The sequence below is a fragment of the Gossypium hirsutum genome, chromosome D08, assembly GCF_007990345.1.
Source record: "Gossypium hirsutum isolate 1008001.06 chromosome D08, Gossypium_hirsutum_v2.1, whole genome shotgun sequence".
Taxonomy (NCBI): Eukaryota; Viridiplantae; Streptophyta; class Magnoliopsida; order Malvales; family Malvaceae; genus Gossypium; species Gossypium hirsutum.
Genome location: NC_053444.1, coordinates 51,236,412 through 51,380,590, shown reverse-complemented (window position 1 = coordinate 51,380,590; position 144,179 = coordinate 51,236,412). Strand labels below are relative to the sequence as shown.

Here is a 144,179-nt window from a genome sequence, read left to right as displayed (position 1 = left end):
TGAGATGAATGCAAAAAAGGCGTTAATTATAATTCCATTCCACTCAACAAATTTTACTAGAGAAAAATTTTCTTTACATAAAATGGCTATAAATAAGGCATTGCCCTAATACTTAGAACTTTAATCTCCCTAAGTAATGATGCCAACTTCTGCCCCTGATCTGATTCTGATTCGTGCTTCACACTTGAATCTGAACCACAGCTTCTCCCATAATGTCAGCCTATATTGCCCTAATATCAGCCTATATTGCCAAAGTCTGCAGGTGCTCAGCTACCCCTTGAATCTGAACCACAGCTTCTCCCATAATGTGATCCCTTCTTGCAACTTGATCTTGGAGATAGTGAAGCTGTTCACTTTGATGATCTTCGTTTGCTTCCAGATGTTCAATCCTGGCTTCATAGTTCTGCAATGCTATCTCTAATTCCTCTATAGTTTTCTTCATTTGCTCGATCCTGCTTAAACTTGCTTGCAGTTCCGCCACTGAATTACGATTTCGGTATTGATAAACAATCTTCTCAAGTTCGGCCACTCTAGCATTTAGTTTATCTCTTTCATTCTGGCTTTCTGACAAACTCTTCTCAAATGACTTATTTTGCTTTTGAGCCTCCTGAAATCTCTTTTCCCACCTATCAGCCTTGACATTTTCTTCTTGAACTTCTTGACGCCACTACTCTGAGGTTTTTCCCAATCTGGCAGTTCTCACTGACAGACGTAGTCTCTTATCATCCATCTTCAAGCTATTCAAATCTTCCTCGACTTTGCGCTTCCCTTTTCTCAGGCCTTCGGTTTCCAGTTTCTAAACATCTATGTCCAACCTTAAATTCATCTTCTCCTCTTCCATTTGCTCTATCTTCTTCTCAAGCTCAGAATTTCTTCTTTCAAAATCTTGCTTGATAATTTCTAGCTCAAAAGGGACCATATGTACATGCTTTTCTACAAATTGACTGTCTCCTTGACCTGGTACAGGTATGTTATCATTGATCCTTCTATTTAGCCACTCGATATATTCAGGCGTCGTTGATTGACCTACTGCCAACATTTTCAATCGGCGAGTCTGCCTCCAAGCATTAGTCATTTCTCGTATCTTCTTCTTGTAACCATCACACTTATACGAGAATTCACACTGAGCTAATCCATGGGTTATTGGTACGAACTGCCTTGACCTATACTGTCTTAGTACCAATAACGGTGCATAGCCAATAGCCCCCCAAATCCCAAGTAAAGAGACCCAGTCAAAATCTCCACACCTATATAAGATCTCATCTGACAACATCCAAGGAGCTCTCCATTCAATATCACCCTCTTGAAGATTCTGAAGAGTTGTCATCCATTTTTCCTCTGAGATATCATCCTGCCTCGGTAATGCCACTATTTCCTTCAAGGGTGAATAATTTTCAGAAAAAACCCGATAGGAAACCTTATCCACCTTCCAAAAGTGACTGTGAAACCATGCTAAAAGGAGCTGCGTGCATCCAATGAATCTACCCTCACCTACTCTTCGACATTCATTTAGAGATCTGAAGGTTTCTGCCAGAATTGCTAGAACCGGTGTAACTTCCTTGTCAAGACGGTCACAAAGGTCAGTGACTGCTTCATCAATATGTCCCAAAGCTTTAAGAAAGACAAATAAACCGTAAATACCCAAGGCAAAGACATCAACCTTCTTCCTCGTATCCGGGTGTGCTAGAATTAAATCTTTCAGGTTCTTCCAAGGAATGCACTTACTATCTCCCTTTTGTTTGATTCGTGCTGCGACTCATTGCTCACTCATCCCCGTAATATTCATCAATTTCTTCAAAAAGGTTGGAACATTAGCAGCTCTTGAATAGGACTTGTCCATTTGAATTTTTGAACAACGAAGCAATACCCTGTATTCCTCTACCGTAGGCACTAAGTCAACTTTTCCAAAGGTAAAGCAACTATAAGCAGGATTCCAAAATTGGGCTAAGGCACAAAATAAGTGCTTATCCACCTTTAAGTCGTGCAAGTAAGGTAGGTCTCCATAGCTAGAGTAGAAGAGCTGCTTAATCCCATCATTCCACCGGTCCTAAATTTCCTTTAGTTCCTGTAGGCTATTCTGAGTCACACTAACACGAGTGAAGTTCCACAACTCTGACACATATTCTTCGGCCAAACTATCACCTTTCTTCTGCTGTGTTGTCTCGGACCAAGTTTGGACAGCCGCATTATCTTCCACCTTATCAAGAAACCATTTTTCCATGATAAACTTTCTATCTAGCAACCGAATATTAACTAACACCCTTTTAGGATGAAATGCTATGCAATCATGATGTCATGCAATCAAAACAAAAGAAACCCAAGTCAGTATCACATATAGAGATATAATCCAATACAAACATGAAATAGCAAGAAACACTTAATCAGAAATCCACTAGGGTTTTGGGATAGTTCTACCTAGGTCAAGTTCCTAAAGCTCACTATATGAGGCTTAGTTTCTAGAGTAAGGGTACCCGAACCAGCAGATTCCTCAATCCTCACCCATTATAGGCTCATATAGATCGAGTTCAGTTCAGGGGGATACATTTCCCTATGGCTGCACGGAGATGAAAATCTCACGAAGACATAGGTACGGATGTATCCCGGAAGCGGTCCACTACCCTGCACGGAGGTGAAAACCTCACGAAGGACTAGCTTCTCGCTCCCACTTAAAGGGTAAAACTGACCATGTAATGCAAAAATGCAAAGTAGCCATCATTCCATGATAAAATATCAATGAATGAGAAGGGAAATCATGATTTTTTAAAAAATTTTGATTTTCGACAAAAAGACAAAACATAATCAATTCATGGCTCGACTCTCTAGTGTCCCCAATAGAGTCGCCAAGCTGTCGAAACCATTTTTTTTAAACAAAAATTTTAGTTGTCGACTTAAAAATAAAACTGGCGTCGCCACCGATCCTTTATTAGGGTGTGATCGGCTCACCTTAAAAATTATTTTGGTCTACGGATTTTGAAAAAATAAGTTCGGGAGTCAGTTACGCACAAGGAAGGGTTAGCACCCTCGTAACGCCCAAAATCGGTACCAAATTGATTATTTGATGTCTTAGTGTTGAAGGTTTAAAAATTTTAAAATAAGCTTTGTAAGAGCCCTTTTTGCCATGGCCCGTCAATAAAATAAAACCCAATAAAAATAATTAAACAGTACAGTTTACAACCCAAAATTAATCTAATCATCAGCCCAAATACCCGCAGCCCAACACAAAGAATCAGAAACCCTAGCCTTAGCTACTGCTGGTCGCCGATCCTGCCTCTGCCTAGCTCCAGCGCCGCACGAGCCACTCCCCACGCACGTAGCAGTACTCACACCAGGGACCACGCTGTACGCACGCCCGCGCACATCCGTACCTGCAAAACAACAGAGCAACAACGCAACAAAGGCAGACCAAAACAACAGCACACGCAGAAACAGATGAAAAAAATAGCACAACAAATTGAGCGAAAATTGTAATAGCAGAGAAAAAAGAAAAACAAAAATAGGGATTTTGTATTTCCTTTTTGGCTATATAAAGCCATTACGAAAAATTGAAAGAGGGAATACCCACGCATATTGTATCAAAAACACGAAATCAATACAAAAAAAGGCGATTTTTGAATCGTTCTCTTGCTTCTTCTGTTTTCTTTTTTCTTTTGGGGTTTTCTTTTCGATTTTGTTTGATTCATTTTTTGAATAAAAGAAAAGAGAAAGAAAAGGGAGGAGAGCTTACCTTGGCAGGTGAGCCGATGACGCCTTCTTCTCCTCTGCGAATAGGAGTCGAACGGGCGGAGGCTAGGATCTGAAACGGCATAGAAGGGAAAATGAGAAACGGCGCTCTCCTTTCCTTCTGCCAAACTGAATGAAGACCTTAGATTTAGGGGTTTTTTTTAGTTTTTAAAAGTTTAAAGCTTCGTAAAACGGCACCGTTTGGTGCTTGTGACCCAGTGACCCGACCCGAATGCAGCTTGATCCGCGCGTCTTGGTTGGGGAGGGGATACTTGCATGATAGGTCCCTCTTATTTCATGCAGTAGTTCAATCTGTTTTTTTATTTTTTAATCTTGGCCGTGTAATTTTCTGCTGATTTCACTTCGACCCTTATTGAAACGCAGCGTTTTAAGGGGTAGGGATTAATTTCCCTTTGACCCCTCTTTGTTGCTCGCGTGTTCAATGTGTTTCATGCCCTCATATTTATTTTGAATTGGCCCTTAAATTTCAACCTTGATTTCAAATTAGTCATTCTGTTGTTTTTACTATTATTATTTTTATTACTATTTATTATTATACTGCTATGTACCTATTTATATATTATTTTATTATACTATTATTTTTTTAACTGTTTCATAATACATATGTACATACGTGATATATTGTTTATTTTAGACTATATATATATTTTTTTTACACATATAACTTTCATTAAAATTATTTTTACCTCACCTACATATGATAGATTTCCTTTAATTATAATTATTTATCTTAAAGTTGTCTTGTAAATATGTTAATATATTTTTAAGTCAACATTTTCTTTTACATACATATAATTATTTTCTTTTAAAAAATAAAATAAAAAAACCTACTTCATATGTTACTTGTTTCAACCTTTCTATATATTATTATGTATGTATATTATTTGGTATATTATATATTTTCCTTATGTATTTGCTTTAAATTTGCTTCGTTATTATATTCTTTATATAGTATTTCTTTTATTTTCCTTTAAATCCATTGCAAACTCGTATGTATATACATTATTATGATGAAATTCTATGCATATAATTTATTGTACATTGATAAATTTGGAATCGTCCCCCTTGCATGTTTCTTTATTTTACTCTAAAACTTATTATACTTTGTTTGTATTGATTTGCTTGATGTTCCTTAAAATTCATTTGCTTTTAATGTTAATATTTGTAATACGTAATGGGAGATAATTGCTCTTACGTAGATTGTATTGTTTGCTCATACATCTCGCTTCTTTGATATTCATTATTATACGTCTTAATTTACGAATAATCAATTCGCATGGTACATTATTATACAATCGTTTTTATTCATATAAAAGATTACAAATTACAAAGTTATTTCACTCAAAAGAACTTTCAAAAATATTCGAAGTTTGGAATCCTCGAGAGAATTGAGCCCTAATGTATTGGGTTCCAATTTTCCTCGTCGAATCTAAATAATCGAAAATTTTCAAACATACAAATTTCAAATAAAAACCCATTCTCGGGAATTCGACACGTTGTGTCCTAACCATTCGATATGACATGTTATTTTCTCGAGACGAGGATTTTAAGTAAAGGCAATCTTCGATATTTGGGAATTTGGTGAAATCGAACCCTAACTTACTGGGTTTTGATCTTCTCTTTTGACCCAAATAATCAAATACCCTTCTCAAAATGCATAAGTTTTAAAGGTCAAGAGATAAATTTAATTTTGAAGATTTAAAATGTTGCACTCTAACTTACTGAGTGTGACGATTTATTTCTTTGAAATAAGTGAATCTCATCGTCTAATTCATTTTATCCAAAAGAAAAGGATCGTATTTTAAAATCTTTTCAAAATTTCGACATTAAGACATTAAACAATCAATTCGGTACCAATTTTGGGCGTTACGAGGGTGCTAACCCTTCCTCGTGCATAACCGACTCCCGGACCTGTTTTCTCAAAATTCGCAGACCTAAAATTTATTTTAATGGTGACCCGGTCACACCACAATAAAAGATCGGTGGCGACTCCCCATTTTTATTTTAAAAGTCGATCCCCATTTTTTTTTAAAACTTTTAAAAAATGGTTTCGACAAGCTTGAATGATGAAATTTGCAAAAGGATAACCAATTGTTCAAGTCATGTAAAGAAATCGAGTCCCAATACGTTAGGGTACAATTCCTCATAATCCCCAAACTTTGAATATCACTTTTTATTTTATGCGAAAAATCTTCATTTCGAGAAGGTAACATGTCACACCCAATACGTTAGGGCACGACAAATTAAGTTCCCAAAAATGATTTTTGGTGCTCGTGTATTTAAAATAAAGAATATCCTCGGTAATTTGAAATCAGCAAAGAAAATCAGAACACAATACGTTAGGGCTCAATTTTCCTCGAAAATCCCAAAACCTTGAATATTGTTTTTTATTCACAAAAACTCATGAATTGAGAAAAATTGATTTTAAGGCTTTGATAAAACCCAAAAAAAAATTTCTAAAAGGTATGTTGAAAACCTCAATGTACAATTATGTATGATTTTTGGTGCTCGTGTATTTAAAATAAAGAATATCCTCGGTAATTTGAAATCAGCAAAGAAAATCAGAACCCAATACGTTAGGGCTCAATTTTCCTCGAAAATCCCAAAACCTTGAATATTGTTTTTTATTCACAAAAACTCATGAATTGAGAAAAATTGATTTTAAGGCTTTGATAAAACCCAAAAAAAAAATTTCTAAAAGGTATGTTGAAAACCTCAATGTACAATTATGTGGCAGATACTTTAATTTAAAGCATATATGAATAAATATTTAAAAATACATATACAAGTACAGTAAGCAAATTTGCAGATATGTATACACATATATTTAACACACATACGATAATACATATAAAAAGAGGGAATGCAATATATATAAAAAAAATGCATGTATGGGTGAATATGAAAATTGTAAAAAAAAATAAAAAAATGTACATACGTTAATGCACATATAAGTGTACAAACAAAAAACAAAATTTATAATAATTTCTAAAAACATGTATATGTAAAAATTGCATATGAATTAGAAAAAGTAGGCATATACACATATATATCTACATATTTATTTATAAAAACTATGGGAGCAGAATATATAAAAATATATGAAATATGTGTATATAAGAACTAAAATATGTATGCATATATGTATCTATTCTAAAACGTATAAGTATATATATAGAATATAAAGTATGAGAAAGTTAAAGAACGGTAAAAAAAAGTTTTAAAAAAATGTATGAATGCATGTGCTCATGAGAACTTAAAATCATATATGTATTAATTAAGCATTAAGATAGGCGTATATAATAATAATAATATTAATAATAACAATAAATAGGATAAAATAAAAAATGATATAGCATAATTATGATAAAAACAAAAAAAATGGATTAAACTGAGTTAAAAACGAAGCAATGGGGCGAATTTAGAATAAAATTTTAAAAAAAGGGGCCCACTCGAATGCGCGCGTAACAATGGAGGACCGAAAGGGAAATTATCCCATCCTTCCAATGCGCGGCGCAGCAAGGGACCCTATTGAAACAAAAATGAAATATGCGGCCTAAATTTCAAAAAAAACAAAATGGGTTTGACTGAAGCGCGTCGCAACCAGCAGGGACCATTCGCGCAAATCTCCCATTCGGCCAGAACGCGCGGATCCTCCCCTCCGGGTCGGGTCACCGCGCGGGCCAAAGCCTGGATAAAACGGCGTCGTTTTGTCCTTCAGTTTAAAACAGATTTTTCTCAAAAACATCACTTACATCAGATTGAAAAGAAAAAAAAATAAAAGGGGCCTCTTTTGCTCTGATAGGGTTTCCCCTAGCTTCTTTGCACCGCCACCGCAACTGGTCTTCGCCGCATTTTCGCCGATCGGAGATGCGGCGCGATGGGCTCCGTAGGTAAGTTTCTTTCCTTTGTTTTTGATAAAAGAAAATAAGATAAAATAAAATAAAACAAAATAGACTGAGAAAATAAAACGCAAATCACTTTAAAAAAAACTTTGTATTCAAGATTCTCTGTATTTCCTCTCTCTTTTCTTCCTTCTTTTTCTTTTTTTACAAAAGACCGGCTGTTTTATAGCCTAGCACTAACCTATTTTCCTTGTTTTTTGTTGTTTTACATTATTTGGACTCTTTGAGTCCGTTTTGCAAGTATTTGAGGAGCGAACGACGTGCGTGGGGAAGCCGATCTCCGAGTCTTGCGGTGACTGGACGTTGGGCGCGACGTGGGGCTGATGGGGCTTGCGGCGCTAGACATGCGGCTAGGGTTTGGGTGTTTTGGGGTTTGGTTTAGTTGTTTGGGCTTAGGTTAGTTTTGGGCCGTGTAAAATGTAGGCCTGTTTATTGTATTTTTCTGTTTCGGCTTAAGGCTAATTGGGCCTGCTACAAAAATAATGTAAAATAATAAAATTAAAAAATTGTATTTTTTTTAAATTAATAAAAAAAATACGAACAAATGGCCGAAATAAGGATTTTTTACTAAATTTATTTAAAAACCACATTAAATTAATACATTTCAAACATAATGTACTAAAATAATGTAAAATAATAAAATACAAAAATAATATATTTTTATTGAAAGTAATAAAATTCGGGAAAAATACGAACAAAAGGCTGAAATAAGAGTTTTTTTAATTTTATTTAAAAAAACACACTAAATGGATACATTTCAAACATAATGTACTAAAATAATGTAAAATAATAAAATTAGAAAGTAGTATATTTTTTTAAAGTAATAAAATCTGGGGACAAAATACGAACAAATGGCCAAAATAAGGGTTTTTTTAAAAATTTATTTAAAAAACACAGTAAATTAATACATTTCAAACATAATGTACTAAAATAATGTAAAATAATAAAATACGAAAATAATATATTTTTATTAAAAGTAATAAAATCCTGGGAAAAAATACGAATAAAGGGCCGAAATAAGGGTTTTTTTTAATTTAAATAAAAAACACACTAAATGAATACATTTCAAACATAGTGTATTAAAATAATGTAAAATAATAAAATTAGAAAATAGTATATTTTTTTAAAGTAATAAAATCCGGAAAAAAATACGAACAAAGGGCTGAAATACGAACATGTTGGTGCAGCCTCTGCCACAGGCACCATTGGTGCCCCTCCATTCAGATTTTAACTGTTTTGTTTTTTTTACCATTTTGGTAAATAAAAAAAAGTTATACTATTTTGATATTTTTTTTATTTTTTTAGTATTATTTTAGTAAAATACCCCAATTTTGTCCATTTTCTTGTAATTTTTATATTTTTAGAATCTCAGTACCTAGGGCTACTCGACCCATGTTGAAATTTTAGCAATTGTTAAGATTTTAAATGTTATTAATGTTGGATAGTTTTAGTATTAGGGATTAAATTGATAGATTTTTAAGCTAGAAATGAAAAAGGATTAAATTGTAGAATAAATTGTAAATTTTGAGTAATAGGGACTAAATTGTGAAAATTTTGAAATTTAGGGGTTTAAGTGAAAATAGGGAGTTAGGTTTATTTTAAAGTGAAATTTGTATGAAAATATAGAATTAAATGTAATGAATAAAAATTAGTCTCGGTTTAGGGACTAAATTGAAATTTAGGCAAATATTGAGTAAAAATTGAAATATTCAATATGAAATTGAATTGTGTTGTATTGATGAATTTTAATTGTTTTAATTCCGTAGCTAATGTTGTACCGGAATCCTCGACTAAAAAGGGGGAAGTATAAAATCGACGTCAAATAGCTCAAAAATTACGGTTTGTATTTCTATAATCTGAACCTAGTTACTAATTGTTGTATTTTTTATTTAATGCATATGGTAAGTGGTTGAGGTGAGTATTTGGCACTTTGATATTGAATTGAATTAAAATTGATTGAAATGGATTGAATTGGTATATATATTATGAATGTATTGATTATTTGATTTGAAATGAATATATATATGTAAATGTGATAATGTGCAAATATCATAATTGGATATTGATTGTATTTGGAAAATGAATTGGAACCCTATTAATTGTATCGGGCTGAGTTGGATATAGATGGCATGCTATAGGATAGGAAGAGTTCATGGATTTCTTCGAGTTCGAGTCGATGAGGCACTAGGTGCGAAACTGGTGTGTTGGTCGGATCCGTGTATCTGTCCGAGTTCGAGTCGTGTTAATAGGGATAAATAAATAATAAAGTTCTATAATTGATATTGAAATGGCATGATATGAAAAATGGAAGTGATATAGTGAATTGAAAGTGGAATGTGAAATATGTTGTAAACACATGGAATATATAAGTTATATACTCATGAATTGAATATGGAATGGATAATGCTATTGTTTAAATAAAATGTGGTTGGATATGTGAATAGCTATTTATATAGCAATTGTGTGAATTGGGACATTGTTAATCAAATGAAATATGATAACATGTGTAAATTGAATGTAGTATGAAATGATGTGCTAATATGTATGAATTCAAAAGGTTGGCATATGATAGTTGTGATCTTAGTCATTAATATGTGTTTATAATTAAATTGTGCATTTTCTATTCTCTTTTCTTTAAATGTTCGCAATATAGAAATATCATTGAGTTTTACTCAGCGTACGATTTTGTTTTTTCTGTGCGCAGGTTAGGTACTTCACTTTTGATCGCTGATTCAGCATCCAACAACGATTTCGAACTCAAATGTGGTGATGTTTATCTTTTGTGTCAGCATGTACCTAAGATGTCTAGATGATAGTTATTTTGTGGATGGATTGTAAATGGGGTTATAAGTGTATTGTTGGTTTAGTATTTATGTAAACATGTGTTTGTGTTTGAAGCTATAGTATGATATGGTGAATTGAAGCAATGCTTGATATATGCATGTTAATGATAAATTATATTATGATTTTTTTAAATATTTGAAAATGAATGATTTAGATTACAGTTACTTGGTAATACTCTGAAATCCTATTCCGGCGACGGATACAGGTTAGGGATGTTACATTTATAGAATTTCTATAGAGTGGAAGAGGATTCGAGATTTAGAGTTCTTTGTTTAAGGGCTCTTAAATTGTTTTATATGTGCCTGTCTGTGTGTGTTTAAGGGTTTTTTATTGTTTTTTTGTCATAATTTTAAAATCATTTTATGACATAGAATATAAAACAAAATAATGTCACGTCAGCATTTAATTACATTTAGACTGCCACGTCAACAGTTAATGTTGATCGTTAGTCAACTAACAAGCACGCCATCATGTTCGTTAAAAATAGAGCAATTTGACAAAAAAAATAAACGTTGGGGGTTAAAGTGCTCCAAAAAAATAAAGGGCCAAAGTGACCAAACAGTCAAACGTTAGGGGCTGTTTTTGGCATTATGCCAATTTTTTTCTAGGAAATACTTTCGCAGTTAAAATATAGAAAACAAAATATAATAAAAAATACACTCACCTAATTATCGAAAAAAAATCTTCACTCATCCTTTGATTTCTTTTATCGAAAAAAATTCCCTTACTCGTCGGTTTCTTTTTTCTTGTTAATTTTGAATTTATTGAACAATGAATTCTTATTCATGGAGTTTATTAATGAGTATTTTGTATAGTTGATGGATATTTTATATTTGAAATTTATTTAGTATTTGATATTTGTAAACATTTTTATATACATATAATAAATATTTTAAAAATATATCAATAAATCCAAAACAATATATTGAAATAGACCGATACCGATATGTACTGATTCCAATAGAAAAATGGTGCGTCTAATGGTGCGGTTCTAACTAGCTTGGTTAGTGCACACTCATGATTTTAACTCAATTAAGAACTTAAATAATAATATAAATATAGATTATAAATGTTAAAATTAACATCTATATACTTATACATAAAAGGAAGGTCTAAAAGGATCTTTCTCATGCAGGCACGTGATACACCGACCATGGTTTTTTTTTATTTTATAAAAATGATTAATTTTCAGTTTTGGCTCTTTTAATATGTTTAAATCAAAATTTAATCTTTATAATTTAATTTCTAACATAATTTGATCTCTATATTTTTATATATTATTAATTAGTTCAAATAGTCAATATTGTTAACTCTTCAATTAAAATGTTATATGGTAATATATAATTCAAAAGCATATTTTTAAATAAAAAAATTGATGGATTAAATTCTTGAAAATAAAAGTAAAAGGGTTAAATTCTAAATATATGAAGTGTAGAGACTTAAATACCAAACCGGTTGGGGTATCAGTCTGGAGAAAGGCATTAGATTGGTTGACCCGTGAACTAGTATAGTCCTGTTGAACCAGGCTAAAAACCTTATTGAACTGATTTTTTTTTATTTTAATGACTTATTTAATTGAACTGTACGAACTAATGATTTGATCAATTCAACCACTAATTCAATTTTCAAAATTTTACTTAAAATATATTTTAATTTTTAAAATTTTACCTTATAATTTAACACAAACTAATAACCAAAGCGGCAACTAAGCGTGGATGGAAAATGTTAGTTTTAAATTAATTAAACGTCATTTTGTAAAATTCATTAAACGATCTCTGGAAGTTGTTAACTTTTGTCTGCTATAATTTTTTTAATTTCTTTTTACTTGAAAAATAAATGCACACATTAAAAGATATCCGGTCCACTAAACATGAATGGGTTAGTTCTAATAAAGACTTTGAATTTGATAATGAAAAATTTAGGATTTTTGGTAACAAAACTGAAAATATAGCCACTAATGATGTTAAGCCTGAATATCCAGGAGAAACATCAAGTCAACCTGTTCAACAACGAATAGATGACTTAAATAAAAGAAATGTTGCCCAAGGAGGAATATATTTAGATTTATCTAATACTCCTATTTCAAATTTCGAAAAAACTATAAAAGATTGGGCACAGTCTATGACTATTGTTGTAAACAACAACACATGGTCAAAAGAAAAGTTCTTAAATTATTTTGTAGGAACTTTTCAAGGTGATGTCCTTCAATTTCTTAGACGACGGGAAGAGTCTGAGAAAGGAAAAGAACAAAATGAGCTTTTATTAAGTCAAATAGGAACTCCTAAAGACCTTTTAAAAAGTTTAACTGTGATTGATGATCATCTGTTTGACTATCTGATTCTATTTTTCTTTTTCTATATGGATCTGGTGGTTCAGTATCCATAGGTTCTAGGATATCTATATTTTCTTCTTCAGATGAAGTGATTTCTTTGGTTGAAAATTTGAAAGAGTGATAATATGCTTATTTAAGAACATAGATTTACAAAAAGAATGAAATGAGATAATTAGGATAGAAAGAAGTTTGAGCAAGGAGAAAAGACTAAATTAACTTTACATATTATGTTTTTTAATGGTTAAATTTTGCTATTAGTCCTTGCATTTTGTAAAAGTTGTGGATTTAATCATTATACTTTAATTTGATAATTTTTAGTCCCTATATTTTTCAAAGTTTAAAATTTCAATCCTCATCAAATGATAATTGTTAAATTCAATAAATTAAATTATGTTATTTTCAAAATATGACGAGGTAAACATATTATCATATGTATAACACCATGTCAACTTGTTATTTCCATATATTACTCACTAAATATCCAGTTAACAGATTAACAAATATCATTTGCATCAAGAGTGAAATTTCAAAATTTGAAAAATATATGAACTTAGAATGATTCAATTGAAGAATATTGACAAAATCTACAACTGTATGCGTAGAATAGGACTAGTGGTTGAATTCAACCAAACGAATTTAATCGCTATTATTTGGGTTAGGACTGGAATTTCAAAACTTGGAAAGTACAGAGACTAAATTTTACCAATTTGAAAAGTACAGGGATTAAAATTTATCAATTTAAATTATATGGACTAAATCAGTAACTTTTATAAAGTACAAGGACTAATAGAATAATTGAACCTTTTAATAGAGTTAGAATAGGAGAATTGAGTTGATGAAGGTGTTGTGTGGTTTGGTAGTTGCTCATCTCATCCCTTAACCATGTGGTCGATGTAATTGCCAGTTTTCAGTGAAATCGGAATAGTGGTTTCGGGACCACAACTCTGAGCCCGAAAGGAAAATTATTTTAATATTTTTACATGGTCTACATTATGATAGGAAAGACATATGAAAATTTTGTTATGAAAATTTTACCGATTATATGTTTAATTCTATAGAAAGGACCAAATTGCATAAAATTCAAAAGTTGAATTCTAGTAGCTAGAGGGATTAAATAGCTATGGAATTCAAAATTTGAGGTCCTTATAAGGAAAATAGACCATTAAGAGTAGTTAGTAGATATTTATGATGATTCATCCATGGAAAATTAGAAAATGAAAAGCACTAAATTGGAAATTGAATTAATTAAAGATGAAAATTAGCTAATATCATCTTATTTCATCATCTTCCCCAAATTAAAATACATGGAAACCCTAGCTAAGATAAAGGGAGTTCAAGCAAGTTGTTTTGGCTCAATTAGGTATGAATTCTTGTCTCGTTTTTAGTAATTTTTATATTTTCGAGATCGTAATAACCTAATCTATCTATTTTGGGGATCAATTTGCAAAGTTATCAAAGTATAAAAAATTTTCCATGGATGAGTATGCTTAAATTTTGGAATTCATTGTAGAAAATTAAAGGTTATTGATAGATAAACAACTTTTGTAAAGGAAATTTTCATGAAATATTGATTTTAGGACTAAATTGAAAAGATGTAAAATTCATGGAAATTTTCTGAATTTTTTAAATACATGGGCTGTAAATGTTGTATGAAAACTTTGGTTAGGCTTGGAATAAGGATTAAATTGCATGAATTTTATTTTCCGAGCCTAGGGATGAAATTGAAATTAATCAAAAGTATAGGAGCAAAATGGTACTTTTGCCTAAGATGTAAATTGGATTGAATTAGATATGAAATGTGTTAAATTGATGTTAAATTCATTTATATAGATCTGGAAAGATCAAATAAGGAGTTAGATTGAGGAAAACAAAAAGTATTGGATCAGTAGACTACGAACACGAACAATTATCGAGGTAAGTTCGTGTAATTAAATTATGTATATTAATATGTTTGAATTGAATGTTGTATATATGTGAGTTGTATAAATGTCTTATGTATGAAAATCAATCACATATCCGATAATACCTGATAAACGTTAAATCCTGCTTGAATAAATGAAATTTGATGGATACAGGATTTCCCGTATTGGTTGTGGTCCTGCATCTGTTGTAGACACACTATAGCTCTTACGAGCATCCTGTTATAAGCCCTCTCGAGCTTCCTATTACATGGTTCTTGTGAGCATCCTAATCGGTATTGACTCTGCATGTGTTGCTGTCATATCGCAGCTCTTTGTGAGCATCCTGTTATATGACCGGTATGGATCCTGCATATAATGCAAACATATCGCAGCTCTTTATGAGCGTCCTGATATAGGCTCTTTGTGAGCTTCCTAATATGTCTCACTTGAACTTTTTGTTATATGGCTATCTAGAGCTCTCTGATAATAACTCTTCAGAGTTACCTGTTAAGCTCAATGAGCTTCCTATTTTAAACTCTTATGAGTTTCATGTTATAGCTCGGATAAGCTTTCTGTTACATGGCTCACATGAGCATCCTGTTATATGGCTCGAGAGAGTGCTTCCTGATTATGTGCCCTAATGGGTATCCCTGAATATGAGTTGACGGATTATAGTTTTGTACACTTTGAGTGTACTACATGTGTATCTATTGATATTTCAAATAAATTCAACGGGTAAAATTCTGACATGGTTAAACTGAACTTAAGATGATTTGTTATAGAATTGCACATGTTATATGGAAATATGATATGAAAAGCATACTTTTATGCAAGTTATTACATGATGAGCTCATCCTTGATTCTTGATGCTTATATGTAATATCTGACTAACAAGTTTCTTGAGATTATATGTGTTTAGGCAAATTGCCAAATTTCTTTGGATAAATTTTGTATGCTTATCTTAAATATAAATGATTGGTAAGTTGATTTTCTGTTATACGAACTTACTAAGCATAATATGCTTACTCTGTTTCATTTCCTCTGTTTTCTAGTACTCGGAAGCTCGTAAAGGTTGGAAGCGGGTTGGAACAAGATCAGACTATCCTTCAGATCAGGTTGGAAGCGGGTTTGGGAATGTGTTAAAATGTTAATGTAGGTGAAAGACAAATTTGGGTGTGAAATAAGGCTTGGAAATGGCCTTATTTTGTCCACACGGGCAGAGACACAGGCGTGTGTCTCAGCTGTGTGTGACACACGGCCATGCGCATGGGCGTGTGGTTTGGCCATGTGTCTGTATCTTAAATTTTAAGAAACATAATGCTTCGAATTGCTAACACGGGCAGAGACACGAGAGTGTGTCTCAGTCGTGTGTGTCACACAGTCTAGCACACGGGCATGTGACTTGGTCGTGTGACCCTTGCACTTAATTTTCAAAAATTAAATTGTCCATACGGCCTAGCACACGGGAGTGTGGCTGGCCCTGTGACCCAAGTCAAAGAGTTACACGGGCTGGGACACGGCCGTGTGCTTCACATCGAATGCCCACACGGCCTGGGACATGGGCGTGTCACTTGGCCGTGTGAGCCACACGGCCTAACCACATGGGCGTGTGTCTCCTGCACTTAAGAAAAATTTTGAGATTTTGCGAAAAATTCTCTGAGTTCCCGATTTAGTCCCGACTTATTTCTAAAGCATAAATTGGGTCTCGAGGGCCCATTCAAGGAACATTATGATTGAATATGTTTGATTTTGGTTATGAATTGTAAATGATATGTATAAACTATTTTTAAATCTATAAACTCTGGTAATGCTCCGTAACCCTGTTCCGGTAACGGATATGGGTTAAGGGTGTTACAATCGAGGGTTCGACCCCATTCATGGGAATGAAGCACATTTCATGATCAGTCATGTACCTATTCAAAAAGCACACGCGGTAAGAGGATTAGTCATTGCTACTAACTATGGATACCTTGGCTTTGACAAAAAAAAATGACAAAGGATGTAGTTTTTTTAGGGCGCTTTCATTTTGGTCACCTAAAAATAAATCCTTGCAATTTTGTCATTCAAATTTTAAGGCGCTTTCATTTTAGTCACTCAAGCGTTAAATCTCTAATGACAGTGGACTGTACCAAGTGTTAAATCTCTAATGACGGTTGACTGTACATGCTGCATCATGTTTACACTTTCATTTGGCCACAGAAAAAAAATATTTTTTTAAGTATTGATCGGGGTAAAAGAACACTAAGAGTTAAAGTAAAAAAGCAGTAGAAACTAAAATAATACATTAAAAAAATTGTCATATTATACTTGTTTACCCAATGCCGAAAGTTTTAATTTTTTTTTGTTTCAATATTGAAACTTTAAATTTTAAAACATCAAAATAAATTAAATAAATTGTTGAAAAAATTTTATTCCTTGATAGTGTAACTCGGTTTTTTACTATAATATTGAAATTAATTAAATATCCTTCTAAAATTTAAAATTTTATTTTATGTTTCCAAATTAAAATCAAAGCAAATTAATTTAATTGGTTATAATGATTTTCTTTGTTTTTAGCTTAGCATGGAAGATTCAATATCATATAATCAAAAGAAATTTAAGTTTAGTAGACAATTATTAAATATGAGTTATTTGAGTTGATTTCATTACGGTTAATATGGAAACATAAAATAAAATTTTAAAATTTAAAACGAGATTAAAGTAATTAATTTAATTAATTTCAACATTATAGTAATAAATCGGTTAGCATTATTAATGGATAAAAAAATTTCAAACCGTTATGAATATCTTATTAAGTGAATGTCTCATGATCAAGATAAAATTTTAATATACTTTAAATTCTAATAGTTATTAGAATTAGATCTCTACTTCTTTTATACTTCTTATGCCTATAAATAGAGACTCTGATGAATCATTATTGTAATAGGCCCAATTTGCCCGGCCCGTTAGTAAAATAAACCAAGTTAAAAAAAACAAAATTAAACAGTCCAATAAACAATCCAAATTACAAAAAACAAAATTTCACCAGACCCAAGTTACAGAAACCCAACTAGCCTAAACCCAATTAGCCTAAGCCCAATACCTAGCCCAACTAGCCTAAACCAGAAATCAGTAAACCCTAGCAGCATTCAGCCTCCACCGCTGCAGCAGAGCCAGGCCTCCTTCTCGTGCATGTTACGTCCGCACGCGTGTAGCGCCTCTGCGCCAAATCCACACGAGCCTCCGTACACTCCAGCTGGCCTCCGTACCTGCAATAAATAGAAGCAAACAAAACAACAGCAAAGGATAGCAAGAAAATGCAGTAAATAGTGCAAGATTTTTCTATAATTTTCTTTTGATTTTCATTCTGTCATTCTTCGGCTATATAATGCCATTAAACAGAATTTGTAAGGGGTTACGAAGATTTATAAGACAAAAATACAAAAAAATTTCAAAAACAAGAAAGAATAAATCGTTTAGGTAATTCTCCGACTTCGTTTGATTTTGATTTTATTTTTTCTTTGTTGTCTTCTTCGATTTGTTCTTATTTTATATACGAAAAACATAAAGAAAGATGGGGATCTTACCTCGACGTCGGCATCAATGAAGCCTTTTTCCCCTCTGTGTGAAGCGGAGTGGGATGGGCAGAGGCCTGGGTTTTGGAACGGCAGAGGATGGTTTCAGACTTGCAGCGGTTGAGAGGCAGGAATGCCCAAATTTTTGTCGTGTGGCTGAAATGATTTTAGGGTTTTTGAAATTAGTTCTTATAGGACATTTAAACGACGTCGCGTGGGGCCTGAATCAGTGGCCCCCAAAACGGCGTCGTATTTGTTCATACCCGCGCGGTGACCCGACCCGAGGGAAGGATCCGCGCGTTTCATTTCAATGGTCTATTTGCGTGTAAAGTCCCCCTTTGTTTTGTAGTATTTCGATCCGATTTTCTTTAATTTTTTAATTTATACCACATATTTTATTCTGATTTCATTTTGGTCCAAGATCAAACAATGGCGTTTTTGTCCTATGGATTTGAACTTTTGAAGTTGCGTTTTTAATTGTTCTTTTGGTCCTTAGTTTTGGATTGATTGTAAATTTAGTCCTTTGAATGTTGCGGTCTTAATTCAATCGTTTTTATTATTATTCTTTTTTAGTATTTCATTTAATTTTGTAAATGTTTATTGTTTTTACGATATCAAAAGCTCTTATTATTATTATTTTTGAATTTTAAATTGAGTTTCAATTCAAATTTAGTTTTAATAGTATAATTGCAAATTGGATTAATATCTATTTTAAATTTATTTATAGTATATTTTGGCATTCGTTTGACATTGTTTTTAAGTGTTAACATAATTCTAAGATGTGATATATTTGTTCTAAATTATTATTTTAGTTTATCACATGTTTTTTAAAAGAAATCTAATATACTATTATTTTAAATTTTATCTTGTATTATGTATTGTTATGTATTCATTATTATTTAGATTAATCATTTTCTATGTAAATTCGTTATGTCACATACATTCTTTAATATTTTCATTCCATAATATGTTCTTCTTTAATTTCACTCATTATATTTTTATATAAAAATATTTTTTAGCATGATATTATCGTATACATGTATATAATTTTTTTTAAATATCTTCATCTATATTTTATATATTTCAACTTCTACATATTATATTACTTGTCATTATTTATATTGAATTTTCATCTTATGCGTACTACTTGTAAATTAATAAATGTATGTTAGTTGTTACGAATTCATTTCAAAATATTGTTCTATAATGTTATTATCATTTTATGTCAAGTTTATTTTAAGTTCATGTGTAATGTGAATAAAATCATTATTGTTACTTTATTTGTATTTATTTACTGCATATTTGGCCACTTCTTAGTCTAAGTTTGAATTATCATATCTTTTACATTACATATTTCTTTTAAAAATTTTACTTTCATCATCCTATTTCATATTAAAAAAGGCCTACCGTTTATAATTCTTGAGAGAATTGTGCCCTAACTTACTGGGTTCCAATTTTTCTCGATGAACTTAGGTAGTCATGTGCTTATTTTATTAAAATCATACAATTTTAAAACTAAGCATTTAGGATTTCAAAATGCCGGATTCTAACTTATTGGATGTGACATTCTGTTATCCTGATTTTAAAATAAAGGCAATGTTTGGCGTTTAAGAACCTCGAGAAATCGAAACCTAACTTACTGGATTCTGATTTCTCATTTGACTTATATGACCGACAACCTCCTCAAGATGCATGAATTTTGAAATTTAAAAATTAAAAAGACATACCTAATTTTGACAATTGAATTGTCGCACCCTAACTCATTGAGTGTGACAATTTATTTCTTCGAAGGAAGTATGTCTTATCATTCAATTTGGTTTATTCAAATTTAAACTTCAAAGGATCGTATTTTAGAATCTTTTCAAAGTTTCCACACTAAGACATTAAACAATCAATTCAGTACCAATTTTGGGCGTCATGAGGGTGCTATCCCTTCCTCGTGTGTAACCGACTCCCGAACCTGTTTTCTCAAAATTCGAAGACCAAAATTGTTATTTTAATAAATCAATATGTTTTATTAAAATCTCAAGGTGATTTGATCACACCTCGTAAAAGGATTGGTGGCGACTCCATTTTCATCTTAAAAGTCGATCCACGTTTTTTTTAAATAAAAAAATGGTTTCGACAATTATAATCATCCCTTTTGATCAATAAAGTACATTCTCTATTGCTTTCATATTTTTTTGTTCTTTATTCTCTTCATCTCTCTTTATTTTATAACACAAACAATTTATTTAATTGGTTTTGGTATTTTAGAATTTAAAATTACAATATAAAAAATTAGAATTTCCGACAATGGGATAAACAAATATAAGTTAACAAATTTTTAATGCATTATTTTAGTTTCTATCACTTTTTTATTTAATCATTAAATTTTTTTTACTTGAATCAATACTAAAATAATATTTTTCTCGATGAATAAAATGAAAGCGACCTAGAAGTTAGATGACCAAAAGAAAAGTGTAAATATGATGTGGACATGAATTGTTATGTATTTTAGTTGTCGTTTTGCTTGAGTAACTAAAATAAAAATATTCTAAAAGTTGAGTGACCAATTAGGTAGTTTATCATTTTTCAAAAAAAAATTATTGATACATCTATACGAATACATCTAGTTGGTTTATTAAAATAATAAACTTTTAAATAATATTTATTAAAAATATTCATATTTTAAAAGGATAAATTGAAATTTAAAATAAAATAGTTTTTTAAATGAATAATTATTGTTTGTGATAGTTATTTATTAGTTTAGACAAAAGAAAAAAGAAAAATTGATGCATATTTTATATAATAAAAGACATAGTTATCCATTAATTGCATTTGATATTATATATTTAATTTGATTTTTTTGTATTTTTTATTAAATTGATGTCTAGTTAATTTCTAATACTAATTCAGTGAGAGATTTAAATATAATATAAATATAAATATAAATTATTTTTTTAATTCTAAAAGGAAAACAAAAAAAATTTAAAAATAGGAAATAGTTTCTTTTAAATGAATGTTATTATTTGGATAATTATCTATGAGTTTAGGTAAAAGAAAAATAATAATTTAGTTGATAGTTTTTTTTTATAGTAAATGGTGTAATTATTCTTAATCGAATTTGAATCATATGTTGAATGTTTTTTTAATTTCTTTTAATAAATTAAGGTTTGCTTACTTCATGACATCAACTAAGTGGGATGAAATGATGAATAAACAATTTTGGGTTAATATATATTTAGTAGCTGTGTTGGGTTTTAATGTTCAATTTGATATTTGAGTTCTTTTTACGTTTCAGTTTGGTATCTAAATTTAGCTTCAATGTTTAGTTTGGTACTTAAGTTTTTCTAGTTTGACACTTGAGTTTTTCTTTATCCCATTTAAGTACCCGAGTTTGGTTTCAATTTCCAATTTGGTACTTTAGTTTCTTCTCTTGTCCCAATTAAGTACCTATATTTTTATAATAGAGCACACATGTTAAATATTTATTAGATCACATGGTCTAAGCACTAAATTGAACATTAAAGCTAAACTCAAGTACCAAATTGAGACAAAAAAAATCAAATACCAGATTAAATATTGAAATTAAATTTAGATACCCAATAAAATATTAGCCCAATAGTTTTTTTTTTTTTTTTTGGAAAAGCCAAATGATTTTTGTAGTTATATAACTTAATACATGCATAAACAGCGAAGCACATTGTGGATCTGTTAATACAGCAAAAATTTGCTTGCAGAAAAATAATATTTATAAATACTATTACATGTGCCGATTTTTGTCCCCTACATAGATGTACCCATTAATAACATTTACTCCCTCTTGTTTCATTTTCAGGATTTTAATTTCTATATTTTTTAAAATTTAAAATTCTGGTCTAATATATTAACAATATTTTCTTTTTAAATTCAAGTTTTTTACAAGTTATTTTTAATTATATACCTGCTAAGTGATTTTTCTTTATTTTAAAATATCATACCAATAATTTTAACAAAAAGATTTAACAATGTTAATAGATAGACTTAAATTTTGAAATCTGAAAAGTAAGACTAAATTCTTGAAGATAAAAAATATATGAACTAATTTCTAATTTTTTTTTAAAGTATAGAGAGTTATGCCATATTTGAAAACAATAAAAAGCCTGTTATAAATTTGTCATTTTTCATCCAAAACAAAACACAAGTTTAAACTTTGAAAACAATATTATTAAAAATAGTAATTGCGAATTCCAAACATAAATTATAAAATGAAAAAAAAAAAACCAATAGATCAAAATAGATGTGATCATGGGCCGGGTCGGGCCCAGACAAATTTTTAGGCTCGTTTTCTAGGCCCGAGCCTGACCCAAAATATGGGCCTAAAATTTGTCCAATCCCAGCCCGAAAAAAATTTGCTAAGCCTGAGCCCCCCATATTAAATTTTACAACACCAAAAAAGTATATATTTAATATATATTTGATTAAAAAATATATTTGATTAAAAATAAAAAAAATATTTAATATATAATTTGGGCCGGGTTGGGCCAAAAAAGTTTTACCCTAAGCTCGGCTCGTTTTCTAAACGGGCTCATTTTTTTGCCCAAACCCATATTTCAGGCCTATATTTTTACCCAAACACTCTCATTTTTCGGACAGGCTGTTGGGCCAGGCCAGGTAGCCCAACCCATGATTACCTCTAGATCAAAATTATCATCAAATTTTATAACATGAAAAGTTTTTGGGCCAAATAGGATTATATCTTTATTTTAATGTTAATATAATAATATGTATGATAAAAAACTTTGATAAAATCATTAAGTGTTAGGTTTTGTGACGAGACACGTTGCATTGCATTCTTAATAGTAGAATGTAGATTCGAATTTTGGAGATAATATTATTAAAATGGACAATAACAAATTTTAATTATAGACCATAAAACAAATATGAATGATGGAAAAGACCTTTAATATGCTATTTGAAAATGAACAAATAAAGATAAGGTTAATTATTTTTAGCAAAAAAATTATAGGGTCATGATTTAATATTTTCAAAATAAATGAGATAGTTGAAAATATGAACTTTAAAAAGGAGGGTAAACTTTATAAATGGTTATTTGATTATTAGAAACTTTCTTGTTAGATTATCTGACTTTAAAAAGTTACAAAATGATCACTTCACTTACTTTTTTTTTAAGTCTAAAACCGTTAAATACTTAATAGTTGGCTGATATGGCTGTTAATGACTTGTTTTTTTTTTAAATTTTATTTTTTATATCCATATTTCCATGTCATATAATAATTAAGTATTTTTTAGTTTAATTTTAGGGTTTAAAAATATATTTTGGGGGTTTAAATTTGATTTTTTTTAAAAAAATTTGGTAAAGGAAAGGTAAACAATGTAATTTAGTTTTGGGTTAATTTTTTTAATTATTATATAATGTGGAAATGATGTGGAATTAAAATTAATGTTAGAAAACAAGTCATTAAGTTAACAACCAGTCAATCAATTGTTAACAGTTTTAAGGATTTTGAATTTCAAAAAAATAAGTCGGGTGATATTTTGTAACTTTTTAAATTTAAGTAACGTAATAAGAAAATTTCTAATAATCGGGTAATCATTTATGCAGTTTATCCTAAAAATAATAATTAATTTATAAAAAATGATTTTGACGATATTAATATATATTAAAAATTAGATTTTTAATAGGCTCTATTTTGAGATATTGATCATCATTTGATGTGCTATTAAAAAATGAACAAATAAAGATAAAGTTAATTGTTTTTAGAATATATATATATAAATGAAACAGATGAAAAGATAAATCCTTAAAAAATAATGATTTTCGATGAATATTTTGAGTTTTGAAGAAAATAACTTAAGAATATTTTCTGTTGACTGATGATTAGTTTGAAATATTATTTTCAACAATCATTTTATAAAAAAATAACAAATTTCACTATTGTTATAAAGGTTGTACTGTGAAATATTGACTTTAAATAAACGAAGGGTGTTATGAAAGTACTCTCCTATGGTATTCTCTAGATTGCACATTTGGCAATGAAATAATCATTTTCCTTGTTCAAGAATTTAAGCTAGTTTCTCAAATGATTTCAATTCCGCTTTGGTTAATAAAATTTATCAACTTTTGGCACAGATAGAATATCGGAGTATGATGTTAACAGACTGGTAAGAATGGTCCAAGATAAGAGGGATAGTCTATGTTTGGTTGAGGACTCCCCCTTAGAGGTTTTATGTAATTAAATAGTTTCTTTTCTTTCCACCAAAAAAAGTAAAATACTTAACCTTTTCAAACAGATGCATCCTTACAAGTTTCATTACGTTTGTTTTCTATACATTAATATCATACTCTTCTATTGGTAAGTCTGATATTTGGATTCTTCCCTAAGACTCGATAACTTCTTTTTAAAAGATATCATCATACCTTCTTATGAGCTAATTAACATATTCGCAATCTTTTGGTGGAATTTTCTCCTTTAAACCAACCTTTTACGTTGCCCTACCACTCAGAATTCAATTAAAATAGATCCTCATTCTTATTGCTTTCACTTAAAAAATAGAGCTTTATGAGAAAAAAATAACTAGCATTTGGCTCTTTTAAGCTAAACATCGATGGTTCCTTCTTAGGGAATCCTAGAGTAGCGGGAGTAAGACCTTTAATACGAAACCATGAGAGTACTTGGATCATAGGCTTTTACTGTCACATTCTGCTTTCGAGCAGCATTGAAGCGAAACTTTGGATACTTAATGTGTGCTTGGTTGGGTAGAAAAGTGGAGGGAGTGAAAAAATAGAAAGAAAATAAATTTTGAGTGTGTTTGGTTAGGAAGAAATCTAAATGGAAAGTAAATAGGAGATGAGAGAGAGGAAATGAGAGATGTGTATGTTATTTCAAAATTATGCACTTTTCAAATATTTTATTTTCTTTCTATTTTTCCATCACTTCTATCAAACCCACCTATGAAAAGAAAAAAATTATTTTTCATCCTTCCAGTTTTCCACCTCTTCAATTTTCCATCTTTTCCATTTTTTCCCTTCATACTAAGCAAAGCCTTAGGTGAGTTTGGATGGGCGGTGCGTTTACCTGCGGTTAGTGTAAAAACAACGGTGGCGGTGAGATTAGATACTGTAGTGATACTGTAGCGTGAGACAAAAAGTAAGCTAAACGCACCCAACCGCCAATCCAAACCCACCCTTAGGGATGATCTTATGTTAGCTAAAAGTTTGAATATTAGGCAATTGGAAACTGAAGTTGATGCCATTCTTGATTTTCATTTATTGTCTAATACTAAAGGTAGGTTTGGATAGTGCATTAAGCTTATTTTTTGTCTCATGTTACAGTGTCGCTACAATATCTAATCTCATCATCACCGTTATTTTTATAGTAACCATAAGTAAATATACTATCCATCCAAATCCACCCTAACTCTTCTAATTCTATTTTATCTCCCTTAAGACTTATGCATACTTATCAAGAAGGGAGTGCTTCTGAGGATGCGCTTTCCCGCTTGAGGCTATTTTAACTTTGCTGTCTAATGAAGTTCCTTTGTTGACAAAAAAAAAAAACAAATTATCATTGCTAAGTAAGGGCATTTCATTTCAGCTTTCAGGCTTGGACTTCCATGGAAAAAGGTGTAGTTTTGTTTTAGTTGATTTTCAACTAGTAATAAAGTTATGTGTCGATTGAGTGCTTATCATGTCAATAGAAAAGATTAAAATTTAAATTTCAGCACAATAGAGGGACTGAAATTAGAATTAGACAACAAAGTCAAGCCAAAAGGCGATCTGAGCCCTTAGCAGTTAACAACTCTGCCTCTTCAACCTGTGTGTATCGAAGTAGCCCGCTCTTCTCCTTTTGCTTCTCCATCCTTCTTTTATTGTTTTTCCTTTTTATGGTTCCTTCCAAATCTTATGCAATTAGAGCCAAAACCGCCGTGTAGACTCATTGAGTCAACTCGACTCCATTTTTAGTCGGATAATCCATCCCTACTCCTAGTGAAGAGAGGTGAAACGCAGCATAGTATTTCGTTACCCATTTCCGTAGATCCGAGACCGTGAGACTGAGAAACACGTTATATCCGACTCGGGAATGGCTTCTTCGGAAGCTGATTCCCGCTTGAGCCAAGTGGTAGCCCGGACCCTCGAGAAGATCATCAAGAACGCTTCATGGCGGAAGCACTCCAAACTCGCTCACCAATGCAAAGCTCTTCTCGAAAGACTCACCTCTCCTTCGGATTCGCCTCTAGCTTCGCCGGATTCGGAGCCCGAAAACTCGATCCCTGGCCCTCTCCACGACGGCGGCGCAGTGGAGTATTCGCTCTTTGAATCGGAGTTCATTCTGGGCCCTCTGATAAACGCTTGCGCCACCGCTTTCAACAAGATCGTCGACCCAGCCGTCGATTGCATTCAGAAGTTAATCGCCTATGGCTACCTGCGCGGCGAAGCGGACCCCAGCGGAGGCCCTGAAGCCCAGCTCTTATCCAAATTGATTGAATCCGTCTGTAAATGTCACGATTTAAGCGACGATGCTATTGAATTACTGGTTTTGAAAACGCTTTTATCTGCGGTAACTTCCGTCTCACTGCGAATCCACGGTGACTGTTTGTTGCAAATTGTGAGAACTTGTTATGATATTTACTTAGGGAGTAAGAATGTGGTAAATCAGACAACGGCCAAAGCTTCTTTGGTTCAAATGTTGGTGATTGTTTTTAGGAGAATGGAGGCTGATTCATCAGCGGTCCCAGTGCAGCCGATAGTAGTGGCTGAGTTGATGGAACCAATTGAGAAATCCGATGCTGATGGATCAATGACTCAGTTTGTTCAAGGGTTTATAACTAAAATTATGCAGGACATTGATGGAGTGTTGAATCCAGTGACACCTAGTAGGGTTTCTTTAGGTGGCCACGATGGTGCTTTTGAAACTACAGCTGTTGAAACCACAAATCCGGCTGATTTGCTGGATTCTACTGATAAGGATATGTTGGATGCAAAATATTGGGAGATTAGTATGTATAAGACAGCATTAGAAGGGAGGAAAGGGGAGCTGGCAGATGGTGAAGCGGACAGAGATGAAGATTTGGAGATTCAGATTGGGAATAAGTTTAAGAGGGATGCATTTTTGGTGTTTAGAGCACTTTGCAAGTTGTCAATGAAGACACCTCCTAAAGAGGCCTTGGCAGATCCGCTGCTGATGAGAGGGAAGATTGTGGCGCTTGAGTTGTTGAAGATTTTGTTAGAGAATTCTGGAACTGTTTTTAGAACAAGTGAAAGGTATCTTTGTTGTTCCCTCTTTGCACATGTTTCTCTGATTTATTTGATTGTTCTTATTTGCGTTTCTTATGATTAGGGATTTTATTTCTCATTTAGTTTACTGTTGTGCTCATGGAATACGTTATTTGTTATTCTCGATATGCCCTCTTAATATTAGTATAGGTTATAGCCAGAAATAACAGTAAGGTCTAGGCATTTAGGTATTGATTCTTGGAGGTTTGGACACAAACATTATAGCTTTTTATTAGATCTGGAAACATCCTAGGTGACTTCTCCTGATGAGGTGACATTAAACTGAATCTTGGTGGTATAGAATTTCTCTGGATAATATAAATCCTTGTGTAGTAATGTTGTGGTCATGGACCCTTGAACATTTAGCAAATTGCTCTTGGTGTTTTACTGAGGTGCCCTTCGTTAAGTAATTTAGTTCCATTACCTCTGTTCACTTTGGAAAGCTATGGTGCATTTGCTTGTTGATTTCATTAACAATTTTTTTGGCATTCATAATGAGGAACCACCTTTTCTTGATTTATCTGAGATTTTATTTTTGTATTGAGATCACATTTTTTTTTAAAAGAAATTTTGTGCCTTAACCTGGAGGCATTATATAAAATATGATATTTTCAGTTTCCTTTATTAAAATTGACATAACCTGTTAATGCTTGTATACATTTCAGTTTTTGTTTGGTTTCAGTAAATGTTTGATATTTATCCTGAAATTGTAATTGGTTTCTCAGTGTATATGCTTGTATTGGTACAGGTTTTTAGGTGCCATAAAGCAATACTTGTGTCTATCCCTATTAAAGAACAGTGCTTCAACTCTTATGATTGTATTCCAGCTTTCTTGCTCCATTTTCATTAGTCTGGTCTCAAGGTTTCGAGCTGGCCTGAAAGCCGAGATTGGAGTCTTTTTTCCTATGATTGTTCTCAGGGTCTTGGAAAATGTTGCTCAACCAAATTTTCAGCAAAAGATGATAGTTCTTCGTTTTCTGGACAAGCTTTGTCTTGATTCACAGACCTTGGTAGATATCTTTATCAACTATGATTGTGATGTCAATTCGTCAAACATATTTGAAAGGTATGATCCACACTCTTATAGTGGAATCAAAATTAACAAGTTTTTGTTTGTAGTTAATAGATTGTACATATTTTTATATGGTTCTTTCCAGAATGGTCAATGGACTTCTGAAAACAGCTCAAGGTGTTCCTCCTGGTGTAGCTACAACACTATTGCCACCCCAGGAAGCAACCATGAAACTTGAAGCTATGAGGTGCTTAGTGGCTATTTTAAGATCAATGGGAGACTGGATGAACCAACAGTTACGCATTCCAGATCCTTATTCTACAAAGAGATTTGAAGATGTTGAGAACAGTCCTGAACCTGGAAATGTTCCCATGGCAATTCTGAATGGGGATGAGCCTGCTGAAGGATCAGATTCTCATTCTGAAGCCTCTAATGAAGCTTCTGATGTTTTAACTATTGAGCAACGTCGAGCTTACAAGCTTGAACTTCAGGTATGAATTTAATAATATCTGGTAAACTGGTCTGACCTCACCTTTTTAGCTGATCATCATTCATGAAACCTAATTTAAAATTTCTGGCAGGAAGGTATATCTCTTTTTAATCGGAAACCTAAGAAAGGAATTGAATTTCTAATTAAAGCAAATAAGGTTGGTGATTCCCCGGAGGAGATAGCTGCTTTTCTTAAGAATGCATCTGATTTGAACAAAACATTAATTGGTGATTATCTTGGAGAAAGGGAAGATTTGTCACTGAAAGTGATGCATGCCTATGTTGACTCTTTTGAGTTTCAAGGCATGGAGTTTGATGAGGCAATCCGAGCTTTTCTACAAGGTTTTAGATTGCCTGGTGAGGCACAAAAGATTGACCGAATCATGGAAAAGTTCGCTGAGCGGTACTGCAAATGTAACCCAAAGGCTTTCACCAGTGCTGATACAGCATATGTCCTTGCTTACTCTGTCATAATGCTCAATACTGATTCTCATAACCCTATGGTGAAGAACAAGGTGCATATACATTCTCTATTTCTCTATATGATACTGTTGACATTTAGTGCAATAAAATTGATCCCCCATTTCCTAAATTGAATTGTACAGATGTCAGCTGATGATTTCATAAGAAACAATCGTGGCATAGATGATGGAAAAGATTTGCCTGAGGAGTACTTAAGATCATTATTTGAAAGGATATCAAGAAATGAGATAAAAATGAAGGAAAATGATTTGTCTCTGCACCAGAAGCAGTCTGTAAACTCTAATAGAATATTAGGTTTGGACAATATCTTGAATATTGTGATACGCAAGCGTGACGAGGACCAGCATATGGAGACCAGTGATGATCTTATCAGGCACATGCAAGAACAATTTAAAGAGAAAGCTCGCAAATCCAAGTAAGAACAACTGGCTTTAAGCTTTCATATCGATGCTCTAGTGTTGACAGATTTCTGTTTACTTTGTTATGCTGAACTCAGTCTTTATGTCTTCTCTATTTTTTCCCCTTTCATTTTTCTTTGGAATGAGTGAAATTGCAATAGGTATTTTCATTCAAAATTTACAGGGTTTAAGCTTTATTCTTGTGTTGAGATTTAGTAATTGTTATTTTCTATTTTAAACCCTTTCACTTTTACCTTGTGGTATTTTGAACAGGATTTCTCGCCTCACTTAGCAATACATGTTTCCTGAAAAGTGGCATTTTTCCTTTTGAAGAAGATATATATTTCTTTTGATTATCCCTTGATTTCCATTCTACTGGCAATTTGTAGGTCAGTTTATTATGCAGCCACAGATGTAGTGATTCTGAGATTCATGATTGAGGTATGCTGGGCTCCAATGTTGGCTGCCTTCAGTGTACCTCTTGACCAAAGTGACGATGAAGCAGTGATCACATTGTGCCTTGAAGGCTTCCGCTATGCAATCCATGTTACTGCTGTGATGTCCATGAAGACTCATAGAGATGCATTTGTGACTTCATTAGCCAAGTTTACTTCACTGCATTCTCCTGCAGATATCAAACAGAAAAATATATATGCAATCAAGGTCCGTATTTTGTTTAGTATGTACCGAATATGTTGTTAGTAACCTTCTTTTAGTCTTCTGAGATTTTCCATTTTGTGTTCAATTTTGTGATTTCCCCCTGCATCTAACCCCTTCCAAATGCCTGTAATCTGGCAAACTATGTAATGCAGTTTATTCACATCAGTGAGAACGTTTTATTTTATTTTTAGCCATTGCAGATATTCATTTTAACTTTGGTACAGGGATGGTAATGAATGGTTGACTTGCTCAACCTCACTCCAAGAGGAATGCCATTAGTGCAAAATTGCTATTTTTTAACTGAATTTATCACCTCCGAGTCTTTGAAGTTGACTTGCTCAACCTCACTCCAGAGGAATGTCATTAGTGCAAATTTGCCAGTTTTTAACTGAATTTGATCACCTCCAGTGTACTGTCTTTTGATATAGACTTTTCAATAAGTGGCCTTTGGGAACACACTAGTGAGATCCATTTATTTGATCTCAAATAAAAATTCCATGTTCTTGTGGATCTAACACTGAATTTTCCATTTACATTGTCAACAGGCAATAGTTACAATTGCAGATGAAGATGGAAATTATTTACGAGAAGCCTGGGAGCATATTTTGACTTGTGTATCCCGGTTTGAGCATTTGCATCTCTTGGGAGAGGGTGCTCCTCCAGATGCTACTTTTTTTGCCTTCCCACAGGATGAGTCAGAAAAATCGAAGCAAGCTAAGTCAACTAACCTTCCTGTTTTAAATAAAAAGGGACCAGTAAAAATTCAGTACGCTGCTGCTTCTGTGATGAGGGGTTCATATGATGGTGCTGGTATTGGAGGTAATTCAGCTGGGGCAGTCACATCTGAACAGGTGGACAATTTAGTCTCTAATCTCAACATGTTGGAACAAGTTGGAAGTTCTGAAATGAATCGTATATTTACACGTAGTCAAAAGTTGAACAGTGAGGCTATCATAGACTTTGTTAAGGCTCTGTGCAAGGTGTCCATGGAGGAATTGCGATCTATATCTGATCCTCGGGTTTTTAGCCTTACAAAGATTGTTGAGATTGCGTAAGATTCTTTCCACTTCTCTTACTTTGACTTATTGTTGTTCCATATATGGTAAACCATTGATAAATGAATGTTTGATAAGTTAATGGTCTCAGTTAATTAATAAAATCTAGTAGCGCAAACTCAAGCCCGTGTATTAAAGTAAAAACCTTGCCGAATGCATAAGATAATGAATTTATTATATGTTCTTTAGGTCCTAGCAGGGAACTTTTATAACTTTATCTTTTGATATCATACTATAAGAAAATTTTCACATAATAACTTTTATCTTTTCATTCGCTATTTCTCAAAATACTTATCTAAAGTTTGTATTTTCTCTATACCTAAACCAACCTAATCTTACCTTTAATGTTCCGCAATGTGCAACCGCATTTAATACATTTTTTTTGTTGTAGCAAACAGTTAATAGAGGTGACTATTGCTTGAAATGCCTCTTTTCGTTTTCCTTAGTTATTATGTATGTACATTAATAGATATTATAATATTAAATTCCTATAAAGTGATAATATACATGTATAAAGATTGAAAATACAATTTTTTATAATTTAATAAATGTTAATTTACTGATAAATAAATAAATTATTCATTTATTGATAATAACGTAACCTCATTAAAATAATTTTTTCCTTAGCCCCAACAATATTACTTTACGGGGGTTTTACTTAATTTGTTTATTTTCCTTATCTGAAAACTTTCTGATCTACTGACAGGCACTATAACATGAACCGGATCAGGCTTGTATGGTCAAGCATCTGGCATGTGCTCTCCAATTTCTTTGTGACCATTGGATGTTCTGAAAACCTGTCAATTGCAATTTTTGCAATGGATTCTTTACGGCAACTATCAATGAAATTTTTGGAGCGAGAAGAGTTGGCTAATTACAATTTTCAGAATGAATTTATGAAGCCTTTTGTTATTGTTATGCGCAAGAGCAGTGCTGTTGAAATCCGAGAATTAATCATCAGATGTGTCTCACAGATGGTATTATCTCGTGTCAATAATGTCAAATCAGGGTGGAAGAGCATGTTCATGGTAATGAATTCTTAATATCTATCATATAAATCCTAACTTTTGAATATCATAGTCTGTAAACAATTTATTACTAAATGGATAAATTCTTTCCAGGTTTTCGCTACTGCAGCTTATGACAACCACAAAAACATTGTACTGTTGGCCTTTGAAATAATGGAAAAGATCATTCGAGACTATTTCCCATACATAACCGAAACTGAAACAACAACCTTCACCGATTGTGTGAATTGCCTAGTTGCTTTCACCAATAGTAGATACAACAAAGATATCAGTCTCAATGCAATCGCTTTTCTACGTTTCTGTGCTGCGAAACTTGCAGAAGGGGATCTTGGCTCCTCATCAAAGAAAAAGGAAAAGGAAAATGGGAAGGTTTCTCCATCTTCACCTCACAAGGGAAAAGATGGAAGACAAGAAAATGGAGAGCTTATAGATAAGGATGATCATCTCTACTTCTGGTTCCCATTGTTGGCTGGTAAGGAATAATGTACTTGTTTTGATTTTACACATTTGAAATTGCTTGAGATTTCATAGTTACTCTTATCTTCAAACTTTAGAAATGCATTATGTTCTGACCTTAACTTGCCTCACATTTTTCTTTTCAGGTTTATCAGAACTTAGTTTTGACCCTAGGCCAGAAATTAGGAAGAATGCTTTAGAACTGTTGTTTGAAACTTTGCGCAACCATGGTCACCTCTTCTCATTGCCTTTGTGGGAAAGGGTGTTTGAATCTGTCCTTTTTCCGATATTTGACTATGTGCGTCATGGTATTGATCCAGTGGGTGGTGACTCAAATGAGGAGGGAATTGTTAGTGACATGGATGAACTTGATCAAGATGCATGGCTCTATGAGACATGTACATTGGCACTCCAATTAGTTGTAGATCTTTTTGTGAACTTTTATAATACCGTCCATCCACTTTTGAGGAAGGTTTTCTCTTTACTCATAAGTTTTATCAAGCGTCCCCACCAAAGCCTAGCCGGTATTGGAACTGCTGCATTTGTACGTTTGATGAGCAATGCTGGAGATCTTTTTTCTGAGGAGAAGTGGCTGGAAGTAGGTTATTCATTAAAAGAAGCAGCTAATGCAACACTTCCTGATTTTTCTTGCGTTGTTAGTGGGGATAATATGGCTGGAACCAATGAGCATGCTTTGAATAGCCAAGGTAATGAGGCTTCTGCTGGTTCTGACACATCTCAGGGCGGTTCAGAGAGCCTGAGAACACAGCATATTTATGCTTCTTTATCAGAAGCAAAATGCCGAGCTGCTGTTCAGCTATTATTGATTCAGGTAGACTTCTCGTCTTAATATTGAAAAATCAATAGAAACCTTTCCTTGTATCATAGAACATGTAAAGGAATTTGAAATTTTATACAGGTTGAGAACTATACTTTTTAATCTAATCACGTTGTCAGAATTATGGAACACAGACTTGATTATTAAGACCATTTTTTAAATTGCAAATTTCTAAAAAGAACTAGTGCTAACTGTTCATTTTTTTTCATTTATTTCCTTTTCATTTATATTTATATTTGCACAAATATCTAACTAGATAATTGGTTTTAAATTTTTTTTAAAGTTTTAAGTGTGCTAACTTTTACTTTTGGTCTGATTTTGCTGTTCTTATTCTACTGACAGGCGATGATGGAAATCTACAACATGTATCGAACTCATCTTTCAGCTAAGAACACCTTAGTCCTCTATGAAGCAATACATGATGTGGCTTCCCATGCTCACAGGATCAACATCGATTCTCCGTTACAATCCAAGCTTCAAGAGTTTAGCCCCATGATCCAAATGCAAGATCCTCCCCTATTGCGTCTTGAGAATGAGGCGTATCAGTCTTGCCTTACAATCTTGCAGAATCTGATACTAGATAGGCCTCCAAGGTACGAGGAGGTTAAAGTAGAGTCCCATCTTGTTGATCTTTGCCAGGAGGTATTACTGTTTTATATAGAAACTGCACGGTCTGGGCAGACTTCTGAAACATCTCCCGAGGAGCAAAGCCAGTGGTTGATTCCTTCAGTTTCTGGGAAACGGAGAGAATTGGCTTCCCGTGCACCACTGATTGTGGCGACTCTCCAGGCCATTTGTAGTTTGGGAGACACCTTGTTCGAGAAGAACTTGGTTCAATTCTTCCCACTTCTTTCGAGCTTGATAAGTTGTGAGCATGGTTCAAATGAGGTCCAGGTAGCTCTTAGCGATATGCTTAGCTCCTCTGTGGGCCCTGTTTTACTGCGATCCTGTTGACCTTGGTAAAATTGGACCGTCGTTTGGATGTGTGATATATTTGCTTTCGTTTACCTCTCATCTTACTCTAATAGTTTTCACCCTCTCTTTTAGTTTTATAATAATTGTTACCGTAAATATAGTTTCAGTGTATGAAGAGCTCTATTCATAGATATCATTTGGGGAATTTTCTGTTGTATGATAGTTAATTCTTATTTTCCCTTGAAATGATTTTCAGAACATTACTTTTTTTTTCTCTGTAAGAAATTTTCTTATTAAATACGTGAGTTTGAAACTTCTCAATTTCTTGATAGACAAGTGATTGAAATTCCGGTTTAGTCCATTACTTGGGAACTTAAAATTTGTAGACTATGTTGAGAGCTTGAGATTGGTAAAAGAAAGGCAAGCTTGAGCTTGAGGGGTTAAGTAATGGAGGAAAGCATCAACTACCATGATTTGTCGTTGTATAAAGTGTAAAGAGTTTGGGATAAGAACTCGAAAATGTTGAAACTAGTTGCTTGACTTCCTTCCAAAGAGCTGAAGGCAAAGCTGCGGCGGATCTAAAAGCCAAAGACGAGCATAGTTATGCCGGCCCCCATTCGGTAGCTGCTTGTTTTTTATCAATTCAGCTGGCATCCACCAGACAAAAGAGACTCAATCAACAATACCACTACGTTAAAAAGACTTCGTCAAAAATTTGATTCTCCATTACTACCCTTCTCCCTATCCGTTTCACAAGGTTGAAAATGCGGGGAATATCCCTTCTCAATAGGGGTTATTTGGTCTTTTCCAAAGGTATTGTCCCCATAAAAATTATTGCTAGTTGACAAATTACTAAGTTTCTTGAAAAGAGCCATAACTTTCCGTTTTCAGCTTTCTACCATCGAAGATTGCAAACAGCCACCATTCCTAGCAAGACAAGTACCATTCTTTTTACGAGCTTTCCTTTCATTGGATTATGCTAAGTTCTTGCAAAACCTGTTGGATCTCTCTGTTTAAGAGAGTTCAACTGTTCCTTCACGTCGACCGGTGCAAGAGAAGATCAAAGCATCGCCGGTTACCATCGAGTTGCGATGTGATAACATCGTCCTTTGCTACCATGGAACTGTCAAATCAGTTTAAACAAGTCTTCAAAGTGATGGACGCAAATGGCGATGGGAAGATATCTTCATTGGAGCTTAGACAAGTGCTTTTATGCCTCGGACATGAAAAATCCACGGCCTCCAAAGTAGCGGAAGGTATGATCAGAGAAATGGATTTCAACGGCGACGGTTTCATCGATTTGGATGAGTTCATGCACGCGGTTGTCAACACCACCAGCGACGGAGCAATTTCTAGCTGCAGCAGCGGCGACGACGATCATTTAATGGACGCTTTTCTCATCTTCGATAAAGATAAAAACGGATTCATCTCGGCCAAAGAATTGCGCAATGTTTTGATTAGCCTAGGGTTCAACAAGTGCAGTCTTAAACAGTGTAAGCGCATGATTAGAGGCGTCGATAAGGATGGAGATGGATTTGTGGACTTCAAAGAATTTCGATTAATGATGAGCGCCGCAGAACGCAGCAGCTGAAACATGTTGCAGAAAAAGTCAAATAAAACGCGTAATCGTTGAATATTCTCGTTTCTCAGGTACTCATAATAATTCTTTTTTATTTTTCCCATATTCTGTCTGTCTAGAACCTTTTATCATTTGAAACTCAGTCTAAATCTCTAATTTAATCATATCCCTTTGACCTAATCCAATTGTTTCCTCGTAAACTTAATATTATTTTCTATCAAATATTCTAAACCTCATATTCTTTCATACCATGCCTAAATTCGTAATCATATCACTCCAATTTTTAAGTTACACTTGTTTCCCACCAAGTTTTCTATTTTAGATTATAGGAAAGGTGATGGTCAGATATTTCTCACAAATGCCCCAAATTTTACTGAAATAGAGGCCCATAACTCAATAAGTTGAAAGCTTAATCAAGACAAGTATTTGCGGCAATGGGTCCTACTATCATTTGTCGTGATCTAATTTCCTCCTCCACTTTTCCAATTTTAAAATTTTACTCTTCATCCAATGATAATTGTTCCATTTATGAAGTTAAAATTTAATGCTGCAAATATCTTATTATATGTGTATCAGTTCGTTATTTTCACATATTACTTAGTAAAAATACAGTTAATGGATTAACGACTATAATTTGTGTCAACATTGAAATTTTAAAATTTGAAGAGTATAGGGACTTAAAATGAGAAAATTGAACATATGAACTAAATCTACAACTGTATGCTTACTATAGGACTAGTAATTGAATTTAATCAAACGAATTTAGCTTTTGGGTCAAGAGTAAAATTTCAAAGTTCAAAAAGTACAAGGACTGAAATTTACCAAGTCAAAAAGTAATGGAACTAAATCAAATTAAAGTATAGAGCCTAAATTTACATCTTTCGTAAAGTACAGGGACTAATAGCAAAATTTAACCTATTAGTTAACACCCTAAACTTTCTCTAGGATTTAAGTGTACAAGTTTGAGCCTTACCGTGTATAATTTATGCGCGAGTTTTCCTTTAAATTTATTCCAATTGATTATTAATTACGTGCTTATATTGAAATTGTTGATATATAGTCAAATTGTTTGTATAATAACATTTTATTGTAAAAGCGATTTTTTATGTTTTATATTTACTTTCTGTAGCAACAATAATAAAGTATGTATAAATCTTCTTGTATCAAACGTTTAGTAAAATTAATTTTATTCACGAGTGAAATAAAAATAATAAATTTTAATTAAAATATTATTTCAATAAAATATTTAAATTTTATATAAAAATACATTAAAAATATTTTATTAAATAAAAATAATCTTTAAGAATTGGTTTTGCATTTGTAAATTTGTTTAAATATGTTTTTATTCATTAATTAATAATATTATTAATCTATACTATATATAATGAAGCTTTTAATTGAGTCGGCGTCACTATCAATCAGGTATCAACTCAATTGTGAATTTATTAAAAGTCCATTTATTTTACATAGCAACAACTATCATTTTAAGGATATTTATGTCTTTTTATATTTTTAATAGATCTAGAAAAGAATATGCATGTGATGGAGGTTTGAACTAGATGTGATCATAAGCCAGGCCAGGCTGAGTTGGGCCAATGCAAAGTATCTAGACCAATTTTTCAAGTTTAAGCCTGACCTGGTCCAGAAAATAAACTTACATTTTTTCCAAGCCTAGCCCAATTTAAGAAAGATAAATTCAGGCCTAACCCGACCCATGAGCAGGTTTGGTTTGAACCCAAAAAACTTTAATGTTTGCTCTCAACATTACCATTTTAACCAAAGTTATATTTAATTTTTTTTATTAATTTTAATAAATTTATTGCATAATTATTTTCAATATATCATAATATAGTATATTATAGTTTTTTTTTAATTTGAAAATTAACAAAATAATCAAATATGATTTGAATCTTAAATATTGTTATAAGTGCTTTAGATGTCATTATGAGTTAAAAAAAATTTGACAGACAAAAGGATCTTTTACATATATGGTTGACTGTAGTTATAAAGTTAAAAAAAAGAGTTTAATATATCATTTGGTACTCGAGTTTAACACTTTTTTAATATGGTACATATGTTATTTTTTTGTCCAATTTAACACCTGTATTTGACAGAAGCATATTTTGGAACCAAAGATAGTGGTGTTAATCGTTCTAGTGTTTAGTTCATGTTTTAGAGTTTATTTGTTGAAAGTTTATTGCTAATATTAGTAGGTTTGAAATTTTCATGATTTTGTTAATAGAATAAATTTAGAGTTAATTGTGAATTTGGTTTAATTTTACATTTAGTTAATGGTTTAGGGTTGATTTGATGAAAGTTAATTGCTAATATTATTAGCTAATTATGATTTTTCATCAAATCAGTTTTAAAACTGAATTAAACACTAAAAAATTAATATTGTTATATTCAAGTACCAAAATGCATAACTTTTTTCAAATATAAATACAACAAGCACGACATTAAAAAAAGAAAAAAAAAGTGTCAAACTCATACAGCAAATTATGCCCCAAGCGAATTGGGGTTTTTACATGTAAACAGGACATGCATTTTCTTGGTCTTCGTGCAAAGTGTTATTAGCCCATATGGTCCTTAACTCTTAGGCTTATATTATTATTCCAAGTTTGTAGCCCAAAACTAACTAGATCCGGCCCTTAAAAGTCTAAATCACGACTTCAGCCCAAACGGTAACGTTTGGAGATAAATATAGCAATATTCAAACTTCAAATATTTATATAGCCTTTTAAAAAAAACTCAAAAAGACAGCCGAAAAAGTTATAATTTATTTGGTCCTTTAACATCTTAAAGCACCCACATATCACACATCAATGCATTTCCTTAACCTTATTTCTCTTATATTATTATTACATTTTTCCAAGTTCCCATCTACCAAACCCAAAAAAATAAATTATCATTACAGAACCTTCCCAACAATATAATCAGCACTCCCATATATGTGGGAAGCACCCACACCCCTTTTTAAAATTTTTTCCTATATATTTATATATGGCTACTAGGGCAATGTTTTTTGTATTTAATTGCCTTACAAAAGGTTTGTTTGTAGATGGATCATGTTTTCATTGCATTCTAGGCTATGCTATATCATACATATAATTGATTGCATAATATTTTTATGGTCTATAGCTAAGTCCACCATTGCGATCTTTGTGGAGGTGGAGATAAATTTGGGTAAATTTCCCAAGAAAATGAAAATTCAGTTCGAGATGGCCTAATTGGTGCATAAAAAATAAAAAAATAAAAAGCGTGGATTAAGATTTAAGGAGGCAAGTTGGGAAGAAACCGTTGACATTATGCTATGCCATTTGCAATGGTAGTGATTGAATTAAATGAATCCAAAACAATCACTATCAATTAACATGGAAACCCCTCAGTTTGGTCGGCTGTTTAAATCAGTCCCTTAATTTATAAAAGAAATAATAATATTCCCAGTGCTCGATGTGGCTTCCTTTAATTTAATTAACCATAAAAATGAAAGCTTTTAATTGGACTTTCCCGTGGAGAAGACAAAGAAAAATGGGTGCAACCATCTCAAAGCCACTTAGGCTAACCCTAATATTTTATTTAGAAGAAGAAGAAGAAGAAGCAGCAGTTTTCTGTGAGAACATGAGAACACAATGCTAGATTCGAACCAATAAGCAGCCCTTCACATGATGAAAGCACATTTTCATTTTGAGGTGGTCCACTCTCTTGATGGATTAATTGTTAATTTGGACAAAGATAAATGGGTTTTGATTAAATTAATGTTTAAAAGGGAGATTAAAGTGTTTTGTTTTTTCCCATTTCTTGTTTCTAAAGGGAAGACTATGTCTTTAATTTCTTGAAAGCATAACCCTCTTTTCTTCACAAGATTCAACTCACTGCTTATTATTATTATTTTTAAAACAACTCCTCGTTTTGTTGGACTTGGTAAATGGGTCTTGTGAACTCCAGGGAAATTAGCTTCGGGACCAATTTGATAAATTTTAAAACTAAACAAACCTAAAATTAATTGTGAAATTTGTTAAAAATAAAATAAAATTGAACCCATCAATTGAATTGAATTGACTACAACAATTAAAAAAAATGTTTCAATAGAGTAAACGACTGAAGTGAGATTTTGCTAAATAATAAGCCAAAATTAAAAAAAAAAAAGAGAGTCAAATGGATGAGAATAAAAAACTTATTAAATATATTAACTATCTTAAATGTAAAGATAAAATTATGGATTTGTATTTATTCACTTACTATCTATAATTTTATGAATCATCACATCATAAAAAAAATAAAAATATTTTATTTCAATGATAATAACATGATTTGATTAAAAGAGCTTTTAAATAATGATTAATCCAAAATGATTATAAAGACAAAGGATATAGATGGTGGGGAGCTTGGAACTTTTATTTTTATACCTGTATGTTCAAAACCGAGAGCATTAGGCCATTTTCTATGATAAGGGAGAAACCGAAACTCCGACATAGAGGCTGCGATGAGATTATGAGATTCATTCAGGATAGAGAATAGGAAACTCATAATTGTTAATATGTTTAATTTTGTTTTTGTTTCGTTACGCTTATCACTTCTATACATCGTCATGTCCCACCTTCATTCTATTTCATACTCCAATGTGTGTTTAACCTATAATGATTTATGAACATCATATTTTAAGATTTATTGTATGATTTTTTATCTTTGAACAAATAAAGGGAAAATAATGATTTCAAAATGTGAGTATATGGGAGCAAATACCAAAATTACTCCTACCCACCTATCATTGGTGTATATATATTAAGTTTGTTCCCATTGAATAAATAGACTCATGTTAAAATTCTCATATAGGACCTCATCAACATGCTAGGCCTAGGGGTTGCGGGAGTCAGTTTTTGTTGGTGTTGGTGGCACTGCCACTGCCACTGCCACTGCCATTTCTGGTACCGCCCATGTCATTGCCACCCACGCTTGCTTAATTTTGTTTCCATCTCTTCCCTTTCTTCTCATTCACGCCCACACGCCCTGCTTTCTCATTCATCTTTTATATATCATACAACAAATGTAGCACTTGGGACGATGCAGTGTCCGCTTTCAGAATGCTGCTCGCTCTCTAGTGAAGGCTGGGTTGTAGTTATAGAGGTGGCAAATAGCTATCCATCTAACGTGAAAGCCTCGCAACTTGGTCGAGAAAAGCCAAGGGTTCCTCGTTCCCTCTCATTATTTCACAATTCTTTCTATATACTGTGCACTTCAATTCCACTTATGATGGACTATTTTTTTACTTTAAAATACATACATTTAAATTAGAATTGAACAATCTGGTGGTATATGCATAGGTTAGATTTAGGTGGTGAAGGCTAATATATATAAAGACATGGGACATGAAATGGCATTTGTATAAGTAGACAAAGGCAAAATAGATAATGGATGGATGGATTTGATTCCTAGAAAGGCGAGTCCCCCTTACGACACGCCCTGACTGACTCTTCTGACCCATTTTTTGCTCAACTCCAATTTCCCATGTCCCACATGCACCTTCCCCTTTTTGCTTATTATTTTCCTTCCACCAAAACTACCCTCCATAGTCCATTCCCCTCACTTCTCTTTTTTTCTCATTCTTAACATGAGATTTTCTAGAATGAAGTGAGATTTAGATATAATATTTTTATGGTTTAAATAGTTTTCACAATTTAGATTTTGTCGAATGATTTTTATAGCAATCTCAAAATAGTGTATCTCATGCATCTTGAGTTCATGTTATTCTTACAAATATCTTTTCATCTCTTTAATTTTTACAAAAATTAAATTTATTTAATTCCAATTAATGCACTTCATACACAGTAATGTAATATGCACCCATCAACTTCTTTCCTTACACAAACTAAATAAATAATTTTTGTTTATAACAATCACAATTTAATAAAATGGGTGTTTTGATAACCTTTTGTTACAATAATTCCATTTTTGAAAGTAATTTGATATTCTGTCATATAAATGACCTCAATTTAAGGTTTCAACATTAAAAATCTATTTTTTAGCCATTGAAAACTATTTATCAGTTAACTTTAAAATGATTACTCTACCTGTTTATATGAAATTGAGTTGAATATATTAATTCATGCCACATTATTTAATTAAACCATCTTTTCAAATTAATAATTTCTTTCAACTATTACCATAATCAACATTTTATTTTCTCCTTTTAATGTATACTTTTTTGTAAAAATATATAAATTAGTCGACTCAGTCTTGTTATTAATGCAAGAAGACATAGGTTCGAGTGTACTAAAACGCATTATCTTATTATTTATGGGTTGAAGAGATATTATGAGTAAATATATGCATTGTGTCAAAAAAGAAAAAATATTATCATAATTGTTCAATATATATAAATTAATTAATAAATCTTGGGTGAGAAGGGATTGTAATTTTTTCTTTAAAACTATATTATTGAGAGGATAATTACCAACCCAAAAATATTAGTGTAAAACCGACATAATAGAATGTTGAAATTTAAAATGAAAATACTGATATAACATAAAACGATTAAAAGAGTTTTGGTGATATGTCATACAACTATTTCTCAAAAAAAAAAAAGAGATTAAAATGGATTAGAAGGAACTATAGAAATGCAGTAACTTCAAGTCACTCCTCTTGAACATCATGCAAAGCAAAACAACATTTGTAACGCTAGCTTGCTCACCTTCTTTCAGTTTCCAACAATAAATAATACCAGTTTTCAAACCCATATTCTCTCTTTTCTCAAGAGTTTTACTGTATTATTTAAACCATACACTAGCTCTCAATCCTACATAAACTATTTATGAAACAGCTTTGAAACTTGTCCTAAAACCGGTTCTATTTACACCATCCTTTTGAGAACTGCATGCTGATGTTTTTAAACAGTTAGGTTTGAACTTTGGACTATGAAACAAAGAGTGTCCCGTGAAAGAGATCCTTAATGATGGAAAACAACAACATTCCCTACTTTTTTTTTTTACTTCCGTTTTCAGTACTTGAAACTTAGTATAAAAGGCAACGATTGAGGATGATGGTCTTGCCATCATCATCGAACTTGTTTCATGTAGTAGAAAATTTTGGGCGACCCCTGAAGATAGAATTTTTCAGAATTAGTAGCAGTTAAAGAAAGGGAAAGAAGATAGAGAGAGTAAATGAAGGAACTGTGTGTGTTGCAGGCTTTTAAATCTCGAGAACATTTAGTAAAAAAAATGAAGGGTGTGAGAAGAGAACGTGGGGTGTTGGGGTCCCTATGGTGGGGACTGATGGGGGAGAGAGACAAAAGAGAGAGAGAGAGAAAGGGAGGGCCCACACACCGCCCATGCGCATGTTGTCTTACCAAAACTAAACCCATCATCATCATCATCGATGCAATGCCTGCCTTGACCTAACCCTAACCCAACAAACCCACACACCATAGCTACAAAGCACAATCGAGACCCAAACCCATAAACCACCTTTCTCTTCCATTTTTTGGCTATTTTCTTAACCCCCAATCACTGTTCATCTTCGTTTCCTCCCAAAACCTTAACCAATTCAACTTAGATCTTCATACCAGAAAGGGAAGATGCGGTTGATGAAACAGCTGAAAAGTTGCTGCCAGGTTATGCTTCTTCAAACCCTTTTTTGGTGAAACCTGCAGTTACTCAATCAGTCAAAATTACCCAGAAAAAGAGGAAACGAAGATATCAACCTTATTAGAATTTCAGTGGGTTTCTTTCTTGCATGTGTGTTAGCTGATTGTTTGATTAGGTTTGAGCTTTGAAGGGAAGAAACAAAAGAGAACAAATGGACCCAGTAACAGCTCATGGCCGCCCGCTTCCTCCTCCTTTCCTCACAAGAGATCTTCATCTAAACCCGCAACATCAATTTCAACATCACCACAACCAACAACAACAACAACAGCAAAGCTCCGAGGACGAACAAAGCCGTGGCCAGAAACGAGATCGAGAAGAAACAGCCACCACCATGGGCGGCGGTGCCACCGACACGAGTGAAGGCAAAGAACTGGCTGTAGTCCCTGGGGCCGAAGGTGAAATCACGAGAAGACCACGAGGGAGGCCCGCGGGTTCCAAGAACAAGCCTAAGCCACCCATCATCATAACCCGTGATAGTGCCAATGCCCTCCGATCCCATGTCATGGAAATCGCAGACGGCTGTGATATTATGGAGAGCGTTTCGACTTTCGCCAGGCGAAGACAAAGAGGGGTTAGCATATTGAGTGGGAGCGGAACCGTAGGGAATGTGACCTTAAGGCAACCAGGAGCACCCGGTGCAGTCGTGACTTTACATGGAAGATTCGAAATTTTATCACTTTCTGGCTCGTTTTTACCTCCTCCAGCACCGCCGGCTGCATCGGGGTTGACCATATATTTAGCCGGCGGTCAAGGTCAGGTAGTTGGAGGAGCGGTGGTGGGTCCACTCGTTGCTTCAGGTCCAGTGGTGATGATGGCAGCTTCTTTTGGTAATGCGGCATATGAAAGGCTTCCATTGGAGGAAGAGGAACAACCAGCCGCCGGACCGGTTCCAGGAAGTGGACCCTTAGGCTCACCAGGAAGCATGGTTGGTCAACAACAGCCGCCTCCGCCGCAGCAGCAGCAACAACTATTACAAGATCCAAACGGATCTTTTGCTCAAGGATTGCCACCAAATCTTCTAAACTCAGTCCAATTGCCAGCTGAAGCCTACTGGGGCACAGGTCGTCCCTCTTATTAACCAAAAGACAAAGTTTCAGTGTTTTTCTTTCTTCTTTTTTTCCTCCTTAATTATCCTCATTTCACCTCTCTTGTTTGTTTGACCTTTTGATCATCACCTTCATTCTTCTTCTTTTTATAAGATAGTTGGTGTTTTACTATAAATCCCAAGAATGCTCATCATCATGGGATTCAGCTGGGTTTAATTTGAAGAAGGATGTACAAATTTCATGGAGTTCTCTTTGATGGGCTCTTTCTTCTCTCTTTTTTTTTTCTTCTCAATAGAATAGCCTTTTTTGAATTGTCAGTGTTACTCATTATAGTAGCTTAACCATGAAGAAGCACACCAAAATAAAAAGAAAAAAAAATGCCACCTTTTTGTTAGGGTTCCTTTATTTCTGCATAATACTTTTTAAGTCTCAGATTCTGTTAATGATCCAATCCTTCAAATTTAAAAGCATCAAAATTTTCTAGTTTTATTAGTTTGTAGTTCACAGACATAATAAAATAATAGGGTTTTTTTTTTCTTGTTTACCTTCTTCCACTCTAAACACAAACTAAACTACTACTACCACTATATTTTTATTAAGGGTCTTTAAATATGAACATAAATTAGTATATTTTATGAATATATGTATGGTTCATCTAATCTAGTGACTGTTTGAAGGTTGGTCGAGGGAAAAGATGTCAAATCATGATACGAAGAAAGCAAGGTGATTGGGAGGTTTCGGGCTTAGGGTTTGCTGCCATTCCATTCCACTATGATATATTTATTTTTCACTAACTTGCTAGGGTTCATTATAGAAGAACATCGGATACTGGGCTATAAGTGCACAGCTCTTAATAATACAAAAAAATAAAAAAACTCATTTTCAAGGCAACCATTACCATAGACAAACTGATCTCAAGCGTTAAAGTTTTTTATTTTTATTTTTTTGCCTTATCTCTCTCTCTCTTCTTCTCTGAAAAATAACTGTCATTCACTGCCCTCCATGTACAAGTAAAAAGAGTTATTGTGTGTGATGTGAACCAGTGAGAACGGAAGGTAATTTAAAGTTATCAACCAATATTATACATAAACAATATTTAATAAGGGGTTTGTGTTAAATATGATTAAATCCATCTTCACTATAAAAGTAGTATGTCTACTCTTGATTGTATAATTTTAAAAATCATGATCATTCATTCTCACCTTCAATTTAAATTTTATTAATTATCTCAACTAAATATTTAAATATAATTCTTCAAACAAAATATTTAACATACAATATATGATATTTTGTTATTACATTTTTACCTTTTTAATAATTTATATTGACAAAGATAAAATGATAATTTCATATAGTAGAGTGGTATGGGGTGGGGCAAGCAATTGTCATAACTTCTCCTTACCCAATATTCAAAAGAAAAAATTCACTCAACCGGCTTGCATCTACCTTTTTTTTTTTTAAAAAATCACTTCATTCAAAGTGGGTCAATTCAAAATTTATCAAACAGTTCGAATTTTGTAATTCCAATTCCCCTATTTGTAATATATATATATATGCATATATTTTTAGTTCCCATTTCTCCTAATTAATGATCACAGTTTTTCTTCGTAGGCCATCTTCAGTTACATGTATATTTGATTTATATCATTAGCTTTTCTTAATTTTACTTCCTTTCCTTTGTTTTTTTTTAAAGATTTTTAATTCCTTTCCTCTTCCTTAACAGTCCTTGTATGTGCATATTTTGTACTTTTTTGCTTAACTATAAAATTAGCCTCTAAACTATACTTTTTTTCATTTAAATAGATTTTTTTTCATTAAACTGATATTTAAACTATCAATTTTATCTCATTTAACTCAAAAAATGTACGATGTCCAATAAGAAAGTGATTGGTATCATGTTTGAGACAAAAATGATAGTTTAGATATTACTTTTGACCCGAAAATACTTTAAGTAGCTAAGTGAAAAAAAAAATGATATAATTTGAAAGTCAATTTTACATTTTAACTTTTTTTTTTTGATTTGTGATTAATATACCACTCTCTCTCAATGCAATTTCTTTTAGTTTTATTTTTTAATGCAAATAAAATCACAACTTAGAATTAGGGGAAGACATTGAATCCAAAATCTGTTTAAATGGTATCTCTAGTGTGATTATAAGGACCAATTACTAACATTATTTTATGGTTTTTATTTAATAGTACTTTTTTTTTAATTTGATAAGCGGAATTAAAAAAATGGTTAGTGTAATTTTTTTAATATTTTATTATACTTTTATAAAATATTTGTCAACACTCTGATCATGTTTGTAAAATTTAAAAACTCCACTGATAATATACCAAATAGTCTGAGAAAAAGCGTATTGACAAGATTATTGTATCCTAGTAGCATAAGATATCTTTTCTTTTTAATAAGTAGGAGTTATTTTGTTAGTGTCATATATCCACATTCAGAGTGTTTCCCCAAAATCGAATGTAACATGAAATTTGGATCCGGGGTGAGAATTTTATTAGAAAAATGTACAAGGTGTAATACAAAAATGACGAAGATGTCAACCCTAAAGCTTTCGAACAAGCTGGAGGTGGACCAGATCTATGTCTAATGTGTTTGAGACAATGCCATTCTGCTTGCTTCTTCATCATTAACATCCATATTAACTACAATTCAATCATTATATATCAGATTCCATTGTTTTTGCCATTCATGAAAATGAAACAGCATATCTAACTTCATTTTTATATCTAATCAAGTTAAAATTGATTTTTTGTTAAAAGAAACATTTTAGCTGAGAAAATAACCTAAAAACCTAATGACAACAATATAAATTTTCAAGTTATGCATATAAATTAAACTAAGCTCGATTCATAAAAAATGAAAACGTATCCAAATAACTTTTTAATATTATTTGTATTTCAATACAAATTCTCACCATGCAAACATAATTGAAACAGTCAAATTCATATAATAAAGTCACCCTCTTTCTGAAACATAAATTTGCCACATTGTGGTAGTAATATTGTTTTTTTATAGTGACTCCTAACCTAGCATCATCAACTCTTTCAATTCACTCGTAATCAGGACCAACACCCCTTAAATAATTATGCAATATATAACATGCTAAAATTATATCTTTCATTCCGACAAAATGTTTCTTTTAATACTTTAAATCCACACTTCTTAATGAAGAGTGAAGATGGTTGAATAGTTCTTCAACATTTTCAGGACCGTGACCAAACAACTCCTTTAAATGGTATCGTGTACCTCTAAACGGTGCAATAAGTCCACTTCTTAACATAAAACTTACATCCACTAGATAATATCTACCCATCCAAAACCAAATTGATTTAATATTAAATTTAAATAATTTATTTGAAATTAAGGAATGATAAGTTTATCTTCCCTAATTAAAGCGTCTTTAATGACTCTTGAATTTGATGTTGTTCCATCCCATCCAGCTAAAACATATGTGAATTTCATGTCAAATCCACATGCAGTTAATGCATTTTGTGTTGGATATTCTTCTCTCCCTCAATACGGAATCTTAACACGAATATGTTTACCATCAATCGTACCAACACAATCCTGAAACTATAAAGTCATAAATGAATTTTATTTATAGTGTGTTTACTTAAAAATACCTTAAATATGAGTAACATTTGTTGCTATTTAGTATTTCATGTGCGATTTCAGAACCATTTGGTTGTTTCAAGAAATTACTTTCTAAGCTAACAATAGCTCTTAACACAACATGAAATTGTCGACTTATGGTCTCATGAGATCTATGAAATCATAAATTAATTGGACAAGTTTGTTCATTGTGTCCTACCATATAGAGAAATTTGACCTTATATTCAATCCAATTATAGGATCCGAATGTCACTCAAAATAACTTATTTTACTATTTCTAATAAAATGGTGGTGTAGTGGTAAAATTATTTCAAAAAAATTTTTGGCAACATTTTTTCTTATTTTACGTAAAAAAAAACTCCCTGCAAAATTTAGATTTCACAATATTTATCCATATTCAAATCATCTCTCAAATCAAATCCCAACACTTTCATATTTCGAAACATACTGCAAACTAAGCATATCACATTAAAACCATTTAATTAACTAATAATATTATAATTATAACAACCAACAATTAATTTTCTTTTTATGTCACAAATACATATCTATAGCCAAATGATTTTACTAAAAACCAAGTACATGCCAACTTGAAACAAAACAAAATATACGAACTTTGTTGAGTTTAGGATTTGTCGGTTGGATGCTAACGACTTTGAGTACAAAATCTCAAAATAAACCTAGCCTATATATGAAAACAAGATCATTCGGTGAGTATTAATTTCAAATGGTATTACTGTAACGTACTTAATATAGCGTGAAATTTAAATAATTGGACTCAGATGATTTGTTTCTTCCTTAGACCAATTCAAGTATGTTTCATATCAAAGTTTATCCAATACATTGATATACACATGTATCCCAAACAAAACATGTAACAGCCCGTTTTCAGTGATGTCGAAAACACTGGTTTTGAGACCATAATTTCGATGAGTGAGTCATTATTTTATTATCATTTTAATGTCTTCGTGATTATATTAAGGTCTTATGAAAATTTCGTTAAGAAATTTTGATGTTTAAATGGTTAATTAGGTGAAAAGGACTAAATCATAAAAAGTGTAAAAGTTGAGTTCTATTAGTTAAAGGGGCCCGATGGCTATAAAATCTTAAAATAAGGGACTTGAAAGGTAAATATACCATTTAAAGTGTTAGTGTATGTGCATGGGTAATGTTTTATTAAAATTTTGATAGTTTTTAAAGGTTAAAATAGTAATTTGGTAAATAAAACTATAATAACTAAAGGAATTATGCTCATCTTCTTCCTCATTTCATTTTACCACTGAAAATCACCATTGATATAGGGTTTGAACATTCAGCTAGGCTTCCATCTTGCATATCAAGATAAACCACAATCGAACTTAAATCGAGGAAAAACTAAAGCTTTGGATTAGTTCGACTTTACTTCTACGCTCCTGATTATCGAGGTAAGTTCGTATGAACTGTAATCATTTTAATGTTATCTAAATTGAATGTTACCATGTTGATTTAATATAAATGAACTTATATATAAATGTATCTATACTATGATGGATTGATAGATATCGAGCCCCGGTTGAACGTTAAGAATTCTTAGGATACAAATGACATGTCATTAGAGATTTCATGTTTCGGGTGCTGGTCTTAAATGTCCTACCAATGGCTGAGGTCCTGCATTTGTTGCGGATTCTCCATAGCTCGTATGAGTAGCATCGTGTAGCTTACATTTTGACCCACAGCTCATGTGAGCAGACCCATTTTACAGCTTGTGTGAGCATTGATGAAAAGGAAATGTTACAGTTATATGTAAAGGCACACTATGTGTGAGCTTTCCTGAGTATCCGATGTAATTCTAGATGGTTCTACGGGTAAGGAAAGGAAATGAAATGGTAAGTACGCAAATGGCATAAATCATGAAATTATGGAAAGGTTGAGGAGTTAAATGTATGCGCATACATGGAAATCTACTTATTTATGGTTGAATTCATTTGTTTATGGATAAGTATACTAACTTGTGAATTGATGATATTTGTATGGGCTTATGCCAAGCTTATGGTTTTGGTTGATATTATGTTTATGCTATAATTTATGCAAATGAAATGGTAAGTTGTGTTTAAGTTTATACGAGCTTACTAAGCATTCGTTGCTTACGTAGTTATTTTCCTTTGTCTTATAGATTATTGAAAGCTCAATCGGTTGGAAGCTCGTCGGAGACCTATCACACTATCTAGCAATCTTTTCGGTAGTTTTTGTATATTATGGCCAAGTTTAATAATGACATGTATAGGATCTATGTATTGTATCTTTTGGTATGTTTAAGCTTTTGAGGTCATGTTGATTTAGTGCATTTCAATGCTTACCAAGATATTTCATTTTGTTCACTTTCATGTGCTTGTGTATAAGGCTCCTTTTTGGTATGTTTACGAAGGCTTGAAAATGGTCAATTGAGATATGTTTTAGTACTTATGGTAACTAGGTCTTTATGCATGAAATGAGGTAATGTCTTTTTGGTATGTTTATGAAGGCTTGAAAATGGTCAATTGCATCCACCACAGGAGAATATGTCTTTTCGTAATCAATGTCGGGCCTTTGCGAAAATCATTGTGCTACAAGTCGTGCTTTATATCAAATACTTCATTTTTCTCATGTCGTTTTCACACAAATACCCATTTATACCCTACTAGCTTAATCTTTAGGCTTTTGGACTATAGGTCTAAAAACCCATTTATATCTAATATTTCAATTCTGCTTGAATTGCATATTTCCATTTTGGTCAATCTTTTCTATTTTTACATTCCTCAATAGCTTTAGGCTCAAGATTCTCATTTTTTTTGTTATTTCAGTAGCAATATTATAAGCAAAATTATTGTCGATAATAATATTTTTTTGGTTCCATGTTTTTCTTAAAGTAAAATAATTTATCGAGATCTTTTCGTTATCACCATTTTTTCAGTTCCATGTTTTTCCATCTCTAGCCTCTTCATGGGCACTTGCCTCCATAATATGACTATCTTGAATATTTAGTCATTTCCTTTTACAAGGATTTTTATCTTTGGAACTGACTAGTCTTCCACACTTTAGGCGTGAATTACTTTTTTTTGCACGAACAGTTTGCTCTATTGGGACATTAATTCGTATTGGAGTACTTTCAGTTGGTATGTGAGATTTTGTAATTCTCTTTAGGTCAATAAATGAATCTGGCAATTGATTGACGATGTTTTGCAAATGTATTATCCTTTGAACTTCTTATTCACATTGACTTGTATGAGGATCTAATTGAGATAATGATAACCCATTCCATGTAATTTCTTTTACTAGTTGTAGTTTCTCTCCCTCTAATGTTGGTAGTGTTGTTTCATCAAAGTGACAATCAACAAATCGTACAATAAATAAATCTCCAGTGAATGGTTCGACATACATAATTATAGAAGGAGATTCATAATCGACACATATTCCCAACCTCTTTAGAGGACACTTCTTTGTGCGTTGTGGTAGAGCAATTGGAACATATACTACACATCTAAAAATTCTAAGATAGGAAATATTTGGCGCCTAACCAAAAGCCTACAATAATAGGGAGTATTTATAATTTGTTGGCTTGATGCGTACAAGTGTTGTAGCATGTAAACCAACATAATCTCATATTAAAATATGAAACTTTGTTTTCATAAGTAATGATTTAGATATTAACCGAAGGCGTTCAATCAATAATTTATCTAAACCATAATGGGCTTTGCAAAAGTTTTTCAAACTCATATACAACAATCAATAAAAGCCTGAGATATAAACTCATCAGCATTAGCAAGACGAATTCTCTTAACTGCATAACCCGAAATTAATTATTTAAACAAGCAATCTCGCAAACGACAGGTTGCGATTTGATAACACATATGTGATTATTTTGTAAATGTATCTACCAAAATCATATAATATCAAAACCATCCTCATGTTGTATGAATGAGCCCATATTCATTTAAAAAATGCAAGACATTAAATCTCAACTTTAGCTAGTGAGTTTCAAATAATCACTTTTCATTGAGAACAAGCAACATATAAGAATTCTTTAAATTAAAGAATCTTCTGGTTCATTTATTGAATGTTTACATGAATTCTCAATTAATTTTCGCATCATATAAGATCCAGGATGGTCTAACTGGTCACGCCAAGTAGTAAATGTATTTATATCAGTAAACTTATGTCACTTTAACATGCTTTTCAATTGTATTAATGTCGATATAAATTGTAACAATTGATAATTTTATTGTCATTCCTTTTACTTTGTATTCACATATAAGTACTATTTTGACAGTTACTCTTGGAAATGTCTAAATCAATGTGAAGTTCATAATGCCATTAACTCAACAAATGAAATATAATTTCAAATGTTCAAATTGACTTTAATGATCAAAAGTGATTATAAAATTTATTATATTTATTGCAGACATTCGCTCAAGGAATGTGCAAAAAATAATTTGGACAATAATGTAAGCTTATCTCATATTTCTTACCAATAAGATCATATAGATATCATCCACTTCAAGTAAGATGATTAATTAGTATAAAATATTGATAATTCTATTCTAAGAATGAACAATTATCAACATTTTGAATCATCCATCTTCTTCTTATCTATTTGTCAACACAATAGATTCCATTGTGGTAATTGTTATGTATTACTACATTCACTTTAGGGAATGAAGCAAAATTAGTGGGATGAATAATTCATTATTCAGCCATAAGAAAGCATGAGATACATACAAAATACTTTTAAAACCCTTTTCACAAGAGTTTTGCATCATCAATTAACTACAAAGAAATAACCAAGACATACATGGAGTTTACTGTAACTCAAATGTATGGATAAAACTGACATCTAAAATATCAAACCTGATATAATGCTAGTGTTGGCAAAATTTTCATAAATCATCGCAAACATGCATCTCATATTCACTAAAACTTTTTCACTTACAATTGCTCATTCCATCTCACTAATCGATTTCTAAATGAATAATATAAAATACATAAAACACACTCAACTCTGCGATAGTGAATGTTGTCAACCAAGATCATTCAAGAATTAAAATTTTGGTTGTAATTGGACTTGAAATTCTACAATAGAATTAGCCCAAAAATCAATTAAGACATTCCTTAAAGTTTTGTCCTTAAATGGACTTAAAACAATTATGTTTGATGCGAAATGATCTTGATTTGATTAATAAATGTAATAATTTTAATCAATGTTGATTACGAGAATTTTTTGAAAAAGATTGAAGTCCAAGAATATATGATGTCTAGAATTAAGAAAAATTATATATATATATAATTGTTAAACTAGCTTTATTTGATAATATATTTTGATATAACAAATTAAAATGTTTTTGAATAAAAGTTAAAGTTGAACAAAACTGACAAAATAATAAAATCAAGTTAAAATAGTTTCAATTGTGTTAAACATTTCAATGAAGTTAAAACTGTTTTAAAAACAAGTTAGTATTGCTCCAAGCCAAAAAGTATTGATACTTTTTAACCAAGTATCGATAGTATTGATACCTATTCTAAAATCGATACCAAATTGACATTCTGTTTTCGACCAATTTAGCTAATTATTGATTCAGTATCGATACTTTTCATATGGTATCAATAAAATCCCATTGGTATCGATATCTTTAGCTCCAACGGTCTCTGAACTTTGAATTAAATGAATGTCATCATGAATTCTCAATTAATTTTCACATAATATAAGAGAGTTTATCAAGTTTAAAGATCAATCAAAACAACCTTAGTTTTTAACTCTTTCATACTTTTATTGTACAAACTTGTAAGTTTCACTACAGGAAATTAAGCATTTATCGGCGTTTTTAGTGGCGTTTGGATTGAAAATGCCGCATATATTTACAATTAGTGGCGCTAACCAAAAAACGCCACCGTAAGTCATTCTATAGTGGCATTTTTCCTACAAACGCCGCAAAAGTTAAAGCAATAGCGGGGTTTTGCCCATAAATGCCGCAAAAGGTAAAGCAATAGTGACGTTTTTTCCCATAAATACCGCTAATTTATTTAGTTATTATTGAAATGGCACCGTTTTCACAAAGAAATCAAAGACCCTTTTCTTCTCCAATATCGTCTCCCACGATTTACATGCTCTCTTTCTTAGTTTGAATTTTATACCCCAAAATCATGTCCTTTTTCTTTCTCATTTTTTTCTTTGCTTGACTAAAATATACAAAAAAAAATTTATCTTCCCCATCCACATTATTTGATTTCTCAAAACCCTAAACATCTACCGTGCCCCCTTTCCTCAAAAGCTGTTTTCGAGCAACTGATCGATGCCTAGCCACTTTGGGTGAGTTTGGATGGGCGGTGCGTTTACCTGCAGTTAGTGTAAAAATAGCGGTGACGGTGAGATCAGATACTGTAGCGATACTGTAAGGTGAGACAAAAAGTAAGCTAAACGCACCGCAGCGTACCTAATCGCCCATCCAAACTCACCTTTTATCTTCTATTACATTTTAATTTGGGTAGATTGAGAAGTTACATGCTTTCCTAACTATGGGTTGCTGCTGATTTCAATTTTGAATTTTGGATTTTATTCATTTCTTCTATGTGTTTTTCATGGTTTTTGGTTTGGGCCGGTTTGTTAAAATTTACTTTTTATATATTTTATCATGTACATCGTGTTGCATTCGAGAAATTGTTTTAGCTTCAGAAAGGTGGGAATTGGTTTTCTGAGTTTTGTTTTTCATTTATTTATTAACGTTTTATCTTGCTCAGCTGTTGATTTCCCTCCCCTTCAGTTCCCTCCAAGCAGAAGCAGATTGTACCAAAGCTTCAGCCTTGATAAAAAGGTAATTTCTTCCTGGAAAAGATAATAATTTTGATTGTATAACTGTTGTATATTTTATTCCGTACATGGCATTTTTATGCATTATCTTTGATTAAAGTTTACTTAAAATCATAATTTCTACCATGATTCCATTATCTGTTTCAACAAGTGTCTCTGTTTGCAACTTATTATGCTTTATTTCTCGTTCTAATGATATGATGTAATTCAATCGATGCTAAGGATCTGGTTGATTATTGTTTTTGCTTCTAAAAGCAAGCAGGGAAAGAGTACAAACAATAATTTTAGGCAGTAAGCATTTTAAAAATTTACTTTCCTCGATAAACATCTGTATTTATTCAAATTCTTTGAAACAAATATTTTTAAATTTTTCTAAATTTTTAGTCAACGTGTTCCTTCCATTTCAAATTAACTTCAGATCTCACCATTTTAGCATGTTTCTAATTACTGTTTGCTTTCTTGAAATAGGAAACATTATCCATACTGTATACTAAAATTACTGACCAATTCATCAACTAATGTTGATTTACAAACAAAACAATATTTTATGTGGGCCATTCTCTAGCTTTTTTTATGGTTGTAAAATAATTGATGAAATTGCTCATGTGTAAAAACCATTATGGCATTTCGTAAGTGCAGAATCAATTTAAAGGGGAGGACTTTTTTATTGCTTCTGCTTTAGATAACTTTTGCTCAAGTGAAAGTTTAGTCGTAAAATTGTTGTATTTGCATTTAAAGATTCTATATATACTTAAAATGAACCCTGTCTATTAATAATGTATACTTCCATTATATGATTGAGTTTGGTTTGATATGAAGAGGCTGGCCAATATCAAACTGCTTTCTTGGATTATCACGGAACAAAATTTTGCAGTTTCTTTTCTATTACTCTTGTGGCACTCACTGAAATTTCTCTTAACAAAGGATGAAGTATTCAAGAGACTACATATGAAAATAAACTGTTCTTCTCTTTGTTTTCATTGATATACTATTGTTTGCTATGTTATATTTGTCAGAATGTAAAGGCATATTTACGAAGAGGCACTGCTAGAGAGATGCTTGGTTACTATAAGGAGGCAATTGAGGGTGAGTTCTTACATTTCATCTTCCAGGTATTCTGTATTTTTATCTTTTTATACAAGCCGCTCCATCTGCTTGATCAGTCAGAAATGAAAACAAAGGACCATGAATGCTCATGTCCTGTTTGGATTTGTATGCTTTCTGAGAATTTTGTTGAATAGAAACACTCTGATATTCTGTCATGGCTATTGCAATTTAACATGCATATAATGAGCTCTAGAATGATAGCATAGTGCTTAAAATGTCCACAAAGAAGCATAAATGCTACTTAGCCAGTTCTTCTAACACTTAAAATTAACCTAAGAATCCGATAACTGTACTCCAAGAAAATGGGAACAAACATTAAGCTAGTTTACTGTAAAAATTAAAGCGAGAGAGAGAGATGTTACTTATACTTTCATTTGCTACTCTCTCCTTCTCTTCAAGCTCCTCTATACGATGCATTCTTTGGTTGAGCTCCTTGGCTTGAGCCTCCACATGTTCTTTAAGTACACTCGACTCTGTCCTTAATACATTAGAATAGTATGTAGTTCAGTTCAGTTCATTCTTTGGTTGGCTTTTGTTAGCGATCATGTGTGTTTCTTGTGAAGCTCCCCCCTCCTAATAAATGCTTTTAAATCTACTCTGTTATTGATTTTTGTCTGGGGGGGTCTTGTTTAACAGCATTCATGTATGCAGGAGTGCTCATCTTGTACACTTATTGCTGAAACCTTTGCAACGACATTGCTCAGATTTTGGCAGGACAAGGATTCAACTGACTTTTGGTACTTATTGCAGTTTCTTTTGAATATTCAACTGTTTGCTTCCTTTCTATCTTTATGATTTTATATATTCTAGCAGTTTCTTTTGGTACTTGTATAGTCGAAAGGTAGAGGGACAGCATTTGGCATATGATATGTGAACATTTTAAGTCTTGGAAATGGAAGTTAACTAAATTTGTTGTTAATTATCTTGTGGTTTTCTTGGTTGGCCAATTAGCATATATATTACTGATAGGTTGTGGAAATGTAAGAGAAGTATATTACTGATTAGAGACGTAAAAAAGTAGTGGAAGAGATGAGTAGGGAGATGATGGTACATTTTGCACTAGTTCTGGATTCAGAATTAGGGATTAGGGTAGCTTTATGATGTTTTAACTCAAAACTTACTAGGAATATGTTCATTCCTTTTGTACCCAGACAGAACAGGAAAATGTAAACCATTCAATGTTCTTCATATAAGGTATAATACTACTTTCATACATAAAAAAGAAAAAAAATTCTTTTTTCATCTTCAACTTCCTTTCTACCTCTCTTGTTTTTTATTTTTTTGGGATTTTTGTGTTGCATTCGATTTTAGAAAAATATATTTAGCTTCACTCTGTTTTGCAGTTTTGGTTCCACTGCCATTCCCTCTTTCTCTTCTTCACACAACTCCCACTGCCTCACAAAATATAACCCTCAACCAGCTTTCATTTTTGATGATTTTAAAGTCTGTTATAAAAAAAATAGTAAATATTGACTATTTTAGGTAAAATTCCATCGATTATTGCTAATAACAACTTAACAGATATTATATCTATTTTCCTTTTTGTTGTAGTACAGTCCCTTCTACTTATAATGGAATGGTGCTATACCATTTACTTTTATCTGTTACAATCTGAGTAGATTGGTAATTACAAAGTGCACATGTGGTTGAAGTGAGATTGCAGGAAAAGCCTAGTGCAGGAATAACTTGGTTTTTAATACAGTCATAATTGTTTATGGACGTACAATATACGTCATATGATGAAAAATTATTATAATATAGTATAAAACAAGACATGAATTTATTATGTACTACGTAAAAAAAAAAACCAAGACATAAAATATAATATGGACCTGCCAAATTATTAACATTTGCTACAGTAATAACATTAAATTCAATGCAATAATTGATAGAAATCTATTCATTATTCATTATTCATTATATATTGAATGAAGACATTATTACATATAGAAAATTTTAAAAGCTATTTTTAGGATATTCGTATGCAAAATATTGAGCATATGGGAAAAAAATATGTATGTATTTAAACTGTGAAATTTTAATAATAAATATGAAATTATGAATAAATATTACGGTAGTTTATATGCTATAAATATTAAGGTACTCGATTTTTGGATAATTTTTTTACAATATATATCATATCATAACTTACATAAAATTTTGGATCAAAATATATAAAAATTACAGAAATTAGGACAATACTATTGTTTTTCCCTACTCTTAATTATTCTTATAAATAAACAACTTACCTGAATTAGTTTACACCCATTAAAATACAATGCATTAGATACTTGATACTTGATATATATTATCTATTTTAGTACAATGACATGATTTAAATCTATTTAAAACACTAAACATAATTTATTGTCAACTTTAGACTTCAAGAACTTCGGAATGGATAAGAGTTGGATGAATTTGTCAAGGGTAAGCAACGACTATCGAAATGGAGTACAAAATTTTCTAAATTTTTCATTTCAAAATGCAAGTTAAGAGAATATGATTCTTTGCTCATGTAAGAAGTGTGGCAACATCAATTGACATATTTGTGAAGTTGTCTACGAACATTTAATTGTTGATGGCTTTATTCGGGGTATAAAAAATAGATTTTCCATAGAGAGTGTACACCTCGTAGAACCTCTTCAACGACTAATCCGACTTATCCTCATAATGTTTACCATCAATCTATTAGAGAAGATGACATGGAAGGTATGTTGCGGGATGTATTTAATAAGCACAGTCATGGTTTGCAATCGTTTCCACCTAAAATTATTGCATCCGATGATTGTGATATTGGTGGAAATGCTTTTACCGAAACGGGAAAAAGTGCATCTGATGAAGAGCCAAATGGAGAAGCGGCGAAGTTCTATAAGTTACTTAATGAAATGAATGAAGAACTTTATGAGGGATCAAAATTTTCAAAACCGTCCTTTTGCATTCGTTTTTTTCACTTAAAATTTTTGGGAGGGTAAACCGGAAACTCTTTTACACCGCTATTAGAGTTTTTGAGAGATATGTTTCCATTTTCAAAAATCCATCATTCATGCAAAGATATGAAGAAACTGATAAAGGATTTAAGCCTTGGTACGACAAAATTCATAGTTTCCCAAATGACTGCATGTTGTATTAGGGTGATCGGAAAAACCAACAGTCTTGTCATGTTTGCGGTAAATCTCGTTGGATGAATAGAAATGCAGAAGATGTGAATAAGGATGAAGGTGAGGCACAGTCAAGAAAGAAGCAATAATTATTTTGCGATATTTTCCACTAATACTAATGCTTCAAAGGCTTTTCATGTCGTCAAAGAAAGCCGAGTCTATGAAGTGGTATCATGATCAACGAACAAATGATGGATTATTAAGGCATCTTGCAGATTTTTTAGCTTGGAAATCATTTGACAGTAAATTTCTAAGCTTTGCAAGTGATCCTTGGAATGTGAGGTTTGGGCTAACATCTGATAGGTTTAACCCTTTTAAAATCATAAGTACTTCGTACAGTACTTGGCCTGTAGTGCTTGTTCCTTACAATTTGTCTCCATGGATTTGTATGAAACAATATTCTTTTATCTTATCTATGATTATCCTTGGAGAGAAAGTTCTCGGGAATGATATTGACATTTATATGCAGCCACTTATTGAAGAGTTGAAACAGTTATAGGCGGGTATTGAAACATATGATGTCTTGAGAAAGGAGAACTTTTATTTACGTCTAGCTTTGTTGTGGACTATTAATGATTTCCTGGCTTATGCCAATTTATCTGGTTGAAATACCAAAGGACGTTATGCTTGTCCTTGTTGTGCGGCGTAAATATGTTCGAAGTGGTTATATAATGGGAGGAAGTTCTCTTATATGGGGCATCATCGGTGATTAGATAGAAATCATAAATTTAGATTTCAGAGGACTCTACTTGATGGTACTGAAGAGTTCAGAGAAGCTTCTGAGTAGACCATTGGATCTGAAATCTTGTTCATGTTAAAAGATATCAATTTCAGTTGTAGGAAGATGAATCAACCACCCAACATGCAAACAAAGAGAAGACTGAGGGAGGCATATGTTGGCGATGTTGACCGCCAGAGTGATGATGAATCTAATGAAATGGATGATCCTAATGAGGCGGACTTGTGGAAAAAAGAAGTATTGTTTTAGTTGCCTTATTGAGAGCATAAATTTTGTGACACAATTTTGATGTCATGTATATTGAAAAGAATGTTTGCAAGAACATCATCGGGACAATTCTAAATGTCAATAGAAAATTAAAAGACAATCTTCAGAGTCGACTTAATCTAGTTGACATGGGAATTTGGCGTGATCTTCATCCCCAATTACTTTTGAATGGAAAATCTTGGTTCTCGTCTTCTATTATTGCAATGTCGAAGAAAGAAAAAAGAAGTGTTCTGCACGGTGTTGAAGGATATAAAGGTCCTAGATGCGTATGCATCAAATATATCTCGATGTGTGAGTCTTAAAGATCGAAGACTATATTTCTTAAAATCACATGATCATCACATCTTGATGTAAGATTTACTGCTAGTTGCTTTACGGTGTTGTATGTCAAAAAAGGTGACGTCTTGTATAATTGAACTATCCAATATAATGAAAGCTATTTGTGGCAAAATTTTGATTGTTGAAGAACTTGAAAAAGTACAAGATCGAGTCACCTTGGCTTTATGAAACTTGGAGAAGATCTTTCCACCTTCGTTCTTCACTATTATGGTGCACTTGCTAATCCATCTCCCTAATGAAGCAAAACTTGGTGGACCAGTTTTCTATCGGTGGATGTATCCTATAGAGAGGTGCTAATTTATCTGCAAAGTTTTCATTCATCCATGAATATACCTTTAATTACAATTTAGGATAATGTTGTATATCATGTTTAGGTAATAAGCGTTATCTAGAAAGATGAATTGCTAAAGGTTACTTGGCAGAGGAGTGTATGACTTTCTAATCTAGATATTTAGATGTTGAAACAAGACTGAATAGACCAAGTAGAAATGCTGGGCTCACTAATCATAACTTACCCGAAACTTATCTATTTCGAAGTTATGGACAACCAATCAGTAAAGTTGAAATTGCACACTTAGATTATAGATCTTGGGTACAAGCACATCGATATGTTTTTTTTCACCATTATTCAATTGAACCATTACGCAAGTAAGTTTTGGAATTTGATAAATATTCATCTTTTTAATTTGTTTATTTTCTAACCAAGTAATCCACTTTTTAACATAATGAGTACAAAATCTTGAGATCTCGTTTACACTCTCAAAGATTATAACATTGAGAGATTCATAAGTTATTCACAGAATCTTTTCATGAATGGTTAGGGCAAACGGTATGCAACTGAAACTTTCATTGAAAAATAATAATGTTTTCGTATAACATTTATAATTAATCAATTTACTTTTAATTCAATAAGTTTAGAGTGCAAAGGACGTCAATGATTAAGTTAAATGGCTTTCCCAAGTTCCGAATAGAGTAGTAAAAAGATATACTACCTTCTTCATTAATGGATTCAAGTTTCATACAAAATCTCATGAAAGATTGAGAAGGACTCAAAATTGTGAAATAGTTGTTAATTCTTCAATTACAAGTTATGCTAGTGGTAGGGACAGTAATCCTATTGAGGGAAATGTGGAGTATTACAAACTTCTTACGGACATTATTGAGTTGGATTACTATGGCAAACGGAAGGTTACAGAAGGTTGTCTTATTTCGATGTGATTGGGCTGATATTAATATTGCTCGCAGAATTAAAAAAGATCTATTTGGTTTTACAATGGTGAACTTCTCTCGATTAATTCACACTGGACAACAATTGATAGACGAGCCATATGTATTTTCTTCTCAAGTCAAACAAGATTTTTACTCGAAAGATCAAATTGATAAGGGTTGGTATGTTGTACTCCGTAACACCCTTAGAGACTTGTTTGATATGGGGAATGGAAGTAGAGATGACATCGACGAAAGATCAGAAACTTAGCCTTTTCCAGAACAAAACTTAAATGAAACTAACCCTAGTACTAGTACACAATTTCAATGGGTTCGCTAGGATGTGGATGAAAATATTTACAAATCATGATGTAGTAAGATTTTACGATTTTATAATTATATGTAATATTATATTTAAATCTTGATCTTATTAAATATTTCAACTATTTTATATGTACTATTATTGTTATAATTAGTTACTAATATTTCAACTATTGTATGTGTATTGCAGATAATATGCCTAGAAGAAGATTGTGAGATCTAAGTATTATTCAAAATCCTCCAAATTTAGAAGAAACAAATAGTGAATAACAAACTGCTATTGGATCTTCGAATGTTCCGAATACAACTGACGAACCTGCGGAAATTCAAAGTAATGTTAATTTTAATTTACATGCATGTTGACGTTTATTATTGATTTTTGTTTCAAATTCTTATATTATCATATACCATTTTTTTAGCTGAAAGTGATGGGAGGTGCAAAACTTGAGGACGTACGTTGTTAAAATATTTATACGAACTAAATTCTGTCGAGCATGTCAAAGTAGCTAGAAACAGTCATGATCAACCTTTTGAATCAGAAGCTCGACTTTTAGTAGGATACTTGGGCATTATAGCATGAAATGCCAATCTGTTGCCAATAAACTGCTAGTTAGCACTTTAGAGGTCTCGAATAATTATGTTAAGAAGGCATTAGGAAAGAAATGGATAGACCATAAAAGTACTTTAAAGAAAGAATATTTTATGAAAAATATAAGCCTCGAAGAGAAATTGCGAAATGTCCCGTCGGGAATGCTGAGATACCAATGCGAAGATGCAGTTAGATTTTGGAATTCAAATAAAGGAGAGGTATTACATACTTCCAAACTCTTATAATTATTTCGGTTTATAGTATTTACTATATACGTAATAATAATTTCATAATGTAGGATCGTGAGTAAGTTGGAACTACAAGTAGGCAAAAAAAATTCACGTAAGCAGCTGGGTCGAAAAGTTTTACTTGTGTAGCTTATGACGAGGTATTTTGAATTTATTAATTTTGTCAAATATTAATTACTTTCTACTAAATAATATTTTTCTACTATGTTGTAGGAACCGTCGTCTAGTCAAAAAGTTAAACGCTTTCAGCTTTTTGACAGTACACATAGAAAGAAAGATGCATCTCCTATAACTACTGAAGCTGCAGAAACTATGGTGTATTTACTTAATAAAATTTGAATTATTTTAAATATTTATCATGTTTAATTATAATGGTTTAATTTTTCGTTTGTAATGCAAATAATGCCAAGTTATGTTGCATTTGTTTGATTATATATTTCGTTTCTAACTCCTTGATTGATTTATTAGGAGAAACTAAAGGATAAAAGGGCGGAGTATGACGTGATTGCTTCAAGTGATAGTTCTATTAATCTGGACGACATTGATAACCGAATTATTACTAAAGTTTTGGGTTTTGAAATGTATGGTCGGGTTCGATTTCAAGGATCTTTTGTTAACCCAACCCAATATTTTGGATCCAGCTCACAGCAATACATGCCTTCGGCGAATCAGGCTCAAGCTAAAGTTCAAAGGTTAAGAGACCAGATGGCTTAGATGCAAGCGAGTATAGTTTAGCAAATTGCTCAACTTAAAGTGGAGGTAGCATCGTGAGAAGCAGAGGCTCAAAAAAAATGATGAACTCCAGCTACAACTTAAAACAGAGGCAGCAGCGAGAGAAGCAGAGGCAATAAGAAAATATGATAAACTCCAGCTACAGCTTCAGAATATGATGAAGATGTTTCAGCAGTCGTAGAATATGCCATCTTAGACTTTTTTTTCTTAATGTGAGAATATCTTAACAATATAAGTTTTAAATATAAGGGTCTATTTGATTGACGGAAATGATTTTCCGGAAAATCATTTCCAACTTTTCCAGCGTTTGATTGGCGGAAAACATTTTCCATTTGGAAATGAACTCCAAAACAAGGGAAAATGGGTTACAATTTAGGGAAAATGTCTTACCCTTTCAATTTCCGTAAGACATTTTCCGTGCTCTCCTCTCTATCGCCTCCTTCATTCCTTCCTTCATTTCCGGTAGAAAACTTCTTCTGTTTATCGATTTTCCAGTAACTTATTTTTTTAATTATTCAATACTTGTTTTTTTAACACAATTACAAATAATTTATTTGGTATTAGTTTTTTTCAATTTATAACGATTAATATTGTAGCTTAGTAATTGAGTATTATTATAAATAATTCATTGCAATATATGTAAAAATAATTTAAAATATAAAAATTTATTAATATATATTAATATATGTAAAAACAACTTTTTCAGAAAATATTTTCAGGGAATCTGTCAAACAGCAGAAAATATTTTACACAGATTCAATCAAACACCAGAAAATATTTTCCAGTAAATCATTTTACAGAAAAGTAAAACATTTTCCAGAAATCATTTTACGGAAAATATTTTACTGGCAATCAAACAGACCCTAATATATTTTGTTATTTCATTTATTAATTTAGATCATCTACATATCTCTTTCGTGCTAGTATCATTTAGATTTGAAGTTTTTGGTTGGATTTGATGTTACAGGAAATTATGTTGAAAATTTGAGTTCTATATGAATTAAAATGGTTTGATAAAATCTGCTAAAGTTAGCCGCTAAAAACCTGTTTTACTGTTGTGTTTTCATTATTATTTTTTTAGCTTAAGTGTACTCTTGTTTGTTTGAGCTTAATTGGCAAACATTCTAATCTTGTAAGGATTATTTTTTTTTGTTTGCTTCTTTATATCTCTTTGAGAGTGTTGAATCTTAAGGTTTGGGTAGAAACCTTAAGGGAGTTGCAATATTAAGATTTTGGGTAGAACTCTTAAGGGAGATTGTAAGGTTAAACTTTTTCCTCAAAAGTTATCAAATTAGTGAATTTAGGAAAACCCTTAGTTGTGGAAAGCTAAGGTAGTGGAGTAGGCAATTGGGGTCAAACCACTCTAAATTTTTGTGTTCATTGTTTCATATTCTTTCATTGCTTTCACCATTTTTCTTAAAGGCAAGTTCTCCTTCCTTCTTGGTGATTTTGAGTTGATATTTCAAGCTAATAACCGGTATCAGAGCTAGTCTCTAAAAGTAGTTTAACAATAAAGAGAAGATCCTCAGAGAACCTCAAACGGTCATCAACTCATTCTGCAACAATGACATCTACTTCCGAGTCAATTTTCTTTGGTGAGTCTCAATCTATATCCAAACCTTCTTATTTCAATGGTGCTAACTGTTGTTATTGGAAGACAAGGATGATATTGTTCATCCAAGCAAATAATCTTACCGTATGTGATATTATTATGGATGGTGTTTCAATATATTCAAACAAGAAGGATAACTTATAGTTCCAAAAAGTAAGAAGGAATAAAATGAGGAAGATTGAAGAAGCATTCAACTCAATACCAAAACAATGCAGATTCTATTTTGTGTACTTGGTCCGGATGAGTATAATAGAGTTTCGTCTTGTTCAAATGCCAGAGAGATATGAGACAAGCTTGAAGTCACCCATGAAGGCACTAGCTAAGTGAAGAAGTCTAAGGTTGAAATCATTACACTCAACTATGAAACTTTCAAGATGAAGCCCGAAAAAGATATTAAGGAGATGTCCGATCGGTTTACAATCATCATAAATGGATTGAAGCCTTATAGGAAGATTTATCCAAATTAAAAGGTGGTAAGGAAGATGCTTTGAAGCTTACCTAAATCATGGGAAGCTAATGTGACTGTAATTGAAGAAGCAAAGAATTTAGAAACATTGACTTTGGATGAGCTCATCGGTTTTTTACTTACACATGAGATGAGACTTAACGAAAGGGTTAAAAAAGAAAAAGTTATGAAAAAGAAGGTTGGTGTTGCTTTAAAATCCACCACAAATGAAGATAGTGAATAAAGTGAAGAGGTGGATGAAGATAAAGAGATGGAGATGTTTGCTAAGAGATTCAAGAGGTTTATGAAGTCTAATAAAGGAAGAATATTTCAAAAGATGGAGGAATTAAAGCTTGAATCTACCAAGGAAAAAGATCTCATTATTTGCTACGAGTGCAAGAACCGGGACAGGTCAAGTTTGATTGTCCTTAATGGAAGACGAAGGGATCAAACAAACAAATACTTAAGGCTAATGTGGCTACTTGGAGTGATGAGGATTCTTTCAATGATAAAGATCAAGAGGTAGCCAACCTATGCCTTATGGCCATAAATTATTCTAAGGTAACTCTAACTCATCTATTTTGAATTTTTATTCTTTTGATGAGTTGCAAGATGCATATGATGAATTAAGCTTGGAGTTTGAATTAATGGTTTCAAAATATATGAGAACTATTTTAAAACTAAAAGATGAAAATAATTCACTATCCAAAGTCAATCATGAACTTAAAAGTAAAATAAATGATATGCAAGTTATAATAAATGATTTTGAGAAAAAGAATTATGACTTGCATATAGAGGTGATCATGGGTTGGGCTACCCGGCCCGGCCCGATGGTCCGCCCAAAAAATAGGAGGGTTCGGGTAAAAATATAAGCCCGAAATATAAGTTTGGGCAAAAAAATGAGGCCCGTTTAAAAAATAGGCCGGGCTTGAGTAAAACTTTTTTGGCCTGGGCTCGGCCTGGCTCGGCCCGATTTATATATTAAATATATATTTTTTATTTTTAATCAAATATATATTTTATTTTTAATTTAATATATATTATATATATTTAATATGGGCCGGGCCAGGCTCGGGCTTAGCAATTTTCTCTCAGGCCAGGCTTGGACAAATTTTTATACCCATATTTCGGGCTAGGCCAGGCCCGAGCCTAGAAATCGGGCCTAAAATTTTGTTTGGGCCTGGCCCGGCCCGACCCGGCCCATGATCACCTCTACTTGCATAATCTACTTTCTAAAGTTCATATTGATCATCAAAAGTAACTTGAGTTACTTAAGAGTGAAAAAGCTCACTTTAACAAAGTTTTCAAAAAAGGAGAAAGTTCAAAAGAAAACTTTATTAAAACTAGTTTTAATTTCTATAAACATAGAGGTCCTCCAAGTTTTTACAAAGGAAAAATTGTTAAAAGTGTATGGGTCCCTAAAGGACTCATAACTACTAAAGATAAGGATATCCTTTCTAAATGTATACCTAAAGGGGATAGAATCTTGGAAACTAATGCTAATGTACCCAAAAGAAATTGCGTACCAAAAACAAAAATTTAATTCTATGTTTGTAAGAATAGGTGCATTGCTTCAAGAAAAACATCACTAATGCAAATTCTATGTGATTACACCTTAATGTTTACTTCGTATGTTAGTTCACTTGTTCTTTATTTTTAATATTTATCTTTGGACTAACCATTTTTTTCCTCTTAAGCTTTATTTGATATAACAAAAAAGGGGAGAAGATAAAGGTAAATTTAATGGTTGATTGATTATGATTAATTGATTTTATGCCAAATTTAGTGACCTTGTTTTCAAAGTAAAATGAATGTCAAATTTGATCTCATGTCAATTTTTTTAAGCTTTAAATTGAAAATGACTTTTATATAGGAAGAGCAATATATTCAAAAACAAATTTACAAAATGTATTGTTATATCAAAAAGTGGAGATTGTTAAACTAGTTTTATTTGATAATATGTTTTAATATAATAAATTAAAATATTTTGTTATAAAAGTTGAAGTTGAACAAAACTGGCAAAATGATAAAATCAAGTTAAAATGGTTTCAATTGAGTTAAACATTTTTAATCAAGTTAAAACTGTTTTAAAACAAGTCAGTATTGCTCTAGGCCAAAAAGATACTTTTTGGCTAAGTATCGATAGTTTTCAAAATATCGATACCTATAATTTAAAACCGATACCAAATTGACATTATGCTTTCAACCAATTCAGCAAAGTATAGATCTAGTATCGATACTTTTCATATGGTATCAATAAAAGCTCATTGGTATCGGTTTCTTTAGCTCCAATGGTTATTGAACTTTGCATTAAATGTAAAAATTATTGATACCTTTTTAGCAAGTACCGATACTCGTTGTTACATGTGGATTAAATGATTTGGTATTTTCATCCCCAATGACTCTATTTATTTTCTCAACAACCACAATAGTTAGAAATCAATTAAAGGGTATAAATACCATCTTCCAAATGTCTTATAGCAACAAGAGAGTTTATCAAGCTTAAAGATCAATCAAAACAACCTTAGTACTTAACTCTTTCATACTTTTCTTGTACACACTTGTGAGCTTTCATTGTTATTCTTTAGCTCAAGTGTATTATTGTTTATTTGAGGATAATTGGCAAACAGTCTGATCTTGTAAGGATTAGTTCTTTGTTTGCTTCTTCGTATCTCTTTGAGAGGGTTGAATCTTAATGTTTGGATAGAAACTTTAAGAGAGTTACAATATTAAGATTTCTACCCAAAATCTTAAAGGAGATTGTAAGGTTAAACATTGTCCTCAAAGGTTATCAAATTAGTGAATTTGGGAAAATCCATAGTTGTGGAAAGCTAAGGTAGTGGTGTAGGTAATTGGGGTCGAACCACTCTAAATTATTGTGTTCATTGTTTCATATTCTTTCATTGCTTCCACCATTTTTCTTTTAGGTCAATTCTCCTTCCCTCTTGGCGATTTCAAGTTGATCTTTCAAGCTAACAATATATATGTATATTCAAATTGAAACCATCAAACAAACACATAAAACAACTAGTTTAATGATGACTAAGAATCGATGCAAGGTCACATATTATGATAAATCTTAAGCCTTGATTAATAAAGATGATCAGTAATATTATGGATTGTGATTTATAAATCTATCAATTTATAAAATTAAAATCAATTTATCATCATTCATACATAATAATTATGCAATTATCAAATAACATATATTAAGAGAAAACATATTTTTTTATGGACAAAAATCTAAGTAACATATAGCCATATGATATTATAAGTAAATTTACCTTAATGTCTTTTATTCTAGGAAAGTTTTAATAAGAACTTTCTTATTCGACGTTGAGTCTTGATGATTTTATCAAGAAGTAAGCAAATCAAACTCCAATATTAGACCGATATCAAATCTTTCACCATCCGTCTAAAATCTTGAAAATTATGGAGAATAAATTTGATCATCGATAAAAGAAACTATCACTTTGAGCAAGATCGTACTGATAACGTATTTAAAACTAAAAGAAGAATACAAAGATTAAGAGAAAAAGAAAGGTAAAGAAATGAAGGATGATTCAACTTTCACTTGGAATACCATAAGCTTGTACATACCCTCTATTTATAGGGCTTCAAGTACCATAAGTTACAAAGCATTAAATACCAACACTAAGGTACCCTATAAATGATTTGGGGGTTACATGATAATGAATTTAGGGGTTATAAACATTCATTCTTTAGGGGTTACAATAAGATAAATTTGAGGGGGTTTTGGACATCCATTTATCAATGGATTTACAACATTTAAAAGTTTATTGACGAAAGATACCTTCCAATTGAATAGTTAATTAAATTACATAGTATTTATTATAAATTATTTATACTAAATGTAACTAGATTACATAGTGCTTATTATTAATTATATATTTATACTTCATCATGAATCCATCAATTATAACAAGGAGTATATTTTAAATGTTAGAGAGACTAACCCAAACAACTATGGAATACTAAAGTAATTAAATAAAATTGCATAAAACACTTATTTTTCTTGTTAATTTTATTAGTAATTGTATTATCAAATACTTGTTTGGATCAACATATTATTAGTAATCGTATTATCAAATACTTGTTTGGATCAACCATTAATGACTTTATCTAGAAGACATAAATATAAAAGTAAAAAAATACAAATATTTAAAAATATTGTATTTTATTTGATATTTATGATATTAATGAATAGATTAAATTTTATTAAAATTATATGTGCCAAAAAATATTAAAATTATATCTATATCAAATAATATTTTTAATATTAAATAATTAAAAAATAATACATCAAAAATATTTTATTGTAAACATAGTAAATAATTAATTTTTATTGAGACTAATTTTACTTGAAATAATATTATCTATACATAAATAAATAATTATTATACATCAAATAATTTTATTATTTAATTATAGAATTTAATTATTGTATTAATTTTTTAAATAAAATAATAAAAAAATAAAAATATTAATGAGAGAGAGAGAGAGAGAGAGAGAGAGAGAGAGAGAGAGAGAGAGAGAGAGAGAGAGAGAGAGAGAGAGAGACGCTCGATAAAAAATAAGCAAAAAAAATCAACAAATATTAGAATAATAAAAAAGTGTATATATGGATAAAAGTAGTAGAGCTGCAAAATTTTTGATGGACTAAAAGATTTAGGAGCGAGTAAAATTCGATTCGATTCGAAAAAATAAAAAAGTAAATTTTGAGTTAATCGAATTAAATTATTCAAGTCAAATTGAATAAGTAATTCGAGTTTCGAGTTCGAGTCAAATTGAATTTTATAATTCGAATAACAGATTAGTGTAAATACCTTTTTGGTCCCTATTAATTTTGAAAATGAGCAAATTGATCTCTCTCAACAAAAATTACAAAAAATAAAATAAAATTATTTTTAAAATTTTAAAATTATTTTTAAAATTTTAAAATATTTATAAAAATTTCAAATTTTATATTTTTAGAAAATTATAAAATTTTAAAAAATTCTAAAAAATATATAAAGAAAATTAAAATTTTAAAAATTTTCTAAAATAATAATTTTGGGACCTAAATAAGTTAATTATTGATTCAAATTTATCATATTAAAGTATCTTATTTTTTTTAATTATTTTGCTTTGAAAAAGTTTTCAAATTTATGTGATTTAACATGAAATTAGTTAGGAATGAGCAAAACTTGATTCGATTCAAAAAAATTGAAAAAAAAAAATTGAATTTCAAGTTAATCAAATCAAGTTATTTGAGTTAACTTGAATAAGTAATTCAAGTTTTGAGTTCGAGTCGAGTTTAATTTTATAATTCGAATAATTTGAATAACGAATTGATGTAAATACTCTTTTGGTCCCTATCAATTTTGAAAATGGGCAAATTGGTCTCTCTCAACAAAAATTATAAAAAATTCAAAATAATTTTCAAAAATTTAAAATATTTATAAAAATTCCAAAATTTATATTTTTAGAAAATTATAAAAATTAAAAAAAATCTAAAAAAATATATAAAGAAAGTTAAAATTTTAATTTTTTTCTAAAATAATAATTTTGGAGACCTAAATAAATTAATGATTCAAGTTTATCATAGTAAAATATCTTATTTTTTTAATTATTTAGCTTTGAAAATTTTTTCAAATATATATAGTTTCAAATTTATGTGCTCTAACATGAAATTGATTATACTGTAACAAGATTTTAATTTGACATGTTCAATTTTTAATTTAACTCGAATAAGTTCACTTTATTCGATTTGACTCAATTCGAATTTCATTTCATTCGACTCAATTCGAAAAAAGATTAAATTGAGTTAAAGATAATAAAATAGGAATCGTCAACTCAATTAACTCAAATTTTTTTCATTCAATTCGATTCAACACTCTTCTCTAAACTCAATTATAATTATAAGCCTCCAATGAAGTGAAATCTGATCCAAACACACAGCACTACGTTTACCAGCGTTACAGTTGCAATTTTTTTAGCCTAAAAATGCCAACACGCTGGAGCCCCACCGCATCCAAAGTAAACTAAACGCACAGCACCGCACCCAATCGTCCATCCAAACCCACCTTTAATTTCAATCATCCAGTGCTCAAATTGGGCTCGTAGATCCATTTTCCTTCTTTTCACTGGTTCGTTCTTCTACAAGTGGGGCCCGTTTCAGACCACTTTGGACAGGCATCCATCTATCCATTGTGTTTTGCAAAGCCCCAAAGATGTTGTTTCATAGTCTCGGTTGTCCATTCCCACTACTTGATCTTTGCTTAGCCCATTAAATACACTAGTCCCAACTTCACTCTTTTCTACTACTTAATTCATTTTTTTGACCTTTAAAGTATATCCGTTCGGGCAAATTACCAAAAAAAGCCCTATTTTTTTAAAATTTACCGAAATAGGCCCTGTATTTTATTATTTACCGGAATGGGCCATTTTCCCTGAAATCGCGTCCATGTCAGCGCGATGTCAGGGGACGTGTCAGAACATCGCGTCCACGTCAACGCGCTTTGCTTACGTGGACACAAATCGCGCCTATGAGGACGTGATTTGCTGACGTGGATGAACAGTTTATGTTTTTTAGCTTGGAAAACTTTGAAAGGCCATAACTTTTGGCTCGGTTTTCCGATTGAGACGAGTTTTTTTATTTTGAATAACTTTTCGAGATCTACACGCTGACAAATGGCCGAAGGCGGTTTGCCGTAGTTTTCGTCGAAAAAGATCCTTTTTTGCCTCTAAATTTTGATTTTTTTGATTTAAAATTGAATTTTTAAACATTCAAATCATTATTTTCCTTACTTATTTGAAGTAAACACCAGATTTTTTTTACAGAATTATTGTATTATTTTTTCTGATTTGACACGTGTATGGAATAGGTCCAATAAATCATTAGAACGTAAGTAATATAATTAAGATAATAACAGTGTTTTTATAATATGTCAATTAATTAGTTTAGTTTAGTTGGTTTAGATGCTTGCTCTTTTCCTTTAGTACCTTGGTTCGAATCTTCTTGCTAATAAATTTGAATCTTTTTATTGACAATAAGTTAGAGGCTTTACGACCTCACCATCACCCCCTTATAAGTATTGTTTTATGATGAAATTTTTACGAGAATCATGTTGAATAAACTCATAAATGTGAACTAAAGAGTTCAGTGGTCAAATAATTAGTAAGGCAAACAGAGTTGAGCCTAGTGTAATAAATGAACTCAGTTTTTAAAGAAATATCAGATTGTTAGTGAATGGAATAATGTGAGGTCCGTGATAGCAGAATTAGTGAAAGAAATGATAATTAAGTGGTAAAGATGCATGTATGTGACGATTACAATCAAAATGAACATGATAATTTTTTTTCTGGATATTCTATATATATATTCTTTTATCCTCAGAGATATGTGTATAATTGTTCAGTTTCTAATAGAGTTCTTATGTTATGAGAATGTTAGCTAATTATAATGTCAGACGAAAGCTCTATTGGATTGGCCGATTTGTGATCGGTTATTGTTCTGTTTTGCATGCATATTTAGAAAGTGTATTGTTTTGCTACGATGAAATTCCAGAGCTAAAATGTGGTGAATCTGGTGATTTGCATGTTAAAAGAATGTTGAAATATTGTGTGTTTGAGCTATATTTTCAACATGAAGAAAAGAAAATTTTGATATGTTAATATTCGATAGTTGAAATCAACTCAATTGTTTTACTAGAGTGAACTGATTTATCTAGATTTGATTTGAGTTGTATGTATTTAAGCATGTGTATTCACGAGTATGAAGACGGGTAATCGAAATGAAAAATCTATATTTCAGAAAATATGATATAGAGAAATACTTATTGAAAAAAAGATATATGAGATTAAATTGATCAGTGATTCTGGAAAGTTAGTGAAAGTGTTTCATGAAGTTGGAAGTAACTTCTTCTGGTAAGATTTTCGAGGACGAAAATTCCTAAAGAGGGGGAGAGTTGTAACAGCCCGATTTTGGGGCTCGATGGAACAGTGGTTTCGGGACCACAAATCCGACAAGGAAAAATTTATTTTAAAATTATGACATGGGTTGCATTATGATAGGAAGGTTGCATGAAAATACTGATATGGTAAAATAAGGAAATAAAGTGATAAAAAGGGTAATTGAGTTATGTCAACATTGGAAAGTATATTATGACATATTAATCCAAGAAAGGATTAAATTGCAAAAGTGAGAAAAGTTTTGCTACCCAAGAGTAAATACTTAAAATTTAAGGGGTTAAAGTGTAAATATGAAAAATTTAAAGGACCAATAGTGTAAATATTTTAAGGGTGGAATAATCTAGAAACTAAGGAAGATGGATGAATTGGGACCAAATTGAATAGATGAAGGAATTATGAGGGACTAAATTGTAATTTTACCAAATTAAGTGATGACTCAATGATGGAATTTTAAAAGAACATAAAGGGAAAAATGATCAATTAGAAGAGAGAGAAATCTAGAAGGCAATGATGATGTTGGTGATATTTTAGATTAATTAATTAAATAAATATTAGTTTATTAATATTTTAATTTGATTTTTAAATGATATTTTATTATTTTATTATTAATTTATTTAGTATATATATGTGTGTGGAAAGAAAGATAAAAAGGAACCAACCCATCATCTTCTTCTTCCACGCAACCAACGTGAGAAGAGAGAAAAAGAAAGAAAATTTTACTTTCTTTACAATTTGGTCCTTTCACCAAAATCCACAATTTTCACTTAGAAATCAAAGAAATTTACATAGCCACCAAGAGAGAAAATTGACAAGGAGACTATGGGGAGCTAGAATATCAAGTTAGATTCAAGAAATAGAGGCTGGAGGAGAGAGAAAATCAAGTTAAAGATTAAAGTCAATTGAGCAAGGTAAGAACATCATGATTTCAATATATTTTGAGTTTGATATTATTGAAAAAGTATGAGATTGATGTTAATGTATGGTTTCATTATATAAGGTTATATGTTCTTGATATGTTAATGAAGAGAAAATAAGAGAAAGCGTTGGGAAATAGTGTAGAGAAGGAAAATAAGAGTGTTATAGACTTAGTAATCAATATTTTGCACTAAAATAGTTTTGGACAGCAGCAGTAGGTTAAATTTGAAAAATCACCATAAATTGTGGAACTTTAATTAGAGGTCGAATAAAACATGAAATTAAATCTTATTGAGTCTAGTTTCTCATAGAATAAATGGTGTAAGCAATAGAATTTTAAATCACGAGATATAATAAATTTTGTGAGACAAGGTCAGAATGAATTCGGGTTCCCCTATTCTGACTTTTGAAAATCATTAAAAATTGTAAAAAAATAATTATGGGATAAAATTTATATACTTAGAATCCTCGATGAGTATATTTTCAAAGGAAAGAAACAGAAACATCATCCAAATTCTGTAAAATTAGATAATTCATTTTTAGTGAAGAGTGGTAAGAACAGTCAGACAGCAAAACAGGAGAAAATTTAAAGAATAAACTGTACTATTTGGATGAACCAAAAATTTTGAAAATTTTATGGTAAGAATATATGTGAGTGTAGTTTCAAATAAAATTAGCAGATCTCAATTTGGAGTTCTTTATCTAAAGGTATAAATAATTTAGTGACTATGACTCAAGTGGACAGCTTTGAGTGAATATAAATAAATGTGAAATTATAGATAATGTTACATATAAGCATGTTATATATATTAAGGATGTGGAATGGAGAGGAGGAGGAAGAAAATATATGATTATTCAACTAGCATGAGTTTTTTTTATTAAAAATGACCAATTTATATGTTTTAGGGACTAAATTGAACAAAGGTAAAAATTTAAGGGTAAATTTGTAAAAATGTCAAAAAGTGACCAAATTGCATAAAATGAATTTTTTTATTATTTAAAGTAGTAAATTGAATAAAATATTAATTTAGATCAAGATTGAGTAGAAATTCGAGAAAAATAGAAAATTTCCAAAATGTTCCTAAATTTTGGTATTTCAGCAATTTAGCCTAGTAAGTTCGTATGAACTATATTTTGTTTAATTTCAATTGAAATGAATGCTATTTGGTAATGAATATTATATATATGTGTGTTTTATATTGGAACTGAGTTACTATTGGTAATATGTGTAGTTATTAGATGCTTTGAAATGATTATCGGAAGCTTGTTGGAGATATATTACATTATCCATTGGTTCTATTGGTAATTTTGGATGATTTGATTCTGATTATAATGGCGTGTATAAATTAATTTGGTTAACGTTAGCTCATTAATGTTTTGATTTTGATTGGTTATAAATATAAATGTTAGATAAAAATGAAATGTCTGAAAATTAATTAGTAAACTCCGGTAATGCCTCGTACCCTATTTCGGTGTCGAATACGGGTACTAGATGGCTCAGATGCAAGTGAACACAGTTGAGCAAATTACTCAACTTAAAGTGGAGGCAGTATTGAGAGAAGCAGAGGCTAAAAGAAAATACGATGAAGTCCAGCTACAACTTAAAGCGGAGGCAATAACAAGGGCAGTAAAGACAACAAGAAAATATGACGAACTCCAACTACAGCTTCAAAATATGATTCAACAAAATCAATCGCAGAATCTGCCATCTTAAACTTTTGTTTTCTTATTGTGAGAATATCTTAACAATATAACTTTTGAATATATTTTGTTATTTAATTTATTAATTTAGATCATATACATATTTCTTTCGTGATAGTATCATTTAGATTTGAAGTTTTTGGTTGGATTTGAAGTTACAGGAAAATGTGTCTAAAATTCGGGTTTTATATGAAATAAAATGGATTGGTAAAATATATTAATGTTAGTGGTGTTTTCTCACAAACGCCGCTATAGAACATGTTCTTTACCAGCGCTTTGACTACAAACGTCGTTATAGAATATGATGTTTAGCGACGCCTTTACTACAAGCATGATCTTTTGTGGCGATTCTAGCTACAAACACCACAACATGTTGCGGCGTTTGTAAGAAAAGGCGCCGCTAAATATCATATTCTATAGCGGCATTTTCCCACATAAATGACGCAAAATTTAGAAGCGCTATCTATAACGGCAATTTTTATGGTGCTTATCAAATCGCCGCAAACTATAACTGTCGCTGGAATTGAGATCTCATTCAAAGAGAAAGATATCAAATATCTGGAGTTTCTTTTTGTATATTATATGGATGATTCGATCTGCAAGGACCATGATTGGGAATTATTTGATCGTCTTTCTCCGAGTAAGAGGTGAAACATAATCAAGTTGAACTCGGGATAGCTAATCGAAATCTTAGTGAAAAACTGGATTTGTTATCTCATGTTTGCTTTTCGTGAAAAAATACCAATTGAAGTGGAGGGTTTCTTCAAACAATAAGGAGCTAAGTCAACTATTCAATCAAATGATATTGAGCATTTCTTTGCATATTCTCGAAAAGCAAGTGGGCTATTTCTTTGCAAAATTGTGCTCAATTTCATATGTAGCAATTCCGCCAAGATCTCTTCGTTAGTTGGGGTAAGAATCCACACGAATTGGATTTTTTGAGGAACATATCGAGAGAGAATTGGATTTGGATAGACAATGTATGGTTGGTAAATAGGGATCGATTTTTTAGCAAGGTACGGAATGTATCGTCAAATATTCAATATGATTCCACAAGATCTAGTTTCGTTCAAGTAACGGATTCTCACCAATTGAAATGATCTTCTGATCAATTCAGATATCGTTCTGATTCCATTCGTAATGAGGATTCAGAATATCACACATTGATCAATCAAAGAAATATTCAACAGCTAAAAGAAAGATTGATTCTTTGGGATCATTCCTTTCTTCAAACGGAACAAATGGAGATAGAATCAGACCTATTCCCTAAGTGCCTTCCTGGATATTCCTCAATGTCCCGGCTATTCACAGGACGTGAGAAGCGGATGAATAACCATCTGCTTCCAGAAGAAATCAAAGAATTTCTTGGGAATTCTACAAGATCCATTCGTTCTTTTTTCTCTGATAGATGGTCAGAACTTCATCTAGGTTCGAACCCTACTGAGAGGTCCACTAGAGATTAGAAATTGTTGAAGAAATAACAATATGTTTCTTTTGTCCCTTCCAAGCAATCGAAAAATAAAGAAATAGTTAATATATTCAAGATAATTATGCATTTACAAAATACTGTCTCAATTCATCCTATTTCATCATATCCAGGATGTGATATGGTTCCGAAAGATGAACTGGGCAGTTCCAATAAGATTTCATTCTTAAACAAAAATATATTTTTTCATTTATTTCATCTATTCCATGACCAGAATGGGAAAGAATACACATTACACCACGATTTTGAATTAGAAGAGAGATTTCAAGAAATGGTATATCTATTCACTCTATCAATAACCGAGTCGGATCTGATGTATTATAAGAGATTTGCCTTTTCTATTGATTCCTACAGATTGGATCAAAAATAATTCTTGAATGAGGTATTCAAATCCAGGAATGAATTAAAAAATAAATCTTTATCGGCTCTGCCTCCTATTTTTTATGAAGAAAATGAATCTTTTTATTGAAATATCAGAAAAAATGGGTCTGGATCTCCTGCGGGAATGATTTGGAAGATCCAGAACAAAAAATAGTTGTATTTGTTAGAAACAACATAATAGAGGCAGTCAATCAAGATAGATTGATCCAAAATCTGAATCAAATCCAATATAGCACCTATGGGTACATAAGAAATGTATTGAATCGATTCATTAAAAAGATTCGATCCGATCGCAACTTCGAATATGAAATTTAAAGGGATCAAATAGGAAATGATACTCTGAATCATAGAACTATACTAAAATATACGATCAACCAACATTTATCGAATTTGAAAAAGAGTCAGAAGAAATGGTTCGATCCTCTTATTTTGATTTCTCGAATCGAGAGATCCATGAATCGGGATCCTAATACATATAGATACAAATGGTCCAATAGGAGCAAGAATTTTCAAGAGCATTTGGAACATTTCGTTTTTGAGTAGAAGAGCCGTTTTCAAGTTGCTTCTCTTTTTGTCTAACTCATTTCTTTTTTTGTTTGTGAGTTTCGGGAATATCCCCAATCATAGGTCTGAAATCCAAATCTATGAATTAAAAGGTCCAAATGATCAACTTTGCAATCAGTTGTTAGAATGAATAGGTCTTCAAATCATTCATTTGAAAAAAATTAAAACCTTTCTTATTGGATGATCATAGTACTTCTCAAAAACTGAAAATCTTGATCAATAGAGGAACAATATCACCATTTTTGGTCAATAAGATACCAAAGTGGATGATTGACTGACTCCATGCTAGAAATAATCGTAGGAAATCTTTTGATAAAATGGATTCCTATTTCTCAATGATAACCCACGATTAAGACAATTGGCTGTAACAAAATATTCCTTTTTTATGTGGAAAAGATTCGTATTAATAATTATGATTTTACATATAGAAAATTCCTCAATATCTTGTTCATTCGCAACAAAATATTTTCTTTATGCAGTGGTAAAAAAACATTTTTTTTGGGAGAGATACTATTTCACCTTCACCAATCGAGTCGCAAATATCTAACATATTCATATCTAATGATTTTACTCGATTATAACTTGTACAAATCTTTCCAGTTTACAATTCGATTTGATCCATTAGTTCGTAGAGCTATTTACTCGATTGCAAACATTTCTGGAACACGTCTAACAGAGGGACAAATAGTCAATTTTGAAAGAACTTATTGTCAACCTCTTTCTGATATGAATCCATTTGATTTAGAAGAGAAGAACTTTCATAATTATCTCAATTTCAATTCAAACATTGGTTTGATTTACACTTTATGTTCTGAGAAATATTTACCATCCGAAAAGTAGAAAAAATGGATTTTTTGTCTAAAGAAATACGTTAAGAAAGTGTGGATGTATAGAACCTTTCAACGAGATAGTGCTTTTTCAACTCTCTCAAAACAAAATCTATTCCAAACATATATGCTATGGTTCCTTAATTCTACAAGGTACAAATATCTAAATTTGATATTTTTAGATACATTTTTAGACCTATTGTCGATACTAAGTAGTAGTCAAAATTTTGTATCCATTTTTCATGATATTATGCATGGACCAGATATATCATGGTCAATTGTTCAGAAAAAATTGTGTCTTCCACAATTGAATCTGATAAGTGAGATTTCGAGTAAGTGTTTACGTAATTTTCTTCTGTCTGAAAAATGATTCATTGAAATAATGAGTAACTATTGATATCAACACATCTGAGATCGCCAAATTTTCAGGAGTTCCTCTATTCAATCCTTTTATTTCTTCTTGTTGTTGGATATCTTATTCGTACACATCTTCTCTTTGTTTCTCGAACCTATAGTGAGTTACAGACAGAGTTCGAAAAGGTCCAATCTTTGATGATTCCATCATACAAGATTGAGTTGCGAAAACTTCTGGATAGGTATCCTACATCTGAACTGAATTCTTTCTAGTTAAAAAATCTCTTTCTAGTTGCTTTGGAACAATTAAGAGATTCTCTAGAAGAAATGCGGGGTTTTGCTTTTGGCAACAACATGCTATGGGGTGGTGGTCCCGTTTATGGAGTCAAATCAATACGTTCTAAGAAAAAAATATTTGAATATCAATCTCATCGATATCATCAATCTCATAAGTATCATACCAAATCTCATCAATCAAATCATTTTTTTGAGAAATACGAGACATCTAAGTCATACAAGTAAAAGATCTATTCATTGATAAGAAAAAGAAAAAACGTGAGCGGTGATTGGATTGATGAGAAAATAGAATCCTGGGTCACGAACAGTGATTCGATTGATGAAAAAGAAAGAGAATTCTTGGTTCAGTTCTCCACCTTAACGACAGAAAAAAGGATTGATCAAATTCTATTGAGTCTGACTCATAGTGATCATTTATCAAAGAATGACTCTGGTTATCAAATGATTGAACAACCGAAACCAATTTACTTACAATACTTAGTTGACATTCATAAAAAGTATCTAGTGAATTATAAGTTCAATACATCCTGTTTAGCAGAAAGGCGAATGTTCCTTGCTCATTATCAGACAATCACTTATTCACAAACTTTGTGTGGGGCTAATAGTTTTCATTTCCCGTCTCGTGGAAAACCCTTTTCGCTTTGCTTAGCCCTATCTCCCTCTAGAGGTATTTTAGTGATAGGTTCTATAGGAACCAGACGATCTTACTTGTTCAAATACCTAGTGACAAACTTTTATGTTCCTTTCATTACAGTATTTCTGAACAAGTTCCTGGATAACAAGCTTAAAGGTTTTCTTATTGATGATATCGATATTGATGATAGTGACGATATTGATGCTAGTGACGCTATTGATAGTGACCTTGATACGGAGCTGGAGCTTCTAACTATGATGAATGCGTTAAATATGGATATGATGTCAGAAATAGACTGATTTTATATCACATTTCAATTCGAACTAGCAAAAACAATGTCTCCTTACATAATATGGATTCTAAACATTCATGATCTGGATGTGAATAAGGCGAATTACTTATCCCTCGGTCTATTAGTGAACTATCTCTCCAAGGATTGTGAAAGATGTTCCAGTAGAAATATTCTTGTTATTACTTCAACTCATATTCCCCAAAAAGTGGATCCCACTCTAATAGTCCCGAATAAATTAAATACATGTATTAATATACGAAGGCTTCTTATTTCACAGTAACGAAAGCACTTGTTCACTTTTTCATACACTAGGGGATTTCACTTGGAAAAGAAAATGTTCCATACTAATGGATTCGGGTCCATAACCGTGAGTTCCAATGCACGAGATCTTGTAGCACTTACCAATGAGGCCCTATCGATTAGTATTACACAAAAGAAATCAATTATAGACACTAATGCAATTAAATCTGCTCTTCGGGTCCATAACCGTGGGTTCCAATGCAGGAGATCTTGTAGCACTTACCAATGAGGCCCTATCGATTAGTATTACACAAAAGAAATCAATTATAGACACTAATACAATTAGATCTGCTCTTCCTAGACAAACTTGGGATTTGTGATCCCAGGTAAGATCGGTTCAGGATCATAGGATTCTTTTCTATCAGATAGGAAGGGCTATTGTACAAAATGTACTTCTAAGTAATTGCCCCTTAGATCCTATATCTATCTATATGAAGAAAAAATTATGTAACGAAGGGAATTCTTATTTGTACAAATGGTACTTCAAACTTAGAACGAGCATAAAAACATTAACGATACGTATTTATCTTTTGAGTTGTTTGTCGAATCGGTCGCTCAAGACCTTTGGTCTTTACCCGGACCCGATGAAAAAAATGGGATCACTTTGTATAGGTTCGTTGAGAATGATTCCGATCTAGTTCTTGGCCTATTAGAAGTAGAAGACGCTCCGGTGGGATCCTCACAGACAGAAAAAGATTGCGGTCAGTTCGATAACGATCGAGTGACATTGCTTATTCGATCCGAGCTGGGGAATCCCTTATATATGATGCAAAATGGATCTTGTTCTATCATTGATCAGAGAAATCTCTATGAAAAATACGAATTGGAGTTTGAAGAAGGGGAAGGAGAAGTACTCGACTCGCAACAGATAGAGGAGGATTTATTCAATCACATAGTTTGGACTCCTAGGATATGGCGCCCTTGGGGTATTCTATTTGATTGTATCGACAGGCCAAATAAATTGGGATTTCCCTATTGGGTCGGGTCGTTTCGGGGCAAACGGATTATTTATGATGAAAAGGATGAGCTTTAAGAGAATGATTTGGCGTTCTTGCAGAGTGAAACCATGCAGTACTAGGCACGAGATAGATCTTCCAAAGAATAAGGCTTTTTTCAAATAAGCCAATTCATTTGGGATCCTAGAGATCCACTCTTTTTCCTATTCCAAGATCAGCCCTTTGTCTCTGTGTTTTCACACCAGGAATTCTTTGCAGATGAAGAAATGTCAAAGGGGCTTCTTACTTTCCTACCAGATCCTCCTACATCTATATATAAACGTTGGTTTATCAAGAAAATGCAAGAAAAACACCTTGAATTATTGATTCATTACCAGAGATGGCTTAGAACCAATAGTTCATTATCTAATGGATTTTTCTGTTCTAATACTCCATTCGAGAGTTATCAGTATTTATCAAATCTGTTCCTATCTAATGGAAGGCTATTGGATCAAATGACAAAAACATTGTTGAGAAAAATATGGCTTTTCCAATTGAACACTTTCCATTTTTTATTATTCTCAAAAGAGAAGATTTTTTTACCAAACATCTGCGAATCCAATCACACGATCTTATAATAAGAACAAGAGATCTTTCTCGACCAATCCCTTTTCCCCTCATTCTTCGAGAATTAGAAAGATTCTTTTCAAGTTTGAATTTGTTCATTTGGAATATGGGTTCTTTTACTTCATTTTTATTTACTTATTTATTATTTTTATTATTTTTCCCCTCTTTTTTTATTTCTTTTTTATTATTTTATTCACTTCCATCATTCCCTAAGTCTCATAGGTTTGATCTTATAGAATCTGACCTATTTTCTCATTGAGCGAAGGGTACGAAATAAATCAGATTGATTTTTCGATCAAAAGCACTATGTGAAATTTTTTATTTTTCCTCTTTCTTTATCCATATCCCATAGGTACATCATTTGAATCAATAGAGAACATTTTCCTCCTATATGAATCAATATTATTACATTCTAATTCCTTACTGATACCCCTAAGGAAAATCCCGAATTGGATCCCAAATTGACGGGTTAATGTGAGTTTATCCATGCGGTTATACACTCTTCGAATAGGAATCCATTTTCTGAAAGATCCTGGCTTTTGTGCTTTGGTGAGTCTCCGAGATCCTTTCGACAACCTATGTTGTGTTGAAAGGATATCTATATGATCCGATTGATTGTGTAAAGCCCGCGGTAGCAACGAAACCGGGGAAAGTATACAGAAAAGACAGCTCTTTTCTTTCTATTATATCAGTATTTTCTATTCTATTAGTATTACATTAGTATTTTGTTCTATTAGTATTAGATTAGTATTAGTTAGATTAGATTAGTATTAGTTAGTGATCTCGGCTCAGTGAGTCCTTTCTTCCTTGATTAAATGTTGGTGTCAGTCCTAGTCCTACATTCCATTTTGTCTCTGTAGACCGAGGAGAAAGGGGGCTCAGTGGGAAGAGGCGCTTATAAGTGGCGCTATAGGGCCAAAAAAAGCCGTTAAAAACCTGTTTTGCTACAATGAGTTTCTCTTTTATTTTCAACAAATTTCAATCAATTTTTCTTCATTTTATTCATCTTTTTCCTTTTGATTTTTTTGAGATTTTTTCCTTTTTTTAACTTTTGGTATTGTTATCAAAGTGAAGAAATGAGTTGGAGTTCTATTCTTATCCAAATTAAAGGCATAATACATAGTTATTTTTGTGTGGTTATTATTTTGCTTTTTTTAAAAAAAAATGAATGTCAAATTAGGGTCTGGTTTTTTAATTTTTGGTATGTATACATGTACTTTTCTAGGGTTGTGATCTTGGGTATTTTTGAAGGCAAATGTTTATTTTTTGCCCTTCGGCTTTTAGTATGCATTTTACTTCCTTGTGGTGGGTGCTGCAATTTGGGCATCTTCATGGGGCAGGTTAGTAAAAAAGATAAAAAGCTTTTTTTTCTCAATCTCTTGGGGTAATTTGATTGTTGAAAACAAAAAAGTTTGAATTTTTTGTTGTAGAAATCTCATGTTGGATGTGGACTAGTGAGAGACATACAACAAAGATGAGAATCAAGTACTTAGAAACAACTTTGAATCAAAGAAATTCAATATTTTAACACTGACGTTAAAACATCTAATGTTGTTTTTGCTATCAACAATGATGTTGTTATGGGCAAAGATGCTAATAATGTGAAAGTATTCATAAAGTTTTGATCTTTTTGGATTCTATGAGGTCAAATTGAACTTTTTTTAGGCCTTTTTATTATTATTACAGTTAGGCAATTTCATTATTTACATGGCAACATTTGTGTTTGGTTTTGTTGTCACATTTGGTGTGGTTCCTCTTATTGCTATAATTGGAGCAATACATACCATATCATTTAGCTAAACTCTTCACAAAAACCCAACAAGCTTTATCACAAGGAGGAAATATTGTAGAGCAGGTTAAAAAGACATTTTCTTTTTAATTCAAAATCTAAGTAATTTGCTAAATGTGAGTTAACTTGCAAACAATGGTTCAAATTCGAGTTGTTTTGACTTTTGTTGGTGAATCAAAAGCATTACAAGCCTACTCATCAGCATTGAAAGTAGCACAAAAGATTGGTTGTTTCGACTAGGGTTTGTCGGGGAAGAGAAATTAAGTGAAAACAAAGAGAAGGAGAAGAAAAAGAGAGAAAAAAATAAAAATAAAAACAAAAATAGAAAATAAATAATTTAATGTAAAAAAAAAAGAAAGAAAATAAAATTTTTAAACATGTAGCATATGGGTAAATTACACATAAAAGCCCTATTTTTTTTAAAATTTACCGAAATGGGCCCGGTATTTTATTATTTACCGGAATGGGCCATTTTCTCCGAAATCGCGTCCACGTCAGCGCGATGTCAGGGGATGTGTCAGCAAGTCGCGTCCACGTCAGCGCGATTACTTACATGGCAACAAATCGCGTCCACGTCAGCGCGATTACTTACATGGCAACAAATCGCGTCCACGTAAGCACGATTTGCTGACGTGGAAGCAATAATTCATGAACAGTTTATGTTTTTTAGCTTGGAAAACTTTGAAAGGCCATAACTTTTGGCTCGGTTGTCTGATTGAGACGATTTTTTTTATTTCAAATAACCGCAGTTTTCGTCGAAAAATATCCTTTTTTGCCTCTAAATTTTGATTTTTTCGGTTTAAAATTGAATTTTGAAACATTCAAATCATTATTTTCCTTATTTATTTGAAGTAAACACTGGATTTTTTTTTACAGAATTGTTGTATTATTTTTCTGATTTGACACGTGTATGAATAGATCTGATAAATCATTAGAACGTAAGTAATATAATTAAGATAATAACAGTATTTTTATAATATGTTAGTTAATTAGTTTAGCTTAGTTGGTTAAGATGCTTGCTCTTTTCCCTTTGTACATTGGTTCAAATCTTGTTGGTAATAATTTTGAATCTTTTTTGTACTTGTTGCATTTATTTTTTTAATCAATTAACTCTTCAATATTACATTAATATGTATTATTAGGGGCAAAATACCAAAAAAAAGGGGCAAATTACACATAAAAGCCCTATTTTTTTAAAATTTACCGAAATAGGCCCGGTATTTTATTATTTACCGGATTTGGCCATTTTTCCTAAAATTGCGTCCACGTCAGCACGATGTCAGGGGACGTGTCAGCAAATCGCGTCCTCGTAGGCGCGATTTGTGTCCAAGTAAGCAAATCGCGCTGACATGGACGCGATTTGCTGACACGTCTCCTGACATCGCGCTGACGTGGACGCAATTTAGGGGAAAAATGGCTCATTCCGGTAAATAATAAAATACCGGGCTCATTTCAATAAATTTTTAAAAAAATAGGGTTTTTTTTTTGGTATTTTACCCGTAGCATATCAAACACATTACTTAAGTAATAACAGTAAACAAGGAAATGACATTTATGTAATAACGCCATAACATTGCGGATAAGTTTAAAAAATTCAATATAAAAAATAGCTTACCCACCGTTAAATGAACCCTGACAGGAATGGAAATTGGGCACAAAATTACAAAAGTAGACAACAAGGCCACGCCTCAAACAAAACCCTAAAAACAAAACCACATAAATTAAAGCAGCCTCCTTTGCCTTCTTCTCCACCACTTAGCCTCTCACACTCAGTCCACTACCATCCTGCCACCTCATCACCGGATTCTGACGTCATGTCTCCGAACTATCAGCTTCTCCTGACCTCCGCCGTTTCTCAAACATCCGTTTCCACCACGACTACCACCACCATTTCAACTATCATCACCATTTCCATTCACTGAAAAAGAAAATTAATCTCTCTATCCACTATTGGATTCACGCATTTTCATCTTCAAAGTCCAAAGTATATAGACTGCTACTGAAGCCAAATTCAAGTTTTATCTAGAATATCGGTTAGAACCGGGTCTAATCTTTGGCTGTTGGTTTGGTTGAAAGATGGCTATTTTGAAGAGCTATGGCGTGCGTTTGAGAGAGTCTACGCCCCAGTTTCCGCGTCCCAATCTCTGCGATAACTACAAGAGGTTTTGACACTATATATAACATATTGTTTTCTTTTGTTTTTTGTTTTTTAATCGTAGTAGTCTTTAAATTATTTAATTAATTTATTAATCAACACTGTTTGTTGGCTGATTTTGGTATTAAGTGGGAACTCTTTTTTGCTTCCGAGAACTAAATATAGAACGATAATATATTTTCCCTTTAATCTGTTTAGTAATGGTTGAACATAATTGCATTTTCTTTGTTTTTTTGGTCTTTTTTTTAATGTCAGCTTATGCTTACCGGGTATTAATCATTAGCAAGGTTAATCTCAGCTGGAATTTATATCTGCATATTGCTATATTGGCTCATCATTTTATTTGTTTGCTTTGTACCAGGAGAAATGTAAAATGGAGATCCCCACAAGCTGCCGTAATTCCTAATTTCCATCTCCCAATGCGTAGTTTTGAGGTTAAAAACAGGTAATAACTTTATGCTAGCTTCTGAATCTGATTGATGTTTAAGTGAGTGAAATTTCTTGTTGGTTCACCTATAGTTGCTCGAGTTTAGTGATGAGCACTGCTTCTAGCTATGCTCCTACCCGCATTGAAATTGTCCCTAAAATCTCGATTTTGGTTATGTCCTTGTGTCTTGTTGTTCCTTGGTTCTTGTGCTACCGTAATGAATTTATGTTGGTTGTGCCACGACACTTTTTGTTATCCTACCTTTATCAAGTTGTGTACTTTTGTTACACTCTTAATGAGTGCTTGAAGGGAGCATAAGCGATTTATGCAAAGATAAACATAGTTGAACACTTTGGTTTTGGTCCATGCATAATTCCGATTAGAATTTCTTCTTACTTGTCACTTTTTTATGTTTGGAGTTGGTACGGTTGTAATGCTTAATGCAGGGAGGATATCTTTGACGTATTAGTTCCATGATGATGGTGCTGCAGTATGCATTTTCAGTGTGTGATGAAATTGTGGTAACGAGCCTTTCTGCAGTATACCAAAATTTGCTTTCTGCTTTGCAGGACATCAGCGGATGATATTAAATCTCTTCGATTGATAACAGCCATCAAAACCCCGTATCTACCCGATGGAAGGTTTGATCTCGAAGCATACGATGACTTGATGCATATGCAAATTGAAAACGGTGCAGAAGCTGTAATTGTTGGTGGCACAACCGGTGAGGGCCAGCTGATGAGCTGGGACGAACACATAATGCTTATTGGTCATACAGTCAACTGTTTTGGTGGATCGATTAAGGTAATCGGAAACACTGGAAGCAACTCAACCAGGGAAGCGATTCATGCCACTGAACAAGGTTTTGCTGTTGGAATGCATGCTGCTCTTCACATCAATCCATATTACGGCAAAACATCTCTGGATGGCCTGATTTCTCACTTCGACAGTGTGCTGCCAATGGGACCTACCATCATATACAATGTACCATCGCGAACTGGCCAAGACATTCCCCCACATGTCATAAACAACGTAGCACAGAGTCCCAACTTGGCTGGTATTAAAGAATGCGTTGGAAATGACCGAATTGAGCAGTACACAGGTAATGGAATTGTAGTATGGAGTGGGAATGATGATCAGTGTCATGATGCTAGGTGGAGCCACGGGGCTACCGGGGTGATTTCTGTTACAAGCAACCTTGTCCCGGGTTTGATGCGAGAACTCATGTTTGGAGGTAAAAACCCTTCACTTAATGCGAAGCTCTTACCTCTAATCGAGTGGCTCTTTCAAGAGCCTAACCCCGTTGGGCTTAACACGGCCCTTGCGCAACTTGGGGTTGTGAGGCCAGTTTTCAGGTTACCATATGTACCACTTCCATTGGAAAAGAGGGTAGGATTTGTTAATCTGGTCAAGGAAATTGGGCGGGAGAATTTTGTAGGAAAAAATGATGTTCAAGTTCTTGATGATGATGACTTCATCTTGGTTGGGCGGTATTAGTAATAGTCTTTTTTGTCAATGTTCAGAGAACTCTAGGATCGGAAGTGTTTAATTTCGAGTTTGCAAGTTTACATTTTCGTTTACAAAATTAGAAAAAAAATCTAGGTTTGCTTGCTTGTTTAATTGTTAATGCTGTGATGCCACTAAAAGCAAATTATTCTCTGAAATCAACTTTTTTTTTTTTGAGCAATGTCCACTGCAAGTATATGTTTTAAATTACTAATTGAATTGAAAAATATTAGGTTCTTCAAACTTTAATTTATTAAATTTGATTAATTTTTTTATGAAGCTCAAATCCGTTTATTACTTGTTTTAAGATCGAATCTAATTATCTAAATCCAAATATCCAAATAAAGAAATTATTCAATTATATAACAAAAATTAAATTACATAATGCTGAATATCCTAATTACTGACCTGGACTGAGAGTACCAATTACAAACCATTTCTCTCTTTATCTCAAAAGTTTTACTTGTTAGTAGTTTATAGTCTTCAACCCTTAGAATGTCAGCAACTCAGGAGTTGAATCCTAAAATTTTCCATTGTCTTGACACACTGGAACTTCACTAGGCTGCGAGTTAAACACAGTTGCTTAGGTAAGACTAGCCGGCGAGTGGATTAGCATGTATCGTCACACGATTGAGCCTTATCTCTGCAAGAGGTCGATCGCCTGCTCCTGTTTGAGTCTACATCAACAAAATGGCGTTCAATAATGTTAAGCATGGTAAACTACTGAGAAAAGCAAGCAATTGCACAGGTTTCAGCTGCGATCGATAGTTCACAAACACAAACTTCTGTGCAATTTGAACTATTCATGGTGAGACTGAGATTGCAAGACAAAAAGTTGGTTCCAAAAAACTATTAACTACAGAGTCACGTTGAATGTCTTTCTTTGGGGTATCTCAGCACTTTAAAGTAATATAGATTTTATCCTACCCTTTTTAAGTCTCTAAATCATAGTTGTGCAAGATAAGGTAATTCGGCGAGAGCTAATAACAATTTGCGTGGCAATGTAGAGGGCCGAAAATAAAACCGAGGATAAATACACTGACTTGTGAAATGTTAACTCGGAAAGCCACATGGACAAAGGGGAAAAAATAGTTTACAAGAACTAAATCCTAACATAATTGTCCCCAAAACATTCTAAATCGAAGTGCTAGCACACCGTACCTTTTCCATGAGATCCAGGACTTCAAAACCATGGATCACTTTGCCAAACACAGTGTATAATCCATTCAAATGTGGCTGCTTTGCATAAGTTATGAAGAATTGGCTCCCATTAGTATTAGGACCACTATTAGCCATTGCCAATATACCCCTCGCATTATGCTGTATGAAGGCAAAGTTTTGTCAGAAAAAAGGCATGTCCACGTTCAACACTAATGAGCTACCCAATATACAACTAGCGGTAAAAGATTATATATTGTTACAAAACATTGAGACTAAGCTTCAGTTGCACTTGAAAAGCTCAGAAATTCTAAGAGTTTGAAAATCATAAGTATACCAAAACACTGAGCAGATAGACCAATATGTGTAGTTATGCTGATTCCAAGACAGAACAAGATGCAGGGTGGGAGGGTTATAGAAACCAAAATTTCAGACTCAAATAGCATAGCAGCTAGACAAACTCCATACTAGATAAAGCAAAAGTCGGCTAAGCTAGTTTCCATTTACTCAGCAAGGTTAAAACCTGGACATCAAATGGAGAGTATAGGTTCTCCAAAAGAAAGCTAACCAATCTCCTTAATCAGCAGAAGCAGACGAGAAAGAAGAGAGTTTCCACCCCCCCCCCCTTTTTTAATGGGTAAAGGTTGGGTGACAAACTTCTCTCAGAAAACCTCAAAAGATAGCATGAGCTGAAGTTCATGATGTAAAACTTTATTGTTTCATTAACTATTAAACTTAGCATACCTTGAGGGATTCTCTGATCTCGTCATTGAACTTCTTGCCCCATATGCTAGTTCCCCCTTTGCCTGTTCCGGTCGGGTCTCCACCTTGAATCATAAACCCTTTAATATTCCTGTGAAATATAGTCCCATCATAATAACCACTAGCACAGAGTGCCAAGAAGTTCTGCATCCAAATGAAATATTAGTATTATTTACAAGGGAAAAAAAGTAAGAAACAATAAGTAATTTATAAATCACAACAAAAGCATTTCACTGAAACAGATGCATCACGAAGCTGTGCACCATATGAGTTTAAAATTTATCCATTTAATTAAAGCAAGCAAGAGTTAAATTTACATTTATATATTGAAAAAGGAAAACATACAAGTATAGGCCATGTTACGTGCTCTCAAGTGTGAATGTGAGATGCAGGTATGTATCTGATACAGATAAGTTCAATTTTTCACCTGTATTAGAAAGGTCCTTGGAGGATCGTATTCCTAAACTCATGTTCGGATATGTGTTGGACATACCTCCAAACACGAGTGCTTAAGAAAATAGGAGTCTAAGCAACATAGTGTACAGGTATATAGCAAAATTATATCTATATATAGTGAGGTAACTTACTAATAAAGACGGAGAAAATCACCCTTCAAGTGTAACATAAAAATATAAGTTATAATCTCCAAAAAACTACATAGAATTCCTCTCCAATTTCACAACTTCAGGGCTAAAGAAGTTAAATTACAAACTTGGGTTTAGGGTACACCAATTGGTACCAACTTTAAGCGGAATTCTAATCATAACGTATACTTTATCATGAACAGCTTGCGGCAGCAGAAGCTTCAGCTAGTATTATTTTCTGATAAATAAAATCAAAGTACTGAAAAGGAAATAAAAGAAGGAAAATAATTGAAGGAAAAGGGGGTCCTAACCTCTGCCGTTTTAGCGACCTCGTCGCAGAAGATCTCGCACTTAATGTCACCAAGATTTGTATGCAAAGTAACTGACTGCAATACCCAAGGCAAGTATGGATTAGTTGTTGGCAACGCATTGTATGTGTTCGATAAAATTACTCAAACAGAACTCACCATGTTATGAATAGGATCAGAAATCGATATCGAAATAAAGGGAGTTTCTTTGGGTTTGAGCAAGTGTCTGGTTTTGAGCTTTCGGGGTTCAAAGGCTTGAGAATTACCGTGGCTTTTTAAAGATGTTTCTAGACTGCGGTCACGACGACGGCCTGCGCTGCCTTTATTAGCTTGAAGTGGGCCAATGGTTTGCACCACAGGCCTAAAATTAATGAATATATATAGGGCATAGTACCAGAAAAGTCTCATTTTCGAAACTATTTACGAAATTAGGCTGCTCCAATAAATAATAATTGGAATAGATTGAAAATACTAAAACGTATTGACATGGATGCGTTTTTAGGGGAAAACGCAGAAAAGCGCGTTGATGAGGACGCATTTTTTCTCATGTCAGGCAAAAGCGCACTGACGTGGACACGCTTTAGTAAAAAGTGCTGACGGGGACACACTTTTTCTCGTGTTTAATTAGGGGTTTTGGGTTTTCTGTAAATTAGGACTTAGGTTTAGGGTTTAGGGTTTGTTTAGGGTTTAAGAAAAAAATTAGGGTTTAAGGTCTAGTGTTTAAGGTTTTAGGGTTTGGTTTTTTTAATTACTAAGTATTATTCTGGAAGAAATAAATTTGGCAAGATGGGATATGAAAAAATAAATTTATCGTAATATGTTCTGAAAAATTTATTTTGACGAGATAGATTTTTTTTATGTACAATCAGTAATAGTACAGAAAAAGCTTCCAGCTGGACACTTTTTTTGTACTGATGATTCTGAAAAAGTAATTTTGAGAATATAGTTCTGAAAAAATATCCCAAGATTCTTGAGAAATTTGATAGTTGGGGTTGAAAAATGCTTCAAGCAAGATACATTGTCAGTAAAAGTACTGAAAAAGCTATCAGCTGGATGCTCTTTTCAATAGTGCTGGTGACAGTGCATCCCACTATTCCTTAGGCTAGAAATGACCCAAATTTCATTTTCTTGTTGCATAAGTTACAGCTAGAGAAATTGAATAAGTTCAGAAGAATATAAATTGAAGAAGTTGAGAAGGTATAAGTTGATTTATTGTGTTAATATTTATACGAATCATTATATTTTTGCATAATTTTTTTGTTTTAAATTTCTTTCGACAGATAATTTGATTGAAAATGAGGGGACGTATTAATGTTGTTATTTACTACGACGGTGAGGTCCATGACATCAAGGACAACGTTGTTTTTTTTATCAGAGAACACAGCGCGACTGGTTTTTAACTAGAACATAGAATTGACAGAACTTCGTAAAAGAATTAGGCGCAAAATCTTCGGAACGACGCCAATGAGAGTTTCATCTATTAAGTATCGATTTTTTGTTTCGACTGATCCCATGACATATGACTCATTTGATATCAAAGGTGTTCGTGACTTGGAGGCAATGGTGCAGAAGCACCTCGCTAGTGGATCACCCTATCTTGAGTTATATGTGGAATTTTCAATGTCAAATAAAGCACTTGCGACTTCAGCATCTACTACTATTCGAGAGGAATACATGACCCCTGCCCGACACTATAACACCCTCAACCCGTATCCCTCGCCGGAATCGGGTTACGGAGCATTACCGGAGTTTACAGATCAAACAGACAGAAATTTTAAACATTTCATATCATCAAAATAAGTCATCAAAGCATCATTTTAATCCAAATTATAAACATACCAAATTTAAATCAATTTCCCTAGTTTATGAGCACTTAAACATAGAATTAAATTCATATGCACCTATCTAGATTTAGTTCAATTTACCATGCCATAATATGGCTTTAAAAATAAACACATATTTAATGTATAAAACCAACCAAAATTAAACTTATAACCTCATTTACAATCAAACCACAAAATAACTATTATTTAGACACCCTAGGTACATGTTGACACAAAGGATAAACATCACCACATTTGAGTTCGAGATCGTTGTTGGATGTTGAATCGGCGATCAAATTTAAGTACCTAACTTGCGCACGAAAAACAAAACCATACTCTGAGTAAAACTCAGTGGTATTTCTATAATCCAAATATTTAAAGACAAAATAATATAATAGGCATAATTAAATATTAAGCACAATTGAATATTTAAAATTCATATTTATTTATACCATAGCATTAACCATTCAATATTCAATTCATAATTATATCATTCATGCCATACTCAATTCTCATTATTTGCCATAAAATAGCTTCTCACAATATGATACACATTTCACTTAAACAACAATAATGTTCATTCTATGTCCAACTCATGATTACACAATTCATGTGTCTCAATCCATATTTCAATTCACAGTCCCATTTTCATTTCACATATAATATCATCCAACATCGATCATAGTTTCATTTCATTTAATTACCCCTATTAACATGACTCGGACTCAGACTCGGACGGATACACGGATCCAACCAAAACACACCAGTTTGGCACCTAGTGCCTCATCAGATAATTCGAAGTAATAATTTGGCACCCAGTGTCTCATCGACAAAATTGAAGTAAATTGGCACCCAGTGCCTCATCGAATTAATCTGAAGTAGTAAATTGACACCCAATGACTCATCGACTCGAAGTCGAAGAAATCCCTAAACTCTTCCAATCCTATGGCATGCCATCTATATCCAACTCAGCCCGATACAGTTAATAGGGTTTCAATTCACTTTTCAAATACAACCAATATTCATTTCAATCCAAATAATATATATACCAATTCAATCAATATAAATTCAATAAATTCATCACATACTAAATCAATCCATTTCAATTGCAAAACACAATAATTCTCACCTCAACATTTACCATATACATTAAATTGAATTATAACAATTAACAACTAAATTCGGATTATAGAAATACAAACCAAAAATTTCGAGCTATTCCTCGTCGACTTTATATTTCCCCTTTTTAGTCGAGGATTCTAGTGTCACGGGCCGCAGTTCAAAGCCTGTGACCATCGCACCAAATGCATCCAATGGAGGTCTATTGCTTAGATGGGGATCATTTGGCCTACGAGAACTGGCCCGATTCAAAGAGCTATTGGACAAGCCTGTCAGATTGAAGCCTAGTTGGCCCGATAATGAAGAGATGGCAATTTAGGCTAATATGGTAACTAATCTTAGAAGATAGAGGGAATCATATCTTGTAAAGATTAGATTAGATTAGATTAGATAAGGCTTATCTTATAAATCCCTAAAATTAAGGGATATGGTTAAATCTCATCCGTCGATGTAAATGTATCTTGACCGTCGGTTTTGGGGGAGTTCAAGTATAAATAGAGAGTCTCCCCCTCAGTTGTATTCACTCCATTCATTGTTTCATATTCTTTGTGAATAAGAGAAATAGAGAGCATTTACTCAAACACTTTTCGAGCGTTCTTTCTGTTGTTCTTCTTTTGGCATAAATCGCTTCCGCTCTTCAAATTGGTGCCTTGGAGGGGTTCTAAATGAATCCTCAATTGAGTTAAGACTGACTTGGGCGAATTTGGACGAACGGATCCCCTAATGCCGCACGGATTGCGAGACGAAAGGTCTAGCCCCGTGACACTAGTACGACGTTAGCTACTAAATTAAAACAATTAAAATTTATCAATACAATACAATACAATTCAATTTCATATTGCATATTTCAATTTTTACTCAACATTTGTCTAAATTCCAATTTAGTCCCTAAATCGAGACTAATTTTATTTCTTCACAATCAATTCTATATTTTCATTCAATTTCCACTTTAAACTAGATTTAACTCTCTAATTTCACTTAAATCCCTAAATTTTAAAATTTTCATAATTTAGTCTCTATTACTCAAAATTTACAATTTGTTATACAATTTATTCCTTTTTCATTTCTAACTTGAAAATCTATCAATTTAATCCCTAATACTCAAATTATTCAACATAAACAACATCTAAAAACTCAATAATTTTTAAAATTTTGACATGGTCGGGTAGTATTTAATATCGGGACTCTAAAAGCATGAAAATTACAAGAAAAAGAGATTAAATTGACTAACCAATTAAACTTTGAACAATTGAAGCCCCTAAGATCGTGGTTTTCTCCTTTATTTCTTTTCTTTCTTTCTTTTCTTTTTGTTTCGTTTCTTTCTTTCTTTTTATTTATTCTTTATTTTATCATTATAATATAATATAATATAATATAATATAATATAATATAATATACTTAATAATTAAGATATAATATTATAATATATATTTTAACTTTAAATTTTATAAATATATTCATCCTTATGCCGCCTCATTCAATGCCAATGGCATAATTGCTTATTTAGTCCCTTAAATTTTTCTTTAATCTATAATTTAACTTTCACCATATATGCAATTTAGTCCTTATACCTAATTTACTTTTAATTCAAGTAAATTCGCTTAACCGAAACCTAATTAACTATACAACTAGTTTCGTAAATATTTTTTGTCCAATTTACGGGAATAGAGTCCCGAGAATGCATTTTTTTAATTTGGTCCTTTTTAATTAATTAACTATCGAAACGTTAAAATTTTTGAACAAAACTTTAATACCACCTTAATGACACTCCGTAAATATTTATAAAAATGTTTACGGCTTAGTTTATAAAAACAAGGTCCTGATACCTCATTTTATAAAATCACTTGAACTTAATAAATCACTTATATAATATAAATTATCAAATCAAAAACCTTTTTAAAAAACACATTTGTCTCGTAAATATTAAATAATAATATTTACGAACTTACTCGTTAGATTTGGTGGCCCCGAAACTACTGTTTCTGACACCACTAAAAAACGGGTTGTTACAACTCTCAATTAGTGGGAGGCAGAACACGAAACCGTCCATTTTTTTGTTGCAGGACAAAATACATGACCTCTGCACGACACTCCGTTAGTGGATGGGACATGCACCTCGGTGGGTTGATGTTCATTACTGAAAATACTTACAAGGGAATGGCATCAACTTCCAGTGATTGGCAATCCACATCTGATTGGGGACGTTCTGAAACGTACAAGAGAAGGGATGATGTACTCCCTACGACGCCCACCGACGAGGGGACCTCCTACATTGTAGATGTTGGTGGGTCGGGTGATGACTCTGATACGGATCCACCCCGGGAGCCCGGTGCCGATGGTGCAGAAGTTGCATTATTTTCTAAATTGGAGCTTATTCCAACCAAACCTAAATAAGGTGAAGGGGTTTCAGATGAATGAGAAGAAGATCTGCAATTCATGGCGTACTCGCCTCCAGCCCACACGCATAATGTATCGGCAGATGATGCGTTGGAGATTCTAGATCTACCACACAAGAGGCGTGGCCACACAGAATAGGGTTAACTACCACGTGGTTAAATCCAAATCCGAGAAGTTCGAGGCCAAGTGTGCAGTGCAAGACGGTACATGTTATGAAAAATCATGGCTTCGATTAAGAATAGGACAGGTTTGATAACAAGATAAATTTGTATTTTTAATATATTTATTTTTGGTTAATTATCGAATAAAATGCTATTAAATTTGGATTTTTCTTATTGGGAATGAAGTTGATATGCTGAATTTAAACTGTTACAAAAAGGAGATAAATTGGAACAAAAAGCAAAGAAGAGGGCTTGATTGAAAGAATGAAGACTCAAAGATGATTGGATAAAGATTGAACGGTTGAAGATTTTTCTTAAAGTGGCTGGATAAAGATTGAAGAATTTTTTATATTGTTACAACTCTGTAATTAGTTTAAACTTAAACTTTAGTTTAAATTTAATCTCTAGTTTAAATTTGATTTTTAAATTTTGTATTATTTAGTGATAATATTTAGAATTATTTAGTGATAATATTTAGGAAAAATCTAGCTAAATTTTAGCACCAGAAGTGTGTATAAATACCCAGTGGCTACAGCCAATTGAACATACACTTTACCTTTGGCATTTAATAAATTCTCTCTTTTTTTCCTCTCCTGCGTCTTAGCATTTAATTCTGTTGTTTCATTCTTATTTTTTTCTTTTGATTTCAACCTTTTGGTTTAATTGCCTTCCAAGGCCTTTCCCGTTTCTACTTTTCACAATTCTATTTAAACCATTTATTTTCAAGCACGATTCTTTCCATGATTAACTAAACCTTTTTTAGCCTTAGCTCGGTTATCGCCTTGACAAAGTAATCGTGAGATATGAAACCACACTAAATACTTTGCAATTTGGTATCTGTTATCTCTCCGGTATATGGGAAAGTACAAATTCGTCCCTCAAATTTGATTCGATTTCAATTAAAAAAGCGCGCGTTGGGTTGGAATCGTTTGACGTACAGTTGGAAAGTTGAGTCGATGGTGCTGTATTCAAAATCTCAGGAACAAATTGGTGTGTTCAATTGGAAAAATCTAGTTGGATTCCGTCAAGGGAGATAGTGATCGGATATAAACAACCAACACGGTTGAGGCCGTTAATTCGAGTTGGTCTTTTTAATATTGCAAGGCTGTTGAAGCCTTAAATTACGGGTACGTGCCACGTGGTTGGAAATTTGACAATGGTCGATTTGCAAGTGATATCGAGATCGACTACGAAAGAAAAAGTTAGCGGTTTGGGGATCCTCAATTGCTATAACCAGCTTATCGATTGGAAGGAATAATCTATTTTAAGGATCGATTCAAGATTGAAGTACACTGAGGCTAAGGCTAAACTTAAAAATATTTTATTTACCAATATATTTTATTTTCTTAAATTTATTTTTGCATTTTCAAATCTGTTTTTATTTTATTACACTTCATATTTCCTTAGTTTAGTATCTTAATCAATTTAAACCCCCCATTTTTTTTATTTTATTTTTTTCAGCGCTACTACGCATAGGTCGTAGGCACTACTGTAACCGCGATAGCGGATCTAGTCACAAGAAAATAAGAAATTAGATAACCAGTCCCTGTGGATTCGACCCTACTGCTCTATATTTCAATTTACTGTTATATTTGTCGTAGGAATTTATATTTTATGGTTTCGACACCCATTAGGGTTGTGAGAGATAAGGACGTTCACCGGTCTGCATACATGTGTTGGCCTCTGGTACAGTATCATTGGGTGTTTAGAGTTTTTGAATATTACTTTTATTATTTAATGTTGCATTATTTAACGTACTCATGGGTTGATAAGTGTTTCACAAGATCATCCCAAGCTGGATTCAGAAATGATAACAACCTTTATGCTATCGATGGTGAAAGTAGATCCTAAGATTGATATGTCGGTCTTAATTGCCAATATTCGTCGCCAATTCAAGTACATGCCTTCTTACCGCAAGGCCTGGATAGTTAAGCAGAAGGCGTTGGGGAAGATGTACAGTGGGTGGGATGCTTCATACAATGAGGTGTGGTAGTGGTGTCAGGTGCTGGAGAGGTACGTCCCAGGTTGTGTAACAGACCATAAAACAGTTCCTACGTACTATAACGGTTGCTTGCTCCATGGATGCCAAGCATTCAAGCGTCTGTTCTGGTGCTTTAAGTAATGCCGAGACGCATTTCAGTTGTAACGACCTGATAGTCATGGGTGCCGAAAAGTACATTTTTGAGACTCTGTTACCGTAAATCAGACTTATAAATATTTATTAAAAATATTCACGGAGCTAGTTATGTAGTTAATTAGATTTTGGTTAAGTTAATTTGCATGAATTAAGAGTAATTAGGTATAAGGACTAAATTGCATAAAGGGTAAAAGTTGAATTATAGATTAAAGAATAATTAAAAGGACTAAAGAAGCAAATTTTCCATTAACTTTAAATGAGGCGGCATAAGGTTTAATATTATTATAAAATTTAAGTTAAAAAATATATATTATAATATAAAACCTTAAGAATTAAGTAAATATAGATAATATAATAATAAAGTAAATATAATCAGTAAATGAAATAAAAAGAGAAAGAAAGAAACAAAACGAAACGAAACTGAAAGGAAAGAAAGAAAAGAAAAAAAGAAAGAAGAAATGCAAGGGCTTAGGGACTTCTAAGGTTCAAAGTTCAATTAGTTAGTCAATTTAGTCCATTTTTCTTATAATTTTTATGTTTTTGGAATCCCGGTATTAAATACTACCCGACCCATGTCAAAATTTTAGAAATTATTAAGTTTTTAAGTGATTTTTATGTTGAATAATGTTAGTATTAGGGATTAAATTAATAGATTTTTAAGTTAGAAATGAAAAAGGATTGAGTTGTAGAATAAATTGTAAATTTTGAGTAATAGGGACTAAATTATGAAAAATTCAAAATTTAGGAATTTAAGTGAGATTAGGGAGTTAAATTTAGTTTAAAGTAGAATTTGTATGAAAATATAAGATTAATTGTGAAGAAATAAAGTTAGTCTCGGTTTGGGGACTAAATTGAAATTTAGGCAAATATTGAGTAAAAATCTAAATATTAAATATGAGATTAAATTTTTTTGTATTGATGAAGTTTAATTGTTTTAATTCCGTAGCTAACGTCGTACCAGAATCCTCGACTAAAAAGGGAAAAGATAAAATCGACGGGGAATAGCTCAGAATTTCTGGTTTGTATTTCTATAATCCAAATCTAATTATTAATTGTTGTATTTTGATTTAATGTTTATGGTAAGTGGTTGAGGTGAGTATTTGGCATTTGATATTGAATTGAATTGAATTCATATGTATATGTGATTATATGAAAATTTGATATTAGATATTGATTGTTTTTAAATTGTGAAATTAAACCCTATTAACTGTATTTAGTTGAGTCGGATATAAATGGCATGTCATAGGATTAGAAGAGTTTAGGGATTTCTTCGACTTCAAGTCGATGAGACACTGGGTTTCAATTTACTACTTCGGATTAATTCGATGAGGCATTGGGTGCCAATTTACTTCGGTTTAGTCGATGAGACATTGGGTGTCAATTTATTACTTTAAATTATCCGATGAGGCAATAGGTGCCAAACTGGTGTGTTTTGGTTGGATCCGTGTATCCGTCCGAGTCCGAGTCGTGTTAATAGGGGTAATTAAATGAAATGACATTATGATTGATATTAAATGATATTGTATGTGAAATGAAAATGGGACAGTGAATTGAAATATGGATTGAGACACATGAATTTTGTATTCATGAATTAGATATGGAATGAACAATATTGTTATTTAAATGATATGTGTATCATATTGTGAAAAGCTATTATATAGCAAATTATGAGAATTGAGTATGGTATGAATGATGTATTTATGAATTGACTATTGAATGACTAATGTCATTGTATGAATAAATGTGGTTTTTAATATTCAATTGTGCTTATTATTAAAATGTGCATATTATATTATCTAGTCTTTAAATATTCTGATTATAGAAATACCACTGAGTTTTACTCAATGTACGGTTTTATTTTCCGTGCACAGGTTAAGTACTAAATTTTGATCATCGATTCAGCATCTAATAACGATCCAGAACTCAAACGTGGTGATATTTTTCCTTTTGTGTCGGCATGTACCTAGGGTGTCTAAATATTAATCATTTTGTGGATTGATTGTAAATAAGATTATAAGTTAATATTGGACGGCTATATACATATAAATATGTGTTTATGTTTGAGGTCATATTATGACAAGTTTTAGTTAATGTTTAAATGAACATGAAATAGGTAAAATAGATTGAATTTGGCATGTTTACAAATTGGATTTGAATGATGTTTTATTGATATGTTTTGATGATATAATTGTGGTACCTATGAGGGTATATTGGTTAGGCACCTAGAATGATTGTTTTGACATATTTTGGATGTGTTTGATTGTGTTTTGAATTGGTTAAACAAATCATTTTTGAGTTGTTTATTGTTCAAGCTTGCAAGGAATGATAAACTTGTTGTTAAAGGCACATTTTGAGTCCACACGGCCAGACACATGAGCATGTGACTGGACCGTGTGAGACACACGGCCTGTTCACATGGGCGTGTGAACCCTGCAGCTTTGAAATTTTTTAATATTTTCAAAAAATTCTCTGAGTTTCTAAATTAGTCCCGATGTATTTCTAACGTTTATTTTGAGCATCGAGGGCTTAATTAAGAGACTATATGTATGAGTTTAATTTATTTTTGATATGATTATAATATGATAAGAAATGTTTGTAATTTAAGTCTATTTGATCGATAAGCTTTGGTAATGCTCCGAAACCTTATTCCGACGACGGATGTGGGTTAGGGGTGTTACATCAATATTGCAAGCCATTGGTACAAATTGACAGTACCTTTATGTATGGTAGATATACCCATCGACTATTGCTAGTTGTGGCATAGGATGGTGATGGGAGGATCCTTCCAATTACGTTTGCAATCACACCGGAAGAGTTAAGTGACGACTGAGATTTCTTTCTTTCTAGGTTGAAAAAGCATGTCTGCCCCCAAATTGATATCTATGTTATTTCGAATTAGGGCATTAGAATACTAGCCGTAATTGAATGATAGAGAAGCCTCTGAGATCACACATATTATCGGTCACGGACAATACCGATATTGTGGAGAAGCCTCTAAGGCACGTTGCATCTAACTACTACGGGCAATATCGGTCTACTGCTGAACGATGATAAGTGACCAACATGGGACTTAATCGCCACCAATATTATTTGGTTTGTAATATTCAATTTGTTCTAAATGGAAGAGTGGTATGTAATTATTGCTATCCACTTATATTGACAGGGTATGAGATCAATAAAGACTGTTTTCATGAGATGTTAGAGATTTTATGGTCAATTAACGATCAAGATGCAAACTACCTCTGTAACATACCTTTCGATCAATGGACACAATCATACGACGACGGCCTACGATATGGTCAAATGACCTCAAACCTGGCTGAATGCATCAATTATGTTTTAAAAGGAACGTGTCATTTACTGATAACCTCGGTGGTGCGTGAGACATACTTCCATTTGGTGGCATTGTTTCCAAAACGAGCAGCGAGTTATAAAAGTCAAATACAGGGAGGCCATGTATGGTGCTGGAAGGTACTGCAAGAAATTAATAAGGCCAAGGCGCGGGCCAACTCTATGCACACAGTGTGTCACGATTGCGACAACCTATGGTTTCGTGTGACGGAGTTCGACATACCAAACTAAGGTATTCCCGACAGACAATATCGTGTACACCTCAGAAATAGGACTTGCGACTGTGGGAGGTTTGACGCACTTCGTTATCCATGCGCTCATGTAATTGCAGCTTGTCAGAATCTCCATTTGAATCCCATGAGCTATGTCGACGGAGTGTACAAATTAGAATACATGTACAACGTGTAGAGACACGTATTCCCACCAGTCCCAGATAAACATAAGTGGTCGTTTGTATCGTTTGCTCCGTTTAAATTGTTACTGGATAGAGAATTGCGTCCCAAACCAAAAGGTCGATTATGCTCGACTAGAATACGTGATAATATGGGTATTCGGGAAAAAATAAACCAACAAAAGTTATGTGGGTAGTGTAGAAACCTAGGTCATACAATGCCAACATATCCACATCGAAATAATTTCTAATTTATTAAATGAAACAATATAAAAATAATTTTCAAAAGAACTTTTATTTTATTAAATAAAATAATATAAAAATAATTTGTACAAAATATTAAAAAATAAATCAATGTATGTGCCAGTTGGAATCAGTGCCACATAGGGGTGGTCGACGGTTACGTGCTGAATTCTTTCTTGGTTCAGCTTTTAGCCGAGGTTGTGGTTGTTCAGAATCAGCTTCTAGTTGTGGGTGTTGGGAAGATGACCTATCTTAATAGAACAAAGATTGTGGATGTGTTTGCATCACCCACGACGATAAATGTAACTGGCTTGAATCCTATAAGGCGGTGGGGTTTGGAAATGAGTTGAGCTCCTCGACAGTGCCTCGTGCAGTCCCTCCTGTGATGATGGCCTATATATCATCGGTTGACTTGGAGTCATCAAGAAATGAGATGCACCGGGCTATACATTCTAACATTGCATAGGTGTGGAAAAAGGATACATATAAGGGTTAGGATACACATAAGGGTTAAGATACACACTTGACATAATTTAAAGGGGATGTGGTGTGGGCATCGTTGCTTACTCCGTTGGGGCCGGTGATTGCATGGGTACTGTTGATAGGTGTAATGGCCTAAATTCAAGGTTATCGGAACAGTGGTTTCGTAGCCACAAATTCGATTTGAAGATAAATTTATTTTAATATTTTTGCATGAATATTGATATGATAAGAAAATCGTATGAAAATATAGGTAGAAGAATTTTACCGATTTAGTGGTTAGTTAGAAAAAGAAATTATTGAAGAAATTGGGTAAAAACAAGGTATCGAGACCTCGATCTCGTAAAACTGAGTCAAAAATATTTTTATAAATATTTATGAAGTGTTAGTAATATGGTATTAAAATTTCGGTAGAAAATTTTAATGTTTGGGTAGTCAATTAAGTGAAAAGAACTAAATTGAAAAAGGTGTAAAAGTTACTAGAAGAATTAAATAGCTCAATTGTTAAATGAGGACGGGCATAAATTGTAAATAAACCCAAAAGGAGATATTTTGGGCGGCATAAGCTGAGAAAAATCAGAAGAATTGGTGAAATAAGGGTACAATGGGAAAATAATAAATTTTACTAACATAAAAATGGGACCAAATTAAAATATCTAGAATTCTTTTTATTTTTTTGCATTCTCATTAACCAAAAACGTCCTAAGGGTTTATTCAAACTGGTTTTTCATAATTTTTGCACCAAGTGAGTTAATCCTTACCTTTTTATTGTAATTTTTGTGTTTCTAAGACTTTTACAACTAGGTCGTATTACTAAATTCATTAGTTTTTGATTTTATAAATGAAATTGAAAGTTTCTATGAATATGTGCTGAAAGTTTATGATGAAATAACATGAAATTGGAGCTTTAATTTGTTTATGAGATGATTTTATTAGGTAATTTCAATAGAAATTGATTTGTAGGACTTAATTTTGAAAAAGTTTGGAATTAAAGTCTAGTTTCTGGGAAAATTAGCGGATCTTAATTTGGAGTTCTGTAGCTCAAGATATAAATAATTTAGTGACTATGACTCAGTGAGACAGCTTTGAATGCACTATAAATAATAATGGAATTATAGAGAATGTTACATATGAACATGAAATGTAGTAGATTAATGATTAAACTTATTTATTTAGATCAAGAAAATTCAAATACGAAGCTAGATCGAGGAAAAGAAAAAGTTTGGGATTAGTAGATTTTTGTTTACGAGCAAGTATCGAGGTAAGTTCGTGTAACTTGAATTATATTCTTAAATGCCTGAAATGTTTGTTATTGATGTGAATATGATTTGAATGTTCATTATATGAAAATTGATGAAACATTAATATATTTGATAAAAAAGGGAAGAAATCCCGGTTGAATGGAAGGAAAATTCGATGGATCACTGAAAAGGAATTGACGGTAAAAAGGATCTAGCCCGGGCAGGTGATCCTATTCTGATATAGCCCTCCGGAAGGATATGTGGAAAATGGATTTAGCCCGAACGGGTAATCCGAATTAGGGTCTGAATTTAGCCTGGACTGGTAATTCAAATCCAAGCTCATTAGAGTAATTGTCATTGCAGGGGATTTAGCCTGGACTGGTAATCCGGACAATACTCTATGAGTTTATATTACAGGGGATTTAGCCTGGACTGGTAATCCCGCTGCAAGGATGAGGTTCGCGGGAGTGTGCTCTCTGAAATGAAAATGTGCGCACATGAATATGAATTGACGGACCTGGATTTGTACACTGAAGTGTACCCTTGAAAATCCATCGAAATTCCGAGAAATTCAATGGGATAAATATGGAAAAATAAAAAGGAAATAGAAATCATGGTATTGATGAGCTCATCAATCATGGTATATATTATTGATACATGGAAATTATTGGACTAATTTGAATGTTGAGTTTATGCATGATAGGGGAATAATGTATTGAATGGGTGTATGAATGTTTATTGCATTGTATTAAAAATATTAGGTAAGTATAATTCTTGTTACATGAACTTACTAAGCGCAAAGTGCTTACCCTGTTTCTTTTTCCCCTGTTTTGTAGTGTTAAGAGCTCGGAGGTTGGATTCGGTCAGAGACATATCACACTATCAACTTCAAGATCTCGGTATATAAAGAAACTTTATTTTGAAAATCAATGGCATGTATAAGCTAGTAAAGTAAATGTTAATGTGAAATGAATATATGGTTAGTCATTGGTATGGGTAACAAATTTTGGTTTTGGTATGTGATGAGGTTATCTTATGAATACGTTAAATCTATCTTGAAAATATGTTGAAATTGATTGGTTGTGTTGGATTGGTCTCGGTTTAAAATTGTAGGGAAGATTAGATATTTATAAAGGGGTTATATTGAGTTCAAAAAAAAAACTTTGGGATTTTATGAAAAATTTCTTATGGTTTTGATTTAATCCCGGTTTGGTCCCGATGTATGTTTTGGGCTTCGGAGGCCCATCTAAGGGACGTCATGACATGTTTCGATAAATGAATAATATTTAATTTGTAATAACGAAAAATTAATTCGGTAAAATTTGGTAATGCCTCATACCCTATTTCGGCGACTAATACGGGTAGCGGGTAGGGGGTATTACAATAGGCCCGCCTCACCATCCATTGTCCTTGGATTTAAAGGGCTTCGTTGTTCCCTTTCAGCATGGATTTGCCTCTTCTCTTCTGATAGCAAATATGGCTTGTCATTGATCTTAAACCATGGCATGTAATCCAGATCGCACGCTAACTCTGGAATGACAATCGGTTCGTGAGTAGGTATATTATCTTATTGATTTTTCCATATTTCGATATATTCATAGTGGAAGACCGACCAATGCGTATTCAGTCACCGTAAGTCGATTTTGTGCTTATTATCGAGCACCTTAGGTGCCATGAGAATCGGTTGTCAGAATTCGAATTGCCGCAATACTTTATCCGTCTGGTGCATCTTAACGGTAGCGTATGACCAACAGGACCCTAACGTGCCAGATATTCGGATTTTGTAGTAATTCATCCGAAATTACTGCTCTAATTGTCAGATCCTCGTATGCTATCCATTGAAACTATATGAACATGATAAAAATATTAGTTATATACATAATACTAAATACTAAATACGAAATCGACTATGTTATGTATATATAGTTCAAAATGAAATAAATACTTACATGCGCTTCCGATTGTTGGTCTAATAGAAGTCGTATATTTTCAAGAGCGGTAGGTATTCTTCTGTAACTCAGCAAATGGTTCTACCTATTTAAATAAAATTTTAGCATAAAATTTTATTTTAAATCTATTTAATAATTGTAAAATCTAATATAAATTTTACCTTGTTAAGAGTAGGAATGTATACGGGTGGTCCACTAGGTGATGTAAAAATGGAAAGCGAAACCAAGCCCATGATTGTAGCAGTGAGAGGCAACCTCTGATTTTGATTTTATTTAGTTGCGTCACCCGAAAGATCTCCTGGTACAATGTCGACAACATGGTAGACCCTCAATTGAGTTCGCCAGTTACTCTAAAATTGATGAGTTTCAGTAGCCACCCCAGATGTACGAGGTTTTGTGACTTGTCTGGCATCAAATAACCTCCAATGTTCTGAAGGATGTATGCCCAAGCATATTGTACTCTTTGTACTTCAGTCGAATCATCCCCCGGCACCAAGAATGTGTCTCACAACCAACCCATATCGATTCTACCTCTGTAAATAATATCTGAAATCGTACCCAAAAGATCGTAACATATGGCTCCCCAATTAGCAGATTGAACGGACCTGGTGAGTACGGACTCATCTATCGGTAACCCCAACTATAACTACACGTCCTCTAAAGTGATGGTACACTCCCCACATGGAAGATGGAATGTATGCTTCTCAGGTCTCCACCTCTCCATAAACGTGGAGATGAGTTTCGGGTTCAACCTGCACCCCGGGCCTATATCGGCCACATGTCAAAAACTCGCTTTCCTTAAGTAATTTTCAATTAATGGTGATGGAAGACCAGATATCTTACGAATAAAACATTGTAACACTCAATCTACCGACTGTTATAAAAAAATTATAAAAAATATTAATTAAATTACAAAAATGAAATAAAAATATTAAATAATATTTAAAAAAATAAAATTAACCCTTACCATTTACATTTGGTCGACAGAGATATGTTTATCATCGAGACGAGTTAATTGTTGGGTCATTGCTAACACGATCAAATTTCTTAGAAATTATAAAAATAATACTAATTTAGACAATAATTAAAAATTTTAAAGAGCTTTTTTGAGATTTTTTGAGAAATTTAGAGAGAAATTTGGAAGAATTATAATTTGGAAGAAATTTGATGTGCAAAACATGGGTGGTGGGTTTTTATAATTTTTTTTCCTGACTATTGGGCTCAACAGTTAAATTTTCAAACGACCGTTGGGGGAAAATACGGGAAAAAATGCGTCTCCGTTAGCACTTTTTATTAAAGTGCATCCCTGTTAGCGCGCTTTTGCCTAACACAAGAAAAAACGCATCTTCATCAACGCACTTTTTTATGTTTTCCCCTAAAAGTATGTCCACATCAGCGTTTTAGTGTCCATTCCAATTATTATTTTTTGGAGCCCGTTCTCATAAATAATTTCAGAAATTGACCTTTTCTGGTACTATGCACTGTTATTTACTCGCCAAATATTATTTATATAAATAAATAACATATTTTACTTTGTTCCAATTTTACATATTCTTTTCGTCTCTCTCTTAGAACCTCGAGAATGGCATTTTTAACCAAGCCGTCCAAGATTTCTCCACTGGCCAGAGTCTGCCTAAGTCGCTGCATGAGCCACGTCCCGGAGAACACCGTCTACGGTGGCCCAACACCACAAACCGCCGACCGGAGAGTGACCCTTAATCAGTTGAAGCAAAAATACAAAAAGGGCGAGCCCATCACCGTTGTCACAGCCTATGACTATCCATCGGCGGTCCACCTCGACATCGCCGGCATCGACATCTGCCTCGTTGGAGACTCTGCTTCCATGGTCGTTCACGGCCACGACACAACTCTCCCTATATCACTCGAAGAAATGCTCGTTCATTGTCGCGCTGTAGCTCGCGGCGCCAAGCGACCGCTTCTTGTTGGTGATTTGCCTTTTGGGACCTACGAGACAAGCACCAGTCAGGTAAGCCCCCCATGAACAACAAAATTTTCCCTTTTGCCCTCATTTTATTACTGGGAATTGATGGAAGTTGCTTTCTTTGAATGAATTTTCCTTTCTTAGACTTACATTTTTAGGACAAATTGTGTTACTAAATGGTATATTGGAAATTGGCTTTTGCTGAGAAGTGTAAGATAGTTGCCACTTAGTGATGCTTGATGTTATTGCAGTTTGGATTATGAACAGGCAGTTGATACGGCGGTTAAGGTCTTAAGGGAAGGTGGGATGGATGCTATCAAACTGGAAGGAGGGTCCCCTTCAAGAATCACCGCCGCAAAAGCCATTGTTGAAGCCGGAATTGCGGTTATAGGGCATGTCGGACTTACTCCTCAGGCAATTAGTGTACTTGGGGGATTCAGACCACAAGGCAAGAATGTTTCTAGTGCCATCAAGGTCCCTTTCCTAGTCTTTTTTATTTTGTTTTATCTTTGAATATATGCTTATGTTTGTCTTCTTAGCATGTTGGTTTGGGTTGGTTTATGCAGGTTGTAGAGACTGCAATGGCTTTGCAGGAAGCTGGATGCTTCTCGGTTGTTTTGGAATGTGTGCCGGCACCTGTGGCTGCTGCAGCCACATCTGCTCTTCGAATTCCCACAATCGGCATCGGAGCTGGTCCTTTTTGCAGTGGACAGGTTAATTTCGGACTATTAATCTCTCTGCCTCTTTGAAATCTAGGTCCTCACATTGCCTTAATTGTGTACCTTAAAAGTTTTAGTTTACAAACCAACAACCATCAGTCAAATTGAATAAGATAAAGGAGGTGAATTGCAGCTCAATCAACCCTGGAATGTACAGTGAGTTGCGCATTCTGTATGAATTTCTTTAGAAAACCAGAACTAGAGACTGTATAGCTGTTGTCTGATTTCGTAGGTGGGTTTCTTCTTTATATTATGTTAACATAAGCGAACATGTTCCTGGCATCAGCATCTCTGCTTAGGGCTGGTGACATATAACCAACTCATTTGGCTGATTCTATCATTAGAAAGGCTTAACTTTGATGCTATAGCACAGCAGCTCGTACGGTTCTAAGGACCTCAAGTTTATTCCTATAAACGAATCATTAGCTGAGATTTGACTTCGGAAAAAGCTTAACTGTGTTTCTTCCTATGCATTCTATCTGTACAAAGTTTTTGTTCAAATGGTTGTACTACTCTTTAATGGGAGAATCTTGTAATGCATCTTCATCTTCACTCTTTGTTGCCTTTTTCAACCGTATTGCTCTGTATAAACACGTGTTTTCAAGAGACTAGAAAGTTATATTTTTGTATTATGGAGTTGTACAATCGTATTCCCTACCATTTGATGTTTTTTACTTCACAACAAAGGAAATTGGGTGGTCTATTTACTCGTACTGTCGATACAGGTTCTAGTTTACCATGATCTACTAGGAATGCTTCAACACCCACATCATGCAAAGGTAAGCACACGATTACCCCCTTCTACTTTTTGCAGATACCTTAGTTTTACATGAAAAAAATTCTCAAAAAGTGGTGGTTTTACCTCCTGCAGGTTACTCCAAAGTTCTGTAAGCAGTATGCTTGTGTTGGAGATGTCATAAAAAAAGCTCTTTCAGAATACAAGGAAGAAGTAAACAACGGTTCATTCCCTGGTCCTTCCCACACCCCATACAAAATGAATCCTGATGATGTGAATGGTTTCTTTAATGAGTTGGAGAAATTGGGTCTGAACAAGGCAGCATCCGCGGCGACTGCAGCAGCCGAGAAGATGAACACAGCACAACGGCCAGACACCGAGACGTCTCAAAAGTGACCAAAATAAGGCTAGGTTTCTTCAGCTTTTTACCTTAATAAAAAATATCAAGAACCAAATAGTTCCTTTCGGCATCATATATTTTTACAGGCACTTCATGGTTGAGAAATGGCTTTTGTATGAAGTGAATTGCTGTTGAATGCAACTATAATCAGATTGTAATTTTTATCCGAAATTTACTGGAAAGCCTCAAAGTAGCATGCAGGAAAACATGTTCAATCCCTGGCCTAATCATCTTATCATTACAACTTCTAATAAAGCTTAATCAACATTAAATTAAGGCACACTTATGGATGAAATTTTTTATGTGACTAATATATCTATAAAAATTGATATTAAAGAGAATTGTAGCTTTGGGTGAAATGGTGAATTTATGACATTCATATACATTTTTTCAGAAAATACATAATTTAGAACAATAAAAATACCATGATAATAATGTTTATTATCTTTTAAAAAGAATAATTTTAGGTAATTGTTTTTGAGATTTGGTTAATGAGTGATACCAATTCAATCAACTTGTTTGGAGCTGTGATTTTTTTATAATATTTTTAATATTATCAATATACGAGAAAATTGGTCTTGATTAAATTTCAAATCGAGTTGAATAAATTTTTTAAACAAAATTTAAAATCATTTTCTATTTTTACAAAATTTAATCCTGAATTTAAAGTTTAAGATTTAGATTCAACTCATTTTCTTGTGAAAATTTTCTTGTGGAATGGTTTAAATTTTAAAGGTTAACATATGGAGAGTTACTTGAACTTGACAATTTGTACTTATTTGGTACTTTTTTTTTATCTAATTGGTACTAAAACTTGGAAATTTAGAAATTGTAAGTCAACTTTGTATTTTTTTTAGATATCTGACTAACATTGCTAAAGAAAAAGAATTTACCACATGTCAAATTGTGAGATTACTATGTGTCATTATATTATTTGTGTCATTATACTATTTATCGCCAAGCACCATAACAATTTTTTAATGATATTAGTCAAATACCTACAAATAATACTAAATTAATTTACCGCTTTCAAATTTATGTATCATTAAGTGAAAAGAAATTTAGATATCTTCGTAGGATTTTTTACAATAATATTATAAAAAAATTAAAAAATAACCAAAATATTATAACTTTTTTATTTACCAAAATATTATAATTATTTTTATTATTTACCAAAATATATCAAAAAAAAATCTGCAAAAAGCTGCACCGAAAATTACAGGAGCCTGATCAGGCCAATGGCATTGGCGGCACCAATGGTGCCAAAACCATTGGCGGCACCAATGCCATAATAGGGGGGTCGGTGGTGGGGGGGAGAAGGAGAGGGAAGAAAGAAAGAAAGGAGAGCAAAGAAAGAAAAAGAAGGAAAGAAAAGGAAAGAAGAAGAAGAGGAAAGGAGAAGAAAATGAAAGAAAAGGAAAGGAGAAAGAAAAAAAGAAGAAGAAGAAGAGGGAAGGAAGGAAAAAAAAAAGAAAAAAAAGGTAATTTTTTATAAATTTAATTTTTTTGTAATATTTGTGTGTTAAAAATTTATGTTATGTACATTATACGTATTTTATTATTTTATTTAGCATATATATTTTATGAAATATATTTAGAATGAAAAAATTTAATGGTATGTACATTGTATGTTGATTAGGGATTTATTTTTATGAAATTTACTTAGGAAGTTGAAATTAGTTATTTTAGGAAAATAGCATTAAAAGTAAAATGATAAACAAATATGTTTAAGAAAACATAAAATACGAAAAGAAAAAACAGAAATTGTATATTCACCGAAAATAATAAAATGCGAAAAAAATGTGAAAAATGTACATGTAATAAATTTCAAACATAATAAATTGAAATAATGTAAAATTATAAAATTAAAAATTACGATACTTTTTAAAATAATAAAATGCGAATAATAAAATACGAACAAATGGTCGAAGTAAGAGTGTATTAGTAAATTTTTAAAAAAAATCATAAATAATTAATACAAATAATTGAAATAAAATGTACTGAAATAATATAAAATAATAAAATACGAAAATAATATATTTTTATTTAAAGTAATAAAAATCGGGAAAATAATAATAGGAGCAAAGGGCAGGGAAAATGGTTTTTTCGGGTTTTTACCAAAATATTACAAAAAAATAAAAAAAAACCAAAATATTATAAATATTTTTTTTATTTACCAAAATAATAGAGGAAAAAAAAAGAGGGTGATGGAGGGGAATAAAAAAGCGGCACCAATGGAGAGGAATAAAAAGGCGACGCTAATATGTGGCTAATTGGCTTTTAATCCCTCCTTATTTATTATTTTCTTTTATTCCCCTTCAACACACTAAATTAATAAATTTCAAACATTATGCACTGAAATAATGTAAAATTATAAAGACTAAGTTTATGAGATTTTTTAAAATAATAAAATGCAGAGAAAAAAATACAAACAAATGGCGGAAGTAAGAGTGTATTACTAACTTTTTTTAAAATTCAGAAATAATTAATACAAAATATTTCAAAGAAAATGTACTGAAATGATATAAAATAATAAAATACGAGAATAATATATTTTTATTTAAAGTAATAAAAATCGAGAAAATAATACGAGCAAAGGGCAGGGGTTAGGGTTATTTTATTATACCAAATTAATTTAAATAACACACTAAATTAATAAATTTCAAACATTATGCACTGAAATAATTTAAAATTATAAAATTAGAAATTATGATATTTTTAAAGGAATAAAATGCGGAGAAAAAAATACGAATAAATGGCTGAAGTAAGATTTTTTACTAAATTTTTTTTCAACTTGCAGGCATCGCAATGACTCGATTGATTAGAAACGATGAACACATATCTGATGCGGCTAATAACGAGGTATGATTTTTTATTTGTTAATCACGGGTTCTATTTATTTAAAAAGGATATACGCAATATATACAAATAAATTATGTTATCGTAATATTTTTCTGTAATTTAACACTATCAGGACTCGTTCCGATTATTAAGGGCCCGTGTGAGTGTTTTAAAGAAAGCTTCGGATGCACGATTGATGCCGTACTTGGAGCTAGCCGGATTTGGGTCAGTAGCATTGATCCGGTCCTCCGACTTGCGCTTTGATTTATTATCTGCGCTAGTGGAGCGGTGGCGCCCAGAGACCCACACTTTCTATTTTCCTTGCGGGGAGTGCACGGTTACCTTGGAGGATGTTGCATTGCAGCTTGGGCTCCCAATTGACAGGAGTCCCGTAACGGGAGTATCTTCATTTACCGATCCGGCTGCACTTTGTTATCAGCTCCTAGGAGACTCGCCAGGGGACGGTGAGTCATATTTTTCCGGCATAAAATTTACATGACTGAAAGCTAAAATTGGACAATTATCAGCGATCGCCACTGAAGGTGAGTTGATGTGTGTTGCTCGAGCGTACATCATACATATGGTAGGGGCAGTACTCATGCCTGATACAAACAGCGACAGTCTGCATTTGATGTACTTGCCCCTGCTAGCTGATTTGTCCACTGCTAGGTCGTATAGCTGGGGTTCCGCCGTCCTAGCAATGCTGTACCGGGAGCTTTGTCGGGCGACAAAGCCGGATGTGCGCGACATCGGCGAATGCCTCATACTGCTGCAGTCCTGGGCGCTTTATCGGCTGCCGTTTTTGGCATCCATTAGTCACCAACCGTATCTGTATCCACTGCCACTCAGGTGATAAAATATAAATTGACATTATTTGTAGTCATAATATATTGACTAATGTTACCAACCCTAAACCCTATATTATTTTTTGTAGGTGGACTGTTCGTCCAGGCATCGAGAAGTCGTATGATGTCCCAATATACCGCCTCATGATTGAACAGCATGCCCGGGAAGGGGTAACCTGCTATTCTAATATTCATGACATCTATTCTATTTCTATATCTTACTCATATGTTATGGCTCTAACTCGTTACAATGTTATTAATCATGCAGTTTATATGGATGCCATACCGGAGGCCGGAAATTACAAATGTTGTACCCTCGTCTGCATATGTTGATTCCCACATATGGTGCACTAACGCACTAATTATCAATTTCAACGTAGTCGAGTGGTATCACGGAGACCGGGTGCTACGGCAGTTTGGATGCATCCAACCTATCCCGGATCCGCCGTGCCAGTTGGGAGAAGTTCACGGCATGACAAAGAGAGGAATATTTCAATTGGATTGGGGAATTCAGCACCGAAAATTTGTGGCACTGTGGAACGATAGATTGCGTCGAGTACCTCAGATGGTTATGGCTACCGACCCGCAACCATAATTAGAGTATATACAATGGTATTATGGTTGCGGGAAGCCATATTTACTTGGAGGCCAATCGACTGTAATCCCCCCGCACACTGCCACGACATGCGCACAGGGATAATGAAGTGTTTCGAACCTCCTGCACTCGCACCGTCTATTCCGGAGATCAACTCCGTATGACCTAGTTGGTATACCAGGTCGACGACTGATAGTCTCAGTAACTCGAAATGTTTCTAGTCGTCGTGAATATTTTTCCACGTTTATTGACCTCTCCAACCGACGGTTTACGACCATTGCATCCCTGACATGTTCGACAAACACATGTCCCGCCTTAATCTGGTCGACTTGCTGCTGACCCATTCTTGGCATCAAAGTAGCCAGCCTATAGAAAGTAGCAGAAAATACCGATGTAATCGGAAGATGACGTGTTTTCAACAAGACAGCGTTGATCCCCTCCACTAAGTTTGTGGTCATTTGGCCATAACAAAAGCCCTCGTCAAAACTTTGAGCCCACTGCCACGGCTCCATTGTGCCCAACCATTGTCGGAAAGATGTGTTTGTCTGCCCCTCCATGCCACTCTCAAGTCGGATCATTCTTTGCAGGAAAATATGTGGCTGTAACTCGTACGCTGCATACGTATTAAGGAAAAATAAGTTCTAGTAAGTCGATAACATCAAACATTACAACTTATATTGAAAAGATAAGGTTATCATTTACCCATTGCCACGACTTGTCTCTTCCAGTCTGCATTCTTATAATCTTTATGGAAGTTAGACGCAATGTGACGAATGCAGTAAACGGATCTCCACGGCACACCAGAACGCCTAATAGCTGCAATTAAACCCTTCTCTCTATCGGAGATGATGCAAATGTTATCGTTCCTAATAACATACTTCCGCAGATTTGTGAGGAAGAATTCCCAAGACTCCATGTTCTCTTTATCTACGATAGCAAATGCTATCGGGAGTACGTTTCTGTTACCGTCTTAAGCAACTGCAAGAAGTAGGATATGTGTATATTTTCCATACAGCTAGGTCCCATCCACCTACACAAGTGGCTTGCAGTAGGAAATGCTTGCACACATGGATCGAACGTCCAGAACATCCGATGGAAAATCCTTTTTTCCGGCTGTAACTGGTCATCCGGGCCGTAATATGGCCTTGTTTGCAACTCAATCACAGTCCTCAGTACGTACTCCCGCATAGCAGCTATCCAACCTTGAAGCTCATTATACGACGAATCGTAATCCCCATACAGTTGCCCCATCGCCATCTATTTAGCTATCCATGCCTTCCGATATGAGACTCGATACTGGAATCGTGCTTGCATTTCGGCAATCAGTACCGAAACTTTAATGGTCGGCATGTCTTTCACCATTGACATGATACACGTACAAATAGTTTTCGAATCAAGTTTTCCATGATCTTCTGTCATACGTGTTGATGTGCATGTATGAAGACCAACAAATTTTCGTATCTCCCACATCTGAGAACTTCTAATGAATGCAGCTCGTACCCGCCAATTGCAGCCTTCCGCGGCCTTCCAACACTCCCCAACATATATTGTCGGAGTAGACACAGAGACTTTATAATCCACCGATATATTCATGCTGTACCGTTTAATGGCATATACGTACTCTTCTTTACAGCTGAATCTCTGGCCTATGAATAACTCCTCATCATCAGATGTTACGGCCAGCCCGCGAGGATGAACTATTTCAGGGTACTCCGGGAACTCAGCTACATATGCTACGTCGGGGTCTATTAGCGAAATGTGTGACCCAGGATTATTGTGTATCAAAATACGCCACATCTGCTCCCCGACCGAAGGAGCGTTAATGCCTTCATCATCAATATCATCAGATACATCGTCTACATCAGGATCCCCGTCACTATTGACCTCTTTATCCCAATGATCGCCACCACCTTCTTCTTCGCCAGCACCTTCTTCTTCACCACCAACCATATCAACATCGGGTGTAATATTCAGGTCGATACCGATCCCACCCATAGTTGATTCACTATCAACGTATGATATTGGAGCCACCATCCACGGTTCTTCAGCCCTGTCTTCTTCATCAAATGCATTAACATCTTCATTTTGCTTCATACCGACTAACTCAGCAAATAAGTGAATCGGTGCATTCTTCTCACTCCCATTCCCACAGTAGAGATCGATCATTGTCTCCACGTCTTCGTCGTTTACAAGTTCCATTTCGACGAATTTGACCAGATTTGTCGAAACTGGAAACTTGTAGAAAATTTTTGATATCCTTCTCCCACAACGTCTAAGAATTTTTGCATTAATCATTCCCTTCATTTCATCGAACGATACATTTCTATTAAATCTCATTGCTATTTGTTGTCAACATTCAAATACACATCCAACACTTGTTGTCAAGATGACTCCATCGAAATAAACGCATACAAGAAACTTAGCATCCATCTTCAATATTTAATCTGTAAAAAAAAACAAAATGTCATAAAAAAATTCTCTAACGGTAAATAAATTACTAATCCTAATAACTAACACAATAATAATATTAATAATTTTATACTCAAAATAATACACACTAAAATTATTAATTAGGGTTTTACTAAAAATAATAACTAACTAACTATAATAATTATACTAGTTTTTTACTAACTAGTTTATATTGGTAAATAAAAATAATAACTAACAATAATAATAATACTAGTTTTTTACTAATAATAATACTACTAAGTTACATCTTAATACATTAATAACATATTAATACTAACAACAACAACAACAACAATAATAATAATTAAAACTATCAATTTGAGTTTTATTAATCTTAATAACTAACCTAAAACAAAAATATTACAAAATATACAAAACAATAACAACAATATAATCAATTATTTTTTAAAAAATACCTTCTTTTTCTCTTCTCTTTCTCTCTTTTTCTTTTCTTTTCCGCAACACCTCTATTTCTTCTTTTTTTCCTTCTGATTTTTCTCCCTTCAGCTGGACAGAGGTCGTGTTTATAACACGAGTAGTGCCGCCAATCTGTATGGCACCATTGGTGCTGCCAATACCTTTGGCACAATTGGTGCCGCCAATGGTTTTGGCACCTTTGGTGCCACCAATGCCATTGGCCTGATCAGGCTCCTGTCATTTCGGTACAGCTTTTTGCAGGTTTTTTTTTATATATTTTGGTAAATAATAAAAATAATTATAATATTTTGGTAAATAAAAAAATTTATCATATTTTGGTTATTTTTTTATTTTTTTATAATATTATTGTAAAAAACCCTATCTTCGTATATATTATAATATTAAAAAAATACGTCGAAGTTTCAGTCAAATATTCGAAGTTTCGAACGTAAACAAAGAAGGAAAGATGAACATTACAATTCTAGTTTCAACTTTCAAAGCATTCAAAACTCCTTCTCCTTAAACCCCTATCGGCATCTTACCTCCTCAACCGTCACCTCTGCACCAAAGCTGACCCCAACTACCACCGCATGACGATGAATCAAGAATCAACGAAGCAGTTCAGCTCCTCCGCGAAAACCCACACCAACAATGGTCCTCTAATTAACCCCTGTAATCTCTCCTCTCCTCTTCTCCTTCTCCATCTCCTCGTTTTCTCTACAAAATTACTCGCGGCCTCGGTTCCTCTAATCTGGCCCTTAATTTCTGCAAACACCTTCAACAAAACACCCCATCTCAACACACCCATTTCCTCTCTCATCCGTTCCAAGCACCTGTCGAGCAAGTGAATCGAGAACTCGATGCTGGGTCGAGGTTATCCGAACTGTATCAAGCTTCGAAAGAATGGGGAATCCCTCTGACTGTTAATGCCGCCGCGATTCTTATCCGGGGTTTCGGGAGACACAAAATGGTAGATGAATCTGTTATTCTTTTTAACGAACTCGACCCTTCTCTTAAAAACACGCACGTTCGCAATGTTTTTATGGATGGCTGTTAAGAAACGGACGTGTTGAGTACGCGCTCAGTGTGCTCGAAGAAATGCTTTAACCATTGTCCGAGGTTCCGCCTGATGAGATCACTGGTTATATTATTTTTAGCGAGTTATTGAAGGGAGACAGGAAAGGGGAGAGAAATTTAAGCGAGGAAGAAAACATGGTGTTTTCCCAAAGACAATTTGGCTTACCCCATTTGGTTTCTAGGTTATGTAGGAGTGGCAAAACCAATCAAGCTTGGAATGTTTTGCATGAACTGCTGAAACTGCGAGCGCCTCTCGAAACTCCTCCTTTTGATGTACTTTTGACCGGCTAAGGGAGGAATGGAGATGTTAAAAGAATGCATACACTTGTAGCTGACATGAAGGAGAATGATATTCAGCCCAGTGTTGTAACTTTTGTGATTCTTATCAATCAGCTATGTAAGTTACGGAGGGTCGATGACGCAATGGAAGTGCTAAACAACAAGCACGGCAAATGGCACGGGAGTGACGGTGTTTCAATCGAAGCTGATGTTATCATTTATAATACCGTGATCGATGGACTTTGTAAAGTAGGGAGGCTAGAAGAAGGGTTGCGTTTGATGGATCGGATGAGGTCCATGAAGGGATTGGCACCTAATGTATTTACTTATAATTGCTTGATTGATGGATTATGTAAATGTGGTGACGTTGAGAAAGGGAAGGAGTTGTTTGATCAAATGAATGAAGTGGGGGTTTCACCTAATGTGATCACTCATAATATATTGGTGGATGGTATGTGCAGACATGGGAGGATCAATGGTGCACTCAATTTCTTCTCTGGTATGCAGGGAAACGGGTTGAAAGGCAATGCAGTTACTTACACTACCCTAATTACAGCTTACTGTGACATCGACCATATCATTAAAGTGGTTGATCTGTTTGATCAAATGCTGGCAAGTGGATGCTCTCCGGATGCTAGCGTTTACCACAGATTGATATCTGGTTTGTGCAAAGCTGGAAGGATGGATGCTGCCAGCAATGTTTTGTCCAAGCTGAAAGAAGCTGGGTTCCGCCCTGACATTGTATGCTACAATTCGCTTGTTAGAGGGTTCTGCAAGAAAAACATGGTTGATAAAGCGTATGACATCATCAAGGAAATGGAAGAAGCAGGAGTGAAGCCTGATAGTGTCTCATATAACAATTTGATTGCTTATTTTTGCCAAAATGGGAATTTCGGACTTGCTCGCGAAGCAATGGAATGGATGATTAACGGTCATGTCCCTACTATCGCCACATACGGAGCTCTAATTCACGCATACGGCTCAAATGGAAATATTAAGGAAGCAATGAAGCTCTTCAATGACATGAGTTCCACATCAAAGATTCCTCCAAACACCATAACATACAACATTCGTATAGAATCTCTCTGCAACAACAATGACATCAATAGTGCACTTTCTGGTGGATGACATGAAAGCAAAAGGGGTGAAGCCTAATTCCGACACATATAATGCAATGTTTAAAGGCCTTAGAGAGAACAATTTGTTGGAAGATGCCTTTAGATTGATGGACGCCATGATTGAGCATGCTTGCAAGCCTGATTATATAACCATGGAGATTCTCACTGGGTGGCTTTCTATGGTGAATCTGAAAAATTAACAAGCTTCATACAAGGATACAAGGTTTCTCCCCTTAGTGAATAGAATGGCTGCAAAAGATTAGGATTATGTTTACTGCATGTTGTCCTTGAAGCTTTAAATTTTGCATTCTGCCATGTACCATTTAAATTCTCGAGAATAACAGAGAATAATTATTTGATTTGAGTCTAACTCGAATGAGTTTCAGGTTTATTTTTGTCCAAGAAAAAAAACCCATTAATTCTAGGAAAATAAAAGGTTGTCTAAAACCAATAACTAAACGAAGCTTCACTTGAAGAATAAAACAAGAAACTATACTATTTTTATCTCTACAAAGAATAAATGGAATCCTACAGGAAGCATTGTTGGCTTAGATTCAACCAAAAAGGTATATGACATCTACAAGAAATTAAAAATATATATCCGGGCGAGTTTTAGATGCCACCGGCGGCAGTAGCTGCATTATTTGCAGTCCAAGAAAAGTCAAAACTTGCCGGAAAGTTTTCGGGAAAGCAATTTCCGGTGACAATTTCAGCGAGTCCTTCTAAACCCTCGAAGAAATCATCACTCACCGCCGTGTCCGACATCCCAAACTCATCTTCCCCTTCATCTTCAACCAAATCCTCTCGGCTGTGCACCTTTGTACTTTGAACCACAACCCCTTCATCCACGGAGGTTGTCGGAGACAAGCTGTCGGCGGGTTTAGATGAGGAAGGTTTGACTGAGTCACCGGCGGTGACCGTTTGTGGAGTGAAAGGCTTCTGGCGAGTGCTGCCAGCGAGTGAATTCCGATGCGTCGGAGCAGGGTGGTTGTGCTCGGCCGTGTACGTAACTATGAACATATTCGGGTCGGATCTGTGTCGTTCGACTTGTTTCCGGGCCAAACACCCCTTTGAGCTACTACATCTGTAATATCCCCTGTTATCCAAAAAAAAAAACACAAACAACCAAAAACCATTACTCGAATATCTAAACACAAAACCAAACTTATTTTCTCCATTTTTAAAGAAGATTTTACCTTGGATAAGGAGATCCCTTGATGGGTTTTTGACCATATTTTCTCCATGCCCACACATCTGAAGAGAGACCTTCCGGCGGCACATGGCAAACCCTTTTCAGCTGATTCTTTCTGTTAAAAAGGGGAAAGTAATTAGATTTGAGGAACCCTTTTCAGCAGGTTTATTTGAAACATTTAATGCTAAAACTTACCTTCTTTTAGATCGAGAATTGTTCGTAGAAGTGCTGCTACTAGCTGTTGTAACAGAGCCAACTTGAGACAGCTTAGGCTTTACTTGTTGATGTTCTTGCTGTTGTTTTCTCTGAGGTTGAGATTTGGGGAAGAAAGGTTTGTAAAGCTCATGCAATTCCTCCATGGCGTTCTTAGCTTCGAACTGATTCGGAAAACACGAAAATTGACCCTGAAAAGGTTCTTCTTGGCTACCAAACGAAGAAAAACGGGATTGAGGGTAGAAATCCGCCATTAAGGAACTGTTTGCAGCAACACCACCGCAGCCGCCGCCGCTGCTGGTGGTGGTTGTTGTAACGGTGGCGCAGCCCCTCACCACCGCATGCAAATCCCAATCCACATCCATGAACACACCCCTGTATCTTCAGCTGCCTCCTCTGCCAAGAAAACGTTAGAACAGAATGTAAAAGACAAAACAAGGCGCTGACTTTTTAATGGTTACAATGAGAGCAAAGGAGGCAGTTTGTATTTGAGTGGGCTTGTGCGATTATTATATATAAACAAGAATAAAATAAATAATAAAAAAAGGAGGTATTTTTGGTTGACAAATTGGGCATCTGAAAGCCTTATCTTTTTGTCATTTGTTCTATCTCATTTATATAACTCAGCTTCCGACATTGAAAACCGGACTGGTTTTGGGGTTGACTTTTGGACAATGTCAAAGGGTTTTTAAATTCTTGATTGTGGAAGAAGTCCACACGGTTTTTGTTTCTAGTTTTCTTTTACTTTTTATGTCTGTCTGTCTAGGTGGAGGCTCGTGAATTACCGACAAATGAAATAGAGATTAAAATAAATAAATAAAAGTAAAGTGGAGGCCAGTTAATTAGGGTGCCCCGACACTAAGCTGGGTCCTACTCTTCTATCTTCTCTTCCGTCCACCAGGCTTACAACTCAACCCACACTACCCACGTCAAATTATTCAAGTTAGTAATAATTCAATTTCCAAACATTGACCTATTTATTTAAATTTATTAACTCGAACTTAAGAAAATTAAGTATTGCTGACTCCTAATTATGACTAAACCATAAGTTATTTTTAAAATATTACACCTCAAGTATATTATCACATATATAATATCATGTTAATTTACAATTTAAATATGATACTCACATTTTTCTAATCAATAGATTTAATGTTATTATTTTGAATCAAGGCTAAAATTTCAAATTTCTATATAACATTAACTACATTCATAACTTATCGGACCAATAGCAAAATTTGACCTAAAAGATTTAATTAATATACTTTGAATTATAATAAATTTTAAAATTAAAAAATTAAAATAGATCAATTCAGAAAATAAAATAATTAATTTCATAATTTACTCATAATAAAAAATAGCATAATTTAACATAATTTTTATTATAAATAATAATATAAGATAACAATTCAATATTAAATAATAATAATAAATACTACTGTAATTAATGAAGTATAAATTAAATCTCTACTTACTCAAGTATTAAGTTTTTAAAAATTGAATCGACCACTAATTTTTATTTCTTTTAATTCTTCCATTTTAATTAAATAAATTATTTTATAATATAAAAATAATTTAATTACCAATTCATTAATCTAAATACTCCTAAATCAACCAATTTAACCTCTAAGCGATTCCCAAGTTTGACGTGGAGGACTAATTGAAAAAACATTGCTCTTAATTGTAATCACTGAAAATGTGGGACATTTTACCTTACATTGGACAGTTGACGCTCTCGTGACTACACGTGCTGAGCATCACCATTGTTTTTCTTTTTCCTCTTAGAAAGAATAAGGGTCAATTTAATTTTCGATCCTTATATTTAGTTTTTAATATATAATTTGGTATATGAGTTTTTTCACATTGAGGCATACAGATGTCTAAGTTTGATTTTAATATTCTAATTGGTACTTGAGTTTTTGTTTCTTTTGAATTAAATACTTATATGTTTTCTTAATAGAGCACATGTGTCAAATATTTATTAAGTCACATAATGTTGCTTAGTTTGGTATGAAATTAAATATTAACGCCAAATTTAGGTACCAAATTGATTATTGAAACCAAATATAAGCATCAAATAGTATATTCAAATATCAAATTAGATAATCGATAAGTTTTGGGACTATTATTGACAAAAAAAAAAGTAGATACCAAATTGAGAAAGTTGCCAAGTTTTAAGTATTAAATGTTGGTTTTCTCCCTTTAAAATATAACAAAATCGGGAAATCGTGAATACAGTTTGCACTTTTTAAGCAAGTAATACCTCATCGGGCGCGTAATCCAATACTCCATTATTTAGTGTCGGCTAGCCACGTGTTCACCGAAAAGTAGCGAGTTTCAGTCTTTGGAGTACTCGAAGGTTGACCAGTCTTCTGAATCGACGGTTGAGAGTTGTTGAAGTTGTAACCGCTCTAGTTCACACATGAAATCCGGATCAGCGCGTGGCGGTGGGGAGGAGGAAACGTGCGTGAGTTGGCAAATAAGAGCTGGGAGAGTTTGTTGTGGGTTCTCCTTTTTCTTTTTCCCTTTAAATTACCGTTACAACCGGCATCGAGTGGCTCTATGTTCTTCTTTTCTTTTTCTTTTTTTCATTTATACGGAATCCTATGATGGAGAATCGGACGGTTGACGATGATTACAAATTGGTGATGATTCAGTGATTTGATGTTCTTTTTATAAAATTGGATCAGTGGTTTTGAGGGTGCGGCTGACACGGCATTAATTGAGATAAAACAGTGGTTATTTTATTAGAGAGACGTGGATGGCACGAGGGTATGGACTTGCAAGCGTGTGGGGTCTATTCCGCAATTTTCATACAGCGACGGCAGGCACTTGTCTTCAAATTTTCTTTTTTATACTTGGATGAGATCATGCTTTCTAAATACTTTAATACATTGACTTGGTACGTTTATAGAGCTTATTCTAATTATGTACGAAGTCAGAATAATTTTTTAGGAAATTGAATAAAATTTTAATTTTTTATAGTTTATATTTTTATAATTTTTAAAGAATTAAATCAAATTTTTATAATTTTAAGAGGGTTAAAGTATAATTTTATCTTTACTAATTTAAATTTTTTTTAAAATTTTAAGGGCTTAAATAACAAGTTTACATTTTAGGAGGGGTCGGGCCCATGCTAGCCCCCCTCTAGATTCGCCACTGATTCTAATTTCACACATGTTAATTTAGTATGTAGATGATAAAAGTTGCACACGGGTGGATTGTATTTTGTTTCCTCTATTAATAAATAGATAAAAAATATAAATTGATTTTTTTATAAAAAAATCCATCCCTATAAGTCATTCAACAATGATTTGAATTTTTCATAGTTTTTTTATGTAAGTGACAGTGGAATTAAATGATGAGTAGAATCAAGTAAATTAACATGAAGGTCTTTGTATTAAGAGTCGGATTGTATTTTGTCCATTTATTCAAAAAACGGGTAAATTAGTCCTTATACGTTAATCATAAAGTCAATTGGTATTGCTGTTAAATATTCCTTCTATTTAAACTTTTAAGTGATGACGTAATTGACGAAGTAATCAAACAGTGACACCTTATATGGCACATTTTTTCATACAAACAAATATTTAAACTTTAAAAATTTTCAAAAATAAATAATTATTTCAAAAACTACGTTTAAGATGAATCTAAATAAATAGTTGTCCATATGGTTTTTTAAATAGTTATAAAAAATATATAGAAAATTTATTAAAATTTATGAGAAATTGTAGAATTTTATGAACTTATTATAAATTACTAAAAACGATGTCTAATTAACTTGGTTGTCTAGGTTCAAATGAGTATAGACGACCATTTTTCTAGGTTCATCCTGAAATTTTTTTTAAAATAATTATTAAAAAATTTTAAAAAATTATTTAAAAGTTATTATGAATTATAAGAAATTAATAAAATAGTACTCATCAAATTGATCAACCAAAAAATCAGCTCGATTAAGAAGATATGTGTGTGTTTATATATGTGGGTATATTTGAATTCTTTAAACATCTTATATGTGTCTTATAATTTTTAAACTTTTAATCATTATTTATAGTTTCTTATAGTTTTTAATCAAACTGATATTTTTGGTTAGTCAATTTCACAAGTATTATTTTATTAATTTATAATAATTCTTAATAACTTTTAAATAATTTTTTAAAATTATTTAATAATTATTTAAGAAATCACTCTAGAAAGAAGCTAATCAAATGATTGTCCAAGTTAATTTGAGCTTGGACAACCATTTGTTCAGAATCATTCTAGATGTTATTTTTAATCATTTTTAAAAATTTTTAAAATATTGACACGGCACACAAGGCATACAATGTGTTAGTGCTTGATTCCTCTATCAACCACATCAACATTTAGTAGTAAAAATGAATGAAATTTTTAATAAAACAACCACTTTGCTCTTTGATGTAATGTACATATTTTTTAGTATAAGGGGTAAATACAACCCGACTTCTAATATAGCGGCCTCCGTGTTACTTTTACCTAATCGTACTCATTGTTTAGTTCTAGGTCACTTGCATAAAGAAAAAAGAAAAAGTCAAATCATTACGTAACATCATATATGGATGAAATCTTTAACGGGATGACCAATTTACACTTTTTTTTCTAACATACAAAAGTTTATTTACCTATTATTTTTTTTTAGAATAGGCAAAATACAATTCTCCCCACAACCATGATAACTTTTACCTGTGTAGATTGTGTTAATCTAATTGATTTTGTTTCCTTATTTTCATTGTTATTTAAATAAAGTTATTTCTTGGTATTGACTACATCTTTTATGTGCATTCACACAACACTTTGAGTCACATCAAACTCATTTAAATTATTCATTTACATTTAAATTAATCAGAGGTTCATAAAACTTATTTACTCATAATACATATATCCTAACTACATATCAAATCACTCTAAAATAAATATCGAAAAATTTAACTTCACTTTTTACACTTCCACATGCAACTTTCATATCATTAAATCTAGATTAATTTATTTAACACTATTGTTTGAGAATTAAGAAGCCAAATATTATTAAAAAGATTAAAAGCATTGATTTCCAGAGGTCTAAGATAATGGTGGATTAGATAAGATATGTTTGAAGTGTTGATAATGATCCAGATTTGAGGCAGTCAAAATGTTAGAGATAAATATATAAAATATGCACTCAACTTTTTAAATATTCGTTCGTGGAACAGTTTATACTTATCCCATCAGATTAATTAAATTAATCTAGTCGTACACTTTGAAAACTATTAGGAGTTGTGCTGTACGTTCCAAAAATAAAGCATATATCAAAATTTATAAGGCTATATTCTTTTTTTTCACTATATCTATATCAAAATTTTTAGCATTAATGTTATAAATTTGAGGATAATTTGTCAAAATAGTCACTTTTGTTTGCCTCAAGTTACATTTTAATCACTTATGTTTAAAATGTTACGTTTTTAATTCTTTAAATACTTGGTTTTAATTTTTAGACTTTATGATTTAATTCCTACGTAAAAAGTCAGCCTAAGCAGCCCATTAAAAGCCTTGGCCGAATTTCCCCTTTGAAGTTAATAGTCGAAACCATTTTTTTGAAAAAAACAAAAATTTTAGGTTGTCGACTTTAAAAAATAAAAATTGGGAGTCGCCACCAATCTTTTATTAAGGTGTGATTGGGTCACCTAAAAATGACTTTGGTCTACAAATTTTAGAAAAACGGGTCCGGGAGTCGGTTACGTATGAGGAAGGATTAGCACCCTCATTACGCCCAAAAATTGGTACCTAGTTAATTAATTAATGTCTTAATGTCGAAAATTTGAAAATCGTAAGCCTTAGCAAAAACTTAAAACGTTACGTATTAAGACCCTTATCATTTCAGAGAAATAAAATACCACACCCAATACGTTAGGGCACGACATTCTAATTTTCCCCAAAAATGAATTAGGGCAAAATACTAGTGAAATAAAAAATGTAAAAGAATATCCATTTATTCAAGATTTAAGAAATCGCGGCCCAATACGTTAGGGCACAATTCCTCTAAAATCCCAAACTCGGAATATTTCCTTTATTTTTTTTTAAATATTCATTTCGAGAAATCAATGCGTCACATCCAATACGTTAGGACACAACGTGTTGAATTCCCAATAATGAGTTCTTATTTTTTTGATTAAAGAGAAATCCTCGATTGTTAAATTTTCAAAAAAATCAGAACTCAATACGTTAGGGCTCAATTTCCTTGCGAAATCCTAAATACGAGTATTACCTCTATTTTGAAGCGTTTTATTTTAAAATTAAATAAGAGATAGGGTAATGTTATGTTGAATATGTGAATGAATGCCTCTTAAACAAATATCAATAACAAATACAACAATTTCATAGAAATAATATGAATAAACAAATAAATAAACAAAATAATGACGTGCAAAATATCAAATAAATAGGCAATATAATAATAAAAATATGCAAACATAAATTAATAAGCGAATAAAAAAATATACATGTACACATAAAAAATATACATAAGTTTTAAACAATTAATATAATATTAAAATTAATTAAATAAATTAAACATGTGTATATAAAATATAAGTATGCGAAAATTTTAGTATAAAAAAACATAAATACATGCTTAAATATACATATAAAATAATAATAATAATTGCATATGAGAATTATAAAATAAAAATTAAAAGAATACAATTGCATTATCAAAAATATTGATTTTTAAAGAAAATATGAAAATGGACTAAATTGGATCGCCAGTAAAGATCCGGGGTAAATTCGCAGATAAATAAAGTCTGGAGGACTTAATTGAATGCTCGAATTACATAGAGGGGCTGGAATGGCAATTTTCCCTTCTCCTCTAAACGACGTCGTTCAAATTAGACCAAATTGAAATAAAAATAAATAAAAGGGTAAATTAAAAAAAATTAAAAAAAAAACGTAATTACAAAAACATTAAAAGGCGGAGGGGCTAAATAAAATAAATAAAATTCGCAGTGGTATCACATTCTCCCTTTTTTTTAAATCGTAAATAAGTAAAAAATAATTTAAAAAAAATAGTAAGCCACCTTTAAAAAACTGTCAATCGTTCTCTTTTTTTATTCCTCCTTTCTTTTTCTTTTTTTTGAAGGGAGAGGCCTCTATTTATAGTTGAGCCTCCCCAAATCCAACGGTACAGATCAATTACATCAACGACTGAGATTAAATGGTATCTACAAATTAAATCTCTAAGATTACAAAATCATATCTTCTAAGATTACATATCATATCTAAGATTGTATATCATATCTAAGATTGCATATCATATCTAAGATTGCATATCCCTGAAGATTATGTTTCCATAAGCTTGTAGATGGACCTTCAACCTTTTCAAGTAATGGGCAATTCCGATCGGGCCAAATGATATTACTTTGGTTTTTTTTTGTGAGCCCGGGCTAAAATTGGGTATTACAATGTTCTTTTAACTTAATTTTTTTTCTTTATTTTCCATTCTCTTCTGCTTCTCCTTATGTTTTCCTCCCTTCATTTCTTTTAACGTAGTTTTTCTATGTTTTTCATTTGTTAAAACTAGTCCACAAGCTCGCCTCACTCAAAAAAAATTAAATTATTTAATAAGATAAAAGTATAAGGACTAGTTTTAACAAATGGAAAATATAAAAAAACTGCATTAAAAGAAATGGAGAAGGGAGGAAAACAGAGGGAGAAGCAGAAGAGAATAGAAAAAAAAGAAAAAAAAGTTAATACAACATAAAAGAAAAAAATTAAATTGTTCAAAACAAAAAATTATGAAGACCAATTGTATAAATTAACCTAAATTTTTTGTTTGAAATCATGATTTAACATGCCACGTCAGCTTACCGTTACACCGTTAACGACAATTTACGACAGTAACTAAAATGTCACAACAAGATAATATAAGTGACTAAAATGTAACATTTCAAACATAAGTGACTAAAATATAACTTGAGGTAAACAAAAGTGACTATTTTAATAGTTTACCCTAAATTTTAATAAACATTACTTTTTCAGAGTGTACCTTAAAATGTTCTTAAAACTATGAAGTGTTTGATAAAATCATGAGAAAATATTGTATGAAACTGGGATACTATGTCATATGTATCACTTTCCAATAGTTTAATATCATTTTAGTATTTTCATCTTGAAAAAAAATCAAATCCAACATGATGTGCTGAAATTTAGGATGAAAATACTGAAATGACATTAAATTATTGGAAAGAGATACAAATGACATGGTATCCAAGTAGAGGTGCTCATGGGCCGGGCGGCCCGGCCCGGCCCGACGGCCCGCCCAAAATATGGGAGGGTTTGGGTAAAAATATAGGCCCGAAATATGGGCTTGGGCAAAAAACAAGGCCCGTTTAGAAAACGGGCCGGGCCTCGGGCACCACTTTTTTGGCCCGGGCCCGGCCCGGCCCGGCCCGATATAATAAATTTATTTATTTTTTAAATTTTTTAATTTTAAAATATTTTTTAAAATTTTAAAATAAATGTTTGGTATTTATTTAAAAAATGGGCCAGGCCGGGCCTGGGCAAAATTTCAGGCCCATATTTCGGGCCGGGCCAAAATTTTTTTATGGGCCCAGCCCGGCCCATGAGCACTCTATATCCAAGTTCCATACAATCCTTTCTCTAAAATTGTTGGCATAACGATAAATTTAGCATTCAAAGTTTATATTTTTTTATAAATTTGATCCTTATTATTTTTTGAGCTAAATTTAACCCTTAACGTTTCAAAAAAGAGTCGAACTGTGTTTTTTTAACAAAAATGCTTATCAAAATATTAATTTTTAATGTTGTTGGCTTGACAACTCGCATGACAATTTATGTGGACATGTTGCTAACATAACATCATTTGTCTTGTATTTTACGTCATCAAATAATTTAAAAAATTAGCATGGAGTACACATGATTGTCATATAGTCAGTTGTATTTAAAATTTTAACATTTTAGTTAATATTCTCATGAAAAATACATCATTTTGACTCTTTTTAAAAGATTGAGGGCAAATTTAACTAAAAAGAAAAAAGAATAAGAGCTAAATTGACAATAGATATAAGCGTTAAGGCCTATCTTTGACATTATGCCAAAATCATTTGAGACTATCGTTTTATAAAGTTATTTAAAACCATGGTTTTATTTTAAAATATAAAAATATTTAATTTTAAATGCATTTCTAATGATTTAAAAATTTTATTTAATAATTATTGAATAAAGTAAGTAGGTGGATAACTATTTATCACATGGGTGGCGCTTGGTATATTTCCATAATAAAATTCTAATGAAATGTAATTCGTTTTTTGAAGTACTATTATTAATAGGAATTATGAACAATAATAATATAAAGATATGGTATATAGTATAAACGATATATAAATCGGTACAAACTAATGCACAAATGTCATGTTTCCATAATAATCTAAAAGAAAAAAGAAAAGAGAAGGACAAGTCAATAGTAATTGCAACACCGGAATAATCTAAAAATAAACCAAAGATGCATTAACTTGATCAAATCACTAAAATGTGTATCCTAGCCTCGCCATCATCAAATCAACTTGACGATGAATACCAATCAACTAAGAAAAACTGTAAAAAGCCCCAAGGGATCCACCGCATCAATGATGCACAAAAAATCAAGTCTCAGAGGGCCTATCATCCTTTTTATCATCTCGAATATATTACCATCATTATGATCTATCATAATAAAGTCTTTTGAGAATAGTTTTTAATAAATTTGACGACACCCTTATATTAACAAATCTCACATATATGCTAGAACATGACTGAAAATTAATATTACTTTCAAAGAAAACAATCCGGACAAAACACATAAAAAAAATATGGTCCATCTGATTGATAATTTCTGGCCGATCCATTTGATTTATTTTATTGTTTACAAACGATAAAAAAATACAAAAAAATATTTTATATTAATATTAATAATTACAAATATTGTTAAATTTTAAAATAATAAAATAAATATAAAATGGAGCGTCAATCGGGCCTGCAAAGGATGGGTATGAAAGTGAAGGCGGCACACGTTGGGTGTATTATTGTGAGAGGAAAGTGATGATGGTGGCAACTAGCAATTTAAGAACAACACACGTTTCTCACAGTATTGTTTTAAAAGGTTAGCACTCATTATCTTTTATTTTTATTAGTTGTTCAGTCACTAGCATATCTTTTTTATTCTAAAATAAATAAAATATTTTTTCAATAAATTAAATAAATAATATTAAGTAATTGTTGTTGATGAAATTAAAGCTTTGCTTACTTTTGAGCCTATGTCATGAAAATTTTTAATAAATAAAAAAATATAAAATTAAATTATTTATTTATGTTACTCTCCTACATGGATGTTTTCTCAGAATTAATATTTTACTTTCTGACTTCCCTTTTTTTAGGGGAAAAAGAAAATGAAGTACCTCTGGTTTTATAACTCAAATGCAAAACAAGGTATATTAATAATAGTTACTTGAATTAGTCTCTCAATGCTAAAAATTACATCCATTTTACTGTAATTAGTCTTTTTACGTCAGTATGATGAAATTTTTAACGAAAGGAACAAGATTAGTTTTCCTTTTTTATTTAATACGGGATAAATATATAATCCGAGGACTTTTACTTAATTTTTAAAATTATTTTTCAAGATAATTATATTACCAAAATATATACATGAAAGAATTGGAGTTTTTATTCTCATAGGTTGTAGTTTGGAAGGAAAAGACCAGCTGGGCCCCCAACCATCAAATTCATCAAAATCCTTAATAATTATTGCCGCAAAGCAAAAAAGAAAATCACAACAAAGTGGGTTTTCATGATAATTACATAGGTTCAAGCATTTCCAGGAGTTCATGTACCCGCCTCCACCTCCATTAGCTTAACCACACCATTTTCTTTTTGAAATATTGGGTTTTGTTTTGTAGAGTTGTAAGGTTTGGATTAAATTTATAATTGAGTTGGATCATATTCTAAATTCAAATTCGAGTCATTGTTTAAAAGACATCGAGTTTATTAATTTTTATATATTTGATTGAGATTACATGATTAAGACATTGACAAAGATTAGAGGTAGCACATGATGGATGGCTACAACTCAAACAAGGTTCACAATCCCATGGTCCCAATGTATGTGGGGTTTTAACTTTTTTTCAAACATTCTAGCACTTTGAGAGGACGAGGAAATTGGGAATTATCCAGCCCCCCTACCATACTTTTTGTTTTGCCCTTAGCATCAAATCTATGAGAAGAAAAAGATAGGAGGGAAAACAGTTGATTAGTGGCTGGGGGAAGGTGGCACACTAGAGGAGAAAAATAATAAGGGGTTGCAAAGCATACAACACCACAAACTAGGAAGCAATGCCAAATATATATAGCCCCAGATGTCAATCAATGGCTAATCGGTATATATTATTCCCTTTTTATATGCAATTTTCATCGTATCACTTGTCATTCATGAACTTGAGGTAGGAAAGGCTTGGGGGAACTTGTTCTTCACTAATGTTCTCCTTTATTCCCATTGGTGGAGAGAAAAAAAACTCCGTAAATAAGTGAAACTGGATGTATCAAAATATGATAAGGAAGATTGAAGTAGAATCTGTAACGTGTAGTAACAAATGATGATGGTTTGTATGATTGAAAAGACTAATGTAGTTGAGAATGAGACTGAATAAAGGAATAGTCGAGAGAACTGTAGAAAAGAAAGGTTGAAATGCCAAAAGTCCTTTCACAAATTATAAAGAACTCGAATTTATTGATTACCAAAATGTAAGGGTATGGGTTTAAAACTTGACCTACTAAATGTAAATGCTCATATTCCCTTGGTAGGTTACTGTGCCCTACATATAGTTCATTTTGATGAAGTGCTCTTGCTCTGTTGAATTTGTTGTCTGTTTAGGAAACTTTAAGCACTAAAGCTCTTCGTAGAATCAAAAAAAAAAAATCTTGATCGGGAATAATACTAACTCGTTAAGGAGTTTGTCAACTCCTAACATATGGCACTTTAAAGATTTTCCCAAAAGAAATTGACCTCCCCTCAACAATTATAAATTTAATTTAAATTAACATCGGTGGTGCACATCAAATTTATTGTTGAGATTTTTAAGTTATGATGAAATAAATTAATTTTTAATATTTTAAATTAAACTGAGTAAACCAAACCAACCGATTGTTTACTTCCGCAACCACTAAAAAAACTTTGAAGTTTTTAAAGTAATCTTGGAGACAAATATATCATGATATATTGAAAAATACATAATTGAAATTTGACCCTTATTTTGAAAAATTAGATTAAAGTTTTAAACATGATATTTATATGGGTAAATTATTCAATTGGTCACCTAATTTTTTGGACCTTTTTATTTTGGTCACCCAAATAAGAAAACTTGTAATTTGGTCATTAACCTTAGAATAATTTATCGTTTTGATCACTCAATCGTTAGTTGATTGTGCATGCCATGTCATCATTTTTTTTTACTTTTTTTAACATTATTACTATTCATCATCTTCTTCTTCAACTCATTTTTTCCCTCCACACCACCCCTGCTTCCACCATCCTTATTCTTTCGTTGCATACTGCTTTTTTCTAAACAAAGCTACCTTGTTCAGAAATCCTGGGTGAATCTTTTCTATCAGCTAAGCACCTTGTTCCAATCAAAAGTAATAAATGTGAAATAAGCAGGTTTCATGTAAAGTCCAAACTTTTGCTTGTTAGAAGAAAAAAGAGGTCCAAATTGTTGTCAGCAGAACAAGACTAAATATTGTAAATAGCAAATGACTATCATATATAAGGATCGCTTTAGATATCTATGATGTGATGATTCTGTTGCAGTGGGAGCTGACATTCTGTCAGTTGTATCCTGTGTTAATCTCCAGAAAGTACGAAGCTGGGATGAAGGCATTTCCTCCAATTTCTCCACTACTTCTGTCAATGATATTTTCAAGGTTTGCTTCTCTTTCAAAATTATTTATGTTGTTGGCTTTTTTCTCGGTCCCCTTGGGAGCAATTCTTCCACATTTATAAGGCACGATTTCCTGATGTGACGTGCTAGAGGATAGTTAGGCACCATGCATATGGCATGTTCCCCTTTAGACTCGACACGTACCCTTAAACATGTCTTTTTGGGTAAAGAAGTATCATTGTAGAGAGTGCAGCTCGCGAGGTGGTGAGGTATGTGGAAGTTTATAGTGAAATGATTTTTTCTTACTTGAAAATCATTTACAACAGAATATATATACAAATTTATGAAGTCTCTAGAATGAATATAAGATCCTAAAAAATAGCAAATGACAGTCTGTACAAGTAACTATTTTAACTAACAATATTAACAATGAGCTAGCTACTGATTATGGTAATTTAGCTAATAGCCCCCCTCAAGCTGGTGGATGTATGTTAAGCATTCCTAGCTTGGAAATAATGTCTCAAAAAGGTTGTGCAGCTAAAGCTTTGGTGAAGAGATTAGCTAACTGAGCAGATGAAGTGCATGGCAGCAAACGCACAATTCCTTGTTGCAATTTCTCACGTACAATGTGGCAGTCTATTTCGATGTGCTTGGTACGTTCATGGAATGTAGGATTGGACGCAATTTGAATTGTTGATTTGTTATCACAGAATAGTGGAGTAGCACTAGAAATAGGGACATGAAGATCTCGAAGAAGATAATGTAACCATTGAGCTTCGCAAACTGTTGATGCAAGAGCCCTATATTCAGCCTCACTGGAGGAACGTGAAACAGTTGGTTGTTTCTTGGCACGCCAGCAAATTAAGGAATCACCAAGGAAGATGCAGTATCCTGTGATCGATCGACGAGTTTCTGGGCAACCTGCCCAATCAGAGTCACTGAATGCTCGGAGATCGAAGGAAGAGGAGGCAGGATAAAAAATTCCAGTGCTAGGGCAGCTTTTTAAGTAACGAAGTACACGGTGAGCTGCTTGAAGATGGAGTGTAGTTGGCTTGTCCATGAATTGACTGAGTTGTTGGACTGCAAAGGTGAGATCGGGACGTGTAGAAGTGAGATAAATAAGTTTACCAACAAGTTGTCGATAAGCAGTGATGTCTGGAAGCAAATCTCCATCTGGTGATGTAAGTTTGAAAGTTGATTTTGCTGCTATTGGAGTCTTGGCAGGTTTGCAATCAAGAAATCAAGATTCCTTTAATATCTCAAGAGCATATTTCCTTTGAGAAATATGTATTCCTCGACTTGTACGAGCAACTTCAAGACCAAGAAAATACTTGAGATCACCAAGATCCTTGATTCGAAATGTGATATCAAGGAACTACTTTACTTTGGTAATTTCACTTAATGATGTACCTGTTAATATGATATCGTCCACGTAGACAAGTAACACAGTGACCTCATCAGAAATTTTTTTGACAAACATGGAATGATCAGTTGAGGATTGAGTGTAGCCAAGAGAGAGTAAGGCAGTGGTGAGTTTTGAGAACCATTGTCTACTAGTTTGTTTGAGTCCATAAATGGACTTTTGAAGCTTGCATACCTTTCTAGAATCCGTATGAGTAAATCTAGGAAGAGGTAACATGTATACTTCTTTATTAAGATCTCCATGAAGAAACGCGTTATTGACATCAAGTTGTTAGAGATGCCATTGTCTCGAAGCAGCTAAAGTAAGAAGAAGTCGAACTATGGTGATCTTTGCAATAGGAGAAAATGTGTCAAAATAATCAACTCCTTCAGTCTGCGTGTAGCCTTTAGCTACTAAACGAGCATTGTAGCGTTCTATTGAACCATTTGCTCGGTGTTTGATGCGAAAGACCCATTTACACCCGATAGGTGTTTTACCAGGTGGTAAAGTAGTTATAGTCCAAGTGTTATTCTGCTCAAGTGCATTAATCTCAGCTAGCATTACCTTATTCCAGTGGGGAAATTTACTTGTTTGTTTGAAGGTTTTGGGTTCTATGGATGCTGAAATGGCAAGTGTATAGTGCAAATGTTGTGGTGAAAGGTTGTGATATGAAATACAATTAGAAATGGAGTGAGAAGTACCTGGATGATTGGTGGCAGCTGACACTTGATAGTGTTGATAATCCTGTAGATATGGAGGTGGACGATGGGTTCTTTGAGGACGAGAAGAGGGAGGTGGGGTTGGTTGGCATGGTTGTTGAGGATGAATTGGTTGGGAATGTTGGGAAGGTGTGTCATAGGTTGTGTCAGATTAAAGTAATCTGACTGGAGAAGTGTGATCATAGGTGTATTGATGAAGGAAAGGAAAAATAATTTCATGAAATGTTGTATTGCGAGATACAAAGATTACTCGAGATTCGGTATCAAGAAGAATATAACTTTTAACATGGGGCTTATAACCAAGAAAGACACATTGTCTTGTACGAGAATCAAATTTTTTGCGATGGGCAGATAGAGTTGATGCAAAACTTAAGCATCCAAATACTCTAAGCATGGAATAATCAGATTTAGAACCATGTAATTTTTCAAAAAGGGTGAGGTTGGAAAGAAGTGGAGTAGGGGTTCTATTGATGAGGGAAACGGAATGTAAAACAGCATACCCCCAAAAGAGTTGTGGTAAATGAGAATGAAATAGTAATGCTCGAGCAACATTGAGAATATGTTGATGCTTACGCTCAACAAGGCCATTTTGTTGAGGTGTTTCAGTGCATAAGGTTTGATGAATTGTGCCTTGAGAGGCATAAAAAGAAGGCATATCAAATTCTTTGCCATTATCAGATCGAATAATTTTAATGGTTTTAGAATGTTGCGTTTTTGTCAAGGCAAAGAAATTTTGAATATAATTTTGAACTTCAGATTTGGTTTTAAGCAAAATAATCCATGTATATCTTGTAAAATCATCCACAATTGTGAGAAAATATCTATGGCCATGAAGTGAAACAACTGAATTAGGGCCCCAAATGTCAACATGAATAAGATCAAAAATATTATTGGATCGAGTTTGGCTTACAGGAAAAGAAAACTTTTTGTGTTTTACAAAATGACAGGTCTTACAAGCTAAATTGTCAGAAAAAGAAAGGGAATGGATAAAACCAGTAAGCAATTTGATGCGAGAATCAGAAATGTGGCCCAAACGATGATGCCAAAGGTCTGGTGAAGTAGTGGAGATGGCTGAAACAGGATGTTGAGGAAAGGCAAAATGCTGGACAGGATTATCCATGGTGTAAAGTCCATGTTGTGCCTTAGCTGTACCAATCATCCTCTAGGATGGTAAACCTTGTATAGTACAATGAGAAGCATGAAAAGTGAAGCAACATGGCAGGTTAGAGGTGAGTTTTGTAACAGATAAGAGATTGAATGAAAATTGAGGAATATAAAGAACATCAGTTAAGCATAAATGGTCATTGAATATGACAGTGCCAGAAAAATGTGCAGAAACCTTTGATCCATTTGGTAATGTAACAAAAATAGGTTTAATGCGTTTAAAAAAGGTAAAAGAAGATAAAGAGTGCGTAATATGATCTGTAGCACCAGTATCAACTATCCAAAAGGAAAATTTAACAGAAGAAGAAGGGGTGAAAATATTACCATCGGAAGCAGCAAGAGAAAATGATGATGTAGGATCAGTCATGATATGGTTTGTAACATGAGATGGAGAAGATGTGGTGGGCTTAGTGGCTAGGGAAGAGGCCTGAAGTAAGGCAAGCAGCTGATCATATTGCTCTTGAGGGAGATTAACACTAGAACCAAAACTATGAGAAGAATCACCAGCAGGAAAAGCAGCAACAGGTTTAGAATCTTCCAATGAATCATCAATATCATCAGAAACAACATTGTGTGCTCGAGAAATGGGAGCACGAGGCTTATCACCAGAGGGATATCCATTCTTTTTGTAACATGTGTCAATGGTATGCCGAGGCCGTTGACAAAAGGTACACCAACGTTTGTCAACATATATAGAAGATGAAGTACTAGATTGTGATTTCATGGATGAATCATTAGCAAATATGATAGTATTGCTAAGAAATGATTTAGAGGAGGTAATATTGAATTGTCGTTCCTGTTGAATTACTCTAGAAAATGCCTTGTTAATAGAAGGCAGAGGATCCATTAGAAGTATTTGAGATCGCACAGCGGAAAAAGAGTCATTCAAACCCTTCAAAAAATGAATCACATAGTCCTGTTCATGATAGGTACGAGCAGTAGTAACAGCCCATATGAACAAGCTGTAATACACGAGCAAGAAGGCAGCGGTCGAAATTGTAATAATTCATCCCAAAGTATTTTCAGCTCAATAAAGTAATCAGTGACAGATTTGTCATCTTGTTTGAAAGCATAAATCTCCTCTTGTAGATCAGAGATTCTACAAAGATCATCTTGTGAAAAACGTTCACGAAGATCGATCCATATATCTGAGGCTTTATCAATCCATAAAACACTATTGAAAATAAAAGGAGTGATGGAATGATTAAGCCAAGAAATTACCATATTGTTGCATCTCTCCCAAGCAGAAAATAGAGGATCGATATGAGAAGGAGCAGGAATAGATCCATCAACAAATTGGAGTTTGTTTTTGGATAATAGTGCCATACGCATAGTGCGGGACCAGTGATGATAGTTCGAGCTAGAAAGAGGAGGTGTTACAAGAACCAGTGAAGGATTTTTATTGGGATGAAGATAATAAGGACTGGAAGCCTGAGTAGGATCAAGATTGATAGCCATGAAAATGGCAGAAAAGAAGGAAAAAAAATTAAAGAATATGATCGAGAAAGAAAAGCTCTGATACCATGTGGAAGTTTATAGTGAAATGATTTTTCCTTACTTGAAAATCATTTACAACAGAATATATATACAAATTTATGAAGTCTCTAGAATGAATATGATATCCTAAAAAATAGCAAATGACAGTATGTACAAGTAACTATTTTAACTAACAATATTAACAATGAGCTAGCTACTGATTATGGTAATTTAGCTAATAAGGTAAGACGTCGGTGACGTGCAACCCACTTGTATGGCTCGCGAGGTGGGCAAGGCGTTGCTGGCTTGTTAGACATTACCGGTGTGCACCCTGCACGTATAGCTCGCAAGGTGGGCGAGATGTTGGTGGTGTGCAAGCAATGTCCAGCTCGCATGTAAGGCTCGCCTGATGTATAGCTCGCCAAGTGCACAGTTTGCATGAGTGGAGAGCTAGCAGAGTGGCAAGCTAGCGAAGATGGCGAACTAGGAGCGAAGTGGCGAGCTAGATGATATCATTTCCTTTATCGATTTTGATTCCAGATCACCTAAGCGGATCGAATTTCGAGTAATTGAGGATTTGTTATGTAAGTTTTAATTGAAACTTACTGAATAAACTTTGTTGTGTGTCAATGGCATGTAAACTTCGTTTCATTGAGCGATGCTATTGATACTGATTTAGGTTTTGATGTTTTTTTCATAATAATAAAACTGCCACTTAATTTTGCATGTAACAATTAGGGATAACAATAGTGTGTATGGTGACCAGCATAGCAAAAATACGACGAACTGTATGGCAAAAATACTTGCGTATATAGAAAAATTAGACGAGCTGTACAATAAAAATTTAGCGAGCTGTACAGCAAAAATTCAAGGAGTTATGCTTTAAAAATAGTGCATTTAGTACTGCAAAATACTGCGAGTTGTATTGTGAAATTATTTCAAACTGTATTGTAAAAATAATGCGAACAGTGTTGTAAAAATACTGCGGACTACACTGTAAAAAATACTACAAACTGTACTTAAAAATTACGTCAATTTTCTGAAGGTTTTGCAACTTTAAAATTGAAATCAACTGCATGAGAAAGTTGCGATCTTAAATCAACAACTATAAGATTTTGGAAATCTTATAAGTATAAGGCTGGGATCTTAAATCGACGAGTCACAACATTTAAAAAATCTTGTAAGTATAAGCTTGTGATCTTGAATCTTGAATCTTAAATAGGCAAATTGTAAGATTCGAAAAATCTTTTAAGTATGAGGCTGCGATATTAAATCGATGAGTCACAAGATTCGAAAAATCTTGTAAGTATAAGGCTGCGATCTTAAATTGACGAGCCACAAGATTCAGAAAATCTTATAAGTATACGGTTATGATCTTAAATCGGCGAGCCACAAGATTTGAAAAATCTTGTAAGTATAAGGCTACAATCTTAAATCAGCAAATCGGGCTGTGATCTTAAATCAGCGAGTTGGACTATGATCTTAAATTGACAAGCCACAATATTAGAAAAATCTTGTAAGTATCGAATTGATGGAAGAAGAAAATCGTAGAGCGAATTAAGGAAAGGAGAAAATCATGCCAATTTTATTCTTAACCGTTCTACTAACAAATCTGCCAAAATAAAGGAGAGAAAAACCCAAAAATAGTTTCAATAACTATCCTCGCTACTTACTAACACTTCTCGTTAACTAATTATTTCACAATTCACCACTTCGCATTCTAGCCCATAACACATGAGGCTACTATATACTAAAAACATGAAATTATAATAAAAAAATAAGCTTGATATATTAAATCAAGTTACGAAGATGTACTTTCTCGTAGACTCGTGTTGGGTCTTTGAAAGCTTGGCAGATAACCACCTAGCGAATAGTTCTTGTGTCATCCCCCACTTTGTATCCACAAACTCTACGGGGTGTATATTGGTTGCCCACGAGTATTTGACCGCTCCCTACCTTGCCTATCTTTCCAGTGAAAAGAACGAGTTGACCTTTTGATTTCCTCTGCTTCTTCGAGCTTGTGAGCTCTTTCATAAAAGTCACTCAACAACCTCATGATGAAAGCATCAATGGCCTTTTGATCTTCCAAGTTTTTTATATTCAATGAAGCCATATGAAAATGCTTTATATACTCTTTCAAAGACTCATCTTCCTTCTGATTGACCAATATTAGGCCTATTGAAGTACTCATAATTGTTCTATGGGCGCGAAATCTTCCTAGAAACAACTAGCCTAACTGCATGAAACTCCTAACAGAACTCTATGAAAAATAAAAATATTAATCCTTAGCATTTCCCTTCAAGTCGTGGAGAAAGCCTTGCACTTTGTAACATCCGAGGCTCCCAAAAAATTCATGTAGTCGTTGTACTACATCAGATTATGGCCGTAGGTCCCTTCTTCCCTCGAAAACCTCTTTTGGCACTTTAAACTCTAAAGGTAAATCCACCACTACAATTTCTATGGCTAAAAGATTGTTAGAACAAAAGACTTAATCCATGTCCTCGACATCAAGATGTAGTGTCTATATGTCTCGGCACAAGGCATCCATTTTCTATTACCATGGCCTTGCATATACTCCATAGTCCCTTCTTCCCTCGAAAACCTCTTTTGGCACTTTAAACTCTAAAGGTAAATCCACCACTACAATTTCTATAGCTAAAAGATTGTTAGAACAAAAGACTTAATCCATGTCCTCGACATCAAGATGTAGTGTCTATATGTCTCGGCACAAGACATCCATTTTCTATTGCCATGGCCTTGCATATACTCCATAGTCCTCCTCCTATAAAGGCTTGTTGTTATCATGATGACCAAAATGGTTTGACTACATCTTTCGCATCTTCTTCTTATTCTGTCTGAGCTATTCTTGATGAAAAAGTTGTTGCTCTTCATATATGACATTCTACTGTACCATCTGCTCCTTCAAAATGCATACCTGCTCTTGTAGGCTTACAAGCTGCTGTTTCAGAGTCTCCTGGTTAGATAGGTTGGAAATCTCTTGATTTGATGGAAAATTAAGGTTAAAATTATGATGTGTTTCCTACTGATCTGAGCTGTCCAAGTTTTTAGCCTGTTCGCGAACCAATTCGCAAATAGATCAAGTTTATCGGGATGATTATTAGCCTCTCCTCTCACATTCTGGCTTGAAAAAGGTGTGTTAGGGGATCTCTCGTTTGGGTGAGCCATATCATTCTGTATTCAATTTGAAAGCCAGAAGTGTGTCCATGCTCACCATACCAATTATTGATGGTTTTTTTCTCGACCCCCTTAAGAGCAATTCTTCTATATTTATAAGGCACGATTTACTTATCTGACACGATAGGGGATAGTTAGGCTCCAAGCATATGACACATTCCCCCTTTAGACTCGACATGTACCCTTAAACGTCTCTTTTTAGGTAGAGATGTATCATGGTAAAGGGTGCAACTCGTGAGGTGGTGAGGCGAGACGTCGGTGGCAAGCTAGCGGAGTGGTAAGCTAGTGAAGGTGGCAAGCTGGAAGTGACGAGCTAGCAAATGTGGCGAGTTGGATGACATCCTTTCCTTGATCGAGTCAAGTTCCGAATCACCTGGACGAATCGAATTCTGGGTTTCTGAAGTATTATATAACAATTTAATTATGTATTTTTTTAAAAATTTTCATTTCAGGGCAAGGAAGTTGTCATCTTTGAATTGCCCGGCCTATAAGTTCTTTTTTCCCTTGTTTCTAGCAATATATATGGAAATTGAGAAATGGAATTTGATTTTGTGAGATTTTGTTTGGAAAATTAGAGCTTAAAATTGTATATTAATTAATTCTGATTTATCTATATATGAGGTACTATATGCATGATTTACTAAATAGTTTAATAAAAATTAATTTTTCACTAGGTTGCTGTTAGCTTGGATTGCCTGAACCATGAAGAATGGGTAACAACTAAGAAGCTCCTAGGCAAATAAATGTGAAGTTTGTTTAGAAAAAAGAAAGGAAGAAGAAGAAAAAGAAGGTGGAAGCAAGAGTATGGCATAGAAGGAAGATGATGAACAATAATGGGGTTAAAAAAAAGTA

The 144,179-nt window shown here is 33.0% G+C and overlaps 10 protein-coding genes, 1 long non-coding RNA gene and 2 pseudogenes across 11 annotated transcripts; 8 read left to right on the top strand and 5 right to left on the bottom strand.

Annotated features, from left to right (window-relative positions):
* Positions 1-17,686: 17,686 nt before the first annotated feature.
* On the bottom strand, positions 17,687-18,437 carry LOC121219830 (uncharacterized). Its single transcript, XR_005916800.1, has 2 exons — positions 18,290-18,437; positions 17,687-17,971 (listed from the first exon to the last, which is right to left on the bottom strand). It is a non-coding gene; the product is annotated as an uncharacterized lncRNA (long non-coding RNA).
* A 7,287-nt stretch (positions 18,438-25,724) lies between these two features.
* LOC107900862 (brefeldin A-inhibited guanine nucleotide-exchange protein 2) lies at positions 25,725-35,187 on the top strand. The gene is made up of 11 exons (XM_016826607.2): positions 25,725-27,524; positions 28,285-28,602; positions 28,694-29,039; positions 29,130-29,552; positions 29,643-29,935; positions 30,308-30,581; positions 31,124-31,629; positions 32,340-32,661; positions 32,755-33,133; positions 33,264-33,949; positions 34,298-35,187. The coding sequence occupies exons 1-11, from the start codon at positions 26,344-26,346 to the stop codon at positions 34,907-34,909; spliced, it is 5,340 nt and encodes a 1,779-aa protein (XP_016682096.2). The 5' UTR covers positions 25,725-26,343; the 3' UTR covers positions 34,910-35,187.
* Positions 35,188-35,846: 659 nt separating this feature from the next.
* LOC121219829 (probable calcium-binding protein CML23) lies at positions 35,847-36,693 on the top strand. The gene has a single exon (XM_041098312.1). It carries the CDS (start codon positions 35,847-35,849, stop codon positions 36,459-36,461), a length of 615 nt encoding a protein of 204 aa, XP_040954246.1. The 3' UTR covers positions 36,462-36,693.
* Positions 36,694-43,462: 6,769 nt separating this feature from the next.
* Positions 43,463-46,029, top strand: LOC107900864 (AT-hook motif nuclear-localized protein 22). The gene has a single exon (XM_016826609.2). The coding sequence runs from the start codon at positions 44,244-44,246 to the stop codon at positions 45,168-45,170; it is 927 nt and encodes a 308-aa protein (XP_016682098.1). The 5' UTR covers positions 43,463-44,243; the 3' UTR covers positions 45,171-46,029.
* Positions 46,030-77,371: 31,342 nt separating this feature from the next.
* On the top strand, positions 77,372-83,641 carry LOC121220354 (protein Ycf2-like; annotated as a pseudogene).
* A 3,366-nt stretch (positions 83,642-87,007) lies between these two features.
* On the top strand, positions 87,008-89,621 carry LOC107900865 (4-hydroxy-tetrahydrodipicolinate synthase, chloroplastic). The gene is made up of 3 exons (XM_016826610.2): positions 87,008-87,581; positions 87,936-88,019; positions 88,571-89,621. Exons 1-3 carry the CDS (start codon positions 87,496-87,498, stop codon positions 89,496-89,498), a joined length of 1,098 nt encoding a protein of 365 aa, XP_016682099.1. The 5' UTR covers positions 87,008-87,495; the 3' UTR covers positions 89,499-89,621.
* Positions 89,622-89,849: 228 nt separating this feature from the next.
* Positions 89,850-92,725, bottom strand: LOC107900866 (peptidyl-prolyl cis-trans isomerase CYP18-1). Its single transcript, XM_016826611.2, has 5 exons — positions 92,479-92,725; positions 92,323-92,397; positions 91,410-91,571; positions 90,669-90,827; positions 89,850-90,184 (listed from the first exon to the last, which is right to left on the bottom strand). Exons 1-5 carry the CDS (start codon positions 92,479-92,481, stop codon positions 90,101-90,103), a joined length of 483 nt encoding a protein of 160 aa, XP_016682100.1. The 5' UTR covers positions 92,482-92,725; the 3' UTR covers positions 89,850-90,100.
* A 16,408-nt stretch (positions 92,726-109,133) lies between these two features.
* LOC121219828 (3-methyl-2-oxobutanoate hydroxymethyltransferase 1, mitochondrial) lies at positions 109,134-111,623 on the top strand. Its single transcript, XM_041098310.1, has 5 exons — positions 109,134-109,598; positions 109,821-110,027; positions 110,120-110,266; positions 110,998-111,051; positions 111,144-111,623. The coding sequence occupies exons 1-5, from the start codon at positions 109,194-109,196 to the stop codon at positions 111,402-111,404; spliced, it is 1,074 nt and encodes a 357-aa protein (XP_040954244.1). The 5' UTR covers positions 109,134-109,193; the 3' UTR covers positions 111,405-111,623.
* A 2,565-nt stretch (positions 111,624-114,188) lies between these two features.
* LOC107900256 (uncharacterized) lies at positions 114,189-117,018 on the bottom strand. Its single transcript, XM_016825932.2, has 2 exons — positions 116,392-117,018; positions 114,189-116,302 (listed from the first exon to the last, which is right to left on the bottom strand). The coding sequence occupies exons 1-2, from the start codon at positions 116,603-116,605 to the stop codon at positions 115,710-115,712; spliced, it is 807 nt and encodes a 268-aa protein (XP_016681421.1). The 5' UTR covers positions 116,606-117,018; the 3' UTR covers positions 114,189-115,709.
* On the top strand, positions 114,217-115,689 carry LOC121220353 (serine/threonine-protein phosphatase 7 long form homolog). The gene is made up of 5 exons (XM_041100043.1): positions 114,217-114,270; positions 114,383-114,713; positions 114,777-115,098; positions 115,184-115,265; positions 115,363-115,689. The coding sequence occupies exons 1-5, from the start codon at positions 114,217-114,219 to the stop codon at positions 115,687-115,689; spliced, it is 1,116 nt and encodes a 371-aa protein (XP_040955977.1).
* Positions 117,019-117,704: 686 nt separating the features above from the next.
* Positions 117,705-121,416, top strand: LOC107899906 (pentatricopeptide repeat-containing protein At3g61520, mitochondrial-like; annotated as a pseudogene).
* Positions 121,417-121,527: 111 nt separating this feature from the next.
* Positions 121,528-123,039, bottom strand: LOC121202801 (WRKY transcription factor 22). The gene is made up of 3 exons (XM_041098309.1): positions 122,437-123,039; positions 122,246-122,356; positions 121,528-122,145 (listed from the first exon to the last, which is right to left on the bottom strand). The coding sequence occupies exons 1-3, from the start codon at positions 122,817-122,819 to the stop codon at positions 121,662-121,664; spliced, it is 978 nt and encodes a 325-aa protein (XP_040954243.1). The 5' UTR covers positions 122,820-123,039; the 3' UTR covers positions 121,528-121,661.
* Positions 123,040-138,654: 15,615 nt separating this feature from the next.
* LOC121220352 (uncharacterized) lies at positions 138,655-142,323 on the bottom strand. Its single transcript, XM_041100042.1, has 4 exons — positions 142,089-142,323; positions 140,453-140,634; positions 139,704-140,087; positions 138,655-139,572 (listed from the first exon to the last, which is right to left on the bottom strand). Exons 1-4 carry the CDS (start codon positions 142,321-142,323, stop codon positions 138,655-138,657), a joined length of 1,719 nt encoding a protein of 572 aa, XP_040955976.1.
* Between the last annotated feature and the right edge of the window lie 1,856 nt (positions 142,324-144,179).

Excerpts from the sequence above, each read along its gene's own strand:
- LOC121219828 (XM_041098310.1), top strand. The coding sequence starts at position 109,194 with ATGGCATTTTTAACCAAGCCGTCCAAGATTTCTCCACTGGCCAGAGTC. Across the intron at positions 110,028-110,119 it reads ATGTTTCTAGTGCCATCAAG|GTTGTAGAGACTGCAATGGC; the intron begins GTCCCTTTCCTA and ends TGGTTTATGCAG. Across the intron at positions 111,052-111,143 it reads AACACCCACATCATGCAAAG|GTTACTCCAAAGTTCTGTAA; the intron begins GTAAGCACACGA and ends TACCTCCTGCAG.
- LOC121202801 (XM_041098309.1), bottom strand. The coding sequence starts at position 122,819 with ATGGATGTGGATTGGGATTTGCATGCGGTGGTGAGGGGCTGCGCCACC. Across the intron at positions 122,357-122,436 it reads AATTCTCGATCTAAAAGAAG|AAAGAATCAGCTGAAAAGGG; the intron begins GTAAGTTTTAGC and ends CCTTTTTAACAG. Across the intron at positions 122,146-122,245 it reads AAGGGATCTCCTTATCCAAG|GGGATATTACAGATGTAGTA; the intron begins GTAAAATCTTCT and ends TTTGGATAACAG.
- LOC107900865 (XM_016826610.2), top strand. The coding sequence starts at position 87,496 with ATGGCTATTTTGAAGAGCTATGGCGTGCGTTTGAGAGAGTCTACGCCC. Across the intron at positions 87,582-87,935 it reads CTCTGCGATAACTACAAGAG|GAGAAATGTAAAATGGAGAT; the intron begins GTTTTGACACTA and ends GCTTTGTACCAG. Across the intron at positions 88,020-88,570 it reads AGTTTTGAGGTTAAAAACAG|GACATCAGCGGATGATATTA; the intron begins GTAATAACTTTA and ends TCTGCTTTGCAG.
- LOC107900256 (XM_016825932.2), bottom strand. The coding sequence starts at position 116,605 with ATGGAGTCTTGGGAATTCTTCCTCACAAATCTGCGGAAGTATGTTATT. Across the intron at positions 116,303-116,391 it reads GAGACAAGTCGTGGCAATGG|CGTACGAGTTACAGCCACAT; the intron begins GTAAATGATAAC and ends ATACGTATGCAG.
- LOC107900864 (XM_016826609.2), top strand. The coding sequence starts at position 44,244 with ATGGACCCAGTAACAGCTCATGGCCGCCCGCTTCCTCCTCCTTTCCTC.
- LOC121219829 (XM_041098312.1), top strand. The coding sequence starts at position 35,847 with ATGCTAAGTTCTTGCAAAACCTGTTGGATCTCTCTGTTTAAGAGAGTT.
- LOC107900862 (XM_016826607.2), top strand. The coding sequence starts at position 26,344 with ATGGCTTCTTCGGAAGCTGATTCCCGCTTGAGCCAAGTGGTAGCCCGG. Across the intron at positions 29,040-29,129 it reads CTTACAAGCTTGAACTTCAG|GAAGGTATATCTCTTTTTAA; the intron begins GTATGAATTTAA and ends AATTTCTGGCAG. Across the intron at positions 30,582-31,123 it reads AAAATATATATGCAATCAAG|GCAATAGTTACAATTGCAGA; the intron begins GTCCGTATTTTG and ends CATTGTCAACAG.
- LOC121220352 (XM_041100042.1), bottom strand. The coding sequence starts at position 142,323 with ATGAGTACTTCAATAGGCCTAATATTGGTCAATCAGAAGGAAGATGAG. Across the intron at positions 140,088-140,452 it reads TACGTGCAGGGTGCACACCG|GCTTCCAGTCCTTATTATCT; the intron begins GTAATGTCTAAC and ends GATCCTACTCAG. Across the intron at positions 139,573-139,703 it reads TCAAACAAGATGACAAATCT|GACTATGTGATTCATTTTTT; the intron begins GTCACTGATTAC and ends TATCATGAACAG.
- LOC107900866 (XM_016826611.2), bottom strand. Across the intron at positions 91,572-92,322 it reads AGGTCGCTAAAACGGCAGAG|AACTTCTTGGCACTCTGTGC; the intron begins GTTAGGACCCCC and ends ATTTGGATGCAG. Across the intron at positions 90,185-90,668 it reads TCCTGGATCTCATGGAAAAG|ACTCAAACAGGAGCAGGCGA; the intron begins GTACGGTGTGCT and ends TTGTTGATGTAG.
- LOC121220353 (XM_041100043.1), top strand. The coding sequence starts at position 114,217 with ATGACTCGATTGATTAGAAACGATGAACACATATCTGATGCGGCTAAT. Across the intron at positions 114,271-114,382 it reads CTGATGCGGCTAATAACGAG|GACTCGTTCCGATTATTAAG; the intron begins GTATGATTTTTT and ends TAACACTATCAG. Across the intron at positions 115,266-115,362 it reads AACAGCATGCCCGGGAAGGG|TTTATATGGATGCCATACCG; the intron begins GTAACCTGCTAT and ends TTAATCATGCAG.